The 121,796-nt window shown below is 47.5% G+C and overlaps 3 protein-coding genes across 14 annotated transcripts; 1 reads left to right on the top strand and 2 right to left on the bottom strand.

The window, feature by feature from the left end:
* Positions 1–5,977: 5,977 nt before the first annotated feature.
* ABHD6 (abhydrolase domain containing 6, acylglycerol lipase) lies at positions 5,978–26,418 on the bottom strand. 7 transcript variants are annotated; one of them, XM_071550843.1, is made up of 11 exons: positions 26,294–26,418; positions 25,296–25,369; positions 17,506–17,573; positions 15,681–15,828; positions 12,209–12,365; positions 11,681–11,794; positions 11,341–11,473; positions 9,943–10,100; positions 9,082–9,136; positions 8,526–8,626; positions 5,978–7,849 (listed from the first exon to the last, which is right to left on the bottom strand). In XM_071550843.1, exons 4-11 carry the CDS (start codon positions 15,797–15,799, stop codon positions 7,673–7,675), a joined length of 1,014 nt encoding a protein of 337 aa, XP_071406944.1. In that variant the 5' UTR covers positions 15,800–15,828; positions 17,506–17,573; positions 25,296–25,369; positions 26,294–26,418; the 3' UTR covers positions 5,978–7,672. The 7 variants fall into 7 exon arrangements, with proteins under 7 accessions (XP_071406944.1, XP_071406947.1, XP_071406943.1 ...); XM_071550846.1 differs by lacking the exon at positions 25,296–25,369; XM_071550842.1 differs by lacking the exons at positions 25,296–25,369; positions 26,294–26,418 and adding an exon at positions 20,928–21,026.
* Positions 26,419–28,055: 1,637 nt separating this feature from the next.
* Positions 28,056–33,646, top strand: DNASE1L3 (deoxyribonuclease 1L3). Its single transcript, XM_071550841.1, has 8 exons — positions 28,056–28,405; positions 29,804–29,892; positions 30,524–30,616; positions 30,910–31,022; positions 31,516–31,628; positions 31,985–32,142; positions 32,987–33,083; positions 33,297–33,646. Exons 1-8 carry the CDS (start codon positions 28,274–28,276, stop codon positions 33,423–33,425), a joined length of 924 nt encoding a protein of 307 aa, XP_071406942.1. The 5' UTR covers positions 28,056–28,273; the 3' UTR covers positions 33,426–33,646.
* Positions 33,647–43,121: 9,475 nt separating this feature from the next.
* Positions 43,122–115,412, bottom strand: FLNB (filamin B). Of its 6 annotated transcripts, XM_071550834.1 has the most exons (48): positions 115,316–115,412; positions 113,796–114,213; positions 90,221–90,469; positions 89,124–89,221; positions 88,096–88,243; positions 85,498–85,616; positions 84,669–84,746; positions 83,740–83,902; positions 82,260–82,457; positions 80,446–80,583; positions 79,148–79,274; positions 78,462–78,598; positions 77,897–78,090; positions 77,464–77,577; positions 76,809–76,952; positions 76,345–76,468; positions 75,925–76,085; positions 75,296–75,386; positions 74,872–75,041; positions 72,580–72,697; positions 71,603–71,865; positions 70,406–71,003; positions 70,005–70,178; positions 69,463–69,625; positions 68,915–69,075; positions 67,970–68,137; positions 67,309–67,398; positions 66,381–66,504; positions 65,976–66,132; positions 64,209–64,398; positions 62,141–62,388; positions 60,314–60,388; positions 59,500–59,602; positions 58,476–58,616; positions 56,828–56,956; positions 56,196–56,369; positions 55,885–56,043; positions 55,315–55,518; positions 54,580–54,732; positions 54,144–54,266; positions 53,289–53,555; positions 52,717–52,854; positions 52,511–52,626; positions 50,579–50,711; positions 49,371–49,547; positions 46,739–46,957; positions 45,584–45,787; positions 43,122–44,905 (listed from the first exon to the last, which is right to left on the bottom strand). In XM_071550834.1, exons 2-48 carry the CDS (start codon positions 114,142–114,144, stop codon positions 44,718–44,720), a joined length of 7,959 nt encoding a protein of 2,652 aa, XP_071406935.1. In that variant the 5' UTR covers positions 114,145–114,213; positions 115,316–115,412; the 3' UTR covers positions 43,122–44,717. The 6 variants fall into 6 exon arrangements, with proteins under 6 accessions (XP_071406935.1, XP_071406941.1, XP_071406937.1 ...); XM_071550840.1 differs by lacking the exon at positions 46,739–46,957; XM_071550836.1 differs by lacking the exon at positions 60,314–60,388.
* Between the last annotated feature and the right edge of the window lie 6,384 nt (positions 115,413–121,796).

Here is a 121,796-nt window from a genome sequence, read left to right as displayed (position 1 = left end):
AATAGGAAGGGGATGGGACACCAGTTGTGTCCTCAACACAGGGAGAGGTGTGAGCATGATGGGAGCAAGCTTTGACCACAAACATGCTGTGGAGGAGCACCAGCATCATATCCCATCCTGGCAGTCTGGGACTCAAGGGCACATCCCAGGAGAGCTCCTGGTTGTGGTTCAGTTTTTGATTTACAGCAGCTCTTATCAAGAAACCTTTCTGTGCTGTTTATAACAGGGAAAACACAGCTAGGACTGTACAAAAGTTTCTGCCACTCTTCCAGTCCCTCCCAGCACCACCATCATAAGGCTGGCACTTCCCAGTGCCACGCTCACACTCATCTGCCTAGGGGCTCGCCTTCCTCAGAGCAGCATAATGTTCCCATCCCAGGAATTGGCTGATGCCACTGCGGTGGCTTTGCTCCCTTTCCTGGAGTCTTGAAGCAACGTGAATGACTCCAGCTGAACCCACTGGCACAGCCAACATCCTTCCCGGTTGTAGGAGCAACTCCCAACCCCAATGCTGACACACAGAGTTTCAAATACACGGTCCTGCCTGTGCAACTCCAAGCAGGCAGGAGGGTGCTGCCTGGGCACGCCCTGCCAGCCCTTGGTGGCCTTTCACATGCCAGCCTCCCTTGGTCAGCAGGGCAAGATATCAGTCTCCCTCCGCCCATGCCTGGCACAGGATTGCACCCAGGAGATCTGGAGCTGACCCTGAGCTGATCTTTGGCAGGCACCTCACTCTCTCAATTAAAGGCAAACCCATAGAAAACAGTGTCCTAGGGCTGTGGTGAAGTCAAGTGACAAGTGTTTGGTTTGTGGTGCACAAGGGCACGGTCACCTGGCTCCTGGGGTTGAGCTAAACAACAGCCTGAAAAAGCCAAGGAACTTTTTGCAGGCAGTTGCCTCATCTGATCTGCCATTCCCAATCCTGGACACCTCTCAAGAGCTCACTGCCTTTCACTGGTGGACCACTGGCATGGTGGGAAGAGCTGGAGGTAGTGGGAGAACAGCACTCCTTCCCCAGAGCACCCACACAAAAGCAGGAGGCCAAGGGGAGCACATGCCCAGCCTCACAGCCCCCCACTGCCAGCCACACAGAGGTTGCTCTCCATAGCTGCTATTTATACCACTAGCCTTCAGTGCCTGGACCATGGAGATAGGAAGAGGGCCAGAATCCCAGTTCCAGAGTCAGCAGAATTGGGAAGTCTTGCTTAGGGGAGACCAGGGCTGGGCAGGTGACGATGGCTGGGATGGGCACAGGGAGCCCCAGGAGCAGGATATGGCATTTCAGGGCAGACTAGGCAAGGTTCATGTGCTCTCTAAGCCTGTACTATTTAAATCCCTGGCTTGTGAAAGCAAGACCTGAACCAAGCCAATAAATATGACCTGAAAACACAGAAGCCCTGATGAATCTACCCAAAATTCTCTATGTGGGCTGCACAGCAGTTACACAATAGGAAGCGGCTGTTGATCCCATTTCTGTGTGCCGGCATCGCATCGGCCTCCACCCAGAGCCACCTGCTTGGGCTTCAAATGCAGTTAAACCCAAAGTCAGGCACGGACACAGAGAATAATGGCAGGTAACATGTGGCCAGGTGCATTTCCCACTAACTGAATCCAGGTCAGTAGCTCTCAAGCACTGCAGGGAGATTTGTGGAAGCCTTCCTGGCCACACGGCTCTGTTTGCTCAGATGGGAACTGCTGTCAGGGGAGCAAGTGCTGAAAAGAGATGTGGAGAGGAGAGGAGAACGCTGCACAGGCTCTCCTGAGCTGTGTGGGATGCGAGGCCTGACATCATTTCTCCAGGACTAAGGGGGTTTACATGCACCTCCTCCAGCCCCCAGGCAATGGGATGCACAAACTGGTGGTCTGGCCCAGCACCACCTCGTTTTCTCCTTTCACATACCTCACATCATCCCCCGCTGAGCCAGAGGCCAGAAACAGCCTTTGAGAGCTGCTGACACAGAGGGGGTTTCTTGCAGGCCAACAATGGTAGTGTCTTGCAAAACAAGTTAATTATTTAACTCCGTTCAGGGGTGACTTGCCCTTAAACTTCAAAGTCTGGACATCTTACAGGAGGAATGAATTTGACCCCAAGAGCTCCCAGCTCCAAGAACATGACAGGAATGCTGGGCTTTGTCCTTGGATGGGTGACACACAGGTTGGGGACATGTGGAGAGCACAGCTTCCACAGAAAGAGACCAGACCCTACTTAGACATCAGCCCAAAGGAAGGAGCAGAACTCCTTGCACTTTGAAGTTGGGAGTGCAGCTTTAGGGCTCCCTCTCTGATTCCCCCAGGGTGCTGCAGCAGCTCCGCATGCTGGTCCCTTGCTGCCACCTGGTGCCACCTCGCCATAAGTGCTGGGGACCAGAGGTGCTGAAATTTGGGATGCCACAAAGTGCACATGAGGTCCCCATCCGTGACACCCGTGGTCCCAAGCAGCCTCACTTGTCCTTCAACCTTCACTTGGATCTGCAAACAAGCCAGTGACCTCTCTCCTGCCTACGGGGTCACAGCCCGCACACCAAATATTTCACAACCCCTTGGGCACCACCAAGGGTTATTTATGCTAAGGCAAACATGTTCCAGGCATTGGATCTGGAGGTGGTTCCAATGGCATCCCAGAACAGCTTGGGAAGGGAAATGAAAACCACCTAGAAACTGTCAGGGTGGTCAATAACAAGAATTACTCATATTACTCAAAATCAATTTTCTTTTGCAACAGGGCAACAGGTCCCCAAGCCAGAGAGAGCAATAAGGACTGTATTTCTTTAGTAGGGTTTTTGCTAAGAAAGACTCTGTCATTCCCACTGGAAATATAAAGAAAACCAGGATTAAGTCAACCCGCAAAATGTGCAGCAAAATTCTTCTCACTGGTTACCAGTGGTTCCCCATGTAACTAGAAGGAGACACACTTTCCCACAGCTCCATCAGTGTCTCAGTAATTGAGCTGGAGGCCGGGTGCTTAATGAACACACAGCTGAGACCACTCCGAGGGGATGTGCTGGAGAGCTGGGGTAGGATACAGATGATCTTGGGAAACAGACACACACAAACAAACAAACAAAATGGTGGTAAAAGAAAGAAGGATGCAGTTTTGGAAAGACTTATGCAGGGTTCTGCTTCCAGATATGAATAACCAGTGTGGGAAGGCAGGCTAGGGATCAAGGTTACAGGAAGGGTTTACTCCCAGGCTGAGCCACGTCATTCGGGGAGGGGGTGGTGGTGGTGGTGAAGGGGGTTGTTATTGTTACTATTTATTTATCTTAAACTAAGCTGACCGGGGTGTTTGCTCTTAAAACACACATGAAGCAAGACACCCACTGTTTGAAGCCAGAAAAGTCTAAATTCAGAGCTTGTGCCCAGTTTCCTGAGTTACTCCTCCAGGGTACAGGAGCAGCTGGCAAAGCCTGCAGGATTCTATTCTGGACACAGGAAGTCTGCAAACATGCAAGAGGGAGCTGCAGGGAGCTGTGGATACAGTCCCAGCATCTGATGGGGACAGGAGAAGCAATGAGCTTAAATTTCAGCAGAGTTTCAGGCTACTCAGTAGGATACCCTCTGATCCCATGTCCAAGACCAGTGGCGACATTCAGGGCTTATGCAGGAGATGATCTAGGGATGGCCTGGATGGCATCTCAAGGTTTCTTGCAGCCCTGCATTACTACTATCACATGAAATGGCTGCGGAGCACCATAGGCTGCTCCTTCAGGCTCTTGAGCTTTCACAGCTTTCCTAATACTTGAGTGGCAAAGGCAGAGGCCACAGCAGACCTGAGCGAAGCCTCCCCTGCAGCTGCAAGTGCCTGTGCCTTCAGAGAACTTCCCATTATCCACCCAGGAATGCAGGTCACCAGCACAGAGTTGGTCCAGATCCTGGGCCAAAGAAATGCTCTGCAAACTCAGGGGGAAGAACAAATCCTAGTACTGTTACCAGAAACCTGCCCACTCACCCAATGCTCCTGTCCAGCTTTTCCCAGAACACAGAAAACAAATAAAATCAATAGAGCAGCACACCAGGGCTGCGCATGGGTCCTGCTCTCCAGAGCAAAAATGGTTTCTGGGAAAGAGTAGAGTTCAGAGAGGGGTGTGAGGGCACTGTCTGCTGGGAACCTGGCTTCAGGCAACAGCTGGAGCCCTTGTCAGAGCACTCTGCTCACAGATGTTTGCTGGGCTTAAGAAAATTTAAGAAAAAGGCAGTGATGCTGTTGAGATGTCTGATCAGCCTCTGTCAGACAGGCAAGTGAAATTTTATGTCAGTCAACAGGCACAGACCAAGTACCCAGGAACAGCTGCCACCAGCTCTGTCCCACCACAGACCAGGATGCTCAGCAGCAAAACAGCTTGCTCAGAGACATAATTAGATTCATTTCAAGCCTTGCAACGTTTTTCCAGGATACAGTGAAACAACCTTAGCAAGACTCATAACAACCAGGGAACCTGTTGGCTGAAGACAAAGTTTCTCTGTAAGAAAGGAAAATCGAGGTTTGCTCTCTGTGTCTGGAGCTGCGGCCAGAGGCAGCAGGCAGGCAGCGCTGTCGGGCAGGGAATGGCAGGGAGAAGCCCTCGAGTACCAGTGGCTCAGCGAATATTTAATGAACAATCCCAAACTGCCACCAAGAGGCTCCTGCTCGGAAAAGGGCCTCCCAGAAGGAAAAACAACGACAACCCTAACGCCTGCCAGATCCTGTATGCTTTTCTTGCAAGTCTCATCTGGAGGATCCTGGCAGGAGACCCTTGTCACATCATGAGGCAGCCACAGATATCACAGGGAACATGTGCCTCCACCACTGCAGGGGACATGGGCGGGGGGCTGTGGTGCCCCCTCCACAGTTGGTGAGAGGGGTCATGCTTCAGGGTATTCCCATCCAGGCTTCCATGGGAAAAAATATCGTGTTCAAGAGGATTGTGAAACACATTGAGTCAGGGAAAGGTTCAGCTAGATGATGAGTTGCCAGGCTGGTGGACACCCACAGCAGCACCCAAACCCTTGTGCCAGACACCCCAAGCCTCACTTTATCTGTCAGAGGATGTTCTGTGCAAGGCTGTGCTGGTTCAACACCTGCTCCCCATAAGGCTGTTACTCTCCTTTGCTGGAAAAAAAAGGAGAAAGATGCTTCTCCACTCAGACAGGGATCTGTCTACAACTGTGTGGACCGGGACCCAGACCAGGTTTCCCTGAATGCCCATGTTTCAAGGACACCACATTTCCCCTGTGGCAGCAGCTGGGCACACCCCAAGTACCTGGAAGCAGCTCTGTCCCTCCTGCTCCTGACACTCCAGGAGCAGGTACCATCACAGCCCAGGATGCTCAGCAACAACACAGCTTGCTCAGAGGCATTGTTACATTTACTTCAACCCAACCCTGTTGTGCTTTGCAGCCTCTTCACGATACAGGGAAACAGCCTTAGCAAGACCCATAACAACCAAGGGCTGAGTCCTTAATTAGCTTTTGTGTGAACCTTTACCTCCATCAGCCTCGTGATCCAGCCCAGCCCCAGCACAGACCTGGTTTATTCTCATGATTACAAGGAAAACAATACTTATACATGGTGCAACAAACTGAAAGGACACCTCCTCCCTCCCACCATGCCAGGATAATCAGGCTACGTGCAGGTGCCCAGGCTCACACGTGGGATCCAGTGATTTCTTTGTAGTTCCTCCAGTTCTGCCCTCAGGCCACCTAAACCCACCAGGAAGAGCTGGTGCCTCTGCCCCTTCCCACACCCCAAGCACAAGGTGGACACACAGCTTTACCTGGAGGGCAGCCAGGGTACACTGGAGGCTCAGTGCCAAGAGGGCAGCAGCTGAAAACAAGAGAGCAGCCCTTGTGTGGTGTGGGGGTTTTCCGGATCCAAAACCTGCATCCCCCAGAAATTTGGGGAGGAAAGAGGCAGAAGAGAAAGGCCCCTGTGCTGTGTGTCATCCCACACCACAGCCCCCTTCTTCCTCAAAGGAAAAAATAATTATTGCACTGTGGACTCCTTAAATCACTAGATTTTAATAGCCATATAAATCCTTTTCATACAGCAATCTGTGGTATGAGAAACCATGTAGATACCCAACAAGTTTTTCTGGCTTTTACCACATAAAACTATCAGCAATTATTTTTTTTTAAATTAACTCCTGTAGTAGAAACAATAACCAAGCAACTAACAGCAAATGTCTAATTTTCTAAAAGAACAATGTTGCTTCTCTTAAAAAGACCAGAGAAGCTGATGGGGAGTTTTAGATGTATGTACAGATTGGGCCACCTCAGGAAGGAGTGGAGCAGGTGCCTGTCAGCACTGTGAGCATGTGTACCCAGTCTGGGTGGGGCTCTAACAGCACCTGCTGTCAACTCCCGAGGAGGGCTGGGGATGACCAAGGGGTGACAGCCACCTGCTGCTTTGCCTGTGAGGGCACCATACACTGCCTTGCCCTCCAGCACGCACTGGTCCTGCCTGAGACCAGTGCTCTGTCCCTGGGATAGGCAGTGAGGCACCACACATGGAGAGGTGCATGATCCATCCCCAGACACCATCTTGCAGGCTGTAAAGTGTAGCTTGTCTGTATTGCTGTTTCTACCTATAATTTCACTCAATCAGGAGTCATAATCATTGAGAAGACACAAAGCACACTGTACCTTTCCACACTACTGCCCAGCATGGGCAAGCTGACCTTGTCCTCGCTGCCCAGCAAGCCCAGGAGCCCACATCCTCTGCACCAGCCACATGCACAGCCTGCTCCCACCCCTCACGCCTCTCCTGGTGACATTGGCTTTTGCAGAATTCACAGAATTCATTAAGAAAATTGTTATTTACATCAAGGTGTTCAGCAGCACAATGTGATAGGGGAGCAGAGACAAGAGTTCACCCGAGGCCACTGAGTCACACCCTGGCCCTGGGCTTATTGCTGACTCAGGCCCAGGGACCAGAGCCCCGGGTGGTTTCCAACCCTCTGGTTCACACAGCAGTGGCAAAGCTGCTGTCTGCACCCCTTTTTCACTGGCTATGGTCACCCTCAGGGAGAATCATCACTGGGCAAGGCAGGCTGTGCGCAGACGCTGCACCCTGGGCAACGTTAAGGCATCACATATACACAGGAGCTATTCAGGGATTTAAAAACCCCACTCAGAGTGTAAACATTTTTTGCACATACAGTCATTGGACTTCCACACATGAAGTTTTCTGTTGCTTTCTGCATAAATCACGAGTTAAGGAGCTACACAGAGAGCACTCAAGCAGACGCCTGGAGCACTGGGGGGCTCTCTTACAGCATGGCAGCATGCAACACGACGGACTCTAAGGAGTAGAAGTACTGTAAGTCTCAGTCCAGGATGCTTCCTCCTTCCTATGCTTCATATATAGTTTAGGTAAATGTCATGGACAACTGTATGTTGGTAACCCGGGTAAGATGGTCAGCTGTGAGAGGAGCACTGGGTGATTTCAGCTCATTTCTACTTTATCTCTCAGTAGAAAAGGGAGCTGCTTCCATTTCTGTATCTATGGAGGTTGCTTATTGACCCCTAGGTCGCTGTGCCAGTGGTGCTATAGGTTTAGGTATCAGTGATTCTGCCTTCCTCAGGGACTTTGGCACATTGACCCTGATTCGTACAAGATCCCTGAGAACTTATCAAATCTGCAGTACTTTACAATTTAACAGACCGGGCATGGCCACTTGGCTCCTTGCCATGCTCATGCCTGCTTCTTGTTGTTGTCTATGCTGTGCAGCAGCGCCAGGAACTCCAGAATGAGGTTGGCTGTCTTGCGGGGCCGCTCCACCACCACCGAGTGGCCACAGTTCTCCAGGATGTACACGTGGCAGTCTGGGATAGCGCTCGCTAAAACACTGGCACCAGAAACATCCAGGACCTGGATAGCAGGAGACAAAACAGTCAGAGCTGCAGTTTGGTAGGCACTGCAGAAACCCCATTGGAGCCCAACTCAGATGACCAACAGGGATGTAGACACAGTCCTTGTGATGCCAGCGCCCACCTTGGGGATGGGGCAGGGAGGCTGCATGGTGCTGGTCTCAGCATGCAGCCGGGAACTCTCTTGGAATCTTTTTGGCTGCTGGCTCAGTGCAAAGGGGTCATTGCAAGCAAACACTTGCATCCTTGCATTTATAGAGCCCTTTGCATGCCTACAGCTTGCTTCCTCCCACTTCTTCCCTCCCACTCCTGCCTCCAAAACCAACCCTACAACTTTGCCTTGAAGCCTGCCCACAAACAGCACATCTCTTCCCCGTTGCCAGGACAACGCTCTTTTATTGACACTTTACTCCTCTTTCCAGCCCTTGCACACTTTGGTGCTGGCACCTACAACCTCACCTGCCCCTCACCCTCCCCAGCCCTGGCTCTGCCCTTTCCTCCCTCTGGAAAGCTGACTGTCAGCTTTCTGCCCATCACACTACTGAGCTCCCATGTCCAAACCCACTGGGGACAGGGACACATGGTGCCAGCTCCAGGTCAGCAGCACAGCTCCCACCGGGTGGGCGCAGGCAGAGATGGAGACATGGTCGGTGGGGGATGAAGTGGGGGCTGCATACCTGGTCCTGCTTTCCCCAAATGACCTGCGTTGGTGCTTTGATCTTGCTCATGTGCTCATGGAGAGAGTGCCTGGACTTTTCATCCACGATTTCTAAAAACACTAGTGGGGGCAAGAAGAGAGTCAGTGCTACAAGGGAGACGTTTTATCTTCTATTCTCAAAGGGGCCACTGTGGGCGAGTCCTGTCAGCGGTCCCTCACTGCAAAACTCATGCAATGGTGACAGGCTGTCCTTGCCCTGCCACCAAGCCCAGCTGCAGGAGGCCCCTCCACCAACACATCTCCTTGTAGTTATGAGTTAACCCAGATGGGAGGGTGAAGCAGTGACGCTGTCACCCGTGGGGGTGGCAGTGGGGGTGGTAGCACATTGCTACCAGTGACCAAGGCACATCCTCAAATCTGTTAATGATTTCTCCCCCTCCCATCCCCAACAAGGCAGCAGAGAGGTGCTGGGGCCAGGCAGTGTGCAGGGGACATGGGGGCTGGGGACAGCCTGTCCCCACACCCCAGGTGTCCTGCTGGAAAGCCTGGTGAGGTGGCTGTGGCCACACACTTACGTTTCCGGTAAAATTCATTGTGTGGGATACGAACATCGACGAGGCCCTGGAGGATCTGCAGGGAGAGCAGAGGAGAGCTGCTGGAGGGGACAAGTGCCTTGCACAGGGCTGAGTGTGTCCAAGAGCACCTGATACCAGCCCCCAACACCCAAACGTGCCCTGCCCAAGCCTGGCCCCAGCATGAGCTTCTTCCCAAGCATGTGGGGCTGTTGAAATCACACTTAAGCAACACGCATTTCAGCAACAAGAAATTTGTCTTCTATGATGCAGACTCAGCTTCTCCCCCTGGCCAGCAGGCATCTCAGCCATGACGGCACTTCTCTTTCTTCTTGTATTCTTTTGCCAAAAACCCAAAAGAATTCACTTACGTTTTTTTCTTATTCTCCAATCTACTCATCCCAGACTTCCTAAGGAAAACTAGCTTAATAGTCATCCTCTCACCAAGTTCCTCTTGCCTGACAGTGAGGCGATTAACATTTCCATGCTTTCTACTTAAAATGCAGCAAACAATACCCCTCCACTCTGGACAATAGCGGCCTTAGTTATTTAATGCTTCCTGCCAGCCACATTTACTAAAAAACCCTTCTACATCCCAGCCTGCTGCAGAAAATTTTATGGGAGGAGGAATTTCAGTGCGTGCTGCCAGAGGGAGCTTGGAAAAGTGGGTTTGAAGGGAAAGTTCTGGAAAGGTGCTGGGAGCGGAGCCAGGAGTGTCTCGCCTGGGTGGTGGCAGGGATGGCAGCTCCAGTTCCACTCCTGGCACCACCTCAGCTGCCGTCATGCAGGCTCAGGGAGAAGCAAACCCATCTGCCACCTCCAAGCCCCCTTTCCCAGCCACCACAGCCAGCATTGGCTTCTCACCTGCTGTGGCACCTTGAAGCGAACGTAGGAGCAAAGCTTCAGCATATCTGCCATCTCCTCGGGCGTTGAGGGGATTAAAGGGATCCTGTCAATTCGTTTGGACTCCTGCAGCTCCCGGAGCTGCTTAATGAACTTGCTGTCAGTGGTACTTGGCAGGCCTGTGTGAAATGAGAAGGGGAGCACAAGCTAAAACCCGGACAAGATCCCCCAGCAGCCCAAGCAACAAACATCACTGTACCGACCTCCATCATCACTGCCTCTGGCTTCTTGCCTGCTCACTCATTAAAAAAATATAAAAAGGGGAGAAAGAAAATAATCTGTTCATACAGCAACCTCAATATGCACCCAGAGATACCCTAGCCTCTCTCCAGCTCCAGGGACTCACCAACCCCATGGGCTGACACGACATGAGGTGAATTCCCTGTAGACATGCATGAATACTTCAGTAAAATCTATAGCATGTTTTTTTATGTGACCAGCAGATGAAAACAGTAATGCCCAGGCTGCCATTGCCCAGGGCTGGACAGAAAATTTCAGCAGCCCCACCTGCATGCACTACTGAGGGAAAAAGCCCCTGGCAACAATTCCAAATCATGCTGCAGCCCCCACACAGAGGTTTCACATCCAGAAACAGCCAGAGAGTCAGTCGACACCTCTCCCAGGAGGAGAGTGGGAACCTTGACGCCCCCAGAGCCTGGTAGCTAGGTAACGTTTGCTTCGCTTCATTCCTTAGTTCTTATTTGGAAGCTGCTTTCTCTTGCGTGGGAGGGGGAAGGAGCTGCTGTAACAACTGGGATGCAGCAAAGCCCTCCCCAGCAGAGAAGCTCCCTGCCCCCAGTGCCTCCTGCAGCAGAGTGTGATGGAGAGGAAGGGCATGGTGGCGATGGAGTGGTGCTGTGCAGGTGCAGGGACACCCCACTGGCCTGTGCCCAGCCCTGAAGTGCTCTTCCCACTCAGAGCACACAAAGGTGGGAGGTCAGAGCTCTCCAGCTTCCAAAGAACCAGCTCTCCAGCACACTAGAGCTTTCAGGAGGCCAGGCTGGGGAGGCTTTTCCTGTTACAGTCTGGGTTCCCTCTCCAGAACTGAGAAGTTGCAGATGTCATACAAAATGCTTGCCATCCCAAGGGAAATGGCACTGTCCTGTGGCGCAGGATTTGTCCCATTTGCCCTAGTCCCAACTCTATCCAAGGCATAGTGGGGCAAATGCCAAACCCTTGGAGAAGAGCAGTCAGCACAAGGTTGTTATTTTCTCCCATGCCCTGCCAGAGATGTCCAGACTGAAAACACAAATTATTTCAAAACGTTTTGCACTAAACCCCTATTCTGCCTCTGGCACTGTCCTGGGCTTTTGCATTGACTCCTGACTGCCCCTGTCTTGCCGCCCCTGCCTTGCCCACCTGCAGGACAGATGAGGGTCAGGCTGCAAATGTCTTCTGGGTACTGAGCAGCATAGACGCCAGCAACGTTTCCCCCCATGGAAGTGCCAACCAGATGAAAAGGCCTTCTGTTCAGCTTGATGCACTCCACGAACTGGCAGGGAGCAGAAGGAGCATTGTTAGGGGAGAGAAAACAACAGCGTGGGGTCATTAGAGACATTCTACTCAAAAACTTGAGGCTGGTGGCTCTGGCTGCCTGGGAAGGGAGGGAGTGAGGCTGCACAAGGCAGAACTCACAAGGCTTAGCATCCCTCACGTCCCTACATTCCTCTGCAGAGCTGATGCAACTCAAGGGCTTTACCTGGTGTATTCTCTTAGCTTGCCCACTGATGGAGTAATCGTCCAAGTCTGAGCGGGTTGTGCCCTCATGTCCAGGCATGTCCACGCACACCAAGTGCAGGTTCTTCGGCAGGAACTGCAGAAACACACCGGGGATAGTTATGGTGCAGGGAAACTGCTGCGAAGCCCAGGGGTGAAAAGCGATGACCACAGGTAGTTGCAGGGCGGTCATTTTCCTCCTAAGCAGCCCCAGTTACTTGTGCACCAGAATAAGCCAGCTCATGTACCAATGATGACATGATGAGAAAGCACAGATAAGACCTGTTTCCTATGGAGGCGGCAGGTATGTACTGCACATCCTCTGCAGCTCTGCATGTCATAGGGATGAAGGGATCCAATAAGCAATGAGCATGGAGCTAAGGAGCGTGTTCCTAGCACGTTACAACAAACATTCCATCCCATATATGCAACCATTGGGTCCCCACACTGCCCCCAAACCCAGGACCATCAATTCTCACTAAGGAGCAACATGATAAAAATGGAGTTCCACCTTGACTATGGACAGCCACATGTCTTTGTGGGCTGAGAACCCATGTAGCATCAGGATGGATGGTCGGTATCCAGGTCTTCCTCTATAGGAGTAACAAAACTGATAGTCATCGTAGTTTGCATATCTAACCTGCATGCCCAAGGCTCGGCGCCAGTACCTGGAAACAAGGAGAAAACACCAATGAGTGAGACAAGACCAGGGCCCAGCCACAATATAAGCCAGGTAACAATCCAAATGCAGCCACAGATTTGGTGGCTTGCTAAGGCCAGTTAGGTTGGGCTCACACTGGTGGCATCATGGGACTACTGGGATTAATTCTGAGCATCTGGTCCTTGGGCCAGACCCTGTGCTTACAGGCAGTGCCTTACAGGTTTAGTACTAGCGGCTGGCTATTCATGGCTACACTGCAAGTGGCTTGTCTTAAGAATTTTTTAAAAATTCCCTAAATAACTCATTTGGCAATGGAAATGGGCCAAAATAACTATCATTAAACTGAGAACACCCAAAGACTGGTCTGAGGAGAGAGACTCCAGAGAGGGGGCAGCACACATGGCAAGGCAGTGTGTGCGATGGGCAGGCCAAGGGAGGCAGTTCTTCCAGGTGGATAAGGTGGATCTGTCACAGGGTTATTTGAACCCAGTCCTGCATCAGTGGGTGAATATCACCCCACAGACAAGCACACCAGCCAAAACAACCCTGTCACCCAGGAGCACCAACCAGGGAGAACCTGGTTCCCATGGACCAACTCAACAACCTTTAAAAATGTATTTATATACACACAAAGGACTGGAGCAGACCATCCTTACACAGGGTCTAGTACCCCAGGAGATACCAGGGCTGTTCTTCTGCAAGCCGGGGCAGACAACTCCTGCCAGCACAGAGGACACAGTGAAACTGCTGTCCAGAAGGACCTGGACAGAGATTATCGGTGACAGTTCGGACACATGATGTGTACGTGCAGCCCAAGACAGAGAGCAGGCTCGCTTACTCTGCACTTCCCCTATACTCAGACAAAACCCTTGTCAGGACAACTACTGAGCTACTCCTGATGCCCAAGACAGTGGAAAATATGTGTCATATCAGAATGTAAGACACAAGAGCAAGGTCACCAATGCTTCTGGACTGTCCTACCTCTCTGCCCACTCAAAGCTTATGCATAGTGAAATCCTCTTTTAGCATAAGCCCTTTTTCAAGGGAGTTACAGGGACTTAAGCAGCATCTCAGCTGTCCACTGGACCTACAAGGAGAGGTGAATTTCTCCCTAATAAGTGTCTTAAGAGTCCTTGCCTCAAAAGCACTGGTGTGAACTACTGATGGGCAAGATAATAACATTTTTAGCAACTGATCCTAATGGATCAATTCAGCAGAAGGCAAAATAATCTGTGCAAAGCTGAACTGATCCCTCACAAGGTGTTAACTCACTTAGTGGCAGTGACTAAACTGATTAACCCCTGTCGCAGTGCAGGCAGAGCAGCTCCAGGCCGGGGTCAGCAGGGCAGCCCTGGACGTCACGCCAGGCAAGGAGGCGCATTAGCGGCAGGGAAAGCAGGGAGGCCACGGGTGAGGGGACCCAGCGTGACCCTTGACTGCGCTGGCTGAGGACATGCAGATCAGCAGCGAGGAGGAGGCAGGGAATTGTGGGAGAAGGGAGAAGCATTCCCCAGGACCTCTCAGGGATCTCCCAGGAGCAGCAGTGCCGCAAAGCTGGAGCTGCATGAGGCTGGAAAGGGAGGGCAGCGTGGCACCCTGCCCGTGCCTCTCCTGCCTCTTCTGATGGGAAAACACAGGGATTTCACCCCCAAAAAAGCCAACTCAGAAAGAAGCCAATAAGAAAGCAAGAGTAAAGGGCAAATCCACTCTTCTCCCTCACTGTCCCTAACAAAAGAGATGTTCATGACACACCAGGCATTGCAGTTACTCCTGCAAGATGCCCATACTGCCAGAAATGCTAGGAGAGAGAGATGGGGGCACCATACCTTTCAAAAGAAGAGAGCCCTTTTGATCCCTGCTCACACATTCCCTCCCTCAGCCAAACACAGACCAACCTCCCTACAGTGCATTTTCACCCAGCTCCTGATCTGCAACCCCAAAAGAACAAAAAGCAGCAGGGGATTCTCTACCTCTCTCTCAGCCTGGCTCCTCCAAGCTCCCAGCATCAGACCCTGTATCATTTTTGTCCTATCCTGCTACTCCTGCTTGTGGCCACAGAAGGCTTCACCCTGACCACACTCAGTTAGCTCTGCTGCAACAGTTTCTCCAGCTTTTGTCCTTGGAACCTCAGCCCATCAGGGTCCACCCTGGTTTCCAGCAGCTCCTCATATATCTGAAGAAAAAACCCTCTTTGGCTGCCAAACCTGATACCACTTGGACATCTGTGACACAGGAGGCTGTCACACCACCTGCTCTCCTTTGCACAGCGACAATCCCATTCCTGGGGTTTTCATCCCATGCTCTCTTCTCTCTCAGCCTCAGATGCTGTGAATAAAAGCCTGCTAATTAAAGTGCTATTAGAAACAGGCTTTATTCCACTGCTGCCATCCAAGTGCTGTGGTGGGCAAATATCTTCCTTTCACCTGGACTTGGAAACACCCTATGAGCTGAACTTCAGAAGACACCATCTGCCAGCAGCATGTGAGAGCAGCCTGATGCGCTGCCTGCTCTGCCTACTCTCCCCGCTGCTGCCTGCTCTGTGCTGGGTGATGAGACTCTGCCTCAGCTTCTGAAGAGAGTTATTCCAGCTTTTCCCTGCAATGAACCCAGAGAAGAAAGCTGCCACAGTGCTTATCACTGATTTCCACGGGAAAAGGAGGACTGAAGGATGTAGTGCCTGTCTCCTGGTATCAGAAAGGACAAGATGCAAAAGTATAAGAAAAACATCATTCCATCTTCTCTGATGTTCCATTCCAGAAGAAGAGGAGTGGATGAGAAAAGCCTTGTCTGTTGTAACCACTAGCAAGAGAAAAGTCCCTGCCTGCTGAGCAGGCTGTCAGCTGGGAAGGAGCACAACCACAGCATGGCCACACTGATGATGGGGGAGGTCACTAGAATGCCAGGCTAGGCAATGGTGGTGCTTTTGCCAGCCACAGTCCTGTCCTGAGGGAAACAACCCAGAAAAGTTTGCAGAGATCCTGCAAGCTGGCACCACAGCAGCAGCCTGGCCAAGAGCCCCATGACACAGTCCCCGAGACAAAGCCCTGGGACAGCAGGGGCCAGAGCACCCCTGACAGACATAAGCCTCAGCAGCAAAAATGCAGTAAGAAAATGATATTTTCTTCTCCCAGAGACGCTTAAAGCTACACACAGCTGATACGGCCCTGGAGAACATCACCTTATCTGCTGCTATCACTGTCATGGGCAGGAACACCCACCTCTGTCCACACCACCGTGCACCTGCATGTGTGTGGGGACCTGCTGGGAGGAGCTGCTGCTCTGCCCCTGTGCCACACTGAGAGCAGCCCAGCTGAGAACTCACCAGTAGTAGATGCGGATAAGTGCGGAGGGCCAGAGGAGGAAGGAGGCCACGAAGGCCAGGATGGGGATAGCCAGGGTGCCACCAGCAATGACAAACATGTTCAGCACGTCCAGGTCCATGATGCTTTTCACTGTTCAGCCTCACTTGCCTGCATTTAGGGAAGGATCAGAGGTTAACCACCAGAAAATGATGACAAGTCAATGCCAAATGAGAACTCTGCTGCCAGGGGTGAGAGGAAAGTGGCCCTGTGAGAGGTGAAGGATACTGCTCAGGAGCACAGCAAAGTCTTCTTAAGTTTTAAAACCCAATTATTTCTTCTGACTGCTTAATGGATCTAATTATTGCAATGTTATCCTCTCAGGAGAGCACATCTCAAACATGCAAGGAGCCTCCTAACAGGCACAGAACATGTCCGAGGTGACAGGTAATATGGCCCTTGGGACACTATGCAGACATAGGAAGGAAGTAGAGACAGCATGCAGGTAGCCTTTCCCCCCATCAGGACTGCAGGCAGCCTTTCCCCTGCTCAGGGGGTGCGGGCAGGGCTGGTGTAAGGCAGGCTCCACATTCTTTTCGGAGGCAGGCATCCAGCTCCATCTCCCCTCCCCCTGCCCGATCCCAAATCCCCAGCACACAACCACTGACCTAGAATTGATGGGTTGAGCCCAGCTCTCATTATCGCTCTGCACAGGCACCAACTAATCAAGGAAGCAGAGCCTATTAATGGGCTCTGGAACTGAAGGAAACAACTTGGCAGGGCACTCTTTGGTGACCAGCCCTTATCTGAGACAAATTTATCCCCATCCCCACATCCTCACTTCTGCCCCACATTTTGCACTTGCTGTGGATCACAGGTTCCAATTCCAGCTCCCCAGTATCCTTCAGATAAATCTCAGGGACAGCAGGCAGAGGACACTGGGTGCAAGGGTGAGCTCCCACACAATGCCAGGCTTGTCCCTGAACTCTCCCCACCACAGGCAGCTGGGATATATTTTTCTCATTAAGAGATTAAACGCTGCCACACACTCATCTCCTCTAATTCCCCCTGCTAACCAACTCATGGCTCGCCCTTTCCTTGGCACTTTTGCCCCACATTTATAAAACGAAACAATTTCAACGCCTGCTTTCCCACTAGCCTCTCACCCCCTGTCACCACCCTCACATTTCTCCGTGCCAGGACAGGCAGATTTATCCCTGCTTCCTGCAGGATTCCTGGTGATACGTGGCATGTTGTGCCATGGAACAAGAACAGAATCACCACAGTCACAGCCTCCCTCCCTCCCTCAGACACCGTCACAGTGGAGCACATCGAACCCCCGTTACACACGACCAAGAGAAACAGTTTACAAAACTTCCGAAGCATCAGCCATAGGAATAACTGCAATTCGAGGAAGACCGTAAATATTTCCACCGGGCACCTCCCTAACAAAGCTAAACCTCATTTCCGTCTTCAAGCCACAACAACACACCGTTATTCGTTTAATTAACATTTTGAAGAAAGATCCTTAATCTCATCACGGCTTATTCATAGCTAAACACTTTGTGCAACCGATAAACCCCGTCCGTGGGAGCAGGGCTGCCGGGGAGCGCACCCCGAGCACTCGCAGCCTTTCGTTGTGTCACTGAAACAGGGCAGAAATCAAACACAGAATATCGCCATTGTTCCCACTGGTGACCCGTAACGAGAGAAGGCTGCAGGCAGGAACAAGCGGGGTTGGTGGGAGCCGCTGTGCTCCCTGGCGCAGGGTCACCACCTCTGCCTCTGCCTCCACCACCGGTTTTAGGAAGGAAAACAAGGAGGAAGCCTTTAAAAAGCCCGGCTTACCTTGCAGAGTTCCCCTCCTCCTCTCGGCACAAGTTCTCCTCGCTATGGGCAGCGGCAGTGTCTGAACACTGTCAGAAAGGGATAAAAAAACAAGGTCAAAATCGCAGTCTCGCCTTTCCTCCTTCCTTCAGGCTCGGCAGCACGGTGAGTTCGGGGTATTTAAGTCACCAGCTTCCCTTCGAGACACCTGATATTCATCTTCTCACCAACCTTCCCCCTGTTTATGTAAATACGGTCTTTTGTACAATAAAGCCAGTCGAGTGCACTTGTGCCAAGCAGGAGCAAAGTGCACGCTGCCATCGGAGGGGAAGCAGCGCCGGGGCGGTGCGGCGGGGAGGGCCAGGCGAGCGGACCCAGAGGCACGGGCTCATGGTCGCCCTTCAGGTGATTACTGCTATTAGAACAAAGCCAGCTAAGCAGCTTCTCGTCCCCTTCCTCTTCGTCTTAAAGGTAATTTTCCAAGCACCCTCCGTGCCCCCCCCTTCCCCTGTGTGAGACTGGCCGAAGCGTAGCGCAGCCGCAGGAAATTACTGGAGAGGCAGGAAAGCGCTGGCCTGAACTCGGCGCCAGACTTTGGCCATGGAAATTCACGGTGGAGGATCAGTGGGAGCACCGAGAGGCACCCAGCACGACAGCGCTGGGGGCTGCTTCAAGCCAGAAACCCCCTGAGGGACCCGCCCGTGCCAGGAGTATTTCGGAGGGGTTCCGTCCCCGCCGTGCCGGAGCATTTCGGCGGGGTCACGGCCGTGCCCTGGCACACACTGCTCGCCACGGGAGCCCCGGCGCCCAATGCCGGCCCCGCGCACCCAGCGAGCCCCGCTCGGGGCCCCTGCTGGCCACGGGTACCCGGGGCGAGGAGGATGCTGCGGAACCTTCTTCTGTGTGGGCAGAGCATCGCCACTCATTTCCATGGCTACCTCCGATGGAGGCGGTGGGAAGGAAAGTGCCAGCAGGCCCAGCTATGCAGTCAGGGGCAGCTACACACCATCACCACAATCCTCAGCACCCCCAGCCCCATAAAACACCCAGCAGCACTGCAGGGACACTGGCCACAGTGCCAGCCCCCTGCGATGGTGCTGTGCCCAGGGGATGATCACCGTCCCTGCTGTGCTGGTACCAGGGCCAGGAGTGGGCAGCATCACCCCAGGCCCCAGCACAGTCCTTTGCTACCAGCTGGAGTGACACTGTAGACATAAAATTAAAAGCAAGCCCCCTGATAACAGCTGTAAGTCTTCAGATCACAGCTCATCCATCACTTTGAGGTCCCCTGTCACCAAGAGTCATAACAAGTGGCCCCAAGTGTTGCTACTGCTTCTTGAAGGATCTTCACATACTTCATAAATTAACTTGCAAACATCAATTAGGCAACTCTGATAAATAACCTATAATCATGGCGGTAATAGATCACTTGGTGATAATGTCAAGCATGCTGTGCACTTGGCAGAGCACAGGATGCCAAACTAGGAGCACTGGTTCCCACACTGGCAGCTGGGCCACAATCACTAATCACTGTGGCCTCTGTGGCCCATCTGGGAGGGCTCCTCAAAGAAGGCACACCATGTAATGGAATGATCCTGGGACCGATGCTAAGGGGAGGCTCTACATCTCCACTCGCTTCCTACTTCCTGCCCTGTGCCAAATTCAAGCAGGAGCCTCATCACTTGCAAACAGAGGGGCCAACAGGCAGGAAGGAGCTGTGGATCGCTACACAGGACAGCATGTTGGTGACAGTCCCCAGGGCCAGGGGAAAAGATATTGTTTCTCTTTCAAGCTCAGTGGGTCATACCAGGGAGGCTGGAGAAGACCCAGTGGTGCAGCTCAGGGGTGTCTATTGATTTTTTCCAAGCCCCACATAGGACAGAGAAGCACCAGCACAAAAGCCATCCTAAGGCAGAGGGGCTGGGTTGGAAGAGTGGCAGCTGACATTCTGGGCAGCCTCAAGCAAGGCCAGGGAGGAATTTCACAACACAGAAATCACACCTGTGCCTTCACTGACCAGACATGTCAACATTCAGGCACAGAGGTTTTCCTGGGCTGTGTTCATCAGGACTGCCCTGCACCTGGGGTTTTGCTTACCCCACCTGCACCCAGAGCACTCTGTGACTGACTGACAACAGAATTAAATCACCGAATAGCTGAAAGCTAAGCAGCATACTTAGGCATATGTTAGTTTTGCTTTCCAGATCCGTAAAGGAAAAAACATGAACGAATTTTAAGATCCCACTGCAGAAACAGGGATCTTTGAGGGACCTCAGTGGCTGAGACAGGGCCTCCAGAAACCTTGGCTCATACCACGAACCATGTAAGAAGGAAAACCTGGAACATGCAAGGCAGCCCTTTCCCTTGGAAACTGCCTCACCCTCACATAACTAATACGATGATTCTCCAGTGGTATAGTTTGCTGGGTGACCCTTCAGATGCCAATCACAGTGAAATTGTAATTTAATATCTATTAATATTTGAAAGATCTCTGTCTGTAAGACAGACAGCTCTCAATCTTAATTCAGCCTGCAGAGAGCTGAGTAGGAAATGTGCCCTTTCACCTTCATTTATTTATAGATGGCAGAAATGAGATCATTGTTTCTGCAGCACCATTTCACAAAACATGCATCTGAGCCATTTGTATATGTGCAACATGGCTCAAACATGAGCTGGAAAGTCCAGGCTAGCCCCCAACTGTGCTACTGCACCACAGGCTGGGAATATGCAGGGATGAGCCACCAGCATCACTGCCAGCCAGCCTGGGGATAAGGTGGATGAAAAGCACGACCGAAGCAAGCTATGCATCCAGCCAGCTGCTGGTTTAGAAATTCATAACGTGCCCATCCTCCTTCCGGACCCCGTCGCCATCCTCATCCTGCCGCACATGCACGCAGCGAAGCATGCACGGCACATCCCATGTCACGAGTGCACCCGGACTCAGCCCTCTCCTGGCGAAGGGAGGGTACGAAAGAGTTGGGGAGGGATGGGGTAGGGGTACCCTGGGCCCACATCCTCGCCCCTTCTCACAGCACACAGTCCCTCCCGCCCAGAAAGCATCCGCCTCCAGCAAAATGACAGCATCCTCCAAATAGCAGCAGCCGAGACCACAGAAGCGTATCACAGAACGGTTTGGGTTGCAGGGGGCCTTAAAGATCATCCTGTTCCAACACCGTGCCATCAGATGATTAATTGTTGGGGAGGGGGAGAATTTAAAGACAAATTAATTAAATCTTTAAAAATACATATTGGAGATTATTTCTTGCATTTTGGCTTTGCTCCCGGTCTCCTTCCCACCGCCAGCGTTGCCTGAGCTGGGACCGGGGAGACCCGGACCCCAGAACGGCTTCCCCCTCGGTCCTCCGCCCCGGTCCTGTCATAGCTACTGTCAGCCCCGCATCCCGCCGCCCTGCCCCCCTTGCCCCCCCCCATCCGCCTCTCACCGTTTCGAGCCGAGCCGAGCCGAGCCGAGCCGGGCCGGGCCGTAGTGGCAGCGCCGAGCGACGAAACGCGGCGGCTGCGCTGCGCCCTCCCCCCGCGCCGGTGCGGCTCCGCGGGGCGCAGCGGAGAGGCGGGGATGCGGCTCCGCGGGGCGGGATGCCAAGGGATAGGCGGGATGCAGCTGGGGTGAAAGGGGCATGATACAGGGGTGATGAAAGGGGCACTGCAACGGGGTGCAAGGAAGGATGCAACAGAGCAGCTTTGGGGGTACAACGGGGGTACCCAAGGGTTACAAGGTGACTGCAGTGTGAGGGCATGTAAAGGGATGCCCATGGGGGTTCAAGGAGGGATGCAATAGGACCGTAGTGGGGCTATAAGAGGGGAGGTAGTGGAATTTCCATAAGGGTACAGGGAGGATTGCCACAGGGATGGAAGGGGAGCTGCAGTGGGGGCTGCAGGTGGGGTATGATGGAGGGGCACAGGAACTACAAGGTGGCTACAGTGGAGTAATGTAAAGGGATGTCAATGGAGGTGCAAGGGGAGGGTGCAGTGGAGCTGCAAAAGGAATGCAAGGGGAGAAGTAATGGGGCTCCCATGGGAAGGAGCAGGGGTGGAAAGGGGGATGCAATGGGGGGATGCAGTGGAGCTGTAATGGGAATTCAGTGGAGTGGTAGGGGAGGATGCAACTGGACTGCAGTGGGAGTACAAGTGGTACACACATAACTTGGATACAAGGTAGGATATAATGTAGGGATGGAAGAGGGCCTACAGTGAGGTGCATGGGGGAAACACAGAGCAGCAACAGAGGGATGTGATGGGACTTCTGTGGGGGTACAAGGGAGGGATGTAATTGGCCTGAAGACACGGCAGGGTTACAGGGGGTACAGTGGGGTGTGCAGTTACAACAGGGACCTATGGGGGCATGTGAGGGACACACAGCAGGGATTCAAGGAAGATCCAGTGAGATTACAGAAGTTATACAATGGGGTTGCCATGGGGATGCAACAGGGATAAAAAAAGGAATTCGATATGGCAGCAACAGGGTTACAAAAAGGAGCTAAAAGGGTGGATACAACAGGAGTTACAACAGGGAAGTAAAGAGGATGCCATACAAGTGCCACAGAGATATAAAGGGGAATGCAGGGCTGCATCCCCCACAGAGACCTCACAGCTCCCTAGCACAAGGCCTGGGAGCAATCTTGGGAAGGGGGGACAGCTGTCCCCTTCTCAGGTCCTGGGATGGGCTGTGATCAGGGAGCACAGAGATCTGCCCTGTTTCCCATGGAAAGGGCATAAAGGTTGAAATCAGAACATCCCACTGATAAAAATCCTATTTCAGGTATAAAAGTAAGTCTGCCATTTAGGTTACAAGTCTGTTACATGTCGTCACTTTCCAGGAGATGACACTGCGTGCTGCATTTCAACCTGTACTTAAAATCTGCTCTGATTTTTCTTAAAACTGCCACCCAAATCCTTTTGCTATAAGCAAATTCATATTCATTCCCCATTGGATCATTTATCAGGCTGGTGTGTACCTTTAAGATATGCCAAAAAATATGAGAAAACTTAATTAAATTGGAAATGAGATCAGTGCTTGAGTAAATGCAAATTGAGTCAAATCCTCACCCCACCTGTGCTTTGATAAAGGATGTCCCTTTGGTCTGCCAGGCTGGAAGAGATGAGATAACTGGCATAAAGGGCTTTCCAGGTCAGAGTTCACTATGATAACTATAAGCTTTTGATAGCATGAGCTATTAGAAGAGATTTATAACTAAAATCGAAGGGTTTAAGTGGCCTGGTGAAGGTGAGGCACAGCCTGTTTTGGATTTTCTTTAAAGAGCTTCCCAGTCAAGCTGGGCTAAACAAAGCTGAGCTTCTGCTCAAGTGACCTAATCAGACATGGGAGGTATTTCACAAGCCTTCAGAGTTTGTTTGCAGTCATATTTGTTTGTTCAACTTTCTCGTGCATGGCCAGAGACTCCCATGGGACACATGCAGGGAAGCACTGACTCAGTCCAGGGATGGATTACCCACACAATGGTTATTCCAGGCCACCTGGTGGGAATGCCCCTGGATATAGTCATAGAAAGTTATGATGCTTAAAATAGAGAAGCTGAAGCAGAGACATGCAGTGGTTTTATGTTGAAACATATCATGAGCTAACCAGGGAACCTGCTCTTGCAATCTCAGCATGCAGCCACAAGAAGAGTCATTGGGAGACTCCTTCAGCGCAACAGGGAAAGGAGGGATCATCAGGGCTCTTCTGAGCCAACCACCACTGGGATGAGGCTACAGGTTCAACAGGTCACAGATCTGGTGTGGCAGTTTGCAGTGCCATGATAACTTTGCCAGGCAGGGGTCAAGGCTGATTCTCCATCTCAGCACAGTAGAGGAGACCTTGGGCTCTCTGGATGGCACAGGGGGCTGTGGGGAGAGTGCAGGGCACGGCTGGGCTCCTTGTCCCCACAGGGAGCAGATGAGCCTGAGGCTTCAGCGGGAGCCCCAGCAGCAACCTGGGCACCTCCTTAGGACCCTGTGAGGCCATGTTTGGGGTGGCTGCAGTGTGGCAAGCCTAAATTAAAAGCCAGTGCCTGCAGTGACCTGCCCTGTGCATTTTTTTTCTTGTCTCAGCCCACAGACAACTCATCACACAGATGTGGCAGCTGGTGAGGACCAAGTCACCCTTGCATCACCCCCAAAGGCTGCTGGTATTTCAGAGCCCAGCACTGACTATCCTGGCCCTCAGCTGAAAATTACTCATTCCCAGCGCCAGTGTCAGGAACTGGGTATCCCACCAGCACAAGAGCACAGCTTTGATGCTGGAGCAAGACAGAGGATGGCCACAGAAATGACTTATGATCCAGTTAGAAACAAAATGTCTCTCTGTATCAGAGCAATCGGAGGATAAAAAAATTTACAAAAATGAGAATTACCTGTCCCATGTCAGAAACCAGGCAATGAGACTTTTACATAAACAGTCTATTTTCCACAGGAAGATGGAACCTCTGGTTGAGTTCAGGCCAGGGTAGCTGTGGAGAACTCCAGCTTCTACCTCACCAAGCTGAGAAGCAGCATTGCTCCACCAGATGAAAGGTTTCCATGTTATTTCCCCCTGCTGGGTGATGGATCCCCAGGGCACACAGTGAGGCTGTTTGCAATCATAACAAGTGATGGCAAGCTGCTTTGGTGAGGTGAGTCATCTTCCCAGGGTGATGAGTCCCCATCTATTTCCACTGACATGGTGGTGGCCCAGTGGCACGATGCTGTGAGCAAACCCCAGGGGACTGTGGGCATGGGAGAGTGCCAGGCCAGGAGAGTGCCCCAGACCCTACCATGGGACCTGCTGTTGGGGAAGGCCTTGCCGTGCCCCAAGCACTGAAAGTCTTTAATAGCATACTGCTACCAAAATTCCCCCCTCAGGCCAGGGATAAGATCTTGGGTCACCCTGGTTTGCAAACAGCAGCTCTCAGTGAACGCAGGGGTAAATAACTCTGCTGGGTGCTGCTTTGAGCAGCCCTGTCACTCCTCAGTGGCTTCATTGCACAGCCTGGAATGAACACAGGAACAGTGCTCCTGCCTTTCAAAACATCATAAAGCTAGACCTACTTTCCTTTTAACAGCTTGAAATAATACCTTCTTAACTCTACTCAAACTTAATGCATATAGTACACACACTTTAATTACATCTTGAACTGCTAACAATACAGGTGTACTTATTGTCATAAAACCTACTTATTTGGTGTCTGCAATATCTTTATGGAGGGATAACTTCAAAGCCTCATCTCATGGTCATACTTCAAAGCCTGTATTTCAGATTACCGTGGGCTCCCCTACAGCTCAACTAAACAGCCTTGTTCAAGAAACTGAAAACATGATGAGGCATTTTTCCCTGCACTGTCTTATAGCGGACAGGCTGTCACGCTTCAAGCCACTAACTGAACAATACTGACGTATTAAGTTGAAAAAGTAAACCCCATTAGAGTCCCAGATGAGCAAAGGAATTGTGCCCTAACATTAATTAAGTAGAACACATACCTTCCAGAATTATAAATAAAAATTAACAATCAAATAATTGATTCAAAACATTCCATGTGTCTTGCGCACCAAATACTTTTACTCTCCATTACACCAGAATTCCAGAGGGTCACGCCAGGACAATTATTGCCATTATATTGGCACTGGAGCCACTTTCCAAATGACCATATTTGGTCTGCAGCCCAGCTATGAACTTTAGCAACACGAAATGGCCCAAGTGCTTTGCTACTTATTAACTTGAAATTCCAGGAGACTGAGATAAAAATCTCTGCCAGATGGTTGTGATAAGGTCATCAGGAACGCAAAGGTTATTTCATTTGCCCAAAGGAACCTACTTTTATGGTGATGTTGGTGACTTTAGGCCTGGCCCTTCCTGGTCCTCCCCTCACCACAGCTGATATCGACACAACTGCAATTTGAGTTAAAATGGTAAAAATCAAGAAACATGAAACACTTTAAATCCTAGTGGGGGGGGCCCTACCCAGAAAACAGAGCTGTGGTGGCACCTGGGGAGCAGCAGTGTGGCAGTGCTGGTCCCAACACACCCCCACATCACCTCTGCCTGTGCTTCCCTGGAGCCACATGCTCCCCTTTGCAGGGACAGGCTAATTGGGGGGTTCAGTGGGGTAGCAGGGGCATCCCAACAGACCAGGGCTCAGGCAGAATGGGCCAGCCTTTGAACCCTTTGTAGAAAGGGCACAGCAACACTGGTATCCCCAGCAGTATCAAACCCCTCTGACCAGCACAGACACCACGTCTCGCCCATGGAGGAGAAATGAAGCTTCAGCAAAGCCCCAGGATGACCTCACACCCCACAGGTTCTCCCCCCTGCTTGAACACCCCATGAGTCACACTGCTCTTCAAGACCAGAGTAGGCTTCCTCTGCCAGAGCAGAAGGGGATGTGGGCTCAGTCCACAGTGTCTCCCTGCAACCCTCTCAGAAAGGCACAGGAAACCTCAGAGATCCTCTGAGTCCAGCTCTGCCAAGAAAAACAATCTTGTGGATGTCCCAAGGGCAGCCACAACTGCGGCCGAAAGGAAGTGTCTGTGCTTGAAGGGAGAGGAGGAACCACCACATCGCTGCCAGACCCTCACATCCCACTGCCCCATGGAGACCCTAAGCAGGCAGTTATACAGGTCCACATCCCAGCCCACCCATTCCACAACACTTTCTTGGGAGCAGAAAGAAGGAGAGCTGAATTTCTGCTCCAGAGGTAGTGACACACCAGCCACAGCCCCCACGCACCCAGTACAGGCTGCCAGCAAAGCTCAGCTGGAGGGCCTGGAGCTCTTGCCCAAACTGGCTTTGGTATTGCCTTCTCTCATCACCTACCTCTTCTCCCCTGTAAGCAGGAGTGACTGAGGAGGGGCTTTGTTAAGGAATGTCCCACAGGTGCTGCTCAGCTGGAGAGAGTGTCCTTCACCTGGCACCAGTCTATGTAGGAACAAAAAACCCAACCCGTGTTGGTTTCACCAGCAGCTTCACCCTCTTATGCAAGAGCAGGGCAGCCCTGAACTGTCAGTGTGCACGCACTATCAAGGATGTTTTATGGTCTGATAAAGAGCATACACACAGAAAGTGCAGTAAACAGGGAGATAAAGAAGGGCAGAAAGGAGCGTGAGCTCCCTGTGTCCCTCTGCACAGGTCACCTGGACACTGCCTGTCCCTGTGGAAATGCCTGGGGCAGAGGGGAAAAGGAAGGCTGATAAGCCGAGAGATCTGGAGACAAACATGGCACAGAAAGGCGCAGTTCAGGGTCGGAGCCCTCATAAGCACCACAAAAAACATTTGCTCTTTGATGCCAGGGTAGCCAATGCAAGCCTTATTTTGGGGAGAGCTCTGAGTTTTGCTGACACTAATCCTGAGGCTGCAGCTGCTGTCGGAAGCCCTTGGCTCAGGCTGCGCTTTTAAGCAAGGTCAGATGGGAGATTTACAACCCCCAAGGCCATCACTTCCCTTCCCTCTTTGTTAGTTTTCTCAAGAGCCTGTCCTGCCTGGGGCCAGCTCACTGGAGACCCAGCGGAGAGGAAGCGCTGCCCAAACTCTTGTTATTTCAAAGGGTCACATGCCCGTTCTCTACACAGCTGTGTTGGTCAACAAACAGTAGGGAGTGGCATGTCCCTTGCTAGTGCTGGTGCTCCAAATCCCTCTCTGGCCCAAGGAGATTTGTGGTGCTCATTCCAACATCTACAGCACACTCCCTGGAGAGCTGCAGCTGCCTACCAGCAAAACCTGAATCCCATTGCTTTCAGCTGTGCCGCATCTTTGGGAGCCCCTCAAAGAACTGCATTTTGTGCCAGCTCCTTCAGTTGATTCAGTGGTAGGAGATGTGTCCTGGTGCCTCTGGATCTAGACCTGCTTGGATGGCTGTGAGGGCAGGGCAGTGGGGTGCAGACAGGCTGCATGGCTGTTCCCAGAGAAAAGGAGGCGGACATGAAAGCACCCTGTAAGCACAGGAATAAAAATCCAAGACACTTAAAGAGGTCATTTAGCTTGACTTCTTGTTGTACTGCCTGCCATTATATTTGATTGGGGGCCAAAAAACGTGTCTCTGGTTGAGGGCTGACATGTGGCAGAGGATTAAGGGAAAGCAGAGAGATGGTTTCCCTGCAAAAGCCACCTTGCCATCCAAGCCATCCCACCTGCAGCATCCTCAGCTCAAGTGTTGTTTTAGCCAAACTTGTGCCCCCTTCCACCACACAGCCCAACTGAGACCCACATGCACAAACCAAGACAGCTGGGCTGGGAACATCTGGCCAGGAGTTTGAAGGACAGTGTTGCGGAGTCACATATCATCCCATGCCTGTCTCACTGCCCATTCCAATGGGGCTCCTGGTACCCTCCAGAAACTCCTCTTCTACCCCCTGCTGCTTCACAGACCCTTTCACCATCTGCCCCATCCACCTCCTGGTCTTGACCTCTGGTCTGGTGTGGCTCAGGAGCTTGGTCCTGGCCCAGCACTGCCCAGAGTGGTCCTAGCTAGTGCCCAGTCATGGCAAGCACCCCACAATGGGTGTCTCCCTGGGGGAAGGGATGCTGGGCTCTGGTGGAGCAGTTGCTCTGCCAGGATGGGGAAGCTGGCACAGCAGAGATGGTTTTCCGTCTAGGCAGAGGTTCAAAGTCTTCATGCTGCTTTGTGCTGGGAGATGAAAATGAGGGAAAGGAGGAAATGGTGATTCCTGTTCGTGATGGATACAGCTGACTGCTCAATTTGACCTCCCAACCAGCCACAGAGGGACGGAGGCATAAGCACACACACATACATAATTAGAGGCACGCTCACAGCAACTCATTTTGCCCAAGTCCCTGAAGATGTTGCTCCTCTTCTTACTTTCACTCTTCAATTTCAACTCAGCTTTGAGTCTAAAACTCTGTTCCTTCAATGTGAGATCTTTTGGAGCAACTAAAACAGCCAGACCTGAAGTCGTCGATGCTGTGGTAAAGGTACGTTTGATTGCCTGGATGAGATGGACACTGAGTTTTCTGAGGGTTTCCTAGCTGTGGAATGTTGCACTTTATTTATCTTTCACTTTAGTTTTCTTTTCAAGTGAAAAAATGAGTGCATAATTTAAAAAATATTATACTCTTAAAGTAAAAATCAGCCTGTGGTTGAACAGGATTTTTGCTGTTACTTTAGCCTGCATGAGAATAGAAAACATTTGCTGTTTCCTTTGGAAATGGAGTTAGGAAAAGAGGAAAACCTCAGTGTACAGTAAAAATAATTTTCGCTTTGAATCCACAGAGCTTTGTTTTGTGATACATTATTTACCTTCCTTATGTGCTAATTATTCTGAAATATTCTTGTGTAATTAAACCTATTCTCAGGACGGCAGAGTATCTGCCATGTGAGTCTGGTACAAATCTGAAAAGCCCAATTGCTAATTTATGTAAGCAAACCCTCACCATTAGGCTGCCTCTGCAGCAGTTGAAGATAACTCTGCATTCTAAAAGAACCCCATTTTAGACTTCTGGCTTTTGCAAGTGCCCTGCAAGATGCTACAGTAAGGGAGGACGTGGTGCTCGGTGTTGGTGGGGTGGCTGTGTGCCCTGAACAGCGCCAGCAAGGAAAGGCACCACGTAGTTGAGTTTTAATGCTTTCATTGCAAACTGCCAGACAAGATGGGTTTGCTTGGGCTTTGAGTTTCCAGACCGTTCTTATTGTACTGTCATCTCTGTGGTCAATATATACTAAATTATGGGTAATTTAGGTAATTATGGATAAGTTTCAGGGGGTAAAAAGGAGCTTTTTTTTTTTTTTTCTGAAAGAAATCACCCACAAAGTTTAAAGAAAATGAAACCAGGGGCAGAAAAGCCCCTGACCACGTTGGGCTGGGTGTGAACAGGGCTTTGCCATGGGGAAAGGCGGCAGCAGCTGAGGGAGCTGAGCCCTGCAGTGCCCCTGAGCTGTTCAGCCTGTTTTCAAACAGGAGGTTGCTTTGGGCTCCAGGGGCTATTCCAGAGAGGTCTGCAACAGACTAGGACAGGTAAATGCTGACTGTAAGGAACGGGGGGAGCTGGCAGGGGCAGCACCCCAGCAGTGGTGGGGGGGGATCAGGCTCACAGCAGTGGCTCCTGTTGCCTCTTCCCCTCCACACTTCCTCCTCAGGGGCAAGTGCAGAAGTTTGTCACTAAATCTGAAACCACTCTGCTCCCAATTTCCCTCTCACAGCGCATGCTGGGGCGCACAGCAGCTCTGAAAGCAGAAGGGCTGTGCTCCAGATGCTTCTCCGTTCCCATGGTCCCAGGCTGAGGGCCAGTTCTTCCACAAAGGACTTCCCCCACACCAGCAGTCACTCCAAAACCCAGCACGTGTAAACTTCCTCCTGCTCCTTCTCCTTGCAGATCATTTCTCGCTGTGACATCATGTTGCTGATGGAAATAAAGGAGCCCAAGAACCGTGTTTGTCCTCTCTTAGTGGAGAAGCTCAACAGGTAGGGTGGCCATGGGCAAATGCGCAAATATTGAGAAAGATGCTTGGCAAGAGCCTGTGCTCTGCTCAGCACCACCTCACCAGGACAAAATCTTTGGATATGGGCTATGTCCCAGCATTGAGGAAGGACCAGCCTCTGGCAGTCTCGCTGAGGGACAGGAGCAAAGCCAGCTCCAAACCACTATAGAACACATTTTTAAATCAGTATAACCAAGTTAGATTCAACTTGCTACAGATTAATTCCCAAAGGAAAAAGAAGGGAAGGGAAATACCCTCACTAGGCTGGCACCAGGCTGCAGCGGGACAGCCACCTTCCTGCAGGGCTGGGAATTGCTTTAGATCAGGGATTGACAGCCTGGAGTGACAGCTCAGACCAAACAGCAGCGTTTGGCTGGCTGGATGCGAGACCCAGATGAAGGAGAGGCAGAGGCTGCAGTGAGCAGGGTGAAGGTGGAATGAAAAGCCAGCACTGCAGCAAGGGCCCAGCTTCTGTGGAGGGTTTAATGTCTTTACTCACCTGTCTCTGAGGTCAGGCAGGCAATGTCCCATACCCTTGGGCACGGGCAAAATTACCTCCCTCTCAACTCCTTTTGAGTGCAGAAATAAACTCAGGAACACCCCTTTCCTTCCAGTCAGCTGAAGGGGCCAAAGGAGGAATACAGGTGCATCACCAGCCAGAGGCTGGGAAGGAACAGCTACAAGGAGCAGTACGCATTCATTTACAGGTGAGTGAGCACCCTTCATGAGTAAGCCAGCCCTCACCCTGCCCTCTGGGTCAACATCCCACAGAAACAGGCTGGACATGATGGTGGCTTTGCTCTGAGGGAGCTGGAGAGATGCGGCTGTGCGGGTGGAATGGGCTGTGTCTGGGTGTGGGGATCATCCCAGACAACCACCAGTGCTGCTGTATCCACCCCAGACCATGTCCCAGAGTCCAGATCAGAGCATGGAGTCAGTGTTAGACATGTCCCAGCAAGCCATGAATGTGACATCCCATATCCTGTTCATTCTGCTGCAGGCAACATCTGGTATCAGTGAAACAAACCTACCAGTACCCTGACACACAGCCTGGGGATGAGGATGTCTTCTCCAGAGAGCCCTTTGTCACTTGGTTCCAGTCTCCAAAAACTGGTGAGATGTTTCAGAAACATGTCATCATCCCACTGGTGAGTCAACAAGGCAGCACTGGCTGGACCCAAGCATGTTGGGGGCAGGCTCAAGGGGCCACATGCAACCCCACACTGCTTTTCCTTCCAAGACCAGCATTTTTCCTTTCCAGGAAAGGCTGCAGCCCAGCACATGCTGCAGCCCTAGGAAAGCCTCTGCCACCACCATAGGAAGTGGTTGGTGGATGGTCTCCATGCTGCTGGTACAGCCATGGGAGCAGCTACTGCTGTGGGTGCTGAGTCAGGGTTTGCCTGCACTGGCACAGCATCTCAGGCTCAGCCGAGTGCCTGGAGGGGAATTTTGCAACCACACAGAGATTGCTCCTGGTCCACAGTCAGAGCAGAAGCTGTTCCTTCCTCAGAAAAAAACCCTTTTTTCCAAGTCAGTCTCAGTTTCTTTGTGACTTATTGTCTGTTTAACCATTATGTTTTTCCTCTTCTTCTGCTTTGCTTTTAAGCTGTCAATGAGTTTGCTATAATCCCTCTGCACACCACACCAGACACTGCAGTGCGAGAGATTGATGAGCTCTATGATGTGTATTTAGATGTCAAACAGCGCTGGAAAACTGAGGTTGGTTGCTACATCTGTGTTACTACCAGGGCTTTGGTACTGAGTCACCTGGCACACTATTCACAGCTGATAACCTAAAAACCATTGATAACAACTCCCAGGTCTTCAGTGTCTCTTTGATGTATTTTCATTGAATTCTCCCCATTTTATGCAGTAAACTTGATCTCCCAATAACATTGTCATCAGCATGCCCTGTTGTGCCCAGCAGAAGGGAGAAGTCCCACTGCACTCAGAGAGCAGCTGCTGTTTGAGCTGTAATGGCTGTTGGGAGCATCCATGGTCCTCAAAAGTCCTCGTCAGTCTTCTTTTGCAGAGCTGATCTCCTGGTAACTTTTGAAAACTCTCCTACCTTTCAGAACTTCATCTTCATGGGGGACTTCAATGCTGGATGTAGCTATGTTCCCCAAAAACAGTGGAAGAACATCCGTCTGAGGACTTACTCCGAATTCATCTGGCTAATCGGTGACAAAAATGACACAACGGTGAAGAGCAGCACAAGTTGCCCATATGACAGGTAAAGGGCCAGTGCCAAACCACTCACTGGTTGTGACATCTGAGTGACAAAATATACCAAAAGGTGTCAGTGACCAACAAAGATAACAAATATACATGAGGCCATCAAAGATAAAACAGTGTCAGGAGAAATGTGATCCAAATACTTCTAGTCAGGAGCACAAAGCCCTTTGCAGACCTGCAGGTGAGTAGGTTTGGAGAACAGACAGGATTTCAAACAAGAATGAGCCGTTGTTGTGGCTCAGGTAGGGGGGGATGACAGGCCATTTGGTAGCACTTCTCATCCACAGGGAGCTCTGCAGACAGACACCTGGTGGAAGGTGCTCCCACCTTTCCCATGCCAGCATTGCACCATGACTTTTGCTGTTACATTTGTAATTTGCATTCACAAATGCAAAGCCAGGTTCTTCTTGGTGAGGGGACACATGCGGTGAGTCTGCTGCCACTGCAGTTCCCTCACAGGGACAAAAAGTACATCAGCTGTTAGAGCCCAGAGTCCCCTTGCAGAATGAGCTGCTGGATCTAAGCAGGACTTCACTAAGGCGTCCTGTGATTTTTGTATCCAAAGCAGGGCTTTGAACTTGACAGCACTGTTAGGTGGGTTTAGACAGAAGTAATTTAACATTAGCCTCCAAGGCCAGTGCATGCCAAGATATTTAGGTGCCTTGCTGCCAAGGAAGCACCTAAAGGAGCTGACATCTCTGTGTGGGAAGCCCATGGGTAAGGAGAAACTATACATAGCTGTGACTCAATGAAGGCCACCTCTCTGGCCACCAGGTCAGTGTAGTGTGGCAGCTGCTGGTCACACACCCCATCACAGCACCCCATTCGCTTGTTCCTTGCAGGATCGTAGTCAGTGGACAGAAGCTCATCCACGCTGTTGTGCCACACTCTGTCAATATCTTTGATTTCCAGAAGGACTTTCAGATGAGCGAGGACCAGGTAGGCACAGCACAGCCCCTGCAGCAGTGGGGCAAGGTCTAACACAGAAGCACAAAGCCAGCGGTGCCCAGGCAGTTCTGAACGTGGTCCTGGCCAAAAAACTGCTGCATCCTCCTAAAGTGGTGCAATGCTTGAGCTGCACCTCCCCACACACAGGGCAGGGCTTGGAGAGAGGGTGGGCAGCTCCCAACCCCCTGCGCCCTTCTCTTGCAGGCGCTGGGGGTGAGCGATCATTTCCCGATAGAATTTGAGCTAAAAGCAAAAGGTGGCTTCTTCAACTGGCTGAGATCAAAGTTTTCAAGGAAGAGGAGACCAAGGAAGAGCCGTCAGTCGAGATCATGATTCTGCTGAGTCCTCAAGCATGGCATGGAAATACTCGAATGCCAACAGATCTTGTGGAAGACTGGTGTAAATATACTCACAGCAAGTGCAATATTTAGTGGAAAACCCCTCCCAAATATTTGGTTAAGGTTCAAATGTTTTGGGTGTGAAGGCAAAATAAACCTTCAGGTTATTTTCTTCATTGTATGCAGAAATAAATCAGCTAGAAGCAGCACACTCTACTTACTGTACCTGTTGCAAATGCAAGGAGCTACTGCAAGAGTAAAATACCTCTGTGTGCTTTACCTGCAGCACCTGAAGGGCAGGGATCTCCACACATTCCTGTGGGCTCTGGAGCTCTGCCATTCTTCTGTGGGGGCAAAAGGATTAAAAAGACCCTTCTCCATGGTGTGTGTGTGTCTGTGTGTGTGTGTGTGTCTGTGTGTGTCTGTGTGTGTCCGTGTGTGTGACTGTGTGTCTGTGTCTGTGTGTCTGTGTGCGTGTCTCTGTGTGTGTGTCTGTGTGTGTGTCTGTGTGTCTGTGTGCACTTCAGAGCTGCAGCCAGCAGGACACGAGTCTGTGCCTGGTGGTTTTCAATGAGCATGTTGCTGAATTTAGAGTATTTCTCGGTGGGAGTTTGAAACTGTTCACAGCACTGAGGGCTTGGGGAAAGACAGACATAAAAGACAGAGGGACAGGCCATGAGAACCCCTTTTCGGCACCAGCTCAGCTTGGAGCAGCAGAAAGCTGGTGGTTCTCACCCCTGCTTGTCTGCCTGCAGCACTGAGGGGAGACATCCTGTGGATCCCAGCTGACTCAGCTGCCAACAACGGGCAATGAAATTCACATTAAAACCTGATTTCAGCATCCTGACATGAAAGTGAGCTGCATCCCTCCCCCTCCAAAAAAAAAAACAACCCTCTCCATGGCAGCCCAAAGTCCTCTGATGAACCAGTTAATGATGATTATTTAACGTAGTGGTACAGCAATCTGTTTTCCCAGCTCAGCCCACAGGCTGTATTTAGTGCAAACCAAACCCTGTCACACAGATGGCATCTGAAAAGTGGGAATAATCCAACTGTTAGTAGAAGCAAATTTTCTTCTCCCTTCATCAGTGAGCCCAGGGCTGCCTGCTGAAGGGGCAGGGAGAGCAGGCAAGAGGGGCTTTGTGTGCAGGAAAACAGTTTGGCCTTTGTGAAACTCACTGTTCAGCGAGAAGGAATTTGAGGAAAGAAACTAAATCAAGATAAAGTTATCCCAGGGGTGTGTGTGCAAGGCAGACAACAAATCCTCCAACTTTCAGTAGCAATTAAACTTGAAATGATACAGCATTTCATAAGCTCCCTTGATTATACTGCAGTCAAGGCAAAGGAAAGAGGCTGATTTAAACCAAATATTTACATTGGAATTTTTATAGAGATGCCACTGTCTGGCTGACAGGAGTGATGGCTCCTGTAAAGGCTGAAATCAGTCTGAGTCTCTGGCCTCATGTCTCGCTCCTACGTAAGTCCTTTCTGTCTCTTGACTTTCAGAAAGGAACAGTGCACAAAAGAATAAATCATGCTCCAAGAAAGCAATAATGGACACATTCAGTCATGAAAAGATGTAATTATGACTAAGTTTTACTGAAAATATTTGTCCTTATTTGTGATACTGAATGTAGCCCTTTACCCAGCATTTGGAGATAAAAGATGTAGCCGGAGAGCAGCCTCGGGAGTGATGTCACTGCCTGTAGGTCTGGAGCTCTGTGCTGGGTTTGACTGGGATGGAGTGAATTTTCTTCACAGCAGTTGGACGGGGCTGTGTTTTGGATTTGTGCTGAAAACCATGTTGGTAACACAGAGTCAAGGCATTTTCTGCCTCTCATCCCACCAGCAAGTTGGTTTGGATCACACAAGAATTTGGGAGGGGCCAGCAGACCACCACTGACCCAAGGGATATTCCATACCATATGGAGACAGGCTCAGCACGCAAAGCTTGGGAAAGAAGAATGAATGAGAGGACTTTCAGAGTAATGGTGTTTGTCTTCCCCAGTAACCATTATGTGTGATGGAGCCCAGTTTTCCTGTGTATGGCTGAACAGCTGCCGGCCCATGGGAAGTGGTTAAGGAAAACCTTGTTTTGCTTTGCTTATTAAACTGTCTTTATCTCAACCTACCATTTTTTTCAGTTTTACTCTTCTGATTCTCTCCTGTCCCACCTCTGGGGAGTGAGTGAGCAGCTGTGTGGGACTGAGGTGTCAGCTGGTGTTAAACCACAACAAACTGCTGTTGCAGAGATGCTGAGCATTTGGCCAACAGAGAGACATCTTAATGCAAAATGATGCTCCTCCCCAGAGAGCTGGGACACAGTTTTGTGAAATTCACAGCCGAGAAACAGCATCTGTGCTCAGACTGTAATGTTTGATAGGGGCTGGGAGGTGTCCAAAGCTCCTACTGTCAGCACAGTCAGTTTCTATAGATATTCCTGTGTTTATTCCATACATTCATTAGACAATATTATAATTACATCCTAAAATGTTTCACAGTTCATGTCATCTCTAGATTTTCTCCACTGGGGATCACTACTCAGCTGTCCCAACTGCAAGGGTTTTCAAGTTGTTCCAGCCTGCAGGAGCCTCAACATATTATGCAGCCAGAACAAAGTTTCTCTTTTTGATGAATGAGGCTTCTTGAGCTTTATTTATGATCAAACAGAAGTTTTACACTGGGAATCTGAAATTTCTGTAAAGACTTCATCTCCTGCAAGCCAGGTGTCAGATCATGCAAGAGAAACAAAGAGGCTCTTTAGAAACTGAAAACTGTTTCCACTCCAGCAGGCCTGGCCAGGTGAGAACATAGAGCAGATAGGATACTGCTGAACAAAAAGTTCAAAAAGCCACTGATCCCTCAGGTCTGGGTCCTTGGGAAACCCTTCTACAATGCATGGTGTTGGAGGCATCCTCACTTCCCACTGCCCCATGGAGAGACTCCTCCTCAGCCCACAGAAGGTCCCTGCTGCCCTGCTCCTGGGATGGAGCCGGCGCTGATCCTCATCCTGTGGAAACCCACACAGGATGGTTTTAACTGCCTTGGGGGTGTGAGTACCTAGGCAGGAAAACCCCCAGAACACACAGCAGCAGCCCAAGGCAGGACTGCCACCTCTCTGCAGGCTCCATCATCTCTGCTGGCCAGGATTTTTCCATCTGCACCTTCACCTGAAGAGGGCACATGTCCCTCTCCTGGCCTTGGCACTGCTCCTCACTGATCCAGAGTGGGCCCCAACACCTCTCTTCCTTGTCCACATGACAAGAAACTCTTTGACCCTGAGCAAGGCTCTGCCCAACTCCTTTTGTCTCCTTTGACCTATGGCAGCAATGAGGACGCAGGAGAGCTGGTACAAAACCCCACAGGATCCTGGCTCGTTCAGGGTCTGTACATCCCCCCCCACAGACGGATGGAGCGTGCACTGTGCTTGAACATGCATGATTAGGGGAACATTAAAAAATTATATATAAACCATCACCAAGCAAATGTGCTGGAATGTGCTGTTTAACAAACTGGACAGAAGGATAGGGGCCAGCTGGAACAGGAATTGTCCCCTTTCTGCATCTTGGTCAGTGTCCCCAGTTCTTAAGGCCTTTGGTGCAGCAATATCCATGTCAGTTTATATCCACATTCAGTTTGCTTTCCTGAAAGTTTGTGCATGAATGCACACAGACATGAGCAATTCAAGCCTGGACACCCTCCAAAGCTCCCACTTCTTCCCCACCATGTGGGCTAAGAAGAGAAGCAGGTGCAAAGCCACCACTGATGGCATTTAGGCTGGGACATACATGCATCCTGTTTGTTTGGAAAAGACCTTTAAGATCATTGAGTCCAACTGTTAACCCAGCACTGCCAAGGCCACCACTGACCCGTGTTCCTAAGCACCAGATCCACATGTTTTGAGAACACTTCCAGGGACAGGGACTTCCCTGGGCAGCATGTGCCAACACTTGACAGCCTTTTCAGTGAAATATTTTCCACAATATCCAATCTAAATCACCCCTGGTGCAACTTTAGGCCCTTTCCTCTAGTCCTGTCACTTGCTACTTAGGAGAAGAGACCAACTTCCTCCTGCCTGCACCCTCTTTTCAGCTACCTTTAAAGTGAAAAGGTCCCCTTGAGCCTCCTTTTCTCCAGACTAAACACCCCCATGTTGCAGCCCGATTCAGGTGGGCCTGAGTGACCACCTTACAGGTTTCGTTTTCACCTTAAAAGGACATGTTTCCAGCCTCAACCAATTGGAGTCAGACCACCGCATCTGGGGCGGGGTCACTTGAGGTCATATATACCTGTGTTTTTGAATAAACTTGGGATTTGCTTTACATCACATTGGTGTGTGCAGTCTCCACTAGGCTTGGCGACAACACCCCCAGCTCCCTCAGCTGCTCCTCATAAGACGTGTGCCCAAGACACTTCACCAGATGTTCGGTCACATACAGATGTGCAGGAAACAACTGAGCTACAGCCCTAAAAAGGCTGTGTTGTGCTATCACACAGCAGGGCTGGTAGCACTGATAGCAAAATCAAAGGCAGAAAAATTAAAGAGACTACCAGCGTGGGATTGCTGAAACCAGCAGCTGGTGTGAGCCTGGCAGCTTCAGGGCTCTCTCAGCCTTGGGGGTATCATGGGGAGCACTCTGTGCCTCAGGCTGGACTTGGCCACTCACTGAACGAACATCCGACACAGAAAAGGACCAGGAGGGGAGCAGGACCTCCCTAGGCAAGGCTCATGTGGCACCCACGAGGAGTTTTTTCAGCCCCTCTGTAGCCCAGAGCTCAGTGGTCCCTGACGGGGGCTTTTCTCTGCCAAGCAAGCTGGGGAAATGAAGAGCAGGAGGTAAGGACAGCAGTCACCTTTCTCCTGCCGTTATTCAAAGGTAAAACAATTTGAAAAAATCACTTTGCCCCCCTCCACCTATGAGTCGCTAAAAGCATTTACACACCCCGTCAGCCTCTTGCCCACAATAACGCGTTTTCCCCTCCTGCAGGACGCCTGTCCCTCCCCGCATGGGGAGCCCTGCACACAGTAAATATTACCAGGGCCCCCTCTGGCGGTGTCGCTGTAAGTCCCACTGTCCGGGAGGCTTCCCGTGACATTCACACCCAGACCCTCAGCACAGCCAGCACACCCAGCCACGCCAAGGAAAACGGGATGTCACACTCACCTGGGAGCTGGTGGACCCGCATCCCCCGCGTGTGTCCATACAGAGCTCTTCATTCACGCAGAGAGCCCCTGGCTGACCCCCTGTCTGTAAATGAGTTTGCAACAAAAAGGGAGCACTTCCTTGGCTCCAGGCCTGGTTATTCATTGCCCACAGTTATTTAATGGGGAACACACTGCCATGACCTTCACAAGGCAGCCCTGCTCGAAGGCAGCAGCTCCCAGCCCCAGGTGCTGACAGGTTATGGGACACATCCTCTCCAGGGACCCCTTGGTGTCCCTGCCATACCTGCACCAGGAGCATCAGCACAGCTGGCTTGGTCCAGCAGCAGCCACAGCCTTTCCTGATGCCCAGCCCCTCAGGGTGTCTTCCAGTGACTGGGCTTCTGCTCTTTGGTGATTTGTACCTGGTTTTGGGGAAGATGCAAGGTCGTTCTGGCCACCATCCCCTCGCTGCCAGAGACACCACCAACCCCTTCTCCAGTGCCAGGGGAAACTGTTGGCTTCAGGGGCTCTTTCTGCAGCCATAGTTGGAAGGGACCCACAAAGATCATTGAAGTCCAACTCCTGTCCCTGCACAGGACAACTACAAAAATCATACCACGTGCCTCAGGAGTGTTGTCCAAAGAGTTTGTGAACTATGACAGCCTGGGTGCTGTGACTGCTTCCCTGGGGAGCCTGTTCAGTGCCCAATCACCCTCTGGGTGAAGAACCCTTTCCTAATATCCAACCCAAACCTCACTGAGCCAGGTTTAGACCATGTTCCTCTCCATCATCCTGAGGGCTCAGGGACTCAACCTCTGCACTCTCACCTTGTATAAATCACAAATGCCCTTTCTCTGCGGGCTGGTTTTCTAGCTGGTGTGAAATACAAGGTTAAATACTTTCTGTGCCATTTTAAATATAGTGTGTCTACTGCCAGTGTTTGCAGGGGCAATTTTCTGTTAGACAGGAGACAGACTTATAGGAATGAATTTTCATACTGGCAAACTAATGAGAAACCTTCCCTGAAAAGCTCTGCAAATGCTGGCATTGAGACATGACCACTTTCTGTGCCTCTCTGCTGGGAGGAGGGCTTGACCCCAGGCATTTTTGAGGAAGCCAGATGCAAAATCCCACCCTCCAAACAAAACACCCTAGCTGGACATCACTGTCAGAAAGAAATACCCTCCTGGCAGAGCCAGCTCCTCCATGGGGCCCGAAGGACTCACAGGCTTCCAGCTCAGCAGGGATGTAAATATTTGCAGGACCAATGTCTGCAGAAAGGCAGCTCAGCACAGGAAAGAGCTGTCAAACATACCTCTGGGTCCTGCTAAATCATATTTTCCTATTAATTTTTTTAAAAAAATCATAAATACTAGCCTTTCGGTCATGTTATATAAAGAATGTGCTTTAAATCTCAGTCAAATTAATAGCGACAGGAGCTATAAATCCAGCCTGATTTAGTGACAATGTTTTTTCTAAGTGTGCAATATAAATTCATAACCATGAAAATTAACTCTGAAAGTCTGAGAAATTCTGAAAAGCCATTTAAAAGCGCTTTCTCAGGAGGCCCTGGGGAAGCAGCCCGGCACAAGAGGGGGGCCTGGCAGCAGGGCTGTTTTGATAACCTTCAGCGAAAGGGACCTGAGAATATGAACCATTTCTGGAGGCTGTGGAGGAAGAAATTGCTGTTGCCCTCCCTGCTGCTTCTCCAGCTCAGATGGAGCCATGAAGATGTGGCATCTCATGGTGGGGTGGGAATGGGAATAGAAGTATCTCTAAGTTACTGTAACACAGAGAAAAATTACTTTTAAAAATAGACATTTGATTACAGGAGTTTGGGATGCCTAAAGGTTCAGGTAGGTACCAGGTGGGTTTGCTCCCAGCCTGCAGCAATACAGCAGAGCTGGATGTCCTGGTACATGTCCTGCACCGCTGCTGTTGGCAGCAAAACTACTTTCTGCTACTCTGGATGTGGACAGGAGATGTGAAAAATATAAAAAAATAATAAAAGAAAGAAGTTCTTCCAACTCAGCTGGCACAGAGCTCAGAATAAACACCCGAGGGTGCAGCCAGCAGCTTTGCAAGACCCCATCACTCACATGCCAGTGGGTGCAGAGCTGCCCCTGACCTGGCAGAGGCCAAACTGGCAACCAGTTTCATTTGGTTCATGGGAGAGCATGGCACAGCCAGCTGTCATAATAACAAATGGCTTGGAAAGAGCCTTTCCTCAAACAAACAAAACACACTGTGTAAAAAGCATCGTGCCATTCCCTGAGTTAACTTTCATGCAACTCGATCCCAGTTTCTGTCAAGTGATGTCTGTTTATACGTAACCACCTTGGACAGGTTTTTAAATGTGATTTATACTTAGTTTGCTCCCTTTTTTGTTAGGTAAGAAAGGTGCATTGTCTGCACTGCAAGTACTTTTCAATATGGGGTAAAAAAAACAAATTGAAAAATAAAATCAAATCTGTTTAAAACAAATACATGTAGAAGTTAAAAGCGAGTAGAAAGAAAAGCAGTTTCTGGATTGGAAATTTCACGATCTCACTTTCCACAGACAATTAGAGGGAAAACTAATTACAGGGTTTGCACAATCTGACGAAAGCCAGAGCTCTGCTGAGGAACAGTCCCAGCACCCTCATTACTAACGCACCCAACAGACGTCAGAACAGCTCAGGGCTTTTGGGGGATGAATGGAGATCCAGCCTGAACACACAAAGTGCTCTGCACTGTCCCAGCCCTGGAGACTGACCCTCAAAGTAACATTTTAAAAAAAATTAAGTATACTGGATTATCTTTATATATAGACACATATAATTCAGTGATTAATTTGAAGCAATTAAAAGATTAAATAATTTGAATTATTAAAATAAACACTGGGATATTTTATATTATTATAATAATTTGTTAATTATTGTTATTTAAATAAATATGCGTATTTAATTTATTATAGATACTCAATTAGAGCTGCACAAGATGAAATCAGTTCTCAGTTTTGAGCAGTGCCCCATCAGTATACGAGATATTTGTCATGCTGGCTGCAGAGATGGCCATGGCCATCAGAAACATGGAGGCAAGGCCAGGGACACCCAGAGGGTCTGAAGAGGGAACTCCAACTGCTCCCCACACCAAAGGAGAAGGGCAGTGGGCAACAAATGCAGGTGAGACCCCAGGGTATGGCAGGAACAAGCACAGCACAAGGCCAGGGACTCCACAGGGCAGACAGGGAGTGACAGACAGGCCGAGTGTGCAGGTTGTCAGGAGCTCTAAAGCCCCTGCTCTCTGTCCACTGAAATGTACAAGTGCATCAAACCCCACTGATATCAGGCAGGGGGAGGGAATGCTTTGGAGAGCTACCATCCCATGGGAACTGGTGTGCTGCAGGGACTTACCTTCCACCACCCACCCAAACAGACCCTGAACCTCCTGGGAGTAAAGTGGGTTCCAGCATATTTTCCTATGTGGCAGTGCCCTGATTTAGGGGCTGCCCTGGGTCACTGGCCACCGGGGGTCCAGATGCTCACAGGACAGCTTGGGCCAGTTGAGGAGGGATGGATGAGTTCCCAGTGGGACGGACTCACAGGCACTAGGTGGCCAAATCCTACTGCAAATCAGCACCAAGGAGAGACTAGAAACAACAAAAAAGAACTTAGAATTCAATCAAGTTGGCAGAAAATCACATCCACGGATACAAGGCAAAAATATAATGTCAGTCCTCTGCCTATAATGAACAAAGTGCATTTGAGATCATTGCAAGGCAACCCAGCAGGAGGCACTGGGGCACCAGTAACCCAGTGCACCAACACCCAGCCCAAGCCCAGTGCCATTAAACACAGACAAGGAGGCCAGACAAGGGCAGGATGACTGGGACACAGGGGTTACACAGGTGAGACACCCTGAAGGTTTACTCACCCCAACAGCTGTATCCAGGGTATTTCTTTTGTTTTGTTTAAAAACATTAAATAGGAGGTTCACACTGACGTAGCACAAGGATAATGAAACACAGTTAACTATAAAAAGGAAATAATCTGATAAACCTGGGGCAGGAAAGTCCTTGGCAGCCACTGCATCTCAGGTTTCACTGGGGTTTTTTCAGCAGGAGTGTGTTTGGGAAAACATCTGCTGGTTTCCATGGCTGTGTGCTGGAGCTGCTGGCCCCAGGTGCAGGGAGACACCTTTGGCAAACAACCCCAGGGAGCCTGGAGGAGCAGGGGCTGCTGCTGGAGTGCCCCAGGATCAGACCTATAACCCAGCTGGCAGCTCCAGGGACACACCAGTGCCAGCTCCACTGCCCCCATGCCTGGAGTCTGCGCAGGGGCAAAGTGGCACAGTATGTTTATGTCACAGCTTAAACTTCTGCCATTTTGTTTTATGGGGCAAAAAAAGGTTTCAGAGGGAAAAAAAAACATGAATGGCACTGAGGTTATGCCCAAATTTTCATGGCTACCTGCACGGCCCACGGGCTATCCAGTCTGCCTGAAGCTGCTGTGTGGTGTATTTTCAGTTTGAGCTTTACTGACTACATATGAAAGGAATCCAATGTTGTTTTTAACATGCACATTTTAATGAAGCAAACATTTCTATTTAATAAGTTATAAGATACAATTTTACAATCCTGCATTTTTATTCCAGTTTATTTTGTTTTAAATTCCTAGTTTACAATGTAGTGAGCATTTCACATTAAGGCACAAAAAAAAAGCACAGTAAAAAACCCCAACTTTATTTTCCCAATGACTGTGCTGGAGAGCAGTGCATCCACATGTAACTACAGAACCATAAGCATGAACTTCTCCCAAGGGACAGTGACATTTCAACAGGTTTTCAACAAATACTACCTTCTCCTAGTTGCAGAGTTAAAGCTCATTAGGAGAGTTTACTAAAGCCCCAGAGCTGACAGAAATTCAGATATGCACTTGGGAAGTAGCATGAAGTAATCTGGGACAAACAGACAAGTCATAAGGAATTTTCCACTCCCTGACCCTCAGCAACAACGCCTGTTGCAGCACGAAGGGGATTTCAGGAGATGAATGTGCTTCAGGCATGTCCTTGGACTGAGATACAATAAAACACCTTGCACCAGAGATGGGTTTGTTCATCGGTATTATTGCTATTATTTTTATTGCTATTACTGGTATGTTGCACACCTGCCCTCCCTCCCCACACCCCACTGCACCTGTGGGGCCCATTCCCAGACTGGCTTCTTTGCACCATCTCAGCTACTCCCGGGCCCATGGACTCCAGGAAAACCACTGGGCATCATCCCAGCACACCATGGTGCTCTGTCCTGCAGCAACTGTGGGTCACACAGGCCAGAGCTATCCCGGCTTGGCAAGTTTAGGGGGTTTAACCCAGCCAATCCAGAGGCTTGTTCTTAAAACAAAAACAGTGTGGGGAGTTACCTGTAAAGTTACAGAAACATCACAAGAATCCCAAGCTAATTAAAAACCACAAAAAGCTACCTGTCTAGAGTTACAAAGCATTAATATAGAAAGGCTGAAAGCTTCCAAAAAGTCGATTTCAATCTGCTTTTGGTTGCTATAAAAGATAAACTTTTTCTAAGTGTAAACCACTAGCAGAGCATTTTCAGAAACGTTTTAAATTTGACTGGTAAAGCCACTTATAGTAGCTTTTTATAATGTTAAGCATTAAAATTGATCAAGTATACAAAGGCACCTATTATAGTACCAGTTTTACCTCATTTCTTTACAGAAAAGAATTTGAACTGGGGACAGCCCAAGTCATGTTCCATAACTAAAATGTAAAGTCTCCAGTCAAATAAAATCAGTAGTTAAGATACCCAATTACAAAGACAAATTCCAGTTTTCAATTAACATCATAAGTCTTTAACACCCGCAAGGGAAATTAGTGTCTAGTCATCCACGTGATTCTCCAAACATTACAAGTGACCCGGACAGTACTGCAAAGGTACAATTTGAGGAGGATATTAAATAGATTGACATTAGGTTGGTAAGTAGGATAGAAGTGAAATGCTTGTAAAAAATAGTTACAGAGTTTACATCTGACTGCATTGAAATGTGAGCTGTGTGTATCTAGATACTGCATTTTGCAACAGGACTGCACCCAGTATAACTCTACATCTGAACTGCAAACGCAGGGACCGACTAACACTCGGCGGGTTTATGGAACGGTGACACGGAAGGGGCTCCCAGGGATGTGCTCGTCACCCCATTTCACTGCCAGGACATAATCACCCCTCTCCCTGACCACGTAAGTGACGTTGTACTGATGGCTGCCCAAATGCTTGATGGATACCTCTTCACATGGTATTGTAGGTCCATGGACACCAACTAACAGCATATTGGAACCTACAGGAAAATAACAGACTGTTAACATTCCTGAGCTTAAATAAGACAGCATGGTTGTCCCATAAAATACCGCCTCTGTAACCCAAGGATTTTGTCACTTTAATTTACAGAGTGGTAGTCTGAGGTATGGCACAGCTAATGTGGTATAAGAAGGAATTTTATTTTATAAAGCTTTCAGCCTCACAGAAGCAAGGGTTTATTTGTGCATTTTGCCAGATCTGATAGGGGACCACTATCTAACTGGAGCACAGGAGACATCAATGCTGCTTGTGAAAACGAGCTGGTACTGCTTTACAAGTACTTCATCAGAAGTTAATAGCAGGGGACAGCTGGCCTGTAATCCACTCTCCACATTGTTCCTGGATGATGATGATGAGCAGCACTCAAGGCAAATGGGAACAGCAAGCACTACATGCTACAATGCACCACAAGCAGATGCTTAAGTTCAACAACCTGTTTGTTGTCATGCCATACCTCTGTGGTTCTTTCAGGTGCACCTGGCTCAGATGAAGCCATTTGGAGGGGAACTGGCATCTTTACAGTGGAGTATTTAGAGTTTTTCTTTAGAACCAGATCAACACCTCAAGCTCTGAATTTTAACTCTGCAAGTTGGTTTAAGGAAAAAAAAGCCCAGCTAAACCCCCACCCTGAACACCCAGCTGGTTCCTGCATCCATACCTGCTTTGCTGCAGTCCACAGAGAAGGAACTTTTCTGACCCACAAAAGCCTTTGAGAGCCCTGCTCCCCGGGAAATCACTTTGCTGGCATCCGAGGTGGATTTGGGAATGGCGCTATAGCAAGTTTCGGTCGATGACCTTGTCACCGACTCTACCAGGATGGAAGAAGTTTCATTGGCACTGCCCGGGCTAACCAGTCGCTGTCCTGGAAACAGAGAAGATTTCTGACATTCAGATTCACCCCATCTGAGAGGCATTTATATGGAGGTTTCAAAACCCTCCTAATGACTAGCATGCATTCTGCATCCAAAATGCATTTTTGGAGAGGAGCAATTTCCTAGTTGGGTTTTTAAGCTGACATCTTCCAGCACTGCTGCCAACATCCCAACCCAGAGCCCTCAAGTGGCTGAAGGACCACAGGAACTTCAGGATTCATTAAGCAAAGCAGACTGCTTAAGAAGAGTTAATTGTGCTCCGATCACCAAATGCCAAAAATTAAACTCGAGTTGGCAGAAAAGCAGGTGCAATTTTGCAATAACCCACTTTGAAAGCAGAGCATGTTCCAGCCTGGGAGAGTGCAGTCCCTGCCACCCTCTCCCAAGAACATCCCCACACCTTGGGGACCAGGAGAGGATTTACTAGCTCAGGGACAGGAGTAGAAATGAGCTCCAGTCTGTGCTTAAACACAGTGCTGAAGAGAGAACAAGCTTCCTAAACCAGCCTTCCTCATATCACCTAAAAGCCTTCCAGATGTTACCAATCTTTGGTTAGGTGACACCTGCAGCAAAATGAGGCCAAGAGAGGCATCACTTATGATACAGGCAAGTAGGTTTCAGGCTTTGGGGTGAAAATGGGTAAATAAGTCACATTTCCCTTCTGCCAATGCAACATCCTGGCAGTGGATTAGGATTTAATATTCCCCCATGAAGCTATTTTATGGTCCACCACCAAGTCAAGCTGGTAAGCTCCATGACTACTGCTGCTGTAGCTGCTCCTGAGGCCCCTCATCTCGGCTTTGGAGGTGCTGCAGAGAAACATTTTGCTTCTCATGTTTTTGGGCATATAGACTAGATTGCCACACTGTCTCAGGGGGACGTATTCGTCGAATTACACAAACTGCTTCAGGCACACAGTTAAATACTGGGTAGCTTTTTACCTGTAACCTTTGCCTTGAAGGGGCTGCCCACTATGTGGTTAGGTCCACCATATTTAACTCCAATTAAATAGTTTCCTGGAGCCATGGGTGTGTACATGACTTTGTAACCTTCTGGAGTTTCCTGGCAGTCCATTTTCACCTTTGACGGCCCTTCAATTGTAACAGAGAGGGTACCTGGACCAGCCTGGGTCGTGTTAATGAAAAACTCCGACTGCAGTCCTAGAAAGACGTAGCACAGTGAGACACACTCTTCCTCACACCCAATGTTACACATGCAGCCTCAGTTATTAAACCAGAAGGGGTAATTCAGCACAAGACCAGGCTGCCCAAGGCTGCAGGGCAGGAGGGACAGGACATCCCCCTGCCCTGCATCCTTGCACAGGCCAGCCCCAGCCAGGGGCCCTGCACCCCTGCCAGTCTCCTTGGCTTCATCCTGCTTCCTTCTCTGCTTGGGTTATGTGACTGTGTGGGAGAAGGGATCATGAGAGCCCTTCAGGCATGAAATGGAAGTAATTCAGCATCAAAAAACTGTCTCAGAGAGAAAACAAGAGCCTTTCTCCTGGGCGTCAGAGCCCACACCAACACAGCTCCAGCATGGCTAAGTTCAAGAGAGCTCAGAGCTGTCTCACTGCCTGGACCATAAATCAGTACTGAAGAGCCCACAAGAAAGCAGGAGAGACAAGGGGCAGGAGATCTCCTGGAGGAGATGGGTGTTTGAACTGCTTGGCAACAGCACTCCAAGCAGTTTGCGGAAACAAAAGCTTGTTTAATTACAGCATCTGGTTAACACAGCTGAATTACTGCTGCTAACACTAAGCCAATGACACAATGCCAACAACACAAGAAAAAATTAAGTAAGGCTTTCAGCCCCCAAATAATTTACTGTCAAACTCTGGCTTAAAATATTTATGATCTTTGGGCTGTTGCATGAGACACTGCTGAGGAGAAATAAAGTGCTTGGGCTCACTCAAAACCAGGACGGCCATGGGAAAGTTTATTGCTGCTGCGACAGAAGCACGCAGACGTGGGAATGAACTAGGGAGAAGTTTCTTGCCTCTCCACACAAGAGGCTGCTGTGTCGCAATGCTGGAATAGCCCAGCTCCCACAGAGGATTGTGCCATCTTCCAGTGCTCCAGCAGCCCATGTTCCTGGCACTGCCTGCTCAGGAGGTCAGGCATCAACAGGCAATGCCCCGCTCAACTGGAGGGAGGTTAATTACCAAAGCCAGCAAGACTCCCAGCTTCTCACTAAGACTTCTTGCTCCAGAGTCACTGCTTTTTCCTTGTGCCCCAGATGAAGGCTCGCATTGTTGGAGGCTGCAGGCACACAGCCCTCCCGGGGGATGGTTCAGGTGCTCAGCCATCGGCTATTGAAACCCCTACACTGGGTCATTGTTCGGAAACGCTGCTCAGCAGCTCCCAGGGCACCTGGCCTTTGGCAGGAGCCAGGATTCAACAACGGGGCACAGAGTAACTTTGCTGAAGTTAAACAGTCTATTTAGATTTAAAACAACCCCAAGCACCTTTATAGACAGAGTAAAATTCCGCTGTCCCTGATGCATCAGTGGCTAGTATTAATGAGTGCTTTTGTTTCCACCTATTAAAGCAGCACAAGCTATATCTTTATTTTATGCAGTGTATCCACATGTTTCCAAAACCAACTGCTTGGTTTCTTCAGAACACCAGAAGCTTTAACTGAATAACTGCAGTATTTTTTTTCCCAGAGAGAAAAAAAGGTAATGAAATGGAATCCACAAGACACAGCAGCAGATGGGATAAGAGGAACTAGCTATTCCCTTGCATAACAAAAGGAAAGAAAAATAATCAGTTTTACTCTGCTATTCACCTGTGTGTGTGGGCCTGAGCAAGCACACAATTAAATAAATCAAAGTGCATATCCTGGAATGTTTTCATACTTTCTTACTAAGGCCACAAATCAAAAATGAAAAAACAAACCCTAAACTTTACATTCTTGAGTTGAGAACTATCAGATGAGGCAGGCACAGCAGACACCGAGGTGTCAGATTTCCAAGAAGAGACTGTTCACACTGCATCTGAAGCACACAACCAACAGAACAATCCACTGTTCCCCCCAGGGTTTACAGATTCTACTACATTTAACTTGAAATTTCTTAGAGCTACAAGCACTGAAGGAAAGGTAACGGAGTACACCCTTGTTTGTACTCATTTAATTAACAGGAGCACACAAGTTAAATGAGATTTCTTCAACTAGACAGCCAACTCAGACATCATGCTCATGCATGGAATGGAGCCAGAGCATCTTCAGTGCTCTGAGGGGACCACCGAGGTTGAGCTCAGCTAACTAGCAGAATTCTAGCCCAGCTGCTATCCAGCAGTTCAAGTGACACACGCTGCAGATGCTCATTTACAGCAGTTTTAAGTTTGTTAAGGCTCAGTATAGCCTGAAGACTTGTAAGTGATGGTTAAAAGACATGAAGAACATGCTAGAAAGCAAAATTAGCCTGTGCTCAGGTCAGCAGAGAATGTGGGTTAGTTCAGCTGCCTTAGCAGGGAAACTCATGTAAAAGTATGCCTAGAACAGCTTCTGTGTGTGCCTCCAAGCTGAAGTGCAGAGAGGTCTGTATCAGAGCTATGAGAGGAGGTTGGTTACCCGTGGTGCCGCTCTCCAGGCCGGATCCATAGGCCGTGACAAGCGTGGGATTCCCAGCCTGCCCCGGCTCGCCCACGCGCACCTTGAACGGGCTGCCCACCACGTGGCTCCCGTTGAACTTCACGTCGATGGAGTGGATGCCGTTCTCATGGGGGATGAACCGAACAGCGTACTTATCTGCAAGAGACAAGTGGCTCTTCTCACATACCAAACATAACAATCAAACAATCAACTAGCAATTAAACCCAACTGGTTAGCAACCCCAGCTTCTGTAATGCTTTGACATATTTTGGTCCCAGGTTTAGTGAACTCAGCTACATGAGCTGCTAAAGCTCATATTGAAGTAGGAAAATGCTGTAATTATTGCAGGAAGTGTTACAAGTTGGATTTTCACCTTGTTTACTAGGACCTGATCTCAGCTGTCATCTAGTCTGTAGGGTGAGTTTTAGGATTATTTGCCTCACTTGTGCACCAAACATGACAAGTGAATCACAGCCCAGCCTGTCAGCAGCTGAGGCAGCAGTGCAGAGAAAAAAAGCAGCTGGTCCAAGCAAGCTAAATCTTACCAGCAGGCTGTGCGTGCTGCTCTGACACCGCAGACATGGCACCTTTGGCTAATGAAGTCATTTAGCAATTTGCTGATATTTAACATTTTTGATTGCATGTTAACTCAGAGGAGGGACTGATGTCCCCCAGCTGGACAGCTGCTGTCTGTCCAAAGTACAGACCGTAACTCAAACAGACTTCAAGTGAAAAAGAAAAGCTCATTGCTGAAACAGGTGTTCAGCTTTCTGTAGTGTTTGCTTTTAGTCAGCTTCCTTGACATTTCAGATGAAGGAGTGAGTGTGAGTTGAAAATAAACTATTAATCAAAGATAGAAGCAGAACTTTGAAAAATAAACTTCTTCCCTGGTTAAATTCAACTCCCACATCATATTTGATTGATGACTAATATCACTGTACCTTCACTGGCAAGCCAAGACTTAAATATCTTATACAGTTTGGGGGTCAGTCAGTTCACTGGCTATCTGGGAAAAGCACGGACATAACGCTGACTGAACAGCTCTTGACACCAAGAGGTCATTTTCCAAGTAAGGTGCTCATCCCTTGAGTACACTGTTCACAAGCCAAAGGAACCAAATTCCCTTGCTGTGTGACAGCAAGTGTTTTGGAGGTCATGTGGTTTGTTATGACCACTGTAAAGCTCACCTGGCTCCAGCTCAGACACATGGCACTCTTCGACAGCTCCGGAGGGGCTGTGGACTTTAGCATCGATCTTGCCCTTTGCACCGTTCAGCCTTATAGCAAAGGATGCCGGCTGATTAACTTTTAATCCAGACTCCTGAGAATGCAACAGTCAGATTATCAAATTTAAACGCATTTCAGACAGCACAAGATTTGTGGCACGGAAATAACCACTTCAGCATGAGTGTTTTTTTAGATTTCAACAAAAGGCAAAGTTGTGACTTTCATTAACTCTCAAATCAGTTCTCTCCCTCTTAAGGAGTGGCTGATTCAGGAGTCACCTGAAGCGAAGTCAGCTAGGCTGACTTTTCCCATGGTAACATGGGTTTTTGGAAGCCAGACAGTTCTGCCACATCAAAGAGAGGCAGGTTTACAAGACTAGTCATCCGTTATCACTGAGGTCAGTCCTCAGTGTTCAAGCACTTGATTTAAAGGATGCTTAAGCTACAGTTCCATTTTCAGTCCATTCACTCATTCCAGATTCATTCAGAGAAAAGCCTCTGATAATCCAGTTGTCTGAAAGAGTAATATTCATGTTTATATTTGCCACAAGAGGCTGCATTTAGAACCCCACCACAAGATGTCTTAAACATGAGAAAGTAATTTAAAACACAAAACCAGATGTTGCGGTACTGTCAGGCCACTGGTGGAAGGCGGGGCAGCTCCACATCCAAGCTGCAATGGTCCTCGACCAGCACAGCACATGCAGCTAATCCAGCAGTAATATCTCATGTTTAACATACTTTACCTGATTTTGTTTTCAACTAAATCCTGAAGAGGGAAATAAATGCAACTGAGTAGAACTGAGGTACAAGGTATAAACAAGTCCCTGATGTGGGTTTAGTGGAGGCTGATGCTGCACAATGCACTTCATTACCAAATACTCAGCTTTATTTGCCTCTCCAGGACTTAATTGAAGTGAGTATTCCTGTCAAAGAGTCTTTAAATGAAACACAAGGCAAACATCAATACCACAGTGACTAATTAACGCCCTTGTAACTCCTGGTAAGAAGAGATACTATTGGATCAGGCTGTCATGGTTCATTTACACAGCCGAGGTGGAGAAGTCCTGCAGCCCCGGCAAACTCCTGGGGACCACAGTGGGGACCTAGCCAAAAAAAAAAGCCTCCACTGAAGTACTAATCACCACTCAACAAGGACTGAGGTACAGTATATTTAGACACAGATTCTCAGACTTATATCCAAGCTTCTGGCTTTGGAGATTTTAGTCAGGCCTTTAATGTTACTTGTATTATAATGCCTGTAACCACACACAAACACGAATAACATGGTGAGGTTAGAAGATGAGCCCAGACCAGCTGCAAAGCTGTGATTCACTCTGAGATTTGCTACTGTTCATGAGTCATGTGAACTGCGACTGTGTGGTTCCATGACAACAGCCAGAGCAAATCTGCACGCTACCTTATAGCGGGGCCCCTTCCATCTGCCCAGCCAGGCTGCAGTGACGTCCCAGCCACGTAGCCATATGCTGCCTCAACCATGGAAACCCAGCTCTTCATCTACGGGCCAACCAAGGAACTCAGTGACAGCATCATCACTGGTGGTTCACCTTCATGTTTCAGTTCTCCTTGGCCTTCCACTAGCTAATGGGGTGGAAACAATTTTTAACTCCCCCAATGCTATTTCTGGAGCCTCTTATTTCTAATTCCAAGTGTTAGCACCTGTAATACACTCAGCTGAGCCTTCTGCCTATGAATTCTGGCTCGCCAGAGCTAGGCCAGCTGCCAAAAACCTCTCTGTCTGCAAGCTGAGCTTGCAAACAACTACCAACCAAGGCAAGGCTTTTGCTAAGAAAGGACCACCATTTTGGTCTTGGAGAACAAGGACGAAATCAGTCTGTGTGGTAAGTTGTAGAGATGTTTCCTTATGTCTCACCTGAAGACTAGTGACAGTGAGCCTGCGAGCATCATCGGAGGGGGCGATGATGGGAACCAGGTAGGGGCTTTCAGGAATGTGCTCATCATTGAACTTTATGGACACTTCATAGTTTCCTGCAAGAAGAAAAGAAGCAATGAGTGTCCTTACTTTCTTTGAAAGTCACATGCAGTGCTGTTTATGTATGATTTGGTCTCAGTACGTACCTGGCTCCTGGACTATGTATGATGCACCACAAGATCCATCTTTATGGTCATCAAATGTGATTTCTGCTTTGCTTGGGCCTTCTACAGCAATAGATAGTCCTCCAGCTCCAGCTTCCCGAGTCCATATACTGAACTCAGCTGTTGAAGCACAACAGCACACAACAGTAAGTTTGATGCTGCTGGGTTGCAGCTTCTTTGTAACAGACTGTGTACATCGCATACTTAAGTGTATCATCATTGTCCTATCACCCTGGGAGATAATGCTTAGAAGTTTCTCCAGAAAGCTCTTTCCTGTTAGCCTTGAATTACCCTATCAGCTCCTGTATAACACACCTTACAACCTCAAGTTCCTCCCTTGAGAGCAGTCAGTTTCCAAGATGTGGATTTCCAGACTTTTCCATCCACACGACACTGCAATATTATTTCTCCATGTTTCTCATTGACCAGCCCTGGCTTGGGGCAACCCCACAGTGTTACACAAAGCACTGCTCAAACTTTCAGAGAAGAGGCCAACAGAAACAAAAACACTGCACACAGCAGACACTGGAGCCCAGCGAGAGCAGAGGACTCACCTGGGACACCTGTTTCTCCACGCTCCAGCCCTGGGCCTCCAGCTGTCACTTTATGGGCTCCTCCCTCGCCCAGTGGCCCCACAGTGAACTGGAAGGGGCTGCCTGGCACTGGCTGCCCTCTGTATTTGACATCCACTGTGTGGACTCCCATTTCTTGTGGCACAAAGCGGATGCAGTAGGTGTTTTTGTCAGCCTCTACAATTTCAGCATTGAAGTTTCTCCCAGAGGGACTAGTTACCTGTGCTTCCATATCTCTACAATCAATTTCTAACAAGAACAGAATAAAAAATGCAGGTTAAAAAGTGACAAAGGGGTTTTGTATTTTGTTTTTCACACAGTGTCTGAGCTCAAGTGATTGCACAGTACAAGTGGCAGAAGCAGCATGTAGGTAGGTGCCTGTTGTATGCTCAGCCAGGTGTGTGCTGCCGAGCAGCAAGATTGGTCACTTGCAGCTTCCCAGGTTCTAAAGAGGCAGATGAAGTGGCTGGAACAGTGCAGCCAGCTAAGCCTGGCATACATGATTCAGTTTCCAGACAGCAGTACAAATGTTAACATCTTACATGATAACCTTAAAGCCCTGGAGCCAGGGTGAGCTGTGCCGCCCATTCTTCAGCCTGCTGTACACAGAATAAATTAAATTAAGGCCTCCCTGGTATTTACTTCTCCATATGCTGATCATGGTTATGCTTATTTTTAACCATTCAAAGAGACACACTACCAGTGTTTCCCCCCTAAACTATATCTTAATACAAGGATGCCTTTACAACACTGAAGTTTGTATTTCCACTGCTTCAGGTACAGTCATGCTACACAAGTGCAAGTTGTGGGTTTGAGGATAAAGATGTTGCTGCTTACCTGGGATTTTTAGGTTCAGATCACATACGCTTCCTACTGTTGCAACAGAGGGAGCCCGTCTTGTTCGTGTGATGCTCTCCTTAATTCTTCCTTCACCACTTATCTTCACACTGAATGGGCTGCCTGTAAGTACCACAGCAAGTCATTCCTCCTCTGCTCATTACACACTGCACTGAGGGGAGAAGTGAAAGCTTCCTCTGACTTGTAGGGTATCATAGGGGAAGTTTTATAGCCAGCTAACAGTCAGATCCAAGTGAAATTCAGCCATGGAACCAGAACAGTTTCTGATGCTTGCTGTTTGTGGAACACCTCTTCAAATCTTTGGGACTTACAGTGCAAGCCAGATCACACAGCCCACCCACAGCTCCACTGCAATAGTTAGCTAGGTGAGACCTTTGTTGTACTAACCAAAAATTTGCCCAATGCTCCTGCTTACCTGGAATATGTTCATCTGCAAATTTAGTGGACACAATGTACACACCAGGTACAGTTGGAAAATAGGACACTTTGCAAGTTCCATCTTCCAGATCTTCAGTTTGGATCTCTACCTTGCTGGGTCCTTCAACTGCCAATGAGATCCCACCATAACCTACAACACAGGTAAGTTAGCCTCAGATTTTCATTGCTCTACTCTAAACCTGATGTTAAATAGTCCAAACCCATAGCTGGTTGATAGGTTTGTATCATAATGGGCACATGGGAGTTTCATGATGCCTTAATGACATTTCTGTACTCTGAAGCAGTCAGATACTGAAGGCACAGCATGCATTCAGCTCCTAAAATCCTCTGATCATATCTCTTATTTTGTTAATGTTGAAAAGTTATCTTCAAAGCTAAAAGGTTATCCAAGGCTCCACATTAAACCAATAGGGAAAGATCTTCATTGCCTTCTTGCTATACCAAATGATACTAGAACCAGCATTATCAAATGAAAAACTTTCATCAGTGCCCAAGTGACAGTCTCTGTTGCCTGTAACAGAAGACACCAGCCAGGACCATGAAAAGCACATTCTAAGTTAACAATGTTGTCTGTAGTTACTAACTGACAATCATGACCATAGATCTTTAATACACTATTTGCAGCTTCTGCCCTGGTGAGGGAGGCAGTGCTCTCATGCAGAGTGGGTCCATATCTCACAGCATCTCACACTCCCTCTGCCATGGAACTAACCTGCATCTCTTGTGTCTACAATGAAGTCACACATTTCAAAGGTTCGTCCTTCTACCAAGCCACGTCCAAACACTCTTGCCCGTCTGGCATCCCCGATCTCAGACTGGACCACCATGATTGTTACAGGGCTGTTTGGTACATGGCTCCCATTTTTCTTGATGCTAACCAGATGTTCTCCTACTTCCCGTGGAATGAATGAGATGCCTACAAAAGCAGAGAAATGTGACTAATTTATTCAGTTCTTACTCATGTTATATTTGATCTAAATGCCTTAATCACATCAAGAAATGAAATACTGGAAGAGCACTCTCTTCACACATGTTGAAGTGTTGCTCGCAAGTGAACCACAAAGGCGGGGTGACAAAATACACTTCAACTGCAACCTGACAAGTCACAGGCACGCTAAGACAAGTTCATTCTTCACACTTTCCTGTCTTTGGGCAACTGTACCAAACACTCTCAAGTACTTGGTCTGACAATACTCTTCTGGGAAGGAGCAGAGAAGTCAGTGATTTTACACAGGAAAGCAAATTGGAGTAAAGGCTACCATATTCATCTCTCAGAGCTTACCAATGTGGTTATTGGGCAGCCTCTTCAGAAGACAAGGCTCATCACGACCAGATGGGGCTTTAATGCTGGCTGTTAGGAGACTGAGATCAGTCTCATTGATGTCCAGCATGAAGTCAGCAGCAGAACCAAGCTTAACCTGAGACCGTCTTCTGTTATCATCTGAATACATAAAGAGAAATGAGTCACAAAACATTACAAGACAAAGTGCAGAACAAGTCAGAGGACTTCAAATTCCTGCCACAAACCAGGTCCCCCATGCTATCAGAGGTTAATTTTTAATTTGAAGGGCTTTCAAAAGTCTAACTTTATACCTGTGATCTTAGCCGTGAATGGACTGCCTGGAATGTGTTTGTCATTGTACTTGACCAGGATGCTGTAGTTCCCAGGCAGAGTAGGCAGGTACGTGACTGTGCACGTCCCATCTTTGTTATCAATGCAGCTGATCTCTGCCTTTGAAGGTCCTTCAATGGCCAAGTCCAGACCACCTGGGAAACAAGGAGAGCAGCACTTTTGTAAATCTTTGTGAACATCAAGTCCAAGGACTCGGTCCAATGAAAAAGACTCAGTACTTGGTACTTAAAAATGCAGCTTAGAAGTGTGTTTTCAAATGACAGCAGCAAAACCAACTCAGGCCAATCCATTACAGCCACAGCTCTGTTTGGTCTGTTAGACCTACTTAACAGTGATTCCATACCCAGTCATCATCCACTAGATTAAAGCTGCTTTCAACTTCTTTTTAATAAAACAAACCACTTGCACCCTGTACCACAAGATACATGGACTCCTCTTGGGAAGCACCAGTTTTTCCTGCAAGTTACATTGTGATATTTGCACAAGTCATTTGTATCACATTAGAGACATGAATGCAAATTAACACTAACATCCCTTACACTACCAAGAAGTTCCTAATTTAGGGTAGGATGAGTTTAAAGAACAGACTTACCCTCTCCTGCATCTTCCGTGACAATGGTGAAAGTTGCTGGTTTATTGGCCACCCCATAAATGAGGCCAGGCCCATATGCAGACACACTGCCACTGTTGGGGTAATTCACATAGAACTGCAGAGGGCTTTCTAGAGGAAAAAGAAACAACAAAAAGAAGCACTTTTAAGGATGAGTGGCCTGGACCACAAGGACTGATACCCATGCTCTTCAATGCCCTTCTCACTAATTGGTATCTGAAAAATCTTTATGTGACTGTAATGCACTTCAAAACCAAATAAGCCTCTCCTTCCATCTTCAAAAGATACTTCTTCACAATTTGTTCCACATTCAGTCATGAAAAAAGTGTTACTCAAATTACCAGAAATAAGCTTCAATGATGTTGTAAAGAGTCTTGCTCATTGCAAATTTATTTTTAGCACATTGAATCAGAACATGACTCAGAAGCAGGCTTTCGGTTCAGGCAGAGATTCTGAATTTTGGTAGCTCAGAATTAGGAACTAACACAGCACATTGTCTGACTCAATGAACCTGAACCAGCAGATTTGAAGGGTATCCAAAAACGTGTTTGCCAGCCTGAGATTAGCTAAGCTGGTGCACAAGAACAAAAAGTACAGTCACCAACAGCCAGTAATGGTTTCAAAAGAAGGCACAAATAGCTCTTCAGTACAAAGCTAGATTTTGCAGCTGAGACAGCAGCGAGTTTGATTCATGACGGCTCTCAAGAAGGCAACATCATCCTTTTGTCCTGGTGTAGTGTAAGGGTTTTACAGGACCAATATATCCAACAGTTCAGCACTTACAGATGTTCTATATCCATACAAGTGCTGAAGAGACTGAAGTAGCACCATTCATCACATCATAAAGCTCCCCACTTCAGCCAAAGTTATCCTGTGTTTCTGTACACCAGTAGAACCAGCAGCCTCACTCAGGCAGTGCTGCTGAAGGTACTTTGTCTCATGTCTACACATCTTTCTACAGACCTGCCCCTTTCCACCCTCCCCCACACAGACAGCATGTCTGGAGAACCACAGGGCAGCTGCAGCCTCCAGGCGAGGCAGAGCTTCTGCTGGGGAGCTGCTGAAGCAAGGACAAAAGAGAAAGGGAATGAAAGGCAGTGTTCTCTGTTTGTTAAGGAGCAGCCAGGAAGAAAGATTACAGCATAGTGTGCATGTGTGTTTTATTTTACTGCAATGAGATGGAAAGAGTAACTATAGTGTTTTAGCCACTCAGTCCTCCCCACAGATTGGAGATTTTTTGCCAATGCAGTTTTAAGGATAAAGACACGCTGTAACCATTAGTTTTGCTGAGCACCATGGCAGTAAATTTCAGCCTGAAAAAATGGTAGTTAGCAAATTGTATATTTCTTCCTCATAATAAAATGCCACAAAAGCTAGCTCCCCAAACCAAACGCCATTTGAAGCCTGGCTGGTACTATTAAACCACAATGGAAGCTCACATGTGTTGGCACTTACTCCTTTGCTTTAATTCTCTCTGGACCGCTTGCAGAGGAAGTGCTGCTGAATAGTAAGACAGCCCCAGCAGTTCTTACTACAGTGTGTATAACTCAGTTATAGAACCTCACCAGGGAAGAGATGCATCAGCAGGACCCTGCACTCAGTATTGCATTGCCTGCTTTGTCAGACTCACCTGGGATGTGCTTTCCCATGTATTTAATGTGCATTTCATGCAGCCCGACCTCAGTAGGAGCATATTTCACTGTCACTGTGCCGTCTTTGTTATCCACGATATCTGGTGTATCCGTCTTTCCAGAGGGCATGTGTACCTCACCTACAAAAGGCCGCCATGGGAGATACAGAAGGAGAAGCTGCCTGCTTCCCCTCTCCCACCCACAGAGAATTGTCTAGCCATTTTAAACAAGCATTTTAAATTGTTAAATTCCTTACCCACAGGCACAAATAGGAGACTAATGGGAACACTAACCAGACATGTTTTCTACTTAAGCTTCATGAATACAATGCAGTGGTAGACATCTGGCAAACAGTCCTGTGACCTTACAAACTCTACAGGCAGGGCTGTTTGCCGCAGCACTGAGCCTTCCACAGCAAGCCCCAGAAAAGGCACTGAACTACCTCGAAGCAAGATGCTCCATTTCCTGCTGCTCTTTTGAAAAGGAAAGATCAACTGCTCCTTCAAGCTGGGACAGTGCAGGGTTTGGGGTGGGATTGCTGAGCTAAAGAGCAGAGGGGCCATAGCCCTTGTGTGCAGAAGTTTAGCGCAACCAGGGTGCTACTGGGGTGATGCTCAGCTGCCAGATCTGTGGAACACGGGTTGCCTGCTCTGGAGAAGGGATGTAACAGGATTACAGGATTAACTGTTTTGCAGCATCTGTACAAAAAAATATACGGAGCTTATCAAGGATGCTGCTCCAGAAAGGAAAAAGCAGCAACAAGCCCTACAGTGCAGTAGCTCACAGCCTAGCACTGAAGGCCATGGCAGCACTAACAATCCGCTCACTTAACTCAAACCATTGATGGGGCGTATCCTACTCATCCTCAGTGGGTGCCACTTGATGTGAAATTAAACAACTAAGTTGCTGGCAGGATACAAACCTCCCACACACACTATGGTCTAGACCACCCAGACTGTTAGCTGCAAATGGATAAACACAGTAACAAAAAGCATAAACCTCCCTGAGAGGCACTCCAGGTACCTGTTATTTCTCCTTTCCTTACAGCAAATGGGATAACCAAATCAAAGGGCCTGAATCCCATGCCATTCATATCTCCAACTGGGACATAAGCTTCTTCTGTAACCTAAAGGAAGCAAAAAGACGGGTCACTTCAAGAAGTATGGCAGAGCCAAACGAGCACTGAGCAACTCCACTGTGAGCACAAGCAGAAGAGAGTGTGCGGTGATTATTGCAGCCAGCCAAGGACTGGGCTCAACCAGAGCAGTGTCTGGCCAAGCTCTCCTTCACAACACCACACTGCAGAGCAGAGCAAATCAAACACGGCCCGGGTGGAAGACATGCTGGAAAAAAGTTAGATATATAAATGGACCACAAAGGGATGGAAGACAATGTAGCACACACAAGACCCAAAGTGGCTCCATCTGAAAGGATTTAGTTGCTTAAGGCCTGGAAGAGAAAGTGATTTTTAAATGGGGCAGAGTGATTGCAACACAAAATGGACAAAAGAAACAAGTTTCACAATGTGACTCTGAACTCAAGACACTGCAATTTTACTGGGAAAACAAAGCAATGCACTGAGGTTGCTTTTGACAAGAGTAGACATTTCAGAAGTGGAAGCTGTGGGTGCAATGATCCTCTTCATGTTTAAATGAGAGTTTATTTGGAGACTCCCTTCAAGCAGCAAAGAAAAAACAAGATCTGGATCCCAAGAACAATTGATGAAACAGAAAGAATGAACACAATGACCAGATCAAGCAGTCCCAAGAAGCAGGCTGTCATCTGAAATGGAACACAGATGGGGGAAAAGCAGCTGAAAAATGTAAAAATTGTGTACCCAAGGGCGGAATCCAGGAGGGGAAGCGCCCACTGGCTCCTGTGACCGTGCGGCGACATCATCTGCATCTACAGCCTGGGCAGGGGTAGAGGCAGGTTAGATGTTATTAGATGTCATTCTGGCATGGAGGCATTTCCACCTTTCATAGTTCAGAATACAGAGTTCAACATCCTCCTCCCACTGCGTAGTCCTCCCAGTCCTCCTGCCTTAGCAAAGACCTGGATCCAGTCAGGGAAGTTGGGATACTGCTCTTATCTGCAAGCCCTGGGGGAAGCCATCACTAGCACAGCAAAGGGACAAGGCCAGTGCATGCCACTGTTGGGTGCTTGAGAGGGAAGCTGAAAGCTGTGGCTGAACACTGTCAGAACTGAGTATCAAAGTTGCTTTTTTATGGAACTGATGCAGGGAGGGAAGGGAAAGCTCTAAACCCAAGATGCAAGTCCCCAAGTGCTGCACAGCACAGCACTGAGCTGGGAGGCAGGGGAGCCGACGGCCGTGGGAAGGCAGCTCCAGCTCATGTACTTGGGGTGAATGACCCAGCCCACATCCAGCCATAGCTGCAAAGCTATTCTTCTGATTCATAGCTGGGACAGCATTGTCAAGACATTGAATGTGTTTTCCCTTGGCGCAGCTGCTCTTCTCACCAGGCATGCCAAGAGGATGACTTGCAAATTCCCATCTCCCCCACTAACCCAACAGGAGCGGTTGGGGCTGACACTCACATTCCCCTGGCAGCTCCCCTGGGCTCAGCCACCCCAGCCCCTCCTGCCCATTCACAGCATTGCAAACCCCCCTAATGAAATAACCTGCTAGAAACTTCTGCATGGAAAGACTCCACTAAGAAAAACAACGCAAAACAGAAATGCTGCTGTTCCAGTGTTCTCTGTCCCCAGCTGAGACACCCAAGTCAAACACGTACTGTATCAGTCAGCTATGAAGTGGGAATTTTGGCTGGCCAGGAGCAGGCTCCCTGACCTCAAGAAGCATTTCCTCTGGTGAGCTTTGAGCAGTGACCAAGGGAGTCATTTTTCTCAAGGAAATCTTCTGACACCCATAGCAATCTGCCAGGGTGACAGGTAGGAAGAGCCAGTGTGCCCAGCCCCAAGGACCTGTGAGCTCCATCCAGATGCAGCACAAGTACAGTCCTGTGGTATCATGGACCGAGATGCACAAGAGGCTGCTTTGGCCGAGATTACAAGACCAGGAATTGTTTTGCGAACATGGAGAGCTTTCTTCACATGAAGGGCTTCTGTGAGCCCTGAGAGGCACCTAGTCTGCTTCTCAAAGGACTGGGGCTTTGTTTGCTAAATGTGCTGACGTACTGCACATTGGAAGCAAGATAATTAAAAAGAGAGGGAATTTGGCTGTAACAGTTTAACTAGCACTTGCAAATAATTTTTAAGTGTGAGCTAACAGTCTGCTTCCCTGGGATCTGTCAGCAGACCATTCCTTATTTTGGGGTCAACTTAATAAACAGTGAGAGACAGAAAAGGCAGAGCACTGTATCTGACAATGGCTAAAGTAATTAGTTGTAGAAGCTGATTACAACCACCCTTACATCATTTAGAAAAAGAACTACATGGCAGGAAATGAAAAACAAATTTCTTCAGAGAAGCCAAGTCTTCATCCTCTGATGGCTTCTATCCCGCTTCACTTAACCATATTGCCTGCTCAAAATAAGCTCTGCAAGTAACAAGGATTCATTAGTTCCTGCTAGCCTAATAAATGTCTGAACAAACATTTACACACAGAGTTAACTTATCGCTAAATAAAACATGGCAGCAGGAGTCCAAGTGGGGAGGTACTTTTGGAGCAGAGCTGGCTTACCATGACAGTGAAAGGACTGTTGGGAATGTCCACCCCACCAAAGCGGACATAAATCACATAGGTTCCTGGTTTGGCAGCAGTGTAGAAGATATCATAAGTCCCGTCCTCATTTTCAACAACATCTGCTTCAGCCTCTGTCCCATCTGGCGTGAGGACGGTGCACGTCACTTTTCCCTTCCCTGCTGATTTGGCGTCTACCACAAAACCAACCTCCTCACCAGTCTTCACAGTGGGTGCAATTCCAGGACCTACAAGGCAATTTTCATTACAGAAAGTGTTCAGAGGACAGTTTTCCCAGGAAGGCTGCCCACGAGGCGCCTGGGGAGCATGGCACCAAGACACTGGTCCCAGAGACCCACAGATGTGGTTTTGGAAGCAGATGTACAAGGGACAATTGTAAAATTGGTCAGCACAGCAGTATGCAAGAGCTGGCTACCAGCTTTCCTTTTCCTCTGCAATCAGAGAGGCTGGATGAGAACAGAGAGGAAAAAAGCTAAATTTGAAGAAAACAATGCCTTAACCCATACTCTTATCATCATACTCCTTCATGCAGAGCCAAAGGCACTTTCTTCTGCCCAGCTAGCAACTTGGCTACACTGCTTTAACATAAGCAGCTTGTGTAACCTGTGTAAGCAGCTATAAAGGGCACACATTTCCTCCACCATTAACCACAAATAACTTTCCACTGCTCTACCACACATCCCAAAAAAAGAAGATCATGCAACAATGCCCAAATTGCAGCAATCAGATCCAGCTTGAAGAACACAGTGTTTAAAGAAGAACTGCTATGTCTTATTTGCAGTACGTACTGAACACTCCTGCTTCTGACCAGAACTAGTTACCAGGTAAACAGCTTGTTTTCAAGTGGCAACAAACCTGCTGGTTTAATACCTTGGCACTATTCCAGCATCTACTCCTACAGTGATTGTATTTCAGCTTTACAGCATAGAATCAGCAGCACTTCTTGGAATGGGGAAATTTTAGCTGGCATCTGACAGTAATCTCCATCTCAGTTACTCTGAATAGGTAGTGACTTGAGTTACTTGGAAGAGTATCAGATTTGGCCATTAAGGCATCTTTTAAACAATTTTGAAGCAAAGGGGATACCTCTCTTTTTTGTGTCAAGAATGTACTTCTGTTTAAGACGACCAGAAAGTCATCATGTGCACTCTTAACTGTACGATGCCCAGGTCCAGCACAATGCTCAGATGCTCTCACAGGTCTACAACCACAGATTAAGTTTCCCTGTTCAATTTGGCCTTGACTAGTTTATTTCTTTATTCTAAAATAAGTGGCATTCTTGTAACTCGTTCCTGTCACTTCTGCTCCTTGCCACAGCCTCCTGGGAGGTGGTACTGTGACCAGCCCAAAACCATGTGGTGAACACCCATCCTGAGAACAGGTAAGGGACAAAGCTTTAAGTGTGCTCCAGCGGCAACAAATCTGGAGTCTTTCCCTCACACCAAGGCAGTGATTTTTGAGGCAATGATTTTTTGAGTCATAGCAATGGCTTATCTTTAGGTTCTCCCCTTCCACTCACCCCTCCCAAAAGCGTGTTCAGACCCTGGCCAACCTTGACCAGACAGAAAAGCAGTAGACACCTTCACTAATAGCACCTAGCCTGAACAGGATTTGCTAACACAGAAGCACATGGCCAGCTATTTACATCCTCAGAATTAATTCTGTTCTTGCTTGGAATGAAAAGCTTCTTGCAACACTCACAGTGCAAGGAGCATGATGCAGTGGACACACAGAGATGTGTTATTTTTAAATCAACCTCACTGCAGTTCTCAGCAGGATTTATCTATGCCAAAATAAGCATCAGTCTTGGGTTTGCAGCTGGCTGTTTATGACAGCCCAGGCAGTTGGACAGATTTTGCCAGAAGCTGTAAGAGATTCCTGCTCACCCATAGGGCGGACACTTCTTTGTCTGTAGGAAAATCCCTTCTTACAAGAGCAGTCAGTCTCTAGCATGTCTTCTACACCCATTACATCAACTGTACCATGCACAGAACACTACTTTACACCCAGCACAAACAACAGCGACAGAGAGGTGCCAAACACTCACCTGTGGCCAAACACTTGCTGGCATCCCCAGCTGGAGATGCCCGGATCCGATAGGGAGAGGATGGGATATCATCTCCACCATATTTAACCCCAATTGTATAGCGGCCCGTTTTGTCAGGGACATATGTGACTGTGTAAGTGCCATCCTTGTTGTCATGAACGTCCACTCTCTTGGGTTTGCCCTCTTGGTCCTGAGGATGGCAAACCACAAGATTTAGGCACTATGAACTTAGTTTTGAATTCCTTTAGAAGGGTAACAAATATGTAATTAGATGGTCTCAAACAGATACAAAACTCAGCTTTTTGAGGTTTAAATACATTTCACTCAAAGACTAGTACCAGCAGTAGAATACTTGGAGCAGAAAGGTTATCAGACCACTATAAATCAAATCAGTGCTATCATCAATTACTATTTGTTTGATAAAAAATGTTTTTAAGATGAAGCAAGATATTTTAATGAACTTTAAATTAATTGTAAGAAGTTTAAGGCTTCACTGTCATATCCCTGCAAGAAATGAAGAATGCTTCCCAGGTCCCTGAGGCACAGATGTGGAGCCAGCAATGTGCAGCTCTTTCCTGAGTCAGCACTGGGTAGCCTTGGGCAGCTGCTCCCTGAAAGGTCTGAGGGCAGGGGGAAGCATTACTGGAGTCTGATGTCAACCCTTTTGCCTGAGGCATCTACCTGCTGACACACTGCAAAGTCTACAGTTAAAAGAAGGTCTATGTAGCCCCTTCAACTACCATTTCTCATCAGCTGCAAAGCACAAAGCGTTTTAGAAAGTCTTCCAAGCCTGCTTACAAGGAACCACATGGTGACTCCATTTTGTATTTTATGACTTAAAACTGCCTGGGGTACAGTATAAGCTGCAAAGGACTTGAGATTTTAGGTATAGCACAAAAGCGCTTACTTCTTTCAGAAAGGCTTATGAAACGTTTGGCACTCAACAGCTCAGAACAAGAAGCAAACAAATGTTGCCAAGAGGATCACCTATGCACTTCCACCAGGCAGGGCTTGTGGAACTTGATTTTCAAAGCCACAGCCAGGCTAGGAGCTCTGATAAGCATTTTGGATCCTTTAAGGCCACACATGCATGCCAGAATAATGGCAACTGCTTTGCTGCACCTGAGCAGACACTGAGACAGCACAGGAACAAGAATGCAGAAAGGCAAGTACAACCAGCCATGCCATGACCTAGGCATGCCAGAGCTGAGCTATGTGCTTTATGGTCCACTAACCAGAGGCCATTTTGGTGAGGCCACAGAGTCCAGGCACCAGAAACTTCAGGAAGAACAATAACAAAGCCAAATAAAAACATTCCTGCAGTATCTCCTTAAGCAGTTTATGACTTCTGGCAACCTTGAGGAAGACTTGTGTGTGAATTTATCATAATGCTCAGAATGGATGTTATCTCATGGCCTTGTTGAACTACACTGCTAGAAGGCTGTCTCCATTTCAGATGCCAGTATTTTCATAATCTTACAAGAAACTGTTTATCTCATTTTGGGCATTTGCAGAATGTAAAGTTAAATGAGCCAAACATAGCATCACTGATGATTTTAAGACAAAAGTTTCATTAAAGCAGCCTCAAGAGCTCTGCAAATGCAGAGTGCAAGACTTTCCTGTACCAGACCTTCAGGTCCAGCCAGCAGCCCAGTCTCCAGGACATGACGTATGCCAGTGGAAACCTGCGGACACTTCTGATTGGAGAGACTCCTGCCCACCCAGAACAAAATGTTTCCAGTCCTGCTTGGTTTTGGAGTTACTTACAGTGATTTGTACAGCCAGAAGCCCCTGCCCAGCATCCTTAGCATCCACAGCAAACTCCACAGGCAGGCTGGCTAGAATGCCATAGGAACTGAGACCTGGTCCGCTCGCCGTCACTTTACTGGCATCGTATGTAGGAAGCACCTTCACCTTGAAGGGACTTAAAGAGAAACCCATTATTGCCCCCTGCTCCCCGGTCAATGGCTGTCAGCTGCTGCAGTACACACTGAGGTGTCTGCTATAGGTGCAGCAGGCTCAAACCACCACTGAACCCTGAAGTTGTGCAAGGAGTTGCACTGGTTAAGTAGAAAGGACCACAGCTAGTCCTTAAATGGTGCTCATGTGCTGCGAGAGCATAACCAGATTATTAAATCTTCAGTTCACCAAAGCTTAATTTTGTAACCTTACCTTCGAGGAATCTCTTCATCAGCATATTTGACAGAGATCATGTAGGGTCCCTCCTGCATAGGGGTGTACAGCACTGTGTGGGTGCCATCTCCATTGTCCACCACATTAACCGGCCCCACAACTCCTAAAAAAGCAACATACGATTTTCTCAGCTGCACTATCAATACCCAGTTCCTCACCAGCTATTTGCTGCACAAAGCTCCAAGATGCACTGCCCATTTACAGTTTGCAACAAGCTAAATTTAATTTTTATTATTTTAATGAAAGCAACAGGCATAGGTCAGTGATCAGCTTCCCTTATTTTGTATTCAGAGCCATTGACTCGAGATAGATTTGTTATCCGCTGCCCTCTGGGCTCCCATCTTCTTGCTGTAAACAAAAGCTAGCATGAAAATACTGGAGAAAGATCTGCCTTTCTGTACAGTCCAGGTCAAGAGCAATTGCTAAAGGTGAACGGAAGATCTTCCAAGACAAGAAAATGAGTAATAGTTACAATTATCTGAACTATCATTTTTAAGATTACATGCTGGGATTCACTGCACAGAACTGAGCCCTAAAGCCAGTTGGTGTGTAGCATTCACCAGCCGAGTCTTTCACAATCAGGAGTTTGGAAAGGCAGGCTTCCCTGCAAGCTGCCAGAATCCTAAGATAGCAAGATCTATTATTTCAATTTGCATTAAGCTAAATCTACAACAGATTACATGACATATCAGTTCAGATCAACACACAAAGCAGCCTACAATTACAAGTTGGCTTTAAAACACAGAAAGGATTAGTAGCAAAGCAAGCACAAAAGAAACCTACATAGTTGCCATGCAAAGCCTAAAAGCAACATCGTTGGTTCCCACTCCCTCCTCCAGATGATTCTTGCTGTTGCCAATTGCATTTCCAAGAACCAAAATTGCCAATAGTTAGTGAGAGTTCAAACCTGTCTCAGCGTCACCCTGCGGACCACCTTTAAAGAAATCCGAAATTGCTTTCAATGGGGAGCGCCATCCCTGAGAATCCGTCCCATCCGCTAGAATTAAAGAAGTGTTACCTGAGGGGCACCTGCACAGTGGGACCTGACACTCCAGTGGGGAAGCAGCTCTCTCCTAGCAAGGTGAGACTTGCAGCCAGCAGAGACTCACTGCCAGGATACTGTGCCACTGAGACACAGCTTTCTAGGTTAATGCAAACATCATTAATGCTGTCACTTGAGCGCCGTGCTGCTCTCTGGGAACTACTGAGCAGTTCCACCATGATCCTGCAACCCAGTGACACAGGTTTCCCAAGTCACTGTTCGCATGTTAGACTTTAGATTTACTTTTTGATGTCTAAAAGTAAGCCACAATTGTTTACTGGTGATAGTTACTCACATCAGTTCTCCTACCTTGGAAGATTAGGCTAAAGCCATCAAAGGCATGTTCAAAGCAGCACTACCTACAATACAGTTCTCCTTTCCCAGCATGACACATGGGTCAGCTGTCACGGGGCACATAGATAAACAGCAACAAAAGGAAATGCTCATTCAGGTGGCAAGCAGGGCCATGTTACCTATCCAAATGCAGAGAAGGGGGCACAGTCAAATGGAGTATTTTAGTTCTTACCTCTGGGTCCTGTCACCACCACCTCAAGGGGTGCTACTCCTGCCTTGCTGGCGTCTACAGTGAAGGACTGTGGGATTTTGGCTCGAACAGCTGTTCCCAGGCCTGGTCCTGCTATCTTCACCTTGCTGGGATCCACAACATCCTTCACAGGAACCTTGAAAGGACTGCCTGTAAGTTGACATAGCAAGTGTTAAACACTGGAGTTAACAGTTACAGAGAACAAACTAAAAAAGGTCTTTTATCCCTATTATTCCTCGGGCTCTTTTATTACTATTACTCAGCCACAGGCATGAAAGACAAGCCCACAGCCTCCACACTACTCCTTTGCTTCTGCAAAAAGCCAGAAGCATAATGATGCTTCTATGTTTTCACTGTCTATTTAACAATTCAGTTGTGATCCATCTACTCCTCACACTTCAGGGAAAAAAACAAACATGAAAGAAACCAGAAGTGCAAATGAAGCATCATGCAGGCACTTGTTTCCTTCATATTTTACCACCTTCAGTATGTCAACAAAGAGAATGGGACCAATGAGAAACATCCAGTGCAAATGCATGCACAGGTAAACATCTGGTTTAGGGAACAACTACTATGCTTTCTGCAGTGACCAAAACTTGAGGAGTTTAATATAACCCCCATAAGAGGCTCACCTATTACTGCCTCTTATTGCACAACAGGATCTTGAAGGCATCCAAATACCAGAGGGTTATTTTCGTGACCTGAAGTATGATGCACCACTTGTGCATAATACCAGTTATTTGTCAAGGGTTTGTCCCTTTCCCTGTCCACCTTGATCAAACGCCACTGGTTTTTTGGCCTGAACTCCCAGGAAAAGCAGAAAGTCAAAATCACACCAATATCCCACAGCACGAGGGAGATGCAGACAGCACACCAAACCCTCAGCTTGGCTTCTTCCCTCTTCTGAAAGCCACTGAGAGCTCTTACCAGGAATATGCTCTCCCCCATAAGTGATGTTAACATCGTATTCTCCTGGAACATAAGGAACATACTCGGCACTGCAGCTTCCATCTTTGTTATCTTTACAGCTAATTTTAGATTCTGAAGGTCCCTCAACAGTTATTCCAAGGCCACCAATTCCTGCCCCTCTGAAAGACAGAAATACACATTGTTAGAATTACCTGTTTCTAACAGCAGCTTTGTAGCCTTCACACACTATGGCTGCATTTTCATCCTTTTTGGAAATGCAGTAACCTGACTTCTGATGTCCAGCCTTCAGCACGTGCTGGCATGGAAAGTTGTTCAGCACTACCTCACTCACATTTTCATAGAGTTTTATTCTCAACAATTATCAACCCCTATTGTCTGCAAAGCAGAGTGCTCAGTAGACAATGAGGTAGTACACTTAGTCATTAGATGGACATAGCATGGCCTTTTTATAAATATTTGTACCAAGTTTAGCATCCTGTATCACACACACCATTACACTCCTCCCTCCCTCAGATATTCCTTCAAGATCAAATAGGTCCAGTCACCTGGTGACAACTGAAAAGGCATTTGGCTGATTTGTGAAAGCTTCTGTGAGTCCAGGTCCTTGTGCCTTCACTCGTGATGGATGGCAGCCCTCTGTCACGTTTACTCTGAAGGGACTGTTTGGCACAGGTACACCATCATATGTTATGCTGACTGTGTGCGGACCTGTTAAGAGGAGGAAAACATCCTGAGTTCCCTAAATACACTCATGGCTTACCATCACTTCTACATGATGATACAGAGCTAAATGTCAGCAGATGGGTAGGAGTTTCCTCCTGCATTTCACAAGACTTCACTAGTGTTTCATCAACTAGAGATGCCATCTACACACTTCTTCTAAAGTGAAGTTAACATAAAAGTCAGTTCTTCAAGTTAAAATAAAGATAATTCCTGCAGAATTAGCTCCTCTACCGATAAAACTCTTGCTAAGATGCCAACAAGTTGCTGGCAGACCTAAGCAGTTTGCCAAATGAAAGTAGCAGAAGAGCAGCTTGCTCTGGTTTTCCTCTTTCAAGTGAAAAAAACCCCTAAACCCAGAGGTTACCCTTTTCAAACGGCGTGTACTCTACTGAGTATGTTCCATCAGCGTTGTCTTGGATGAGACAGTCTGTGGGGGAGCCGGACGGGCTCGTGATCTGCGTCCTGATGTGGTCACCACCAGCCTTTGTTAGAGGTCGAGCATCCACAGTGAACTCAGTTGTAGCTTCTCGGAAGACATCTGCAGGAAACATTTTCAAGAGTCACTTCAAGGACCACATATATTTCCAACAACAAAACATTTGGTGAAGCACGAAGACAAACAACTTGTTTGGGAACATAATGAGACTCCTTCGTCCTTCCCAGCATCACCATGGAAACACACAAGGCTTTTACAGCTTTCAAGGCTCAGAACACTCATAAACAACCACAAGTACTACAAACTCTGATAACAACGGTTATTCTCACCTTTTCCTTCCACTCCTGGCCCAAACACTTTAACTCTGCTTGTATCCACAGCTGGCTCCACTTTGACCTGGGCTGGGAATTTAGGCACTTGCTCTCCTCCATATCTCATCTTGATGGTGTACATGCCAGCCGAGAGCGGCACGTATGTAACGACATAGGTCCCGTCCTTGTTATCATCGATCCGGACCTCTGCTTTGGAACCAGTGTCTGATACCATGTCCACCCGCAGGTCCCCGGGACCCGCTTCCGTGCAGTCAACATTCAGCAGTCCTGCCTCACCTACTTTACCATGCTCCAGACCTGGGCCCGTGGCAACGACTTTAGAGACATCAAACGGCATTTCTATGTCTGCCTTAAAGGGAGAACCAGGAATGTGGACTTCTTCAAAGAGGATGTTTACAAAATACTCTCCAGGCTTCATGGGCAGGTAGGAGACAGAGCAGGTTCCATCACCGTTGTCTGAGCATTCAATTTTAGCTTCACATGGGCCTTCTACCGTCAAACCCAAACCTCCAGTTCCTGCCCCTTTGGTATCTATTGTGAATTGGGCTGGTTTTCCAACAAGGCCCCCTCGAAGACCTGGACCATGAGCTTTTACCTAGAAGAGAATATGCAGTTGAGCTAAACTGGCTTTTCCATGTTGTTGCCAGAAAACTGCCTAGTTAGACTTGCTTTTATGTGGGACCTGATTAACAAGCTCTTATAAATACACAGGAAGGAAAGTTTCCTTTATCACTCATTCCAGTGTTACTGTAAAGCTGGTACCTCTCCTCCAAAGAGGTTTCTAGGCAAGGATAGTTATAATCTGACCAAAGCTGTTTTTATATAGCCATGGAATATAAAAGATGTAAATGTTAAAATATTTTATGGCTATATACATCTTTTTGTTGAAATATATTTCCTTAGAAAAAAGCATCTTAATACAGTAGAGATGCTCATCAGGACAACTGCTGCCAAGTTAGGAGCAATACTTATATTTGCCACCCTATACAGAATGCTTGCAGTATTCTTCATTAGTTCAATGTTTTTATTCAAAAACAGTCTTACAGGAATGACTTCAATGAGTCATGGAGCCTGCAAAAGGACTAAGGATGTTCCTGGGTCTGGTTTGGCCCAAACCAAGCCAAGTCTCACTCAGTATCCCACAATTCAGTTTTTAGTTTCAGTTGCTGTCACAGCCCTAAACCGGTCACTTACCTTGGAGGGGTCTGGAGGTAGTGTGGCCTCCACAGTGTAGGGGCTTCCTGGGATTGGGTTGCCATCATAACTCACATCCACCACATACAGCCCTTCTTCCCGTGGGATGTATTTTGCCGTGCAGCACTCCTTACCCAGAACTGGTTCCACCAGACATGGCACAGCTTTTCTCATAGGACTGGAAATATTAACATCCAGTTTACCTTGCCCACCAGCTCCTTTGGTATCAATTACAAATTCCTGATCCTTCCCTACTTCCACTCCTGAAAAAGACAAAACCCATATTACATTCCTTACTTAACATCAGACAGTGGTCCAAGAATTCTCCCATACACACACCACTGAGGGAACAGGCACTGGCAGAGCCCTGCACAGTCTGCATCCTTCTGTAATAAAAAAAATCCTCCCAAACCAAAGAAAAAAAATCCAACAAATACTTTAGTTAATTGGAGCTACAAAGCTACAGGGCAAAAGACACCTGTAAGACATGGTCTCACAGTATCAGAGGCTCACTTCAGGAAAGCAACAAAGTTTCACTGTCTTAAGTTGTTCCACTTTCAGAAAACAAAAAGACTGTACAAATGACAGCGTGCACTGTAGCAGTTTCATACATTTGAACAAACAGCCATCTAGCCCTGAGAAAAACAGATTTCATCCCTGGGTGCCCAGCCTGGTAAAGAGGTCAGCTCTGTTCACCACAAAGAATCAAACCGCAACACCTTGTCCACGTTGCTATGTAATCTTTGGAAAAAAAACCCCAAAAAACAAACAAAAAAAATCTCAAATGAATTCAGTCCTCAAGAGCTAAGTCAGAGTGGCCAAGCTATAAAGTTGGAGCTGGTTGATTCCCAACTGTAGAAACTTTAAAGGAAGATTGTTTTGCCCACTCCTTTTCCAACAGGACATGTTGGCAATCACCCAGATTCAGGAGACACTTCAGAGGCAGAATACAGGGCTTCCAGCCCAGAGGTACTTACTGTTTTCGAGGCCATTGACTTTAACTTTGCTTAGGTCTAGTGGCGCAGCAACACCCACAGTGAAAGGGCTTTTAGGGATAGGATCACCGCCGTAAGTTACTGAAACCTTCATTGGACCCTAGTTGGAGAGTTTACAAGTTAGCTCAGTTCCTCACTTCATACAGAAACACAAACATCTGAACAGTACATAACCACTTCACCTAATACATTTTAGCTGGCTGCAGCCAAACTTACTGGTTTGTGGATACTAAAGCTCTCACCCCACTGCAGCCCTTCAAAGTATTAGATGGTTTTTATTTAATACAGGAAGAGAGAAAGAGACAGTTCTTTCCAATATTTAATTATATTATATCCAAGCCTGGCTCCAGTTCAGGCTGACTCCCACTCTCCCAGTGCTCAGACTAAACAGCTGAACGAACATCCCAGTGCTCCACACCAGGTATCCCTTTCCACCACACGGAGAGGCCTGGCCAAAGCCAAGACTGCAAAGAGGCTGTATTATTCCAGCATCTGAAATACCAGGGGTTTAAGCTCTACAAGTCAGCAAGATTAATGCTCTTGTGTATTTTGGCTGGAATACTGCACAGCCATGGCAAACTCCAGCCCACAATGACTGCTCCTTTTATTCTCTCCTACTGCAGTCCATATTTTAGCTATATTCACTGTTTGCTTACTTTTCATTCTTGGCCAGTTCGGCTCCCAAGTGAAATAACCATGGATGTTTCATGCAAGCTAGGGAATAGCTTCCATGATCATTCTTGGTTGTTTTTAGAAAACACGCACACGGGTAGCTGTAGCAACACCACAAGATAGATAAGGCCGAATAAACAGCATTAAGCCAAGGCTCCTCTGCGGTGACGCGGCCCCTCAGGAATTTAACTACCTAGTCTGTCCTTCCCCTACTCTGAACAGTCCAGAGCCTCATTCACAAGCTACTGCTTAGGAACCTGAGAAAGACAAGGTCCAGGAATGACCTATGTGCTCACAGCCTGGAGGGACAACAAGGCTACTCTAATTATTTGGCAGTCTATTTTCATCTCCTTTGTTTAACCATTGCTTTCCTGCCATTGCTATCTGTGAGCATCTCCTGTAAGCCCACAGCTCCTCCACGATCCAGGACACTTCTCAAGATGGAAGACCCAAGAGGAAATCTGGTTGGGGCAACCTGTCTTGTTTCACCACTGCTTTTCAGGTGAAACGTAGCAATCTGATACTGCTCACAAACACATGCATGGAGTACAGATAACTGTTCCCTTCTGCATACCAACCCTGACTGAACAAGCCAAAGCCTCTGCAAACAGGCATGCCAGCCACATCCTGAGCTCATGCAACTGCCTATCCAAAAACAAACCCTAGCTCTATGGTGCTTCCAAGAATGTTAATCCAGCATTATCAGCTAAATAATACTGTGGTCCTCCTTATCAATCCACTCCTATGCAGCTTCATTCAAGGAAGGTGGTGCAGATGACCGAGTAGTTCACTTGACTGTTCAGCAGAACAAGAGCCACCAAACACTTTCATCTCAGCACTGCAGCACCTCCATCCTCACAAGTATATGAGATCCATGCATTCTGGTGTTTAGTGGCCCTTTACAAATGCACAAGCACAGCACAAGGAAAAATACTTCTAGTAGCTTATTATTATTAGTAGCTTCCAGTTTCAGCTCTTTAATGGTGTTGCTAGGAAGGATCTGTCTCTGAACCAAAATGACTCAGACTCAAGTTTTTCCAACCTAAGGGCAAACCTCAAATGCTGACAGATACTTCAGATGCATTTTTATCTGCAGCCCAGCTTCTCTCCTCAGCATTGACTTTCTATTTGTCCTACTGCGAACTGGTACAGCATCACGCAAACTCACTTTGCCCCTGCTCTGGTTTGCACTCCATCTCCTTTGACATGAGCAGCTTGCTGAGAGAGGCAGCACACCACAACCTGGTCTGCAGGACCATGGCAGCCCAGAGCAGCTCGGGCAGCAGCCAGCTCCATTTTGGAGTCTGGAAAGGTTTGCCAACTTTCTTCTTCAATGATGATGTAAGCTGTGTGCTACTGCTTCGGTGTCTCTCTTTTCCCCAGAGAAGAAAACAATGGCAAGCTATCAGTGGGTATGCCAGAAAACTGCATTAGTACTTTCCAATCCTAATTGTACTGCAGGCTTTAGGGATCCTGGGGAACAGGACACCCTGGCAAGGCTTTCTGGCTTGTTCCTCTGTGCGCAGATACCAGGTAGGGAGGTTGCTGGACGACATCAACATGAGCTATTCAGTCTTGTACTGCTGCATGAGTTGGACTTACCTGCTGTATGGGAGTGTACCTAACAGTGTGGGAATAGTCATAGTTGTCAATGACATCCAGATCCACCACTGCCTCTCCCGGCACTGGGCTGCTGAACTGCACATCCAGCGGTGCTTTTCCAGCTCCCTTGGTGAACACAGTGAAGTGTGTTGGCTTGCCATTTTCCACACCTGGAGAAAAATGTTAATCCTAATTTATGCAGAGCTTGCACACAGAAACTCTTCTCAAGAAGCATTCAGTACCAATAAAGCCCAGTCAAGCAAAATGTCAAGGGAAAGGCACCATTTCCAATTGCCTGGCACCTCACCCTGCTGTACCCAGGATGGCATTGCTGCATCCCAGCAAGGCTTAGCCAGGCAGTGGCTACCCTGCCACAGCCCCTCACGGTCCAGTGCTGGCTACACTACATAAACCCAACTCTCACCAGTTTTGTTCAGCCCAGGTCCTTCAGCTTTCACTTTGCTGGCATCATGGGAAGGGTCCACTTTAACTCTGAATGGGCTGGCAGGAATTTCCTGCAACAGAAACACAGCACTAAACATAAACAGGTCACTCTTCAGTAGCCAAAACTAGACAGATAATAAATTTAGATAATTTTGCTCTAATTCCAACACCATTTTGAGTAAAATTTTGCCTCACTTAAACACCCACCTTACTGAGTAGTATCACTGAAATTCTAGGGCAAAGTTAACAACTCTCCCTTTTATATTTTTAAGGAAAAATTTTCCCTCCATTTTCCTTCCAGAGTCACTTAGGTTTTTTATCCTTTAGAAAGCAGCTTTGCCCCATCACTGAGACCATACTTAGTATGTCAGTCCAACATATCACATGCTTGAACTTCAGTGTCCTCACCCAATTGCTCTCATTTGTGTACATCCAAGTATTAGAAAAGAAGTCTTAGGGTTTTTTTACACTTTTGTATAAACAGTGACCAGAGAAAGTGCATGTGAGCTAACATGGATAGAGCCAGCTGTGAACTGGCATGTGCTTGGTCATCAGAGAGCAGATAAACAGACTCTGGAAGCATCGGGCTACAAAACAAAGATTACAAACCTCTCCAGCAAAAAGCACTTTGATGGTGTAGCGCCCCGCAGCAGGCGGTGCATATTTCACTGTGAACGTATCATTAGCGTTGTGGATGATGTCAAAATCTATGTCCTCTTCCTCATCACTGACTACACGAGCATCACACTTAATTCCAACACTGACATCACCTAGGAAAAACGAAATGGAGGTTTGCCTACTGGACAGCACAGACACTGCCAGCCCAACAGCCAGACCATTCCCTTTCCCAGGAGTTCAAGTCACCATGTTAACTGATGTAACAGGTGGGATGATCACAACTCACTGCAATGTTCTGCTTCCCAAGGTTTTTCCACTGAACAGGGAAAGCCAGCATGAAACACTACATAACCCCCTGCCTTTGAAGACCCATGGTTCTGATACCACGGCAACAGCCCAGCCTGCCTTTACCTTCTCCTGCATCTGTGCAGTCCACAGTGAAGTGGGTTGGCTCATTTGCTTTCAGGCCAGTTCTCTCCACACCAGGTCCAAACACTTTCACTTTCTGAGGATGACTCCCTTGACCTATAAGGACCTACACAGATTCACAAAGGTCAGAATTACACATCTCTGTCACACTCAAAATCACAGACAAGTCAGAGCATTGCTTGGATAGAGGCTACAGGAAAACAGGACCAAATGAATTGCCCTGAATCCCCCAGGCTTCAGCAGGGCTGACAGGAGACCTCCAACACATAAGCTTGTGAAAACAGAAAGACTTATTCAAGCGGATAGGTTCCTGAAAAACAGAGCAGAAGGGCACACCTCCTTGAAGTTCACAGAAGAGTTTTATCATCCTATTTGCAGTAACAAGTAGTTGTGAGCACAAATGTCTTACTTGGCTGGAACTAAGTACTATCCATCTCTGTACTTACCCTAAATGGGCTATTGGGCACATTGGCTCCTCCCCAGACAACAGAAATTGTATGTTTGATTGGTTTAACTGGCACATAGGAACAGGCAAACACACCATCAGACTTGCTCTTTATCTGGATATCAATAGGGTTTCCTTCTCCGTCCTAAAAACAATAATACAAGCAGAAGGTTCAGATAGTTAAAAAATATTTGCATGGTTTGAACAGCCCACGACTGTTCCAAAATACATCAGGTTTTTCCTTCCAAAACTGCAGTTCAGAACACTGAAGAAACATGCAATTTACACTCCTGCAAAGTCTACCTTGTCTAATGCTTGCTCATTCATTACACCATCCTGTAACACACAGGAAATTCACAGACTCGGAGACACTTCAGTACTTCCAAATTACAGCTCCAGGAAATTACACCTTGCTTTGCTGAGAAGACTCAGTAGGGAAGCAAAGCATGTTTTTCATACACCACAGAGAATTCACCTTGTCTTGAATTAGGTTGTTGCCTGCCTACATCACACAGATCAAAGCACAGAGCTTTGACTGAATTACACATGCCCAGAATTAAGTGGCATTTAAGCGAGTAGAAATACTTAAGGCATTTTTCTCAACAGTATTAAAGCCTTTTGGTTGAAGTTGCACATAGCTGCCTTTGGCTTTTTACCTGTGCATACATCTTCAGAGGTGCTTTCCCAGCGTCCTTGGTTTCAACTGTGAACTCAGCAGGATTGTTCACTATACAGCCAGTCCTCTCCAGACCTGGGCCATAAGCTTTCACCTAAAAAAGCACCTCAAGACTATTAGTTTGCAGTTCAGAAAGAGAAGCAAAACTAAGTGATTTAGTTATAAAGACCTGCCCCCTCCACAAAACCCATGAAGTACAGGATACTACTTTGGCAGGTTTCCATTACATTAAATCAAAACCACAACAGTGCTATTAGAAAAAGCTGGATAGTAACTGGCTGGAGCTTGGCAAATTCAGAGCTTTAAGCAGATACAGCTCAAGAGTCAAGTCTGCTACTAGAATCCTTCAGAAACATCTCTACTGTAGTTACATCATAGACCTGCTATGCCGTGGGTGAACTCTCATACACCACCTTATCTGAGTTGAAGTCGCCTGAAGCCGGTCGGATGAAGGCCATGTAAGGGCTGTCTTTTATGTCCTCATCATCACACATGATGTGCACAGCATATTCACCAGGCTCTTTGGGCCAATACTTCACATCACACGAGCCATCATTCTTGTCATCACACTCAATTTTAGCCTGAGAAGGACCTTCTATGGCAAAGCCTGAAAAAGGAACAAGTAGGTTCCTCATATTAGGTTTGGGGTAGCTGCTAACTTAACACTACTTCCACAAATAGCTTTTCGTCAGCCATAACCACGCCTGATCTCTCCATCACCCTTCTTCAACAATATGGGACATAATCCATCATTCCTTTTTGCACCCCATCCCACAAAACTACACATTAACACCCACCCTTAACACACACTCCTGTCTCTAGGACTTCCCTTGATACTCTGATAGCTGTTTGTGTTTAGATCACAACATCTTACAGACATGCTTTTTTTACTGTAGGGAAAGCCATCGTTTCTCATGAGTTCTTTGCTAGCATTGAAATATATATAAATATTTCAGACAAACTAAATAAGTAACATACCAAGAGAACCAACTTCAGTGCCAATGGACTCGACCACGAAGTCAGCCGATTTGCCCACAATTCCCTCGTGCAGTCCTGGCCCCCAGGCTCGCACTTTCTGAGGACCTGCTTCATGACCCACTTGAACTTCAAAGGGGCTACAAGATGAAAACAAACCAGGTATTAGAAATGAGGACAAATACAGCATCTATGTTTTTCCCCAGGCATTTTAATGAGGCTTTACATTGGATTTTCCATATTAATAGATGCTACCATGTGGTGGCACAGTGCCCAGCAGAGTGTCTTTCTAGCAGAGAGGTCATCCAAGCCACCACATGCTTAAATCTTGCACCACAAACCCTGAGTGTCAAACACTTAGCTTGGTCTGCTTTGCTGTAGCCTTGAACACTAAAATAACAAATCCCTTCAAAAACTCACAGCAAAGTCCAAGCTGCACGATCCAAGTTTTATTAGTTTTTGTATTCATGATTTTGAGTTTAGAAAGACTGATGCAAATCACCCTTCAGAGCTTGCTCAGTATAAGCAGTTCCAGCCCTAAACCAGGCTGCAGATAAACTGTTAACACAACCATGTGCCACTAACTTGTCCCCCCAGTTTCTTCAAAGTTCAGCATTGCTTTAAATGCTCACCAACTACATAACCCACTGAAGGGCACAAAAATGCCCCCAAAGCTGCTTCTAACTCACCTTTTTGGGATGTTGTGGCCACCCCATGTAATCGTGACAACATACTTCCCTGGGGTAGCTGGATAATATTCAAATGCATATACACCATCCATAAAGCCTTTTTGTTTCACCAACTCCTCCAAGCCCTCTGTTGAAAGATCAGTTCAGCATTAAACTTAACAGCTTCCATCCTGCTTTCAATTACTCAGACAAGTTCATGTTTTCCAGTATTTATTTTAGCTTGCAAGAATAAATTTCTTCCAACAAAAAAAAAAGGTCAGGTTATAAGGGAAGTTAGTTCTAGCTGCCCTCTAGGACAAAGACAGCAAACACTTCCAGAAGAAATACAGCAGAAAGTATTTTAAGTTACCAGACTTAATAGGTTCCCTTGTGTTTTATTTTCTTAGTCTGCAGTATGATGCATGTCATATGTTAAAACAAAAAAGCTTAACATTTGTCAGACTTTGTAACCACAAATATGCAGAGAATGCCTACTTTTCATTTTCTTCAAGATGAAGAATTCAGGGAGAAAAGCTTAATACACTAAAATTTACATCGATACGTCTGTTACTTTTTTCCCCCCAACTGCATGAAGCCACACAGTCAGAGCTCTGTGCTGTGGAGGAGGTGAAGGCAATACAATGCACCTTTGAATGCTGTCCCAGCTGGGGGGAGGTAACTGGGGGGAAGGTGACTGGCTCTGCTGCTCCTCTCGAGCAGCAGCACAGCCACTGCTGCCGGCAGCCTCACCAGTCAGTAGCCACTGTGCTCCCATCATTCCAGCCTGCCAGGCACAGAGCCACATCCAGAGCTCAGGGCACACCAAAGGATCTGGGATGGATCCTGGCAGATGGTCTCCATGTCAGCCTGCAGGTTCCCTTTCCTCCTCTGCTCATGTGCCTAAGCAGCCAGAGCCACCAGGAATGCTGCTCTGAGCCTTCCCAGCTTTATGAGAGCAGGATTTCCACTCTGACAGAGACTCTGGAGCATGACTTGCTCCCACAAATCAGATGAAGATGCAATGTGTACCCATAAAGCTTGGAGGCCATGGCAGGTAGATGCATGGGTTTTCTCAGTTTTGCTAACTGATGCATTAAAATAGAACTAAAACCAGACGTTATCTTACCCACCCCTGCAGGTCTAAACCTTCACACTAGACACAAAGTACCAAAAAACCCTTCTGAAATTTGGCTTTTTATGATACAGATGCCATCAGTTCCATCAGGACACCACCTCCTTACTGCTCTTCCTTTTCCCAGGTTTTGACCCCCTGCTTTCTCCAGAACACATCCACAGGACAGATTTACATCAACACTCACTTGGTCCCTTTATAGTCACTCCAAGGTCTCCACTCCCTGCTGCTCTGGTATCAACCTTGAAGTCGGCTGTTTCCCTCATGCGGACGCCCTTGGGCTGCAGCCCTCGACCAGTGGCACGGCATGCATTGGGGTTGCAGGCTGCAAGGCAATTCCAGGCATTAACACTGTCTTTGATTCTCAACATACAGGCAGCCCAGCCAGCCTGGAACAACCTTTAGTTTACCGTTGACTCAGGGCAACCACAGCCTAGCTTTCAGCACAAGCTTTAGGGTTACAGCATTAAGGCACAGACAGGAGTCTGCCCAGTCCCTGACTGCCTCATGGCTTTTGGGCAGTAGCAGTCAGTGCAGCCAGGCAGCTCTGGGCTGTTTTTTAGAATTTAACAAACACTGAAGCCCTGTTGCTTTCCAATTCGATGCCAGTTATCAATACAAGACTTTTACACAGCTATCACTTACAGATAACTCACCACAGACATAACCTTCCTGATGCCTTTTGTGTTGAGGCACACTGCAGTGTGGGGTGAAGGTTCCCTTTGCAGATAAGCCCCACTGAACAGAGTTACTGTGCTGGTCTTTCAGAAGCATGTGACTGGGAGAATGCTAGTAGCAAGGCTGATTTTTGCATGCGCTTCATTAGGAGATGTAGCATCAAAATCCCTCTGCTTGTCACAGCTCACATTTGCAAAGAAGCAAAGCCACCAAGCCCTCTGCAGACTGAAGCAGCCATGGGTAGGGGAAGGAGGTTACACATGGCTTAGGCTTATGCTTGGCTTCTTTCCTCAAGTGCTCCTCCAGGCCTGCAGAGTGGCTACAGAAATAAGTACCATACACTTAAGAACAGTTTTCCTTACACAATCCCAGCTATCATGAGGTCTTCAACACCAGAGACCTGAAGGGTTTGAAGAGACTTACAGATAACCACAGCTTCTCAGCAATGTAAACTGAACATGCATTTTCCCAAAACACACCGAGCTTACAGCAGGAGCACACATCTGCCAAGCAGCTCCTTAGGTTTTCCCTCATTGCAACAGCTCACCCCTGCAGCAGCCACCACCACTCCATGTCCTACACCGGATGGTGCGAGCAAGGATCGTGTGCCATCTGCTAGCACTGAAAGCTCAGTGGGAACACACAGGAGCGTGGCCGACGTGGAGTGGGAACAACTTGCAAAGAGCTTATACAGCTGCGTCAGGCAGCTTGTGGTTAAGCCAGTTTCACTGACTGGGTCACACGCCGCTTCAGTTTGCTTGCAACTTTCCTCCCCAATCCCAACAAAACCAAAAGCTCTTTTGGCTGGGACAAGCTGCAGGCTAGAAGCTCACGAAAAGCAAACATGACAGAGCATCCTGCACACCTCTTACCAACTATGAAGCCATTAGCAGTGAAGTCCAAAATTCCACAAATGGAGGGTAGCTCAGGAGAGATGAGCAGAGATCTAAAAGCGTAGGAGCACGTAAGGATGGAACAGAAAGCAAGTTAGGTGTCAGTTAAGAAGGAAAACAGTAAATACAGTCATTTGAGGAACAAAGGTGGAAAACAGCAGATGCTGCATAGCTGCATAGGTCATTCAAAAAAATATTACAAGGGGCAGCTTAACATTTGGAAGTCTAAGCAGAAAGGAAACTAGCAACAAAAGCCATATTGCTGTTAGAGAGCACTGGTTTACCCTGTGAATACCTGATGACCCACTGATCAGGACCAAAGTGTTGAAAGGTACAAAGAATGTACAAGGCAAGATTCAAGAATATTCTGTGATCACATCCAAGGACAAAAATGGCCCTCTATGTTTAGGCGTATTTTTAAAAAACATACCCTCTCCAATGAGAACAGTGCAAGGAGTTTTGGGAATTGCCTCCCCAGCAAAAGTCACTTTGACAATGTGAGGACCAGCTTGAACAGGTTTGTAGGTGCAACGGTAGACTTGGTTGCCTTTGTCTTCTACTACAACTTCAGCAAGGCTTCTCCCTTGAGGATCCTCTACTTCCACAGTCACATCACCCACACCAGCACCTGCAAAGGAAACAAGCCCACCTGAGCCTCAGCTTCCCCACAGCAACAGGCACTGTGTTTTGGACCACTGCCAGCTGTCTGGGCTCAGCCAGTCACCTTCTGCTGCCATTACTAGGAACAGCCTCTGTGTTCACCTTTTGCTGAGAGCAACCAAACATTAGAGTGGGGAGGGGGCAAGACAGGATGGTGGCATCTCCATGAAGCCAAACTGACAAGGGGTCTGCTGCTCCAGCCACAGGGTTTCACAACAGTATCATGGTACTGAATATACATACAGCCTGGTTATCCCATGGCTACCACTCTAACACCTCTATCACAGATCAGCCCACAGCACTACTAGTCAGTTCAAACTCTCAAGCTTTGAAGTGGTTTAGATTAAAAGATTGGACAATGTGCATGCTGCTCTGGACAAGAAGCCTTCTCTGCCAGACCTATTCACTTTTGTTCAGACACCTGCTCTTCTCACACTTTATTCAACTCATCATACAACAAAAACAGTTTTCTATATACTTTCAGAGGCCAGACATGTCTTTACATGATTCAGACCACTCCCTCTCCCAATTAGAGGCTGAACATAATACTTCCCCTCACTATAACCACATTTAATTTTATTCCTAAGCTCCCTCAGGCAGAAGGCAATGCAAATATGCTACTCAGCATATTTCAGTGTTTAAATGCTACAAGTAACTGCCCTAAGTAGTTTCACATTGTTCTAAATGAATTAGCATTTGTAGCATCTTATTGACTCATTCCTCTAGGCTACAGCATTGGCCTAATTGCAGACAACAAATAATGTGATGGAGATGCCCTAATGAAGATAGTAGCCCTCTAATAATTACAATAGAGGTTGACACCAGTTCATCACTGAAGTATGAACTTCTATTAGCACTGCAGCAGGTTCTTTCTGTAGAGCTAAATACAGAACAGACTACGCATTTACAGTTTGCTCACAGTTTATCCTTCACATTTATTCAACCTGTCACATTCCTGTTCAAAATGAGTTGGGAGAAGAAACCAGCCAGGAACTTGCCTCCTGCCATTTAGCAAACTCACGGCAAATTTCTGGGTAAGGCTTAGTACCCTCCTGCCCCAGCTCAGCTCCACATGTCAAATATTTCATAGACAGCTGAAGCCTTCAGAGCTGCCTGGATGTTATTTCACCTCTGAACTTGATGAGGCTACAAATCCTCATCCACTTTTCAGGTTTTTTTATTTCTCCAAGGCCTTAGATTCTGACATTTGAGGTAACTGCAGGATTTCTGTCCACCTTCATCCTGCTTACCTGCTGTGTAGAGGTCAAAGTAGGTAGGCTTGTTGGCAATGTTCCCTGTTGCCTCCAGTCCTGGTCCCTTTGCTGTCACTTTGCTTGCATCTCCCTGGGCTTTGTCAACATTCACTTCAAATGGGCTCTTTGAGATGTGCTGCCCAGCAAACAGGACTGAAACCTAGAGACAGAGAGCAGCAGCTCAGACTCACTGGGTAGAGGCAGAGCTCAGCATCGCTGCCATGAAACCAAGTGCAGGGTCACACCTGCATTCCCAGCACAGAGAGTCTTTGCCTCAGAGGTGAGAGACCATCCATCCCCCAGCCTTCATCCTGTCCATACAGTGTAACTGCTGGACACATCCTTAAAGTGCTGCTCACAGAGTCAGCCACACCTGGGGATACTTCAATCAGGATGTGACAATAAGAGGCAGATCACCATCCAGCAATGAAAAGTTGCATTTATTTTTTCAGGCAGGCTGTGGGGATGAGCCACTCTGGCAAGTGTGAAAGCCACAGGATCACCCATTATAAACCTGCTTTTATGGGTATCCAGGGACAGAGTTGGGTGGTGAACCTTCTCTTGAAAATGCCCACAGTGTACAGTTCCACCAGCAAAGAAACAAACTGGTATTTTCATCTGCATCTCTGTGACAACACACAAAGCTGGCTTCAAGAGGTGCAGGAAGTGACCACACGTGAGAGAAGAGCCAGCTGTAGTACTTGATACCCAAATACATACACGCTTTCTCCCAACACACACTTCTTTTCCCCTTGAGAAGGGAGCAGCCCAAAAAGCCCAGCTGGAGAATTAAGTTTTCCTTTTCTTCAGGATGCCTAGAGTGGCTATGACCTGTCACTGAACAGGCAGCCCTCAGGGGCTCACAGTAACAACCAGCAGAACAGGGTGTTTAGCAAGAGAACACTGGTTATTGACACACAACTCACCTTGTGAGGTCCAGTAACCCTTGGAACATACTGGACTGAATAAGTCTTGTTTTTGTCACTGGATGGTGTTATCTTTGCCTAGGAGAGAAACACATCCATCACTGAGCCGTGCCCACGCATGCCAGAGGAATACTTTTCTGGGGACCACTTGATACTGCAAACTATTTCAGAGTCAGCAATGCTAGAGACTTGTTGCTGTGGGAGCAGGGATCCTTGCCACCTCCTCTTTTCACATGGAAAACACCACATTGGTTTAGTCTTCACAAGAGAGGAAGCAAGGCACCTTCTCCCCACCCCAGCCCTTTCCCTCACTGTGAATTGCTCTACCGGGGCAGGCCAAAACTGAGGAGACATTGAGTCCAATGTACAGCTGTATTTTTCTGGAATGTTGTAACATGATCAAGTGGAGCACTTGGATGAGAATTTCTATAAACATTAAAACCAGCATTTTAACTCAAAATGATTCATGGCACCTAAATAGCTGCTTTAGCCATTCTTGAAGAATGAGTAAGGGCAGACAGTGATTTAGTGATGTGTGTTATCTAAAAGCAGGTCAGAGTGTACTTGGCCAGTCAAGCTAAAGCACTGCAACTACTGGACACTGGAGTTGTGTTGCTTAGTTGCAGATAGTGACATTTTTTCAAGTTCATCCAGTAAGGCAATTAGGAAAGGCTTGAAGCTTCTTGCACTTTTGATATATTGTATTTCGTAACTTCTTTTTAGATGACTTATCTGTTAAGACCTCACTTGTGAAAGATGAAGGTTACTGCAGAAACTTCAGCATACAGACCAACTTTACTTTTCCATACAAAACATTTAACATACATACCTCCTCTCTGTTTCCTTCTGGATCCTCTATGAAGACCATCAGGTCACCCTGCCCAGCACTGATGGTGTCCACTGTGAAGATGGCAGGCTGCTTCACCATGTTCCCATGAGGCTCAATCCCTGTGAGAAAGGCACAGAACAGTACATAAGCTGTTGCCACAAAACTCAAAAGACAATTTGGAGGCTACCAAAAAGCTGTCCAACCCATTCGCCCACACAAGCCCCCAGCACCAGCTTCCCCAGGCCACTGCATGACACCTCCTCACCCACTGCCCAGAGCATCATGCTCACAATAAGGCCTGCTCTTACAATAGAAGCATTTTTAAAAATTGGTTGAACCATTGGCAGTCAACTCATCCTAGGATCTCTGACAGAGTCAGGAAGCTGGCTGGTACCTGCATTCAGATGAAAGCAAGTTACCCCAGCAGGTACTGAGGGTCACCCCCATTGCCGGCGACTGCCCATCCAATGCTGACAGCAAGTGGGGTAAGTGCATCAGCTTCTCTTTAGGAGTTGCTCTACTTCACACAGCTAAATGCTGAAATGTGCTGTACCACATGAAGGGAAAGAAATTTTGGAAAGCCTTTTGGTAAAGACATTACCCTAGAGCCAAGGGTAAAGGACTCAAGCAAGCCAATTTTTACCTCTACTGTTCCATCTTACTCCATTTTCAGAACCCAACAGTACAGACACTGCTCAGATTTACTGTTCATTCAGAGCTGCCCAGACTACTTTGCCAGAGTGAACAGTGTGGAAATGGCATGCAGGAATCTCTTTAAACCACAAAAATCCTGCTGTTCAGTGAGGCTTCCACTTAACTTTTAATCAGTTTTCTTATTCCTCAGCACAGGGCCTGCTACAGCACGCATTTACCAGCAGGGTTTCATCATCTCCCTCTACACAGTCCCAGGTCATGACATCTGTCATGGTGGTGTCAGACTGAGTGGGTGGAAGAACTTCCCAAAATTGCCAGTTCCAGACTAGCCAAAACACATATACCCTTCCGTCCAAGGGAATTGCTCCTTGGCTTATTATAAAAACGTGGGCACTACTGCTCCATAGCACAATTAGTGGAAAGTGCAACGTCTGATAGATTATAAAGGAAGTGGTTGTGAACAACAGAATTCCTGAACTTGTTTATCTTCAGAAAACAATAACTTGAGAGCAATGCAAGGAAGATCATGTTTTTACTAGGAAATCTGAGCATTCAGATAAGGTGTTAACAATTGACATATTCATTCTTTCAAACCAAACCCTAGATTATCATCTCGCCTAAACAGCTATAAATTCGATCTTCAGTTTTATGGAGTCTTATTGCTTAAACAGCTATAAATTTGCTCTTCAGTCACAGTATCTTTACCTCACAAGCATTAGGGTATGGTTTTCATTCAAGTTATGTATCCCTCTTCTGAAAGTGCAAGATGATTGCTTATCCTACGAAGACAGCTTCAGGCAGGATAACATTAGTCACAACACTTTCTTAGCCAACATTTCATTTTCTAGATTTTACTCTCTTATCAGAGGTCTGCTTTAGCTGGTTAAACGAGAACTCACAGGGCATCATTGATGCTCTGCATGACTCTGTACATCCCCTCTGCAGGCTCATTCTACATCAGGTCTACACACAGCTGCCCTGAGTGCAAACCAAACCACTGCAGTGCCCAGAGTGCTGTACTACAGCTGAGACTCATGTTGAGAGATTATGAGCACTTACATGGAAAACATTAAAAAAAAAAAAAGCTAAGACTGACCACTTCACATTTGACAGTCACCATTTTCTGAAAGCTTGAAAACCTGTTCCTCATCTGTCAAAAGACTCTGACCAGCTTGGTAGTGAGTCCCTTGCTTCCAGAGTCACCTTCCAAGTCTGACACATGTTAGCAGGCAGAATGGCCAATTGTACTTAGTGACTCTGTTTTGGCAATTAACTTCAGAAAAACATCAATCTTTCAAGAAGAGCCACTCACCCCTCATAATTTCCATTACAATGGCTCCAGAGCATTGCATACACGAGTACAATAAAGTAATTACAGTTTTTGAAAGAATAAGAACATGACTAAAGACAGACTTGACAGATTGAGGCAGGTTGATCAGTCATTTATACATCTGGGGCCTGAAAAACTTTTCTATGTGTTGTGGTTTGCTGTGGAAGGCATCAACAAAGGACATAAACCCTAAGTAGGATAAGTGCTAGGATAAGAGAGACACAGAAGGCATGAGGTTTTTCCTCTCTAAAGGAGTGCTTTATCACAATAAGCATTCACTGCTAGATCACTGACAGTCAGCAGCAGTACTGCTAGCTTGACTTTCACACCAAGGCTGTTTTCACCCCATGCCATGCTACTTCTCCCAGCTGTGGATGGGAGGCTGGCAGCTTGCAGAACAGGTTCAGAGACTTTGGGGAATTTACATGTTAGAACTAGGAGTGTCTTTTGGACTATATCCATGTATTTCTGAAACCAGGCACCACACCAAGAGTATACAAGTGAAACTTTGAAGTCAGTTACAGTAGGTCTGGAGTTCAACATAAGCAGAAAACCCCACCCAGCTTTCTGAAGAGTTACATGCTCCACACAGCTTCAGCTCACCAAGTCCTTACCTCTGCCATAAGCCCTTGCTTTCTTTGGATTCAGTTTGGGTTTTAAAGGAGCTCCTGGTTTCAGCTTGGCTTTGGGGAACTGGGACAGGTAAGTCATCACGGAATGCTCATCCACATCAGGGTGGATAATTTCTTCAGGGGTAATAACCTGAAAGACAGTGCAATTAAGTATATTGTACCGGTGCTTGGTTACTGCATGTCAACACAGAAACAGAGCCATGACATAGCCTGAGATTTCAAAACTCCCACATGCTAATGTGATTTCTTACATTTCTTTTCCCTGGATATAAACACTATTTATTATCTCACAGCAAGAAAATCAAGAAGCTCATTATGGTCTCCAGTGTGGCTTGGGGGTTTTTTGTGCCTTGATTACTGGGGTTCTCAGGAGACTGCAACAAGCTTAATAGTATCAAGGCAAGACAACAGTAGTTATGTTCTCCTGGAAAAGTGATTTGGGGAAAATTGATACTGAAAAAATTAATAATTTATAATCCTGTACACTATAGCTCTGAACTGCAGTGCTTGCTAAGTAAAACTTGTGACCAGTCTCTTTTGCTTCCACAACACAAACTGCTCTGGCAGCTTCAGAGATTTCAGCAATTCTGTCCAACTTTATCAGCATGAAAATAATCCATTTTGTAAATACATTGTTCTCTGTTTGAACATCATCTTTGCAGGTGATTTCCTAAGCCAGCAAGTTTATCTTCTGTAGAATTCAAAACAAAGTCACTCCATGGACTAACAGAGCAGGCCCTACCACACAGGCACCTCCTTCTACACCATATGCTGCAACAGCAGTTGCCTTCAGCAGAGACACCTACACAAAATCTTACGACCAGAGCTCTGAAATGTAATAGTACGTTTCATTACAGTTCATCTCATCTCAGGCAATTTCATGAGTTAACTGTAACTTTTTGAAATGCCCAAGCAGCTTCACCTGCTTTCCTCCATTTAAACTCAAGCCAGTTCCAAGGACAAAGCCAGCCATGTGCTCCCACAGGCAGCCCATGTCTTGGTGGCCTTACCTGTGGCACACCCAGCCAGTCATCTGCCTGCTGCATGGCTTCCCGAGCATTGTCAACGGGTTTCTTCGGGTCCCAGGTCTCCCAGTCAGGGCACAAGCCTGCAAGCACATTTCATTTGTTAGGTGCTACCTGCAAAGGAGCTTCCCTAGCTGAAGAGACCGAGCACAAACTCCACAGCCACTTTTATCACACTGCTATGCAAAACGACATTCAGAGCTTTGCAGAAGTAACCAAAACAAAACAAACATATGCTGCTCACTGAAACACCTCTGAGACAACAATCAGCACAGAGTTATAGAATGGTTTGGGCTGGAAGGAACCTTTAAAGGTCATCTAGACCAATCCCCATGCAGCAACTCTTCAACAGAGCCCTGTCCAAGCTGACCTTGAATGTTTCCAGGGATGAGGCATCTACCACCTCTCTGAGCAACCTGTGCAAGACACCACTCTAAATTCAGCACAAATACATCTAGGCATCTTTTATGTTTCTTTAGCTCTCTTGCAGCAAATTTGGTAAAAATAATTTCAACCACTTGCCACACCATCCCAGATTGAATTAGATGAGCACCAGCAGTCACACTAGCAAGGCTGTTCTACAAGAAGGTGAGGAAACTGTGCCTATTTCGCACTTCATCACATTATTTGCCTTAAGCAGCTCAGCCTCAGCTTGCTAAACGCTGAAGTTTCAGGTAGTGCGCAGCTTCTGGCTGCTCTGTGCTCCCTCTGCAATCCTATTTCAGGAGAACACATGAAGCCTCCTGCTGCACCCTGAAGTTGAAAGGTTGTTGGCACGTGTTGTGGGAACAAGCTTTTCTTCCACTTAGGAGCCAGCATTTGTGTCTTTGTACCCTGCATCCAATACTAAGCTCAGATGTGGCGCCTCCCATAATGCAATCACACATTCTGCTTCAGGCCAGAATTTCTCTTGGCCAAGTCATTTACAACTTGTTGCTTCCCACAGCTGGCTTCTTTGGACTGGGGTTTTCTTGAAAGCCTCATTCTACTCCAGCTCAGCAGTGAAAAACTCCTTTCATAGGAAGAGCAGCCACAAGGACAACAAGCAAGGAAAACACAGACCATGAGAGGAAAGGACTTACCTGGAGCACAGCTGTCAACAAGAGCACCCAGTGCTTTGCCATCCTGCCAGTTCTGATTGAAGTTCGTGATTGGCAAATAAGGAATTTTGTTCTGGATCCAGCCCAGCAGCCTCTGCTTAGGGGTCTGCTTCTTTGCATCATCATCACCTTCATCCTCCCACACTGGCATGGAAATTGAGTAGTGGAGAATAAGGGTCCATATCAGGCCAAGGATCAACTTCAAGTTTCCATCAACTATGGCTTTACTATCTGGAAGACAAAAGACATACAACTGATTATTCGCCATCCTAAAGGAAAGACGTGTTTTTAAAACAGTGTGCCTGCACTCATGCCCAGATAATCAAGGACAAGATCCAGGCTGCTGCAGGCACTTGTTCAGGCAGAGACACCATTCTTCACGTGCTGCATTAGATGGGAGGGGGAGGAAAGATAAGAGTTGCAGAACTCTGTTCACCAGGTGCCTTCAGAGCTCAGTGCTCTCTAAGAGGGGTATGACTTGCCCTTCAGCTTTACAATCCTAGCTTAGGAGAACTGGCAGTTTAAGATCTCTGGTATTTTGGATTTGGATGGTAAGTACCACCTGGTATTTTGTAATGGCATTTCTACCTTACAAAAAGGCCAAATAGCATGTGATGGAGTTCACAAGAACAGCATCGCAACAGAGGTGAAATAGCCCAGGGCATTCCTGAAAGCATCATTTAGGAAACAGCATTTACATAACAGAAACATGTCTCCCCACACACATCAACAATTTGCAATAAAAATAGTAAGAAAAAAACCCAAACCAAAAAGCTTCTATATAATGAAGACAAGCAAAGACAGAGTTTAGAATTAGAGCAAAGTCCAGATACATCAAGACCCGTGTATAATGGGTAAAGTAGGTAGTGGAGATCCACAGAGGATCCTTTGCACCATCACAATCCTCCCTGCACAAGAAATCCATCCATCCGATAAAAATTCAGAGCAGCAGAGAAGAAAAGCCAGCTTTGGCTTTTCCATGTCACACTCTAGCCTAGCAAAAATTTATCACCACAGTGGCCATGCTGAAGCTCTGCTTTAGGCACACCATGGAGCCAAGTTTAAGGCTGTTGGGTATCAAGATCAGACTTTGGTAAGCAGCTGTCTGCAGGGCCAGGGTACTTCTCTGCATCAGTTTTGCCTTGCGAAGTGACCACTACAGTTTTGCAAATAGTCATGCAAATTACTTGGAATCACAGATTGGATGCACTCCCTCCCTTTGGGCTTGTAGCTGCTACTCAGGTTGTATTATACTTGTAACAGCTCCAGTTTTTCCAAGCTCACTCAAACCAGAATTCTCCTGCAGTGTTGGGATGCCCTCAGCTTGACAGCTCCTTTCATTCACAGCAGCATGTTACAGCACATGACTTTTCTGTTCTTTCCTTCATTTCAGTGAGAATTATTATAGAAAACCCCTTTTAGTCACCAGAAGTTACAAGTGACCTGGAAGATTTTGTCTGTTCTTCAGCTCCTGGAGCAGATGCTGGAGTAAAGACAACTACAGCTGTATAAACTCCCTCTCATGCCACCAGAATCATTGTACAGGGATATTACAGAGTCCTAGCCAGAAAAGTAAGAGTGTTCAGTAGTTGGTCTGCATCCTCCAGTTCAAACCCAGAGCATTAACAAGCAGAATCCTCCAAGGTGTCCAACACCCACTGAGCATCTTACCTGCTCCTCTTCAGGTACAGAGATCATACCAGTAACCCAGTACCATCTTATCAATACAAAAAATGTTCTGACTTGCAAAACAAGTGATTATACAGCATAGTGACCAAGAACATCAAGCACCAGGGTGTTCCCTTTAACCCAATGCTCAGGCAAAGTGGTTAATATTTACGTGGTTTCACAACAGGGCAGTATGTCCTGAACAGATAATGCTGTAACTTCAGTCCTTGAATGGTGTTTGGGCTTACTGCATAGTTAGCGTCTGGTTTCTATACAGATTTTAGTTGTAGTCAAAACTGATGCTTAAAAAATCTGATAATTTTACAGGATTATGGTAAGTGCCTGCCACTTGACTGGTGACTGCACATCCAGTCCAAGATACACAATAGATAGCTATGAGGTGATTAAGCCCTGCTGGGTTTTAATTACAGGTTCCAAGGTAAAAGTCTGCATCACGTAAGCAGTGTGTCTCCTAGTAACAACTAAACAGTTCCTGCTGTCACCCTTTTCTGTCTCCCTTCCAGCTGAGCTGCAAACTGCACAGTGGTGGGAAGATGCTCCCTTACACCAGACTGTCAGTGCAAGCTCCCAGTGCCCAACTGCAGCTGTGCCTGCAGCCTCTCCATCCCACCCCATGGCACGACCACCTGCTCACATTGCTGCGCTGGCTAAACCACTGGCCACCACATCACCCTTGGGCCAGAAACACCTTCAGGCTTCAGATTAAGATTTATATTGACATCAGCATTTTTACTAGAGGGCCATAGAGATAATTTGGTATGCTACAAGCAACTCATTTCAGAAAGCTATCCAGCATTTCAGGGAGGAAAGCCAGCAGGACAGAAACACCTTAAATACAATGGTACACACACATTACTCAAGAATGACTCATTTCGTATTTATTGCACATAATGTATACATGTGGATGCACTGTGGTTACTGCAGCAACCAGCTGCATTCTCAGAGCTTCTTCCAGCATCCCATCACCCTCTTCATAGGCACAGCTGGGCTGTGGCTCTTGACCTGGGAAAAAGCAGCCTGTACACAAGACAGCTTCCCACTGTGAGCAAGAATATCCCATCTCATCAGCCTCGTCCAGAGAGGCCGGGCACAGGGCTGCTGCCCTGATGACAGGAAAAGGTCACCACAGGAATGGGACAGCTCTTCCTCTCTGGGGCCAGTGCCATCACCACGACTGCACTTTGTTAGCAAGTTAGCAAGACCTCACAGCCTCCCGGCTTCCTGACAGGCATAGGGATCTCATGACGTAATTTTTTCCAAGCCTGCTGGTAAGAGGGCCTGTCTGCTTTCATTTGGGGTGGGGAGGAGAGAGGGAGAAGAACTCAAGGGCAGGACAGGAGACCTCATCAGCACCCAGCAGAGCTGCTCACATACCCTTCCTGCAGGGGACCTCACCAGCAGCTCAGCACTGGAGCACAATCTCTATCACCATATAAAAGGGCCCTCCACATTCAAGAGATGACCAAAGTCCAGTTCAAAGCAGGTTTGGCTTCCAAGCACTGCCATAAATCTCAGAAAAGCCTCTGCTGCAGTGCTGCCTTTTTAATTAACTGACTAAAAATATTCAGTGCATTCTCCTCAAGGTCTCTTGGGCTTTAAGATGTAGGTGACATCCAGGAAGACACACATCTGTTCATGAACCTGCACAGGCTGCACAGAGCTGGCCCTGAGAACACTACCAGTACAACCAAATTTGCGGGCATCCCCCACCAGCTCTGACTGCACACTGTCAGTGTGATACTGCCAAGGGGTGGGAATAGTGGAAAAAAATAATGTATTTCCAATGACACTTAAGACCAACAATCACTACTGCAGGCATTGCTCTGTACCCCAGCTCAGTTGGCTTTCCACTGAATTCCCCCCCATTTCCTGATCTGCTTCAAGACACTTTCTGGCCATTCCAGGCTGAAAAATGGATTACATAAAAAGCAGATTTGCACCACTGCTTTCCTACTATGAAAATTACTTTTAGGTATACTTATTACTCACACAATGCATATTTTATAAAGCCTTCAAAGCCATGTTTCTCAATTGCTCCTCTGGAGCTCATACTGAACTTACAACGTAGAGATGAACACTTGTGGCCAGTGCTTCAGAACCACAGGGCAACAGTCCGGCCCCTTGACAATTCATCTCCACCACTCCCAGCTGCATTTGGCTTTCAGCTTCAATGGGTTAGGTGGATGGGAACAAATTGCCAGCTTTCAGCTGAACACACCAGAGTGTGTTTACTCTGAGTTTCCGCAGATTAAAGGAGCCTTCTCCATGCAGGAGACAGCCTCTGGTCCCCGCCTTCCCAGGGCTCGGAGGAACTGAGCTGTCACACCTTATCCGCCAAGATAATTTAATGAGCTGAGCCTACTCCTTACAGCATCCTTGTAGACAGCTTCAATGTAACCTTTTTTGGAGAAAGCGTGGTCATCTGCATAATTCGCTTTATTCACGTCACAAACATCTGCAAGATGCACTTAAACAGGCGTGCCAGAGCGCACCGTTCCCTGTTCCCGGCAGGAGATGTGTGCTTTGCAGATCAAAGTCCCTGCACAGCTGACTCATACATGCTGACAGACACTGGACTTCTACTTTCAGAGGACACAATGTCACTGGAAATCCGGGCATGAAGCAGGAACCCATGCCACTGGACCTCTTGCCTGCCTCAGACCAGTACTTGGGAGGACTCTATCTCAACTGGAAACAGACAACTTTAAAGATACCATCTAGAAGAGTCAGTGGGTGAAGGGTTTTTTCTCTTTTTGGTTTGGTTTATTGGGTTTTTTCATTAGAACTAAGAATTTTGGGGATATTACATGCAAGTCCTCCTGACACTCTGCTGTGGACTCCCAAAATTTTGAATGCTGTCAGGTGACCACTTTCAGAGAGTCTGCAGGTCCTCATGGCTGGACAGGCTGTCCTGAACCAGCAAGAAGCAAGAAAAGTCAGAAACGCTCAGGTTTGGATTTAACACAAACTTTTGTTCTCACCTACACTGTTTAACATGCATTTTTGCTTCAACTCCCCAACTGCAACTTGCTTTCCTCCTCTAAGAGTACCCGATGGCAATTCAAGGTCACCAAAGTAGCAGCAGTCATGACACCAGACACAGTCCCCATTCAGCTGCAGGCAGGCAGGAGCTGCTGCAGGGAAGGGCTGCTGCCAGCCCACTGCCAAGGCCCCGCTGTTGGGATACATCTCCACATGACCTACATGCTGACTGCTGGGAAAAACCTGCCAGCCAAACTTAAGCTGTTCTGCAGACTCAACACCAGTACTGAACAAGCAAGCACTCACTCTTCCTTTAAAAAAGAAAAAAAAACACCCAAAGCCTATATTTAGCCTACAACATTAAGTTTTATGTAGAAGTATCCGGCTTCCTAGTCAGCTATTAGGATTTAAGTGGCTGCCTGGTAGGGTGAAGATGAAAACAGACTGAACCAGAGCTCCTTTTTTTCCCCCATCACACCTCTGAGTCTAGATTGTAATTCTTCCCCTTTTATTTTCCTATTAACTAAGTGGCAACCAGCCAAAAAAATTGATTATGGCAATTCCATAGGCCAGCAGTACATACCACCAGCCTCAGCCTTGAAAAGGAACCAAATTTTAACTGCTCAAACTGATTTATAATTGTTGCTCTACACTAAATAATAATAAGATATGTTATACTTGGACTGTTAAAATCACACTCCCCAAACCACAGAGAAAGATGTTAAAGTGCCATGACTTCACCCAGCAGCATGACTAGTCTGAGCCAGCAACGTGACTATTTTGAGACAAATGTGTGTCAATTTTTATGGCTTGGGCCTCGAAAAACTTCCCAACCCAACCCCCCAAGTGGAAAGCTGCCAGTGCTGGGTCCTCTGAATTTGTGCTTGCAGCTGCCCCAGGAGCAAGTGCCAGAACTGAAACCTGGCTTTGGTTTGAAGTTTGCTCATTCATTTAATCCAGCAGAGATCCCTAAACTCTACCTGGAGCATGTGGCTTTAACTATATGACCTTCATTAGGTCTATATTCTACAATACAAAAAACCCCCAACCAATCAAACAAAAAAACCACCCACAAATACAAACTCAGTGTTACAAACAATTTTGTAACTTAGTAGCTTTTGCTCATGTGCAAGTCTGCTCTGCGTTCATATTAAGCACTATCTGAACTATGGCAATGTTCCTTAAACTCTGCCCTACAGCAGAGCTGCAAGTCATTCTCTGTTGGACAATTAGTGGAAACAAGATAAGCTACTGAAGCAGACAGCTTCCTTACTAAGTTGAGCTAGTTATACACACTGTGAAAGTCTTGCAAAACAAATGAAGGTCTGAAAAAACAACTTTTGAGTAGTGAATTTTATTTTATTTTTAAATAGTTTCTTGGCTGATGCTGCAATCAACACAGATTGTTCACTGTCTCAGCAAAGTCATCTCAGAAGTTTTGCTGTTGATTTTCACACATAGAAGTTAAAACCACAACCAGCACTTATCTTTGCATCCAGCTCCTCTAGAAACAGGTCATCCTCTTCAATTTTTATGTTTTCTATATTTAAATTTTTGCTCTATGGGGAGAACCCAAGATACATAGTCCTGAACCCAAAACAAAGGAGCAGTATCACCAGCAGCCCTTACTCCTTATTTTCAGACATGGAAGGAGCTTTGTAAAACACACAAATTTCATCTCAATTATGCACCACTTACGCAGAGACTGTAAGAATTTTAAAACTTGGTGTCTAAGTTTCTGAGCGTTCCCCCATCTCTAATTATTCTCACCTTACATATAGTTATGTATATAGTTAAACAACTACAACAGTCAAGGGACAGAAAAATTAGGGACTCATTAGGGCTTAATCTTCTGGAACAAAGAAAACTACACACTGAACAGAGCTCTTCAAAAGCCTGGCCCACACTGTGTGCATGACAAACAGACGTATGCAGATGAGACGGAGCTGAGCAAGCTGTCTAAAGAGATTCTTTGCTGAAGTATACAATATGAGTTCTCAGGCTTACTGTGCCTGCTAAAGACATTAGTGACATCCTCTGTAGGGATAATATGTCTTTAAATCAAATACAGGGGCTCCTCTGTGCTTTGAGAATATACTGCAACCACTTCCTCCAGTGACCCCTAAGCCCAGGTCCACCTCCCAGCTCCTCAGGGCTCAGCACATCGCTTGTTGCCCAGCCACACGCAGCCCTCACCCCACAGGCACCAGGCTGGTGGAACTCGGGCCAGTTCCATGGATCCCCAGCTGTGACCTGCCACAGCCCCACTGCATCCCTCCTTAGCAGTGTTAGCAGGTGGTGCTACGACCCCCCCAGGAAAGCTGTTCCTCAGCACCCAGCTTGCCTGAATACCCGTGGGCTTTCAGCTCACCCGCTCCCAGCTCAGCCCCTGCACCCTGCCAAGGTGCAGCTTCACTGACGAGCTTCAGGGAGTTCTTCACTGGAGGAAGTGCATCTTCAGGAAGCCTAAGTGATACACCATGTACACTGAGAGGTCCAGTAAGCTTTTTACAAGGTAGGTTTTCCAGAGGAGTGTCTTTCACTGTAGGGGTGTAAGAATAGTAACTAAATGCTGATCTGGGCACAGACAGGAGGATGGAAAAAAAATTGGGTTTTTTATTTTTTTACAAGGGAATGGAAATCATTTTCCTCTATGCTTACCAGGGTGTCTGGTTATTAAAAAAAAAATTCCTTTGTGAGACACATCTTATGATTTGAGATATTAAACAATTATTACAATTCAGAGGTTTTTAAACTACTAAAATAGTTTTTATTTCAACTAGATTTGAAACCAACCATGTCAGGGAACTTCAGGCCACTCTTGCATCCATCACCCTGTCCTGTCTACTGGTGCATGTTGGGCCTCTGGAAAGGAACTCTTGAGGAGGAACTGGCAACTGAAAAAATACGTTCAAATCCAGTCCTTTCAGTATAGGTTTGGCAAGAAAAAAAATATCCCAGAGACTTCTAATACAGTAAAGAATAAAAAGTGGAGCTCACAGAAGCAAAATACAGATTAAAATAGCTCTGCCCAACTTCTTAATAGGCACCCAGAGACCATTCATGTCTCACATGCAGAAGAGAAAGGCAGAACATGAAGAAAGTTTAAGCCAGCAATATAACAGCTACAGCAACCAACTCAGCTTCTCCAAGAGAAACTGAAATCACCCAAGGGGGCTGGAAAGAAAAGTCAAGAATTTCAAATTAGGAATTGTTGGGGTGGGTGGGAAGAAAAGTCAAACTGTGGGTGGCTTATGAACAAATTCCTTAACACTTTCAGTCTGAACACACCTAGGGTTTCTGCTGCCTTGAGTTATATACCAAGTTATGATATGAGAAGGCAAATGTGTTACTCTTACATTCAGGAAGAGCCGCAGGCAGGTGTTAGAGCACGCCCAACTCTTGCCAGGAGTGGTCCCAGGGAGCATCTCTCCAGTGAGCACCCGGAGGGCTCTGTACTGCCTGCGTGCTGCTGGGACAGGGTTAGTGGTGAGCAAGGATGCAACACAGAAGAATAAAAGCTGCCATTCACACTGGCTATTTCAGGCTGAGCTGCTCCCTGCCAAGCAGGTCCCCACTCACAGCTGCAGGACCACGGCACAGATACCCAGCCGAGCTGGCATACAGGAATGCTGCACTAATTACTTGAGGGGGAAAAAAAAGGAAGGAGCCAGAATGTTCAGCCTTTGTACAGCAGCAAGTTGCCATGAGTGCTGCTTTGTCCACAGCCAGAGAGCCTCTGGCCAGCTTGGCGGGGCAGCCTGCCAGCACGGCACCGCCACATTGACCCCAAAACCCCGCTCAGCTCCCAGCACTGGCAGCCGTGGGGCAGGAGGCACCAACAGGAGCCTCCATGCCCCACCTGCAGCTCCTGCCCCACACAGGGCTGGCAGCGCAGCAGGCCCTGGGCCTGCCTCGGCACAATGCTGGCCATGGCATCATCGCCAAAACCACCGACAATGGGCCCTGCGAGCACAGTCCCTGCACCCAGCAAAGCGCATTCCCTGCTGCTGAGCTCATCCCAACACCCACCCCTCGGTGCTGCTGCCACCCCAGGAGCAGCTGAGACACCGCGGCTCCTGCTGCCTACACTTTGGGCAGGCAGTGGAAGTGCCCGGCGCTGGCACTGCCCTGGCAGTGGATGTTCAAACCCCTCGACAGCAAAGATCCGTGCTTCCAGGGAGGAATGAGTGGCAGCTGGGTGGCAGGACAGCAGTCCCTTCATGCTTTGCTGTGCAAAGGGAGCCCAAGCCTGCAAGGGACATTCCTGCTCCCCATGGGCTCGGTGATGCCCAAGAAGACCCCATCCTCCAGGATAGCATCATGCCAAGACCAACTGCATCAACCTCGCAGACATGAGGTAGACTGGGAAAGCCCCCGGACAGCACCCGGCAGTGTGGATGGGGCTTTAAGGACGACTGTGGGATAGCACCCACACAGACACACCCCCACAGCCCCAAGGTCAGAGCCTGGAGAAGGGAAGCTCCAGGGAGCCATGAGGACAAGGTAACACAAGGCACACAAGTGCTGATTAATCATCCAGGAATGACTTTGGAAGGAAAGTCCCTGTGGTGGGGCATGAACATGCCAGGAAGTGGATTTCTGTTAAATGATGGAGGGATAGGGAAAAAAGGCATCCCTCCTGCCTTTGCCACACTCTGCTGAGAAACACTTGGCTAAGCTTTTGAAACCAACAGACTCAACACCAACTACACCTCCCTCCTCTGCGCATGAGGCAGGAGAAAAAGGGGAATGATCCTCCACCAGGTCTGTGTTCCTGAGGGGTCAGTACATTTACTGCCATGGCACAGGAAGGCTTCACCTTCTCATCAGAATAGGCAGCTACACCTGAGTCAGCAACACCCCCGGCTCATTCACAGAAAACAAGTTTCACTTTAAGCAAGACATTAAACTTTTAGTCAAATGCAGAATTGTCTAAGCCTTGCATGAAATACTTGTCTAGGAATCCGATCAACTCAAGGTTGTTATTTTATTCAAGCACACAAACAAAAAAGTACCTCTTCACAACATATCATGTGTTCACACAACTGGAAAGCTAAGCCTCCATCCACAGGGCTGAACAGATAAAAACAACTGTAGAGTCAGAATTCTGCAAGTGACAAAACAAAGCTATGAATTGTCTCTGAAGCGTGAGAGTGCTGTAACCATCTCTGTAGGATTAAGGTAATCCTAAATCTTACAGGTTACTTCAGGTCTCATCAAGGTCAAAAACCTGTCTATTTCTTCCGAAGACCTTCCAAGGGGCTGGCAGAGGCATTAGGTGACAAGCCATTGGTGCTGTGCTGTATCTCACATTACTGAAGGAAGGTTACCAAGCTTACAAGCAAAAGACAGGGAAGGTCCACCCTCAGGCACCAGAGTGTACTGGAGATGAAAAGTTGCAAGAGATATGGCTGGGGGGAAAAGAACACCTCAGTGAGACCAAAGGAGCAACGAATAATCCAGAGGTTTCCAGATACCAGAGTGACCTCTATGTTGCTAACAGCATGTTTACTCACACTGGAGGGTAGGTCAAGATAGTTATATGAAAGAGCATGTAAAATCCTGCTGAGATAAATGAGCCCATTCAGATAGGGCTGTCTAAAATCTTCTGCACAACAGACACTAGGCACAAAAGCTGCAACGGATGGACTTTCTGAGGCCAAAACCAACACACTAGAAATTATCAGAAGTGATTACTGTTTGGGGAAATCCTTGGCCACAACAGACACTAAGATTGAGTTTTTCCATTTGAAACCAGAACTGTGGTGGTGACTGTGATTCAGTGGGCACAGAGCTGTTTGAGGGAAATCCCCATTCGCAGAGCCCTGCACAGCTCAACCCATCTCCACACTGCAGCACCAAAGCACGCAGGATTGGAGCACTTTGTGGTCTGGGGTTGGTAACACATCAGAAAGCACCCTGCCAGTTACTTTAGCTGCGCAAAAGATTTGTGGTTTGTCTCAGTTTTGGTAGTCTCTGATTCTGAGCACCTGACAGTACTGCCCTGAGCAGGTTTGGTTTGAAGTATGTAAGCCCAGGTACCACGTTACAGATGCTCTCCAGCCCTCTGCAGCTTAATGACAGTTATTCAAGAAGGTATCAGCAGGTCAGCTATCTCTGTCCAGCCATTTCCCTGAGAAACAAAAGAAAATATTTAAATGCTAACATGCTGTGCTGGGTTTGGCTTGGCTAGAGTTAATTTTCTGCACAGTAGCTGGTATGGGGATGTGTTTTGGATTTGTGCTGAAAACCATGCTGATAACACAGGGATGTTTTTGTTACTGCTGAGAAGCGCTTAGACAGAGTCAAGGCATTTTCTGCCTCTCACCGTGCCAGCAAGTTGGCTGGGGGTGCACAAGAAGCTGGGAGGGGACAGCAAATCCCCACTGACACAAGGGATATCCCACACCATATGGAGTCACACTCAGCACAGAGCCAGGAGAAGGAAGGGGGAAATGTTTGGAGCGATGTTGCCTGTCTTCCTCAGTAACTACTCCGTGTGATGGAGCCCAGATTTCCTGGGGATGGCTGAACACCTGCCTGTTCATGGAAAGCAGTGAATGAATACCTTGTTTCTTTTTGCTTATTACCTATCTTCTTTTCAACCCACGAGTTTTCTCCTTTTACTCTTCAAGTTCTCTCCCCCATCCCACTGGAGGGGAGTGAGTGAGTGGCTGTGCGGGGAAGAGTTGCTATCTGGTTTTAAACCACGACACGCTGCAATTGCAGCCCCACCGTAGATGGAACAGTCACTTTGGAGATACCCCTCCAACATCTGAGCCATTCCACCAGTTCATTTTGACATTCAGACATAGCACACAACACACACACACAGCACCAGCACAGCCCTGCACTCACTAACACCAGCCATTGTCCTGGCTCTGACCTGCACTGCTGCCACAGCATTGCCATGTGAGTGCCCATCAGGAGGGGGTGACACATCTGCACAAGCCAGGCCGCTTTCTGCAGCTGCACACCAAGTGAGGATGCTCAGTACACAGTCACTACAAACACATGCATGGGCAAGGAAAGCACTGCTGCTTTTTTTAGGACCACTATGAAGACGTCTTAATGTTTCAGCGTGTAAGCCAGATAGATTTAACTCTTTCTGAGCTTTCACATACAGACATCTATTCTCCCCTCTACTAGAAACCATGACCATCCCTGTGCAAGAAGGAAGAAGGTAATTTTCTTCCCAGAATGTCAATTCTTAAACAGAAAAATATTCAGTGCAGCTGCTCCTTGAAGGAGGAAGCTTTCCTCTCTTTCTGGGGAAACAGTGAAGTTGTTTGAACACATTTTTGTATACTTGTGCAAACCAGCAGTAAACACACTTCCATCTGCAGATCATACAAGGCTCACCCCTGCACAGTGGCAACCCAAACCCTGTGTGTTTAACATCCCACACACGACAGCACTGTGTTTATACAGTTTCAGCTACAAGCCGCTAACATAAGGAATAGACGCTTGGCTTGAGGCCCAGGTAATTCATCCAACGGTGGCAGCCACTATCAGACAAGTCCTCTTTTGAGAGGAGCTTTCATAAGCAGGAAAGCGATGGTGAATCTGCAGAGGCACAGTCTGCACGGGTGGTCTCTTAAGCACCTTAAAGAGGACCAGATGGGATTAATGGTACAGCTTGAGCACACATTAGCCACAGCTGTGCAATGCAATGCACATTCATGAGACCATGTTCACCCTCCTCCCACTCAACTGCACAGCAAAGCTTGGCTTTGAACATGTGTGTTTTTCATTGTCCTGAGCAGTCTGAGGGATCCCCCCACCTCACCCCAACTGCCATGGGCTGGCTGGCCTTCACCCCTGGAGCTACTCTCCTGTGCCATTCAAGGGTTCTGCTCAGTGGCCATCCCACCACTCTCCCTGCCACAGGTTGCCCCTAGCAAGAGGCAGAAGCAGCTCTGCTTACTTGATGCCATCAGCCTAATCCAGCTTTGCTGGGAGCTGCTCAGCCATAACAGGCTCTGGCTGCTAACAGCATTTACAAGCTAGCCAGCACTCATAGGGATCCCACCTTTCCTCTCCAGAGGCTTCAAATCTTCCAACTAAAAGCTTCACACAAGTCTTTCCAAACTTCACAAGCTTGCAGTTCTCCCTAGTCTTCAGGGACAGCATCCACCACACACGTGCTGACCAAGCAGGGTGCAGGCAATCACCCAAATTCTCACCAGCTGCAAGATCTCATTTTTAATCTGCAGTCTCACATTGTTCACATTTGCAAGCCTATTGTATTTCACATTTTTAACACAACACAAAAAAATAAAGCACTGGCTCTGGGGGCAATTTTTCTGCCTGATCTCCCATACCTCTTGCAGTTGCCTACCAGGTTTGGAGCAGTGTTAAGCCACCTTGTTTATTAGCAATTCCTCCATTTCACCATGAAAAATGTTTAGCAGCATGTTATTCCCTCCAGACAGACAGAACAAGAGCCCCACAGGTGTTTATCTTACTCCTGGATGAAGACTAGGCTGCTTCTTTCAGCTTCTACATTTGAGCTCAAATACTCTTGCTGTCCAGGTAGTGCTTCAGAAGCCCGAGTTACTTATCTTATAGGTAGAGTAAGAAATATTCTGTAGCTTGTTAAAGCCTATGCTTAAGTAATAAAGCTGGTTAATTAAAATATTTGAGTTTCCTCTGCCTTAGGCTGTGCTTTCAACCAATAGCTGCAGCACTTTGTGTGAAGTAGTTTATTTTTATTCTTTGCAATTAAAACTTGTCAAAGTTTTCTTCAGTTATTTATCTATATCAGAAGTATTTCTTTACTCTTTAAACACCGAGCTCAGAGCTAGGCTACAAACCCACAGCAAAACTTGAAGTGGATTTGTTGAAGTAGGGTTTTATGCCACCAACTTCAGGGGCCTTCCCAGGCTGAGTCAAGTGTTGTTCAGCAGAGCTTTCCACCCAGGAAACCCCAGACATCTCCACTGTTTCCAGAGCCTGAACTAGCAGTTCCTCACTGCAGTCTGCTGCTCATGGTGCTTTCACAGCAGAGCAAACCACCTCCATGAGATGACCCTCACCGAGTATCTCCAAACTGCTTCCTTCCAAAGGGCTGTACATTGCTGTTGGGATCCTCACTTGAGTATATCCCAATGTGGTTAATTCTCTGGGACAAGGTCATTGCAATACCCTTGTCCAGGAGTTCCATATGCTCCTATCCCTATAACTGCAGATGTCTGCAAGTCATTAGCATGCTCAGCAATGCTCACTGAGCAGCCACGGATCATCCGGGGTGACAGTACCAAGGGCAGTGCTGAGCTGCCCTGCTGTGTACGGGCTGTGAGCTGAATAAAATCAGGGCTTCTTCACTCATGTATTGGAGGAGAACCTGAACCACTGGAAGACTATCTCAGGCTCTTCTAACTTTTTTTATGCAAAAAACATAACTGGCTACCTGGAAGCTGTGCCTGTTTCTGCACGGCTCTGGGGAGCCTCAGGGTACACTGCAGCTCAGGGCCATGGGAATCTGCAGGCACTCCTGGGCACCCTGACATTGTGGTCTCGCAAGTAGACACCTCACTTGGTCATCAGTGACTTGACTGAGCTGGCAATCCTTGTTCTTGCTCAGCACTCAGGTTAGGCCACGGAAGTACCATTAGTACAGGTGCTGGTTTACCGACCTGCAGCCGACCTTTGCCAGCCAGGGTCTTCTCCAACAGCAGCAGTACTGGGTGGTGGCAAGTCACCGTCCTCCCTTCAGCTACTGAGTGGATGTAGCTGTTCAGCTGTCTAGCACAAATGCTGTGCATCCTCTGTTAAGAGCATCCCTCACTTCAGCCAGCACAAGATAGCACAGGGCTATGTAAGAACAAAGCACTGAGAGCATCGAGATGGCACCACTATAAAGGGTCCTGTGGTCTCAGTTTAAAAGCCTCCATGTCTTTGTCCTGACTTCTGACAGCCGCAGTGTCCAGCACTGCTGAGCTTGGGTTGTGGCCCTGCAAGTCCCTGCCCATTCAAGTGTCACCACAAATTTTCTTGGCAGTCATCAGCCTAGTGTTTCTATTTCTTCATAGCTGCATTTTTATCACATGCATAAAAGAGTTACCAAAAGAATTAATTCTCAGAGACTGCTAAAGCTGTTTCCATTTGACTTTTAATTAGATCATTGATCTTGTTCTAGTGGTTACAGTAGCTATCGGGTATTTGCATGCAACCACAGTTAATCAACAGCCGGAACAAAGCTGAAACAACATGATTAGCATCCCCAGTCTTCCCACAGCCGGTATGTTCAGTCTGCTCAGACACCAATTCTTCCCCTACAAGAGAATTTGATAACAAGCTATGTCTGGGCAAGTGACAACTGCTCAGAGAGCCACTGCAACTGGAGTGACACCAGCAAACAGTGACTCTGCAGGAGCATCCAGGTGCTGGAGCAGACTCAAAGCTGTCTGGGCTTCAGATTATTTGGGAGACTGACAAGCAGAATTACTTCAAGTCTTGCAGAGAGAAGGAAATCCTGCAGAAATTCACTGTCTAGCTGTGATGGTGAGGTAACACTTGGTATGTTGCACCATCAAGATGACAGTTAGACACCACACCAATTTTGTTTAGCAAGCCAGCGTTTCCTGTTCTGTAGCAAGGATCAAAAGCAGACAGATTAATCCAAGATCTGTGTTTCGTCCCATGACAGATACAAGGTGTACTTGTTATACTGCCAGTTCCCAGCAAGGAAGATGCATCAGAGACAAATGCAGAACCCTACACACACTCTCCAGCCCAAGTTCTTTGCTCCTGTGTTCAAACCAGGTGGGAAGCTCCTCCTACCACTCACCTTATAACAAAGGGAGGATCTGCACAAAGATAAAGTTCAACTCCAAGATGCACTTTTAAGTGTTTTACAGCTGAAACCTAAACTAGTTACAAGACCTGGCTTGCCACTATTTGTCTATGGAAAGTCCACTAAAACTGCTGCACCTACTACTGCAAAGTTGTCAGAAAAGGGAAAGCAAAACAGTTAATTACACCAATTAAAGAATGCACAGATACAGCATGCTAGTATCTAGCCAAGGGGAACAGTATTTCCTCTTCTGTGTTTGAATAACCTTCATATGCACATATCATGGGTGTTTGCTCAGCACAGCTCTGTATGCTGTGCCTTCTACTGCGGGGCTCCCCAGAGCAGACTTTCAAAGCTGTGTACACAACATAGCTCAGCAGTTGCCACCTACAGCTCGCTCTGGGCCCACCAACCAAGACAGTGCCCTTTCATATAGGCTCACAAATATAGACATATATATTGTCTCCTTGCAAGAAGGGCCACAGACTAATCAAAACCAGTAGGCAGCCACAAGCACACAGGGTAGGCCAACATCACCGTGGGCTGCCAGCCATGAAGGAAAGCAGCCACCAGTATCCTACTCCCAGGTCAGGCTGGGGCAGCCTCCACATCTAGATGTGTTCAGAGCACCCATGCAAAGCACAGGAGTTGGTGTTTCAGAGCAGCTTTAACAGCTCAGCCCAGAGCTCATCATGCAGGTTTCAGCACAAACAGCTGAAACTCCAGATTGCAGCACAAAACTCGGGTGGCAGTGCACTGGCCATGGGCAAGCAGGAAGGGTGGCTCCACCGCTTTCAGCTCCTGAAGAACAGCCATGCAGAGGGATGTGGTCAGTGTTACAAATGCCTGCACCTCACCCAGGCAAGCAGGAGGCTTGCAAGAGTCACCCCAGCAGCATAGGGAGAGCAGAGAGCAGCTGACAGCCTCTGCCTGGCTGCTCAGCCCAGCACCCACGCCATGCCAGCAGCACCCGCAGCAATGCACGGACGTGCTGCTGCCACAGCCCTTGCCCAATCTGTCCTTCTCAGCAGGCAGCCTGTGCCCACCTTGCCCTCAGAGGACCCATCATTTAGGAGCTGTGCTGCCATGCAGCCTGGCCAGCTCATGCTAGAGTAATGAACTGACCAATAAATGCGTCATGATTTACAGCATGACCTGAAGCAAGGGACAAGGAGCCGCAGCCCATGATGTCATTGCAGCCCACAGTCGTTTTTGTGCTGTTACTGGGTAACATTGGCAGGAGAGTTCATGCAACTTTTTGCTCTTAGATGAAAACAGCTTATCCCTTTGCAAGAAAGGCCCCAGCCCGGATGGTCAAAGCTCTGCCACTACCAGCTTACCAGACTGATCAGTAAAACTTACTATATTTCAGTGGCCCAGAGAAAGTAACTCTGAAGGTATCTGCTGAATTTAAGCTTTCCAATTAGAGATTGCCTTCTGCATTTACTGGTTCCTTCCCATTAGATTGGCTGTCTGTTTCTGCAGGTTATAAGAACAGCACAGGACTATCACCTCTCTGACTCAGAGGAAGAATCCCACTAGCAATCAGACAGCGCAGCTGTATGTGTGGCCACTTCTCAGACAGTTTAGAGAGACGTGGCTGCTTTCTTTCAATAGCACTATCAGCAGGAGGTCCAAACAACCCCAACCCATCACACCAGGGGAGACAAGACTCAGTGCTCCACCCTCTGCCCACCCTCAGGCAGCCCAGGGCAGTGTCTGCTGCATTACTCAGCACAAGGGAGGATGTGTCAGGCAACCCTTGCTTCCCCAGGAACTTGGGCGAAGCTTTGTTTGGCTGCTCTTTGAAGTGGCCTAGCTTGGTCTCGCTAACACAAAAAATCCGGTTTATTCTTGCAGTCGTTGTATTACAGTTGCCATGTACTACCACAGTAGGAACTAGACATTGCATACATCTTACTGCAGATGTTAGACTTCAACTGCTTACAGCAGAATAGCGCTAACACAAGGAATTGCAACCCATTAGCTGAACCCACAGCAGATCCAATCCCCACTATGATGTATCAGATACCACACAGATACCTTCAAAACCCAAAATTAGTTGCAGGAGGGACAGAAAGTCAAGCTCACAGACAGGTTAGAGACCACATCAGAGCTCAGAGAACCATCTGGTTAAGATACAACATACACTTACTGCAAAGCGTTCGTGTACAGACCTAGAATTTATCTCCTAATGATGATCTGGAAGAAAATCCTCCCTATTAGATTACAGAGCACTGGTTCCTCCTTAGGAGGAACACAAACAGGCAGATTGCAAGCTACAGAAACTTTTGCCTTGCAGGGGGAGGGAAATCTGCACCAAGTCCCCAGAAGCAAGACCTAGGGGAAAAACTCACTAGAGCTTCATTGCATTAATCCAAATCAACAGGCAGAGCTCGCTTAGCACAGAGAGTCAGACCTCAGCTGACAACTCTGAACCCGAGGTCAAGTTCCTAAGAAGAGCAAGGGTAGCTCTCCTTACCCCACACAGTGGGTGGTTTCAAGAGGGTGGGCGAGTATCCACCTCCAACACACACACACACACACACACACACACACACAATTACAGCAATCAAGAAAAGATATAGAAGCAGCTAGCACAAGTTTTACAGATACAGTATTTTCATGAAAACTGCTACTCTTATTTCTCCAACCACCACCACCATTAGTGTGAATTCAACCTGCAACAAACTAAGCAGTGCCATACCTTGAAGGCTGTAGCAGACTGCTCACTTCTCCTTACAAGCTGGGTGATGTCTTCCCCTACCCTTTTCTACATATATTTTACTTTGGATTCTTCCCCCAACAGTTAACATTCAGCTACACAGCATTTCCTTTCTCCATAAGAGATATGCTTGGTATATGTTTTTCTTGCCACATCCAATCCTCACCTATTTCCACCCACACGCACCTACAGGTTTCTGTACAGAAAGCCTGGTTATCTCACCAACAGCCACACTCAGGGTTAATGCTTTGTAAGCAGGAGCCACTGGGAAAGGCTCTCCAGGCACACTGGTACAAAGCACTAACATCACCAAAACCCAGGTCACTGAGCTCTGCATCTCTTACTGCAATGACTTACAGGTCAGTGCCATGTGCATGAGCTGAGTATCTTGCCAGGCAGTAAAGGAAGACAGGTCCAGCTGATGCTGGTGGCAGGGACCTGATGAGTGACACAGTACAGCAGAGGTTTGTTCACATCAGCATTACCTGCATCTAGTCAGCTTGCTAAGTGTGCATTTAAGATGTAAACCTGGCAGACCCTTGTTCAAGGCCTAAATTAGCTGCACATCCAAGTTTGTTTCTGAGGGGCAGAGAGAAAACAGAATTCCTCTGCAGCCTGGGGGATTCAGAGACCATTGTTTTACTTCCCATCGCTTGGAGCAGACACAGAACAATGCTGGCAACACAAGCAGCACGGCCACACACAAGGCTAACCACCTTCTTAGATTCCAGCTGTAAGCTAGAAAAGAAAATAATTTCGATTTAAACATCCCCATGTAAGTCAATACAGGATATGGCATTAGAATATGGAGCAGTCAGGACTTCAGTCCTTCTTGAATAGCTGGCATAGCATTCACTGCCTTAAAAGAAAAAGCTGTTTAGCACATTAGTCTAACCAGTCCCAAATAATTTTACTGAAGTTTGATCACTTTACAAGTTTCCGCTCATATGTGAAAGAATGCAGGAACAGTCTGTGTAAGCCACCTTAAAGTTTTCTGTAACTTGGAACAGTTCAGGCAAAGGCACTTTTTCATTAGACCAGCAGTCCAACAGAAGGTCCTAAGGAGACCAAGCACCCTCTGAAGCTGAAGCCACCTCCAGTCTCCAGCAGCAAGGCCCACTGTCAATCTATCAAAAATTATATTCAAGGGGAATTATTAAGTGTCGCATTTCCAAGAAGCAGAAATCTGCTACCAAGACAGACTGAATATTTTCCAGAAAATAGCCTCCAGGGGAAATCACAGATAAGTGGCAGACAAAACACAAATGTATTTTTACTACCTCCTTATGATGTGTTAATAGAACAGCAAGTGAAATGGAAGGGCACCTAAATGTACACAGGCTGAAAACACAAGTTTTCTTTGTTTCAATTTTCAAGCACCGAGCTCTAGGTGGTAGAGAACAACACATTCACCAAGTTTTAGAAGAAATTAGTTTTCCTCTAGAAATGTAAGGTTTATTTTGTCACTCTTCAGTGTACCAACAGGCAAGGAAGGAAGTAGGTTTTCAATTATTTTCCTAAAACGAGATTTCCATAAGGTACCCAGACACACAGGTAAAGATACTGTCACCTTTATCACACGCTGGAGGTCTGTGCTATAGACCACAGTGCCTGCACCAAGAACTTGATTGTTGACCAAACCTCCACCAAATACACAGGTTAGGCTTGGTCGGAGACAGCAATTCCAGACTGGGATATGCCAAGACCACCAAAGTTTTCCATAAGGAAAGTACCAACGGACCATGATTATAATGCCATCCCCTCCTCAACCATCGCCTTCCTGGCATAACTCAACTCCCTGCAGGCACTGCCATGAGACTCAGGACCACCACAAAGATAAACCTGAAAACAAACCACACAACTGTAGCCAAGTCCAGCACCAGCTACAAGTGCCATGGCAGGAGACCTGCCACTGCCCATCCACTTACTTGCATCACCACTTGACATCCTGCTGTTGCAAGGCAAGCCAGGTCAGCTCACTTACCTGGTGAAAGTGTAACCTGGCAGAAAAACCACATTTTTCAGTCTGATCAATCTGAGTTTGGCAGCCCAAGACTGCAGTTTTACCCAACAAGCCAGTTTCCTCCACCAATGACACAAGGCTGCTGGGCAAGCAGTAGCCACGAGAACACTGTCAACAGGCACTGAGCAGCACCAGAATACATACCTAGGACCTGCTGGCTGCAAGCTTGGGGACAACTTCATACACAGCCAAAAACCACATGCCAGGCTTCAGACACCCAACTCCTCTGTTTCTAAGCTAAATCAGTTGACTTCTATTCCAATTATCAGGGTTTCTAGGGACAAGCTAAGAGCCAAACAAGCTTCAACCCCCCTCCCTTCCCTGCTAAGCAATCTGTAGAGTCAATCAGCCCCTTCAGCCAAGAGCAAAGCCCTTGTGCTCTACATTCCTGGCATCCTACTCTCAGTGCCTGTCATGCCACATGCCACTCAGCACCCAGGAATCTGCAATTATCTCAGTCTAGCAGACAAGGAAAAAAGCTAGACTTAACACTTGTTAACACTTGAGCAGCACAGCAGCCACCTCACGTTGAGCAGAAGACTCCATGAAGTCACCTGCCCTCACAGCAACTTTTTCAGAGCATTTAGTCCCATCTCTGCTGGATGGCACAAAGCACTGATGTGCTTCATGGCCTTTTTTTACAGGACATCACACATGCAGTCAAAGTTGCACCAAAGTGAAGGCACTTCATGCCTAGAAGAAAAGCTTCCTGAAGCTACCAAAAGACTGAGCAGAGACTAAACAAGGGGTAACAGCAGCAGGAGAGGCTGGACTGCTAATGTGCATCCAGAAAGGGTTGTGGTCAGACACTGTAAATTAAAATGAGTTCTCTGTGTAGAAGCAGATTTATTTTAAATGGACAAACGCTGAATGCCAAATCTTGCTACTGAAAAGGTTTTAAGTACATGGCTTCCAAAATGTTCCTGGAAGTTAAATAATAACTGGAACAGGCACTGCATCCACTTAGCAGAGGTCTGATGGCATTATTAATGCCAGAAATCCAGCAGGCGCAGCTGTCAGGTTTTCCCAGTTGATCTGGCTCAGAGCTGGCCCTAAACACCCCAGGCCCTAAAGACCAACCGGGTCATAAAAGTTCTCCACCTAAAGCCTTTACTGTTTGGGGTTTTTTTCACTTTAGCTTCAGGGCCTGCAATGGCCCTGGTTTTGTTCAGCTACACAAAACAGACTAAACAGTAGAAACAAAAAGAAAGCGTCAATTTCTTCAGAACCTGCAGTGAGAAACACAGTCAGGGCAGGTAGTGATCCCAGCAGATGCTGCTCCTGCAGGAGAGGTGCCAAGGGCTTCAGCCTTTCAGCCCAGTGGAGCACTGCAAGGTTCACTCAGAACAGCTTTTTTGGAGAGGACATTTAGGATGTTTTTCAGGACTGGCTCAGTTTATCCAGGACAGTACTGCAGGGCTCCTGTGCTACCTCTTGGCTCCAGCTTAGGTGGCATAGCATGGATGGCATTGTACATCCCTCCATGCAGAGACTGGGATACAACAAAGGCATTAGTAGTTATAGTCATTCCATTCTACCAAAGCTTTAAGTTTTCTCAGGGTTTGTTTGGGGTTTTTATTTGTTTTTTAAATAGCCAACACAATGCAAGTAAGCTGCAAAACAATGAGATGCCTTAATTTATCACAGCCACCCTGCAGCTCAGTCTAATCCTGTAAGGGAGCTGTGCTGCTGCTGCTGCAGCAGCGTTCCTAGGAAGGAAGTCACTGAAAGCTAGACCCGACTGGACTAACCTTGATCTCCCAAACCCACAGCTCTCGGGAAGTTCCACAGACAAATAGGAAGGCAGTGGGAGCAGCAACATTTTTCTAGGGCAAACAATACAGTAAGAGAGGAGTGCTGGCTTGGTGTTAGTGTCATGGCTGTAAAGAGCTAGTCCAGCAGCTTCCACAGAAAGGTGAGCTTGGAAGTTAGCAAAAGCTCAGCCCAGGAGTCAGCAGCTGCAACTCGAACCCCACTGCGTGAGAAGGGAATTCATCTCTACGTAAACAATTAGCACCGGCTCCATTCCCACCTGCAAGTACATTGACTGTTCTGCCCTGGAAGGATAATCAGACACTCGGGACCCAACAGTACTCACTGCTACTTGTCCAAAGCTGTTTTTTCACATTAATAGAGTACCCAGCTACTCCACCTCGACATGGTTTTCCAGAGATGGCTAGGTGTTCTCTCCCAAACTGGAGAAGTTTCTGTTTTCTTGCTATTGTTGCCAAAGCCTTTGAAGAGAAACAGCTTTCACCTTGGTCAAGAATTTAAGACAACTAAGCAGAGCTGCACTCACCCAAATTCAGCTGTGCAATTCATCGAGGCCAGAGTCATCAGGAGGCAGCAGTTAAGAGTTATCTGGCAAAGAGCTAGAAAAGGCAGTCATGTTCCCTCCCAGAGATCTCTCAGGCATTCAAATTACTGCTTTACAGACTACGTTGTGGCCACACCTGAGCTATTCCCCAAACGGTCACCGCATGCATTCCTGAGGGATCATGCGAAATCCGACGTGCATGCCAGCAGCTTTCGTTTCCTGCACAAGCCACCAGTTATCTACCGATTACATGCTCCAATATGGCACGGAGAGGCAAATCTCATGCCAGACAGGATGGCAGTAGCTCAAAGCACCCACTGCCTGAGGTTAGCAGGGTTCCTTATACATTTCCTACCGTAACCTACCGCAGCTGAAATATTGAGGAGAAAGTGCAACCCTGTTCAAAAGCTATAACTGTGCTTAGGCAAGCATCAGTGCTGATCTGAGCACTGGCATCATCTGCTGGGCTGTGGTGAGCAAGAAAAGTCTCCTCGCTCTCCTGTACTACCTGCGGCACAGCTATCTCCGCACAGCAGTGAGGAGTCCAGCTCCAGCACCCCACCAGAGCCCAGGTACGCCCAGTTAAAGCAGGCATCGCCCCAGTCGCACCTCCTGCCGGACTGCTGGAGGGGGTCAGTGCCTGGGGAAACTGGGTGTACAGGCAAAGAACGTGCTTTGGCACTGGCTTTCCCCAGGAAAGACGTGGAAGCAAAGTCTCACCTATGAAATAGTGACCAGGAGAGACGCGGAGCACAGGAGCGCACTGCCAGCCGCGGCTGTCGGGCTGCGAGCAGCCCCACCGCATACACAGCACTGCCAGCCCCGACAGTCGGGCTGTGGGGCAGCCCTACGGCAAACGCAGCTCTTCAGAGACAGAATCGACAGCAACCCCTCAGCTTCAGAGCCCGCAGCCCCCACCGTTCTGAGCCCATCACGGCTCCCCCAGGCAAAGGTCCGGCGCAGGAAAAAACATAATAAAATGAGAAAACAACAAAAGCCGCCCGCCGGAGATGGACTTACCGATGGAGACCAGTTTGATGCTCTCTCGCTCCAAGAACTCGAGGGCCACCGAGACGTTCTCCAGCTGCATCTGGCGAAAGGTGGGCCGCTGGTGGTACTTGCGGTACATGCGCTTCTGGCTCAGGACCTCCAGCAGCGCGATCAGCCGCAGCCCGTCGCTCAGGTCATGCTGCAGGTTGCCGATGCGCTTGTTGACGCAGCGCAGGTGCTCGTTGCACCAGCGGGTGAAGGTGTTCTGCTGGATCCGCTTCCACGGCGCGTCCTCCGCCAGGTCCTTCTCGGTGGCCGGCATCTCGCCGTCGGGATCGGCAGCTCTGCGCCCGCCCTGGCCCCGCGCCTGCGTGCTCATGGCCGGCCCCGCTCCGCCTCCTCGCCCCGCTGCGCTCCGCCCGCGCCCCGCCCGGCCGCGCCCGCCCGCCTGCGGGGAGGGAGGGAAGGAAAGAGGGGGTGTGGAGCTCCGCGGCCGCCCCGCTCCTGGATCCTGCACCCGCTCCTCCTGCTGCCGCTGCCGCGCCCGCTGCCCCGGCCCGCCCGCTCCGCGCTGTGCCGCTGCTCCCCAGCACTGCGCGGCCCCGCGCTCCCGCCCGGCTTTATCCGCCGGGAGCGGCACGCCCTCGGCCGCATCAGCCTCCCGCGCCCCGCCGCACCGGGCAGGGCTGGGCTGTGGGCTGGGCTGGGAGAGCCCCTGGTGGAATGGGGCCCCCCGCTGGGCCGACACTCACCGAGCCGGAGCGCGGCCCCCGGGGCACCGCTGAACGCCCAGCACGGGCGGGAGCGCGACCCCCGGCACGGGAGCAAGAGCGGCAACGCGGCTGGCCTGGTACCAGTGCCTGGCTGGGCGCAGCCCCCTCGCGCCACAGACACAACCAAAACCTGCAGTGGGAACAGCGCAGCCCCCGAGCCACCCGCGCCCCCCCACCACAGCCTCTCTCGGGCAGCACGGGTCAGGCCGCCAGCCGGGTGCCGGCCGGGGGTAGAGGCAGCCATGGGTGGGTGACCCAGGGCCGGGCTCTGCAGAGCTGTCTGTGCAGCGGGGTCAGCAGAGCCCGGGCTCTAGGCTGGGGGGATTATTGGATGCTGGACAGCCCGAGCCGGGAGAGGCCGAGGTTGCTCCCATCGGGTGCGGTGCTACTGACTGCAGCTTCTGTGCCGACACGCGATTTTATCTATCGGCCGTTTGAAGAAAATAGAATCTTCTACAACCAGTCAATTTTAAGGCTTGAATTCTTGGGGGTTCTCTCCTTTTCCCCCAACTTTTGCGACTGATTTCCTGGCGCGCCCCTCCCTGCTGACATACAACACTGTGACTGCCGCTGACTCATTTGATGACAGCAGAATCAACAGAACTACTCCAGCTGCCGTTGCTACATGCTGGATATCTGCAGGTCGCCGAGATATCTCATGATAGTTACTGGGTCAGTGAAAGCTGTGGTGAGGTGTCCCTGCGTGTCTCTGCCCCGAGGGAAGCCTGTGCCCACCCACTCACCCTCCCCTTGGACTCCAATCCTGCACACACTTACAGTCTTTGCTTCGCTACCAGGAGCTGCTCCACGAATTCAAGCGAAGTGTGTATGTATATATTTACATCAAGGTTGCCACACTGAAAGGTGCAGGATCCTGTCAGAGAAAACAAGTCCATTAAAACACAATCAATAAAGTCTAGTTATAATTATATTACTTTAGCCACTCAGCTAAAATTAGAGTATGGATTTCCTATTACTCTCTTTTGAGGGTTTTATTCTAATGCATCCACTAAACCGTGACACTGGTTTCTCTCCAGTGACCTAACACATCCTTCCCCAGACTAAGATATATTAGAATCATTTGTTGACAATAAAATAAGAAAGAAGCAAATATGAAGGTGAGGTAAAGTGAGAGTTATGCCTAAATTCCCATTGTTCCTCAACCAGCATTTCCTTCTGTTTTAAAACTATCAAAGAAATTGGAAATCAGACTTACTATACTGAAATATTGAGGTATATCTCATGGCACAGCAGACATTGCCCTTTCCTCAAATTGCTGAGCCAAGTAGCAGGAATGATTCAAATAAAAACTGACTTTAACTGGGGGATTTTATTTATGAGTCAAAACCAGTGACAGGGCATAGACATCCTGCAGCCAGGGCAGGTTGTGCCTCCATGAGCAGCTCTCTGCTGTCAACACAGGCTGGTCAAGCCCAGGGATAAGCAGCCTGGAAACGTGGAGCTGAGCCTTTTCTCAAGGGTTTTTCTCCTATCATCCTATACTTCATCTTTTAATAGATGCTAATTGCTTATTGACTTTGGCCTGGGTTGGGACTCGTTAGCAACCATTCCACATCCGGATTAGCTGATTGCTTATAAAATATTAATTTCCTTTCCTTTTCACTCCCACACCTAGTAATGCACACTCTCTTTAATATCATTTTGTGCCCATGCCACATTGAAATTGAAGTGTCAGCCTTTTCTTTTTATATAAGAAAAGAAGTAAATAGACATTAAACCAGAAAAAGGCAGAATTAGTATCAGGACCTCGATTTTTACCTTAAATATTTAGTTAAAATTTTCAATAAAGGTAATCTTTTCCATAGACTCAGCAAAGAAAATTTTCATCCCAACAATGCGTTGTGCAACAATACGCTGTACACACATAAGGATAGTGGTTCCTTTGAGTGGTTTTACACCACTCCATTCATCCACCATCCATTCTTCCTATCAGGAGCACTAAGGCACAAAACCAGATGTGAACTGCTCAGCAAAGCTCTGGCACAGACGTGCAAGCCCAGCTCACCCCCCCAGCCTTGGGAGAAGGGCAGTGGCACAGGTGGAACTGTTGCTGCTTGGGACTATGCAGGGTTGGTAGGATGTTGATGATCTGGTTGCAGGTGCCCTTCCCTGCACATCACAGGGCTTTTGAACAAAATTCAGCCTTTTGCATCCTGATTGCTTTCACGATTATTGGGAAACAAAGACTGCTTTATGGGAAGAGAATGAAAACAGCAAAATAATTTCTGCTCTGAGAAACAAATCTTGTTTCCTTCCTTCCTGCCCAGTCACAGATGACCCTCATAGCTACGGTCTGATCAATGTTTCTGGTTGACAGGCAGCAGAGAGGGGCAGCCCCTGCGTGCACCTCATTGTAGGTACAAGCACAGATCAGGAGAGGTGCCCTGTCTGGGACCTGCCTGCCCACAAGTGTGGTATCCAGTGGTGGCAGCAAGCACAGTGCCAGGCATCAATGCCTTGTCCTTACCTACCAATGAGCAAGTCCTCCTGTTCTGTGATCAAATTCTTCTTGGGGTCACATGTGACCTCAAAAACTGCATTTCCATTGAAATGAAGTTGGAAGACACTTTAGCACTAGTGAACATGTGTTTCATGTTTCGTCAGGCATCAGAGAAGTAAAACCAGGCTAAACCATGAATCTGTACATGTTAGAATTATGTCTTGGTACTGTATATTATTACAAATGAACTAATGTATGCCTTGCAGAAATACCTTATGTGTATATTTATATGAGTAGATGTTTGTGTGGATGTGTGTATATTGAGAGAAAGGAAGGGAGATTTCAACACTATGCTCTAGGGTGGATACATTTTTCTTTTGATTTGTCCTGTGTGACAAGGATCTTTCCACCCTGCTCTTCCTTTGCTCACTAGATGCAGATACAAGGAAGGAAGAACACTGTCATTGCTTTTTTGGTTCTCTTTAAGCAGTTGCAAAAACACAGCAGTGAATTTTTTCCACTGTTTTAAAAATACTGTTCCTCTATGGTCATTCACTGCAAGGCTGGATTTAGACCCTGTTTAATTCAGCAGCAGAGCTTCACAGGTTTATCATGGAACTGCTCAGAATATTTTCTGTTTGAAAATACAGTCTTGAAAAATTGAATGAATTGTAAGGGCAATTCATTATTGCATGCTCTATTTTTAGCAAAAAGGCACTGCAGAATGTCTTTTAAGCCAGAATATGGCATTAGGCTCTCTGAATTTACAGGGAGTTACTTTGTTGGCAGGAATAAAAAAATTAGGAGCATAGTTTAAACTATAAAGGTAAATAAAAGTTGGCTGGCCTTTACAGGTCTGCTCTTGTTCTTGCTGTGATCTGTGATAATCCTTAATGGAAATTTAATATCAGCACAGATTATTTATGATATTGTTGAGGGCTCTGGGATTGTACCATGGGACTCCACAGTGGACACTTGACACAAGTTTTTTGGAGCATCCTAATAGCAGAGGGATGGCAGCCTTGACTCTGGCTGTTTCACTGAGGAAAGGTCTGCTGAAGCCTGGCTTCCAAAAGCAGAAGGGTGTGGGGAGTGGTGGTGAGGGCCCTCGCTGACATCAGTGGACAGGCAGCGCATGATGGGGTGACTAATAAAGTCGGGTCTGCTTCAGGGTAATCAACTTGTCACAGTCTCATGTGATGATTTGTTCTTGGATTCCTTCAAGTCATAGGCCATATATGAAAGGTCACTTCCCTTTGGGACATTGTACATGCTCTCTGCTTGACGCATTATTCAGCAACAGCCTGCTTTGATTGTAAGAGGACAAGAATAGGAATTAATATCAACTGAATCTAAAGGTTTTTTACAGCAGGAATCAGCCATGGCTGAGCATTCAGGTGGAGTCTTTGCAGGTGGAAGGGCTTTTCTCTGCCATTGGCAGATTCTGGTTCAGTTATCACCTCTCTGAGGATCTGTTCAACTAGAAACATCATCTTTTAAAGATTTTAGTGGATCTGCTAATACACAAGGAGCAATAATTTTTTTGTCCCACACTACAACTAACCCCACACAAATTACTTGGAACATGCATCATGTCTCAGCAGAAATGTATGGTGAAAAACCAGCAAGATGCCTCCATCTTTTTCAAAGGTTTCTGTCAAAGCTGCAGAACACTAAGGGTTTATGCCCTGGGGCTGTCAAAATTTGGGAGTTGTCAGAGCAGTGGCTTGGAAAAAAGAACAACTGGGCCATGGGCTATAGCACCCGAGTAGCTTTAGAAATTTATCAGGAGATTTTAAATATTTATAATTTTTTGGCACATAATAGCCTTATCCAGACAGAGGACAGCATTGTGCATTAAAACAAAAGCCATGCACAACAAATACCATAAAATAAATTGTAGCACATTCAAACAGTGTGCAGATGCTAATCCTTGCAGCCCTGCAGGGCAGCTCATCCGCTAACCCAGTACCCAGTAACACTAAAGACAGAGCAGGTGAGGCTCACAGTAGTTAAAGGTTTGCTTTTTCAGAAGCCGCAGGCACCGTAACTCGATGGGATTTCATGACTAAGTGACCATAAATGGCAGTGCTGCGCCGCTGGCAGCACCGGCTCTGGCTCAGCATCACAGCTGCATCCTCGGGAGCAGCACCCAACCTCCCGCGTCACAGGTTTCCAAACACTCTGCACATTTTCTTCATCCGTTACACTATTTACTGGGTTCTGAAAGACAATAGAGGTGTTTCTTCTCGATTGATGAAGCGGTCATTAAGCCTTTCGTTACCATGATCTCTACCAAGTGAAGCAAAACCGAGACAAGCCATTCAAGTCAAAGCATGAATCAAATGGATTGCGTCATGGATTGCATTTTCCTTATTCAGCAGCTATATGGAAGGCAAAGAAGCTCTGCATTATATAAATACTGGCTAGGACATTTGATACAACTTGTTCTGAGTGTTTCCATCTTCTTTTTCCTCCTACCTCTGTTATCCAGGGAAGACAGCAATACAAGAGCAAGCAGCAGCAGTTCAGTCCAAATTGGACAGAAGGATGTCTTTAGGCAGAGAAACCTCTAGAAATATGCTGAAAAATATGGCTTGTTCTGGAATGTGTATTAAAATGGATCATTTTAAAGTCTTATTTAGGCAACAGTTGTTTGTAGTAGCAGTTGTGTCTGGGACATTTTTTCATCTCTGTCTGGAAGAATATGATTTTTCTTCTGTACAGAGTTCTTGCTGCACTATAAATATGTATATATATATATGTCTTGCTGCATTATATATGTATTCAGAAGCTGAAACTGGTGCCAAAAGCCGCCATCCATCTGGCAAACATGGTGCTTTGCCAGAACTTTTAGTGCTGCTCTTGCCTTGGGTCTCAGGGAGAGTCAGAACTGGAATTTAAAGCTCTGGTTTTGACACAGGCTGTAAACAGCCCAAAAGCGAGGCTGCTTGTGCTCTTTGGTATCCTGAAATCAGAGGAGACAACCCAACTGAAATCCATTTAGCACATACTGGAAGAGCAAGGACAGGGCATTCCCTGGGAGTGTCTCATGCAGGAATTCAAATCATTTATTTGTCAAAAATGCCCTCATTGCTTGTTCCCATGGAAATGCTGGGAAGTTCATCTGTTTTTCTTGGTTCACCTATTTTTCTGATTGATAAACTGCTGCAGGGTGTTTAAATTTATTTCTAATTTGTGAAGCTGGTTTTAAATGAAAAAACATATACTCTCAGCCATGGATAAGCATCTCTCTTTCTGAAATGCAAATAAAGTTGTGTTGTACCTGAGGACAATGCCTGGCAGTGCAAACACCTCCACTGCAGTGCCTGCTCTCAGCCAGAACCCCCACTGAGCACCAGGAATGCGGCGATGGCCACGCTGTGGGTGTCCGAGCGAAACACAGCTTACCCAAATAAATGTGACTTGACGTATCAAACATGAAGTTGAAAAATAATTTGAAATAGCAGCTCATTTTTAAAATAACTCAGGATCTGATTTCATGACCTGGGAAGTCAGATCCTATACAAACCCACACAATGCTCCAGTGTGCAGCTAATCACAGCTTCCTGCCCCTAGCAGATACTGCAGGCATGGGCCTCATTAGACATTTTCTGTGCTTACTTCCAACCTTACCTATTGCTTGTGTTTGCATTCAGAGTAACCAGAGCTCTCTTCTTAAGATGTTACACCCATTTTTCTCAGGATTTGAATTTCTTTTCTTGTGCTTTCACTCTGTGTGTTGGAATTCGCATAAGTGGTGGTATAAGATCAGAATTAAATATTTCACATCTGCCAGAGCTCACAGACTGAACAGAATTCCAAGTGTTCCCCAGTTACTCTTCAGGAGCTGTTTTAACCTGAGATACAGATGAATAGTTTTGTTCGACTTCAGGGGAGCAGCCAAGCTCCTCCTTGGGACAGCTGGAGGTAGCATAGGACGGAATGCTTTCCAGGGGAACAGCACATATTTTTAAACAAACCAAAACTCTTCTGTGTGACATAAACAAAATTGTTGACCTATATGCAGCCAAAGGGGAGGTTGTTCGGCTGTCCTGGCACACGCCCTGGGATGCTGCAGCCACACGGATGAGAATGCCAGTGCAGAGTGAGTGAAAACACGCACATCCCAGCTATTCCAGAGGAAAGGCATGACGCTGCGCAGCACTCACATCTACTGTCCCCATCGCAGGGTTCTCATGATGGTGAACAACCAACTCAAGAAGCACTTTAAGTGGATTTGCTTTCTGCAAAAGGCTGAAGTCACATTCCTTTCTCTTTTTAAACATTTCTCAGAAAAATATTCCCAGACAGAAATCTTGCATAAGAAGCCCTAAATCTACTGACTCATTTTGAAAGCTGCTTTATTAGCCCCTACATGGGCTGATAAGCCCTGCCTGGTGCACAAGGACACAAGGGCTGTGCATTGTTTTACTCCTTCAGCCTGGTGCAGTGCTGGCAGCCTGGGCTTGATCCAGCCAAGCAATTAGAGAATTTAACTTCCTTCATAAATACTTGTACATGTAAGACCGTGTATTTGGTATTTGGGGGCATTTCTCTACTGGAAAGGAAGCTAATGTTTTAAAACATGTTGCAGAAGCAGAAGGAATGGCAGAGGCCTGTGTGGACAACATCACATTGATTTGGGTGAGAATTAGGAATAAGAAAGGGAAGAAAAAAAGCCCTTGGACCTGGCCAGGAGTCAGCAGCCTCAAAGCACCATTCCCCCTGCGTAGTTCTTAGTCAGTTCTGCCGTTAATATATTGCAGCATAACAATGTCCTGCAGCTGAGCTCTG

This window comes from Pithys albifrons, chromosome 3 (genome assembly GCF_047495875.1).
Source record: "Pithys albifrons albifrons isolate INPA30051 chromosome 3, PitAlb_v1, whole genome shotgun sequence".
NCBI classification, from domain to species: Eukaryota; Metazoa; Chordata; class Aves; order Passeriformes; family Thamnophilidae; genus Pithys; species Pithys albifrons.
The sequence above is the reverse complement of the archived record's forward strand: the minus strand, read 5'-3'. Positions and strand labels throughout refer to the sequence as shown.

What these genes read in the sequence shown, in the direction of transcription:
- ABHD6 (XM_071550843.1), bottom strand. Translation starts at nt 15,799, where the DNA reads ATGGACCTGGACGTGCTGAACATGTTTGTCATTGCTGGTGGCACCCTG. An exon ending in AAGCTAAGAGAATACACCAG is followed by an intron (nt 11,474 to 11,680) that starts GTAAAGCCCTTG and finishes GCTCCCTGCCAG; the next exon opens with TTCGTGGAGTGCATCAAGCT. An exon ending in CAATGAATTTTACCGGAAAC is followed by an intron (nt 8,627 to 9,081) that starts GTAAGTGTGTGG and finishes TGCCCCCACTAG; the next exon opens with TGTTTTTAGAAATCGTGGAT.
- DNASE1L3 (XM_071550841.1), top strand. Translation starts at nt 28,274, where the DNA reads ATGTTGCTCCTCTTCTTACTTTCACTCTTCAATTTCAACTCAGCTTTG. An exon ending in TCGTCGATGCTGTGGTAAAG is followed by an intron (nt 28,406 to 29,803) that starts GTACGTTTGATT and finishes TTCTCCTTGCAG; the next exon opens with ATCATTTCTCGCTGTGACAT. An exon ending in TTCAGATGAGCGAGGACCAG is followed by an intron (nt 33,084 to 33,296) that starts GTAGGCACAGCA and finishes CTTCTCTTGCAG; the next exon opens with GCGCTGGGGGTGAGCGATCA.
- FLNB (XM_071550834.1), bottom strand. Translation starts at nt 114,144, where the DNA reads ATGAGCACGCAGGCGCGGGGCCAGGGCGGGCGCAGAGCTGCCGATCCC. An exon ending in GCCTTTTCAGTTGTCACCAG is followed by an intron (nt 69,076 to 69,462) that starts GTGACTGGACCT and finishes TCTGTCTTTCAG; the next exon opens with AGGGGCAGGAATTGGTGGCC. An exon ending in CCTGGAGAGCGGCACCACGG is followed by an intron (nt 46,958 to 49,370) that starts GTAACCAACCTC and finishes ACGTCTTTCTAG; the next exon opens with GACTGCAGTCGGAGTTTTTC.